The 126,377-nt window shown below is 29.5% G+C and overlaps 1 protein-coding gene across 1 annotated transcript; it reads left to right on the top strand.

Annotated features, from left to right (window-relative positions):
• The first annotated feature begins 23,004 nt into the window (after positions 1–23,004).
• Positions 23,005–120,343, top strand: LOC116773552 (zwei Ig domain protein zig-8-like). Its single transcript, XM_032666028.2, has 8 exons — positions 23,005–23,261; positions 71,097–71,257; positions 103,787–103,920; positions 106,017–106,094; positions 106,546–106,678; positions 113,298–113,417; positions 114,445–114,639; positions 117,930–120,343. The coding sequence occupies exons 2-8, from the start codon at positions 71,146–71,148 to the stop codon at positions 118,061–118,063; spliced, it is 906 nt and encodes a 301-aa protein (XP_032521919.2). The 5' UTR covers positions 23,005–23,261; positions 71,097–71,145; the 3' UTR covers positions 118,064–120,343.
• The last annotated feature ends 6,034 nt before the right edge of the window (positions 120,344–126,377 follow it).

Genomic DNA, 126,377 nt, shown 5'->3' with positions numbered 1-126,377 from the left:
TTGCGATCGAATTTCAAATTTCCAATTCGTATTTGGTACGAAACCGCCATGAACGAAATTGGGCCTTTTATTTTTAAACATTTAAAAAAATCGATTCTCGGTATTCATATTTTATTTCTCCGTTCTAAGGTTTTATTGGATAGTACTTTTTGTAAATGTATTGAAGTGTTATAAAAATATCGGTTCTCAATAAACAATTTGTTTATTTGTGTTAGTTACACAGTCATTATATTTCGTTGCAGAAAAATTCGTGTTACAAAATTCAACATAGCACCGTTAACTCATCTTAAAACTAACCGGTGAACTAGATCTAGACAGGAATGTCTGGAATCTAACACATAACCTGGGCTCGTTCCAGTTACACAGCTTTGTTTGCATTGAGGCCTGAGATAATGTTATCTAAGAAATAAAAATCTTCTTCTTCGTGTAGTTTATATGGATATTTAATTGTAACATTTTATATTTGATTCAAAATTAATAACATGTTGAACGTTGATGTTGTATATATTATATTTATATGACCAAAAATAGAGCAAAAGGAATGCAGTTAACATTCATGAACTCAAAACTATGGTATTAATTTATTCTAAAGATTTTGTTATACTTTCGAAACAGATGTCTGAAGAGACATATAAAAGACTATCGGTAAAAAATGTTAACCATAGTTTTTTAATTCCAACACCATAATATAAAAGAAAACGGCCACCCGAACTAAACTCCGATATTGCGGATAGAATTTCGCTGATCCCAGTGAAGTCATTACAAATGTGGATTGCAGATTCAACATACTCTTTTTCATTCGTCCTCATTCGTTCATTTTCATTCTTTCTGATTGGAAACAATTCCATCGGGGTTAGCTTGAACTTAATTTTACGGATGGTGTTGAAAAGATTGATTTTAAAGTATTTTCTAAATAAAACTCGACTTATTTTCTGCTAGATTAACTTATTTTATACAATTAAATATCCAAATTTGTGAAAACAGCAAATATTACTTAAAAATAAAATACAACACATTTTTCTGAGAAAAACTGGAAATAGGAAAACGGGTCACGAAAACTAACGGTACGTCAATGCCTCTTTACCGCATTTTGTTTTTTTTTTTAGTCTTGCTTCTAGAATTCTTATGTAATTTGCTGCCATTTTCAGCGTAATGAATATGTAAATATGAGGTAAGAGACGAAAGCTTTTCCGTTTCCCCATGCTGTTTCATCATAAAATTATTTTAGTAACGCAAATATAAAATGTAGGCTTTTTTTGCAAGTTGAGATAATGTACTAACAAAAAAAAATATTTCTCATTCTTTATAAATTATACTAAAATCGTATGTCTTTTCACGATTAGATAGTACTTGTATTTTGTATACATTTTTAACGCATTATATAAAATGAAAATTACAGTTCAACTGATTACAATTCCTCTTCCATTTGGACTTTATAAGTATAACGCAAGTCACGTATATCGTGGCCCACTCAGGAAAAGTACCTTTTACCTGTAATTAGAAACAAAAAAAAATATTCGTAACTTTACCAACACTTTTTATAAATTACAGAGCATTTAATTAATAATATCACAAAAAGTTATTGAAAAAAAAGTTGTCAGTTTAATAGTGAGTAAATATTTTTTGTAACATGAAATTTATTCAACTTCTGAGGCTATATAACCTTAGGAAATTTTTTCAAGATGGAGTATATAAACTAATAAAATGCTGACTGGCAGCCAGTGTATATTCGAGATCAATAAGGAAGTAACAGTAGTTATTAATTGTAAAGTTTTAGCGAGCTATAAAGCAACATCAGCTGTTATAAAAATTGAACTAATTGCGCTTTGCGAAGATAAATATATAATATTATTCCTCTAGATATTCATATATATAAATTAATAATTCTCCTTGGTTTTATAAATTAAAAAAATGCACCAATAGTGAACACTGTCTTAAATACTTACCTTATTTGTATCAGAATTACTGTACATATTGTGAAAAGTAGAAAGAAAAAAATGAAATAAAGATAATAAAAAATGGTAGCCTAGTTAAATTTTAAATTTATAGCACACAAACATTAAAAGGCATAGTGACAAAACTATTTAATTCACAAGTCACAGTTTTCTACGTCAAAGAATTTTTAATTATAATTAAATTATTTAAAACAATATAGATTAAAAAAAAAAAAGTTTTACGGACTCCCAGGATCATCATAAAAGGTAAATGCATATATTGTAGAAGTTCGAAAATGGACAAAAACATATTGAACTAACATATTTCATACAACTTTGACAGTTTATTGCTATTGTACAATCCTAACAATACATCTATAAAGCGGGAGTGTACAAAGTTTTCTCAATCCTAGAGAGCAGGTGCAATACGGGCTAATTAAAGAGTTTAACAAAACAACATCAACCTACTTGCGGTCTCGACGTCGAACTTGAGTTTGAGCTTTCTTTGCCAAGTTCTGCTCCTGAAATTGTTGATTAAACTTCTTGAGGTAAATACAATCCATTGTATCTTTAGAATTCGTATTTGTTGATAATTTACTATATATAAAAACTATGAGGATGTGGTGTAGTGATATTTTTTTTGAGCTCTACAGACTGTTTCCATCGCGAATTCATACTCATTACAAAATATATTCGATAGATTTTACCCATAAACATTTTTATATAAATCTTGAAGATATATATAAGCTATTATATATAGTTTATATAATTTCTTGATTGCCTGAAAAGAAAATTGTATAAAAGTATGCAAAATAAATCATTTTCGGTAATATTATAATATTAAGTTAATTTATTTATTAATGCACATGTTCTACATACAAACTAATTATGGTTTCCTATTAACTAATTAGCTGAAACATGTGAGGGTCACATTATTAAATTCATTTCATTTGGTAATGGCGTCACAAATATATATAGTGCTATGTAAGAAAAATTATCAATACATTATATACCATTTGCCTGAAACCTGAAAGTTCAGTTCGCATTGTATTTTATATTTTTTATATACTTATTCTTCATGATTTTCTTCTTCATATCTGCAGAGATATATATATATTTAAATTAAACACCAGTTTATAGAGTTGTAGAATATAATCAAGTTGCAGACAAAACCGTCGAGACCGAACAGTGTTCTATAACAATGAAAACATCTTGGAGTAAAAACCTCCAAGTTGGCTGAGTGCCACTTGTAAGGGACTTTGAAAACAGTGTGTGCTCTAAACAAACTTCCGAATGGGGGATTACTACACTTAAACCTACTAAAATTGGTAGCTACTACATATATGTGATACCAAATACATAAAAATAGCTAAATAAAAACGGTTACGGTACTGATTTGTTTTGCGATTTTTTTAAATCGTATATACAAAGTCGCTCTATCATTGTTTCTTCCTTGATCCTAACCATATTTTGATTTCTCTAATGTAGTAGGTATGTGTATTCTAACAACTCGATATATCTGGCAATTTAAAACAACTCACTCTACGCATAAAGAGTAACTTCTACTAAAGATAAAAGAGTTAGTACTGCTATCAATTCAGTTGCCATTTCAATAGATCTTACAGTTTTTGGTCACATACGTATCCAAGAGCATATTTTTTTAGAACATAGGATATTTTATCAGGTACTAATACAATTACAATTTCCATAAATCATCCATAATAAGAGATAAACGTGTTTATTCAAAGAAAATACGTCATAAATAACCGGGGAATCTAGGACGTTCGTTTTTTTTCGCGAGAAAAGTTCGTCTTGTCTTGGAATAGTCCCTTTTATAAAGCAACAAAGATAGCACAGAATAGTATACACAATAATATAAATATAATCTTAGAACATTTAGATTCATACAAATACTATAGCAAAAAAATTCTGATACAAAAAACTTATAGTGTATTACGTTTATATGTAGAAATGCTTTGTTCTTCTTCAACTTGATGTTATTATAAAAATTAGTAAGAGTAACATATTTTAAATTATGTCAATTATAACTAAATGCAATTTTCGTATTATTAATTCTATTAAAAAAATACAATACTTTAAATCGTCGTTGTTTAAGAGTTTTGAGTATATTTACACAAGAATGCTATATTTTCTCGTTATACTTAAAAAATTGAATTTAAAACACAGCAATAAATCAATGAGAGTAAATACAAAGTAATTGAAAGTTGGGTTTAATCAGAAGTATGAGCCAACGTGTAAATGTTATTTTTAATTTTCTGATCTGAATTCTTATTAATAATGAAATTTCAATGTTATCTTATCAACAAAATTCGTGTAAACTGACATCCAAGGGAAGTATACTTCATTTCCAAACAAGAAACTCTTATTAAATCATAAATAAGTCAGCTGAATGTGGGAAATAAAATCCTATGCGTCAATCAAATGAAAGTACTTTTAATATAACACTAAAAGTACTATTAATACATTTTATGAAATAACAAATTTCACATAGTCTAAATATTTAGAGTAATTAATTCTCAAGACAAAGAGCAAATGGATTGGAAAGATAGGTCACATAAATTTTGGAGTATATAAAAAATATATCCCATCTGTCTATTAAGATTAATAAAACAATTATTATTTATAGTTTTAAATATATTACTTAAAACTATTTATAATTATAACATATTTTGATATTTTATATATTGCTTTAAAAATCACTAACATTTCAGTTCTTTAAACTTGCGATAACTCTTACTACGTCTATAACGCCACTTTACCTTCATCCGGTTAATATTCCCCAGACCGTTATGTGCATATTAAGCTATCGCCTGAATAAACTCATATCTGTTAGACCAGATTCCTAAATCTCCTCTCAACAATACTTAACAAAATATATTTTCATCCTAACATGATTTTAGTCTAGGAGACATTGAATTGAAAGCCAAAATTTATAAAAGATATAAATGTACCTCTTACTCTTCAAACATATTAATTAAACAAATATGGTATCGTTTTTTCATAAATGAGATATTTTAATAGGATTTTTAATGAATAAATTTTTATATGTTTTATATTTCAGCCGTGCAATTAAATTATTTCAGATTTATATTTTCTTTCAATACTAACATGCAAATAATATTCTTAGGAATCACTATAGAAAATTTGAAGCGATTATCGTCAAACAATTATATATTTAATAATCCTAAAAACCTTTAACAGATGTTTTACGGTTTCGGAGTGAATGGCACGTGTTCTATTGAATTCGTCGTTATATTATGTATAGCTAAATAATGGCAAGGGCCAGTGTAGAGAATGTCGAAACTATTGATTTATTTCAAAGCAAATTTTATTTTCAGATAAATTTTTTTAATCAGAAATACGTTCATGAAGCGTTCTTTATCAATCGAAGATGGACCTAAACAATATGCATATTTATTAAACTTATTTTCATTATTGTAACTTTTGTGAGATTTACTATAAAAGTTATATTTAAATGAATACGAAGCAATCGTATAAAGAAACGTGAAATTATATTTGAACATTGAACATAGGCAAAGATTTTAATCTCTGAAAATATTTATAATTATGTTCATATATACAATAAGGGAACACGCTGAAGGTATAATGTTTGCGCTGACTGTCAACGGTTTCATACTGTATGTATTCGTCTAAAAGATTCATGGATTTGTCAATAAATTTCAATTTTTTTTTCATATATCAGTATACCACAAATAATGGAATGAAGTTGAAGTAATGATACACAGTTAAAGTAAGTTTAAAAATTCAATCATTAACTCATGGTTAATGACAAACAAAACAAACGTTATTTAACATAGAAATAATGTGTTGTACTGAAATTGTTACACGGGAAATAAATTTCACCGTCGGTAACACGATAAACTGTGCGTGTTGCTTTTTTCATTTTTAAATCTGTTAACATCCAATAGAAACGAAATCCAATTAATAACATTATCGGCGAATCCGATTATACGTATTATTTATTTGTCCAATATGTTTTGTTTCTTTTGTATCGCATTCAGTATTTTATAAACTAACATAGGTTTTGAATGACTGTGATTGTATAATGTCTTTCTATAAGAACTGTTTGTACTTAATATGGAATTAGTATGAGGGATGAATTGGGTAGTTGGATGATCATCGATCTCTTCATTACGGAGACTTTATGTGGCAGGATAGTGGGTTTAGACTGTAAAGGCACTGTAGTTTGTTAAGTGTTTGCAAGCTAGAAAAGTAATCAGTTGAACTAAAATATGTATTTTCTGTCGTCAAACCGTTACAGCTCATTTAATATTATAAATAGCAGCGTGACCTTATTGCTAATTATATTCATAAAACACATTCATATAAAATCATTTTCCATTTCCGTCTCTGTGATGGCGTCACATTTACATTAATTTGTATGCCCCATTAGCTATAAGCCAATTAGTCTTTGCTTACTTACGATACAAATATTTTAATTTTTCGACGTAATTTCTCCATCTTTATACATTTTCCTTTCTCTTTTATTATTTATGTTTATTTAGATTCATTTCATAGTTTGCAAAATTTTAAAATGAATTAAGATTTATGGTTTTGTTGTCTTGCCTATGGCATGTAGTGTATATTTTACGATTATATAAAAGTTTTTAATATAAATAAATCTTCGTAAATTATACTGATATGGAAAAAAATATGTATTATTTAATTTAATATTTTTCATTACTCTTCTAAGGTATATATCCTGAGTAATTTTTAAATATAAATAACATCATTTCGATACTAATAAACATTTATATTAATTTTCGTATTGAAATCTATAAGTACAATTATATGCGAATTGAAATATATATGATGTACTTTGGAAATAATGTGACAAAAACCTTAACCTAATTATTATTCTCTAAAGCTGAACCTCAATCATTATCCAGTCGATTAAGATCAGGACTAGATGATGGAGAGTGTTCAGAAGTAATGTAGACAGAAACCTTCATTTCCAACAAATTTTTGGTGGATCGAGCTTTATGAAGATTCACCAAGTCTTGCTGAAAAGACCATACTTGGCTATTGAACATGATGTTGTTAAGGGGCTAACTACCTTCCCAACAATGGCATCTCAATAAACGCGTTTTGATGGCTCAATCACTCCTTCATAGTTGACTTCCCACCAAACCCTCACTGAAATCGGATAATGTCCACTGTTTACTGTGTTCATTGCGTACCACTAAGTAGACGTTTTTATTTTGACACACTAAAACTTTTTATTTTTTATCCTCAGTTAAGAAATAATTAATCAGACTCTCTGTGATGGGCGGCAAGTTATAAGTAGTCTTTTAAAATGTGAATCATTGTTCTAGCTATATTCATCTTCCGAGATAACAATTTGTTTTAGTAAAGGATTTCTTAAAATAAGTCGTTTGGTAATTTTGATCGCCTCTCTCGTATGAACACTACGTGGAGAGCCAGATCTTTTTTGGTGACACCCAGAAGAGGTTTTATTGTACTATATTTGTCCCGTTATACAAACAAATTTGACAAATAGCATTTAGGATTTAAACAATTGTAGTTACTACTAACTTAGACAGCGTAACCTAATACAACCACAAGAATTCAGTTTTCTCTATCCACACCATTGGAATATTATAAAATATCGTTAATATTTATTTCAAACACAAATGTACCACAGCACGCTTGAATAAATGTATTTAATTAAATTCAACTTCTTTTAAATTATTTTGCTAATTTATTTCATTACTTATGATGCATTTTTAATATAATTTTTTAAATTAATGTCGAAGCTATTCAGTGAAGTGAATTTAAACTTTTCAGTCACGGGAAATGTAGTTTCAAAGTAATCAAATAAATAGACATTTTTCCTACAATTAAGAACAAATTTTTTCACCGTATAATAAATGTATAAAGATACACAAAAGTTTTTTTATTGCTAACAAAATATTTTAAACATTCATAATATTATGTATATGGAGATATATTTTGTAGAATATTTTGATTTTGTTTTTTTGATTTTGATTTAACTTTTGATGTTAAATTGTTTATGACAAATTCAGTCAGAAAGAAGTGAAAAATACCAAGATCTGCGATAATCTGCGAGGTTATTGAAATAAAAAAAATATCCAAGTTTCAATAGACAAGATGACTGGCAATAATCTAACACCTAGGATTCCGTCATTAAAAACATAAATTCCCATGTCCTTGCTCACACTGTAAGACTTCAAGGCAGTTAGCACATTCTGCGTGCATTCAGAACAGTACGCTAGATAATTAAGAAATCGTTTGCGGTATATGACAACAAGACTAACTAACAGACACTTTCATCTCGTCTTTCAGTGAACACAGTTGCAGAAAGTCATTACAACCGGTAATAGTTAAATACATAGTAAAGAGTGCGCATTTTTAAAACGTTTTTTTAATAAAATGCATTATTTTTATAATGTTTCTGAATTGTATTTTGATTAAGTAAACTTCATTTGGTATAAAGACTGTCCATCAGGGAAGGTCAATTGAATGGGTTTGAAGAGGAACAAGAGCATCTGGCTCTGACTCACCCAAATAAACGCAGATGTTACAGCTATTTAATGTCAGGACATCGATGATGAATCTGAAAACAATACAGTTAGGATCAGAAAAAAATATCATAGTTTCCAGCTGTTTATAAAATTATTTTTTATATCCTAAATACCTATCTATCTTTTTATTTTTACCTTTTTTATACTACAAACATGGATTGAATAGTACTAACGTGCTATTATTATAAAAGCAACGAAATAACACAAATTAAAAAGATCTACATGAAATTTTGTATTTAGTTAAGTAAATTCTACGTACCTATGACCTAACTTCTATAATGGCGTGCTTGATAGTAAATTTCAAAGTTGCGCACGAATAGCGGGCATAATTTTGTGCTCTTATAAATTTGCAACATTGAAATATTTATTTAACTCGAGCACAATCCATATTGTAAAAGTTAAATTCATTCCTGGTAAAAGATGAACAAAATATATGGTAAACGATTTAATTCTTTTGTCATACGTGATCTGGATCACCAAGTAATCAAATATTACAATTTTTAGAATATTTTTTTACCATTTATAAAAAAAATAAGCATAATTTGTGATCCATTTCTTGAACGAGAATTAAGCCTTTTCAAAAGTCAACCTTTATTTTAATATTATACAAAACAAAGAAAAAAATTCATAAATTATTATAAGAACTCGTGTTTCATGGATTAAGAGCTTTCACAAAAAAATATATGTATCACGTTTTTGTTACTGAAGACTCTGCAAACAGTAATACGATATTTGGAACAATTTATTTGCTACCCCGCGGTCGGTCGACCTTTCTAAAGTTTCCTTTGCATTAACATTGAACCGAACAAATATCTAACGATCCTGCCATCCGGTCAGACAACAAAGCACTGCCTGCCATATTAAGGTTATTTCTTATGATTAACGATGAAACGTTCGTGTAAAACCTTGTTTTTCGTTTAATTTTCAAGGGCCTATTTGTTTAGCATTTAGTAATTCAAAATGAATTCTAATTTGTATTCAATAACGTCTTGCCGAGTGTCAAGGACTATATTAAATTATGAAGTTTTAACTTCATAACTGTTAATTGTTTTACCGAATCGACAGTTTAACGTGATTTAATTACAGTCTATAATAATGGAACAAGAATTAATAAATAAATTATTCTAATAGATTTGTGTTCAGAAAGGAAGTAATTAGTATAATTTTTTTAATCTGTAAACCTAATAACATTTCGATTTTTTTTCTCTGGAAGTCTCGAATTCTTTACTTATTAACTTCTATTGAATACATTATCAGTAAATCAGAAGCATAAGAGTTCACTTGAGAAACACTTTCAGGTCTGTAAAATTTTAAAGATCGGCAAGAAGGTACGTCAGATACTGTTGAGAGGGAGAGAGTGAAGAAAACAGTGTGTGGTGGTTGGCACATAAATTATGGCCAGGATTCTCTCTCTACTATTAGAGAAGCTCCAAAAGGGTAAGTCATGACACTTCTGCCTGTTACAGCCTTCATCAAAGTTCCTTTAATAGTGTTGCCAATAAAAGTAAAGCCTCCAGCGTCAGAACCCGTTCACCAGGTGTCAACTATTGTGATAAGACGAGTTTCCTTAGAAATGAAACGGGTTAACCAAGACCAGTCAGTTGTGGGTGTTGGAGTAAGCGGCTACCTTTTAGTGAGACACTCGCATCCCCTATTTCTTTCTCCCAAAAAGGTAAACACAAGAAACAAGCTAGCACAATATATAATGAGATCTAAGATTTTCGCGAGTTTTATTCATTTAAATGAAACAATATTTTTCGGATTAACTACGCGGATTTTTATTATTTCGAAAAAACTACATAATTCCGACGTTTCGGTTACTTTTCAGCAACCGTGATCACGGGACCAGACATTCACATCTCGTCTGCCCGTGATCACGGTTGCTGAAAAGTAACCGAAACGTCGGAATTATGTAGTTTTTTTAAATAATAAAAATCCGCGTAGTTTATCCGACAAATATTAGTTTCATTTAGCACAATATATGTTCATAATATGTATTTATTTCACACTTCATACTTTCAATATTGCCCGCCTATCGATTAGTTAGATCGTTAATTACCTATCACACATGGTAATGCCTATATAGTCACTTTGTTGAGAATAATTTGAGCCTTAATATATAATCGCTTTTGTTTATTATAGTCCCAACATCTTATCATTTTGTCAAATAACTTGTACAGTAAAAAAAACATTTTATGTTTCAAAAAATAAATAAATTCGACATCTAGTTTTAGAACAAAGTTTGAACGTGTTTAGTTTTTAACAAGTTATTAGCAAACTCAGAAGTGTGTTCTACACTTTAGAAAATAGACGTTTATTAGCTATTCAAGGTATTAATAAACGTTTTGTATGTATCGACAAGTCATTTAGTAAACACAATAATTTGACAAATTCATTCAACTTTTGATTTAGAACCGAGTGATAAAATTACCTGGAATACGCAAACTGACGGTTGTAATATTAGAGTTTTCCGAGAATTATAGTAGAATCATCACGAAATATAAATGGAATGTTGATAAAAAACTTATTCTTTTAACTTTATTTTTAGAAATAAAAAAAGGAATAAATATAAATATTGAGATGATAGGAGACATCATTTAAAATAAAACCGATAACGTGTCACTATTTTCGTATCGGAAATCAAGTTGTGAGGACAATAAGCTCATACGTTTACTTGAACCTCGAACGATAAAGTATGGAGGAGGAAAATATATGTACAAAAAGAATTATACAGAATATTGAGAATTGTTATTGTAAGGCAAAATATCAAGTTTAGAAGCAAAGCTAAAACGATTTTACATTAAGTTGGTGTTCATTTTAATGTAATAAAGAAAATTTTTTGTTACAATGGACAAAAATACTAAAGATTTCACCCTGATAACCCGATAACAGTTAAATATTCACTCATACATTGGCGTACACAGCCATATCAATAGATTTGTAATAGACCGTACTATTTATAATTTAATTACTTATCGCTTTATTGAAACTACGAGTATGTTTCAAAGCTCAAACAAATATAAAAAAATCACATTTAAATTATAAGTTCAGACTAAATTATAAATTAGGAATGAGGAAAGTTTCTTTTCGAGAGGAGGAAGTACATGTATTATACACTAATAATTTATTAAATAATTTGTATAAAAGTTATTACACTAAGGTATTCCTGTTATTCTTTTTTACGAACCCGTAACATTTGTAGCTTATGTTTTAACAATGGCCTCCGGGGGCTGTTTTCATAAAACGCAATGTTTGTAAAATGTCTATAAATTTATCCTAAAAAAGTTGGGTTTGGTTCCTTTTTTAGAGGTTGCATGTTATTGTTTAATTTAATAAGTGAAATTTGTTTTGTGTTTAGTTATTTTAAGTGTCCGTTTTCAAATTCTAAATAAATAATAACCGATCCTATTAATTACATACTCATGTCATAATGTATATATTTTTTGTACCTAATCAAATATTTTAATATATATACAAACGTGATATGAATAAAAAATGTACATATTTCATATCGCTAATAATACAACCATACCCGACCCGCTCCGCTAGTCACACGCGTCGAAGCGCATCGGGACTATAAACTCAAATTGACGACTCGCATTATAATTTGTCATAAAAGGTGATTTAAAATAACAGGGGTTTTATTGTTGGTCGCACAAGTAATGGTAATGCGTCGACATTTATTTATGCCACATCAAGATATTACGTATTTTTGAATATATTTGCAGTGATGTGTTTTTTATTTATGGACATCATTAATTGAAACAATTTGCTAAATTAATGACGTATAAGTCAATTCTGATTTATTTTTAGTAAGATATTCGCTGGTTTATATTTATGTTTCTATGAATATTTAGACTGACAGGCGGTGAAGGAGGACATCGTGAGGAAACTTGACCTTATCATTTCTAACTATAAGTTTAAAATCGCCAATCCGCCTTGAACAAACGTAAGACTCTAACCTTCTCCACGAGAAACGAGGCCACAGTTCAGCAGTGGACACTAATAGGTTGATGATGATTGTTTAAGCAGTACAAAAAATTCAGTAAATCTTTTCATTACTGCTATTAATATATATATATATATACATGGTGATAAAACTCCTCCTTAGAAAAAGAGCAAAACAACAATCTCCTAGTTGATTACTTTTTATTGTCCTCGTTATAATTATCGTAAAGGTGAGCAAAGTTTCGGTAGGTTGCTAGTATTGTTATTTTATGCATTCCAACGTCCTTGACCTTTAAAATTTGTGCTAATGGCATTTGGCAGCAATCCCGTCTTGGAGGCATCTGTTGTGAATATAGGACAAGAACAAAATTTATCATTAAGCATTCGTTAGTTCTTAACGATGTATAAATATTTTATTTGTGTTCGTATTTCTTTATATGTTATTGCTATTTGCAGTATATGTACAATTTAACATTTCTTACAAATTAACATTACATGATAATTCAATAATCTTAACGTTACAGTATTTTCAGGTTAAATAGAGGTACCCCAGTTTTATCTCCCATAATTGCGATTAAAATAGCAAAGAAATTTTTATACCACCCATCCTTTTTAGTGTACTCATTATTAAATAGTAGGTAGAATTGAAATATAAGTGATTTCTTCACATTTTTTTTTTAAATTGCCTCAAATATATATATATATATAAGTGTATAAGTCGTGGTGACCTAGAAGTTAAAATGCACCCCTCTCATACGTGAGGGCGCGGGTTCGAAACCTGACAAGTATCATTGTGATTTTTCCGCGTCATATGTACTTTCTAAAAGTATTTAGACATCACTGACAGACGGTGTCACCGAGCAGTGGCGGGATAACTACAAGACCAGCCGAGAAACTGGCTAGAAGAGGTTTTTTTTTTTTAATTTCAAAAGGAGACAAACGAGCAGACGGCCTACCAAATGGAGGTCATACCGTCACACATGGACATTCGCAAAAAACTTTTGGAGATGCGGTGCCACCCTTATTTGGGGAAGAGGAAAGGATGGGAAAAGCGAAAGGGCAACCGGTTCTCTCACTCATCGGACGAAACGCAGCCGCATAAGATTACTCCAGATCTTCTGAGAGAAGGTGGTACTTCCCCGGTCGAGCCAGCCCAAAAAGCAAGTTACAGCAAGCCTTGGGGCCTAAATAGTCCCAAAAATGATGGCTCAGAAGGCAAAGGGAAACCACTGCTATCTTTCCTGCTATCTTCCCAAGAAAGTCATCATGTATACGGATCACTAACACGTGTGACAACGACGAGTCTGCAAAGACTCTTGCGACGATGATGATATATAAGAGACCAGACACTTGTCAGAAACAGTTTTATCTGTTGATTTTTTATTAAATACGTACAAATGTCTTTGTTACTTACTGTTTCATTATTACTATTTATAGATAGGTAGAAAACGCTGTGGTTCTTTTAATCGGTAAATGTAGACGTATTTTATTCAAACTTCTTATCTTATAGAAGCACTGTAATTCTTGAATATGATTTAGTTTTCCACGTACAAACCTTGCATTTTGATCGATGAAAATATAATTTTATTAAAATTAAGTCTATGAGTATCAATGAGTTACTAACGATAGCTTTGTATTTTATAAATATAGAGGATTGATACTTAATCTAACACTCTTTGTAAAGTAACTATTTAAATTAATTTTCATTTGATTGGTGAAAAAAATAAGAATCTTGGTTTCTTTAACTAAACTCATTTCTACATAATTTTATATTATAACGTTTATTTTATCTGTAAGAACTATGTTTATTAAATCGAATGTGCATTAGGAAACCCTTTATTTATATGCTATTGAAAAATTTGCAAACGGTATAGTGTTATAGTTTTCTAAATAACTTGAAAGAATGTTATAATAGGCTTGTAATATAAGCAATTCAATTAAAACATTGATATTAGTTAAGAGCAAAGTTTGGGAGGAGTTTAATAAAATTAAGTCATTAATATGTCCTATATGAATTTGTGGCTTTTAGAAAATATTTCTGTACAAAGACTTTATCATTGTGAGTTAATATGATTATGTATATAGTTTATTAAACAACAACTACCCAGGTTTGAAATCATTAGGCAACTTAAAATTTGTCAATGAAATATAATTTTAGAATTATTTAGCTTAAAAAATAATTATTCATCCTTAAAGTTAATCTCTGTCGGTGTTTAATATGAATATTATGCTTAATCTAACGAACTTTGAGAACAAATGGCCGATTTTACATTGAGTGAACCTTCAACTTTCCCTTCAGAGAGGCTTTAAATATTTATGAGGTAACTTAAGAATTTGTTTAATTTTGCACCTTATCGGGTTACAATCAAATATTATATTTTTCTCAAATAAATATTGAAACGAACATCAGTATCAGATGAATTGCAAAGCTTTATAGAATAAAATTCTGAGTCTAAGCCTGAATTCTTGTATCCTGAAGTAGTGAACACAATTTCCTTTATATGGCCCTTGTAATACGATCATACTTCACGTATTGAGTTTTCTATCGAACAAAATGACGTTTATGTAATAGTTCATTTGAAGTTGGGAGTTATAAGTTATGAAACTTTAAGGACTAGAAAAAAAAAATTAAGGACTAAATAGTTTTATTTTTTTACAAAACTGAAAGCTGTAAAAATGTATGCGTGTAGATTGCAATCTTGTATGGAAGTTAAACCGAATGTCGCACGTGCCTGGTCCCGTCACAGTTGACTTCTCTGAGACCCTCACAATGTGGTTTCCCTGTACAAGAATTTGCACTTCTCCGAAGAGTTAGAAACATTGTCCAATAAATAAATATTTTTGTACGAGCGTTTAGCAATTGAAATGACATTTATGACAGGGGTTAAAATTCTTTTATATAAATGTATTGATACTTTAAGTCATTTATTTAATATAGAAAAGAAAAGATATCGTATTTTAGTGTCAAATTATTTTACTGAAACTTAACAAAGATATGATGTTTGATAAAAATTTACAGTGTATTATAATTTTTCTTGATCTATTATTAATAGTAGATCCTTTAATACAGTGATAATTATTGTCTATATTAAGATAGTTATATTTAACTTATATTTCGTTGAAAAGCATACCTAAATATACATTAAGAAATTATTATTTTGAAATTTGACTTAATTGTAAATATATGAAACGAAAGTACTTTTTTGTTATTCTTAAATTTTGAAGAATATAAAAAGATCTTACAGTACTAAATACGTATAAAATATATATTTTATTTTTATTATATTATTGAATAGAATGGAAGTGGGTGTTCGCAAGATTAAAATAATCGGTTTTTGCCAAATGCATATTATTTATACACGATGCATAACCGATGTGGTATTTTACAATTTCAATTAAATAAATTTTTCAAACCTCGTTTGTATGTAAATACAGAGGGGAAAACATTGTTCATAATTCAGTAAAAGTAAATCTGTTTTATGAATGAATTAATGAGACTCTGCCACTTTTGTCTGAGCAACCCTAAAGTATTTACGTGAAAGATGAAAGTAATTAATTTAGATGTGTGACCGATAAGCCGATCGTGTGTTCGAGGTTTAAAGAATTAATTAATGCCGTCAATTCTCATGTTAACAGCTTTTGAAATGGATGAAATTATGTTCAATTTCTCGTTGTAAATTTAGAAAAAAATATAAATCTGTATAATAATTTGCTTTAATATAAAAGTGGTAGAGATTTTAAATTATTTTAGCACTTAGATTTTAAATTATGTTAGGTGTGATTTGGTTGATGTAGTATTACAAAAACAACGAAACAAGTTTTCACAGTGCCCTTTTCATTAAATGAATTTGGTTGAACTTCCCCAGTTTTAGAATTTGGAGACAGAATTGGAACAGACATTTTAAACGCAACAGAAAAATGTTTTCAATTATATAACTTATTTAATCAATAGTAATGTACGGTTTTGACACTAATTACATATATGCTAATGATTATAAAATTAAGTGTTCATTTTATATTTATATCAAATGATGAGTGAACTGAATTTAACTTACGAAATTGAAATTGACGAATAGATTAACGATTTAAGTGACCCAAAACGCTAAGAATCACATAGCAGACGGCTTACATATATGTTGATGACAATCAGTCTGATAACACCTTTGTTGTCTCATCTCATTGTTATAGCAAATAAATAATTATTCATCATTAAACTTATCCCGAGGTTTAAGTTGAATGCTAAGTTCAATCTAAGGAACTTTAGCCAAACGAACGGTTTTGTATTCAGGGGAAATTTCAACTTTCCCTTAAATAAACTTATTAAGATTTAATCCGGTTACAATCAAATATGTATATTTTTGTCGCGTAATAAAGACTTTTATACAATATAAAATAAAATTGATTTAGTAGTAGAAGCAATATTTATGTATAGAGTTTTTATTGTTGTGACATTATCAAGAAAAGTTGTTGATCTTGTTGTTTGTTTGATTTTATTGTTGCCGTTTCATTTGTCGATTTTTATATCGAAATGCTAGCGTTGCATTAAATGAAATATGAATATATCAGTATTGATATTTAAATTTAAATTTATATGTCATATCTTAATTAAAATCTTATACAATATTTTGTTAAAAATTTCATTTTAAAAGGCTATTTTATTTTTCTCAAACCTTCAAACCTATAATATAACATATATGTTATTAACATATACATAGATTTTATAATAACTTATATTTTATCCAAGTAATTACAAACTGAATCATAAGCCGGCGGTTCAGAAAACTCAATATTCAGTTCAGGCCAGATATCTAATTTCAGAATATTAAATCAATATTGACACTAATATTGTACTGGGTAAATTTAATTTACTTAGTATTTTATTGTATAATGAAGATGAGTTTTCTTGTTTTAATATAATAATAGAACTATTTTTGTGCGTTTTATTTTTTCGAATAATAATTAAAAATTAAACATAATCCTTAGTTATAAAGATTGATTGAAGTTAAATGTATTCCTTTTTTATTTGAAAAAAAAATATCTGTTCAGATAATTAGTACTTTTAACTATTAGTATTTAGTGTACTAGATATTCGGGGCTCTCTAAACATTGTGTGCTAAATAACGAAGTTTTTGTATGTGCATGAAAATAAAAGTCAAAACTGCTCATAATAAACGTTGTTTCTTAAAACTTTTAGAACTTTACTTGATATCATAAGATAATACGTTTTTTCAGATGGAGGCTAGAGGCTAGAAGCTCTCGTAGTCTAACTGGAACCCATGAATTAAGCCATCTGTACCTATATATTTAAGAAATGAAATTTTCGAAGAAACAGGAATGAATTTTCCTTAAGTTGCAAATCCAAACTAGTATTTTTTTATATATATAAATGTCCCATCATTGCTTTGATGTTAGCAAAATAATAAAAAAAAATTAATACATTGAAAATATAATTTACAGTCAACAGTGATACTCTTTAAACATATAGAATTTAATGTTTATTTATAAGCAAATCAAATTCCTGTAAGAAATTTTTACTGTTGACTTGGCTTTTTAATTAAAGATCCTTAAACTCATTGAATAACAGTCTAGCACAATGGCCGTTGAAATCAAGTTTAATCAATGTAACACACCTCGCTTATTAGATCGCTTTAACGCTAAGAATTCAAAGATTATACACTCAGATAGTCGCATCATTATATAGTATCCATGGGCTGTATAAATGGAAATATCTCTCAAAAACTGTATTCAATTATGGGACGGAGATTAAATATTAAGAAGTAAGTAGAAATCATTAGTGGGAAAAATAATATTTATACACTTAAATGACTAACTGTTTGCAAAATAAATACTTTTCCATCGCAAAACATTCGTTTATTGATAGATAGTTTAAAAAAATATCAAAAAACCATCCCACGTTTTGAGATAAAATAACAGAATTTGATTTAAAATATATATGAACATGAAATCACACAACTAAAGCCTCTCTAAAAGCACTAAATGTATAGAACACATGTCAATTTTTCGCTCGATTGGTTTATTTGAATTGGCTAGAGAGGACCGGTCACTTGTAATTCAATACTTCTATTACAATTGTTTACGCAGCTGTAGTAGCGAGAGTGAGAAAAGTAAAAGCAAGTATAATATTTGGCTGTTTATCAGATTTACTTTATTGCTGGATTTCATGAGAAAAATAGCACTTCAGTCAGTTCAATATATGACCTTTAAACTTTCATAGAATATACCATTTTGTGCGAGTAAAAATATTTATGGTTAAAATAATAGCAATATATAAGTTGTCGAAGAGCATTCACACAAACATCAGTACATTAAATCACATACGATGAAAATGTTAAGTATATATGTACATAGAGCAGTGCTTGGAAAACCCTTAATTTGAAATCGTTTCTATCGACGTGTGTGTCATATCTGCTTGAAATATTAAGTTCATGGCGCATAATCTTGTTGTCATAATAGCTAGTTATCACGCAACCTTTCTTATATTGAAACAAGCGACTCTACAGAAAATACGGTTCATTCTGTAAGAGAAAAGGAAAACATCGAATATTTGAATATTTGTAAACAATCGCTATGCTTTTAGGGGTACTGTGAGTGAAGTGGGTTTTTTGATAATATTTTTTTGTTTAAGTAGATCTTAGGATGATTTAAATTATTGTTTGTTATGCTATAATTTTGCTTGAAACTTATAAAATTTGTAGGTTGATTTAATATTAAACACAGCCCTTCTTACATTTTTGTCAAAGCAATTTTTTTAATACAATAATATTTATGACTTTTATTAATGTTTATTTACTTTAACCGTATGAGTACTGAACCAAGCTGCATGAAATTTTTGTATCAAGGTAGATGTAGTTCTAAAAAACACATGTTTTTTGTCCTTCCATAAATCATTTTTATGGCTACCGACAGTGAAGTTCAGATAGGCAAGCACATCCGCGGAATCATAACTAGTACGATTTGTACATGAAGTACTATTTTTAACGCATTCGTGGGCACAGATGTAGGCTTTAGGTCATGTATATTTACGGTTTATTTTGTACTTATGTATATTTTTATTCCAAGAACACTAAACTATGAATCTATGTTGGGAATTATCACCAATTTGATTGAAATGAAAACCTTGAAATGACAGACTTCTTGATAAGAGACTCAGACGATAACATCTCACTTGTTAGTATTCTAAAAACATATGTAAAATTTATATATGTGTCAATATATATGACTATCACTTAATTTATTATCTATACAAGTACAAGTTGAAAGAAAACGCATACAATCTTCAATTCCTTTAGTTCAATTCGATTTGTAACCCTTTGTTCGTGCGAACATACTTATTTTATAATCTATGGGAATTAACACCTTTTTTTTTTATACTTTATTTTTTAAATTCTAAATATATAACTGTTAATATTTTAAATGGAAGATATTTTTTTTTTATTTTAGAAAGAAAATAATAATAATAATTTAATTTAAACAAACAATATAACCTTAAACATTACATTCGGTTGTTACTGAAATTACTTTACCGAAACTTCGGGGGATTGTCCCAATTGACAAACCTTTTGTCAAATGCAGAATGGCTACTGACTTTGTGTTTACTGACCAGCTGCTCCAATTAGAAGCGAAAGGACTTCTAGAACAGACGTCCACATTTTATATACGTATAAAGGAACCTATAGAATATGGATAACTCGCGTCTTTACTTGACCTTTTGAACAACGAATCAGATTTGGAAAATAGAAATTCAACACTGTGTAAAGAGTTATTATTATTTAAAATAATAAAATTCAGGACAAATGTTTTTACTACAAGTTTTAATTTAAATAAAAAATCAATGACATTAACATTTTCCATTGCAACTAATTCGGGGCCTTAAAATATTAGGAAGGCAATATTGACAGAGATTCGTTATATTAAACAAAAGTCCAAAACCTTGGCAGAAATTTGTTATTACAAGTGAATTAGTGAAAATTTAAATTAAAGGTAAATTGATGCTTGCGTTTAACAACGACCATCTAAATTGAAGAGGCCAAAGCTTTGAGCCTATTTATTTAAAGCTTAAATTACGATTTCTGGAACTAATTTTGAACAAATACTTTCAAAATTAATCGTCTCCAAATACTCCAGATGATTTTATTATGAAATTGAAATTGAATAGGACTCGATCGAAATTTTCCTTATCTATGAATTCTATAATTATTGATATATATGTTTACTTTTTATAGCCTGATGTTTTAATAACTTAAATATTTATAGCGTGTTGACGGAAATTTTGTAAGGAATATATTAATAAAGTCTTTTTTTTAATAAAATCCAGATAATTGGACTTTTCTCTCTTTAACTATATGACTAAGTAAAAGTTATTTTTTTTTTGACTAAATTAATGACTCCTTTTTATAGAACGTTATGGTACTTTAATATAAAATAATCTTATTTATGTTATACGTTTGAAGTTGTTACTTGTAATATTTAAGAACTGTGGTGTTGATTAAATCCGGATATTTTTTATAGTAACGAGTTTGTTTATTATTATCGGTTTTTCATGATACTGTACTTGGCGATTTTAAAACAAAAGCCATTACAAAATATGGCTCACACAGGAAAATATTATGGCACAAACAAAAGATCTAGATAATATCTAAATTTACATAAATCCCACATTACGCATTACCGATGAATGTCGTTATATGTCGCCGCAAAAGTTGTAAAATCGCCATTTGGAGAATTGCCAACGTTGTAATCAGCTTTATAGTTTATTAGAAAGCCGCAAATATTTGGTTGAAAATTGAGCGTTTGCATAAAAAATTAAAGCTAATGAGAGTTAGGCAGATTTACCAAAATCATGCTAAGTTGTACCGAGAAGTCAAATCATACCGAATAAATTTTAAGGTCTGTACATATAGATGTTCCGGTGACTCTACAGCGTCGTTTTCCCTTTATCGTTGATATCAATGAAGCAAAAAGTTAAACTAGGAATCACTAAGGTCGGTTGACCGAAATCGTAATTAAGTAAATCAATATTTTATTCATATAAATATAGTATAGGTCATTTATCTTAGGGTCGGCGTCAATCTATCAACCCGAAAAGGGATCAGTAATACGCCCTCATAATCGCTCCAACCGCATTATATTATATACTTATCAGTTGTTTCCTTGTGATGTCCTATGTATCACACCATGCTGGGACGAACTTTGTAAAGCCTAGCAAGGTAACCTTACTACTTTCATACGATAACGTTATCTAATTTTACGCATTATATTAGCCTATACGTTTAGTTTAGTTTCAATTGAAGTTTAAGATTATCAATAATAATATAAAAACCGTAGCGTTGGATCTAAAAATGTACTTCATGACCGTTCGCTCAAACAATTTTTGTCCAACAAATAAATACATCTAATACATATTTTATATAAATTATATTCTGATTTTACTTGAACTATTTTTCGGTTGTTTAAAACGACTTTACCTGAACCACTATTAGATCGCGTTCGCATATTTAAAGAATACGAACGATTTGAGTTTACATAAATAGGAAACGCTGGTACTGTCGGTTTTAAAACAAACAATAGTTTTTGCATGCTTACTTGTGTCTTTTATTTCATGTATACTATATTAAATTTAAATATTTTTATATTGGTCTAAATTATTTTTATAGGAAAAAAATAATAAACAATTCAATTTCATTTAAAACGAAAATTAATTTAAAATTGAAATCTTAAGAACAATAATTGACGTATAGCGTTCAAGAAACATCAGTGCATTTCAAGACATTCTGTAAGTTTTATAATAGCATCCCCAAGAGCAATGCACCTGGGGTATTAAAAGAAACGCTCTACCGATTATTTGGTAGCTCGTAGATCTTATATTGGCAATAAAATGTTTATGAAAGCCTTTGTCGCGTAGAGAGCGTTAAAAATATTTCGTTTTATAGGGTTTTTGCTCTTGTATGTATTAATAGATATAAGTAGTGTCATTAATAATATTATTTATAAAACATTTCAAATTTATTAAAATAGTTCAATATTTCCAACTATACGCTTTTTTCTTGTGTAATAAATTATATGACAACATTGTCACATACATTTTAAATACAAATAATGTCATGCCCTAACCTAAAAACGTATTAAAGAAGCACAAGGGATAAAAAATAATATGAAATTAAATGAATTGTAACATGCATTTGCACTAGCTGCATTAAAAGCTCTTTGGGATATAATAGAAGATTTTTTAATCTACCTTCAAATCGCTACTTAAGTCGCGGGAAACAAGTTTTTTATTTTTCATACATTCGCGCATGAGCAGTCAGCAAGGTTTTCCCGGCACCAATACAAACACATGCAAAGGTGAACACCAACACATACATAAATTCGGTACATCACTATAGCGCAGAATCGTCTGAAATCACTGACACAAGCATCTGAAATCACTCACACATCAAATAAATATTTTCTGTGTAGACGCCGTGTGTGTACACGAAGACTCACACAGGCGCACACCGACCGACCAAGGCTGTATACTCTAGTTTACCACTAGGTGTCGCGGCGAGCGGACGTATTTTTCTTGTGAGATTTAAAGAAGTAAAACGTAATATGAACCCAGAAGTACATTGTGAGACGGATTATAACGAGTGAATTTGAATTTAGTTCCGTAAAGTCACTGTTACCTGTGGACTCGAGGGTATAAAACTTTTAAAAAGTTTTGCTGTTTTTAGTGAAGTGTAGTGATTTTGTATTACTGTTAAATGTGAAATAAAGTTTCTGTTTGTTTGTCAAGGTAAGAGTAGTTTTTTTTTGTTATAAGAAAGTTTGTGTTAGTTTTTCCAATGAGATTTAATTCGACAACAAATCATTTGTTAATTAAATATTCAAATTAAGTTGATGATAAATATTTTTACAAGAATATTTGTAGTATATTAATAATTGTTTTTTCTAAATCTGAATATATTTTTTTAAATTTAAATTAATGAAAATCATTTTATTAACAAAATATAATATTAATAATAAAAGATTTTTAAAACAATTTTATTCACAAATATTATAATTATTGTAAAATGTTACTTTTGGTTTCGAGGAGACACATCATCGTATATTTCATAAATGTCTACAATAATCTTAATGAATAACATAAAACATCAACATAATTTTAGGATCCAAATATTCTGTCTAAATTTTCTACTAAAATTCCCAATCTCGGTCCTCTAGTCGGTAATAAGCGGGCTGGACCGAAAAATTACTTTTATAATTGGGTTTTCCTAAAAGTGACCTTTTAGTTGCTATATTCGTGTTAAAGTAAAAGTCTCCCGGATCAAAAATATCGACTTTTAATCGAATCACTTTGGGTACTTGACTTTATTCCACTTGCTTTTTTCCTGGCTATCGATGTAAGATTATTTTAAACTAGAATAAACTAGTCACTTTGCGTCTGATATATCTTTATTAATTTAATTTCTGTTAATAGTTTATTGAAATTTTTCATGTTTTAACAATTTGCTAATACAATAACAGCTATTGATTGTAATTTAATTCCTATAAAAAAAAAACCGACGAATTCTTATTAGTTTTTTTTTTATTAATTTTGCATTTGTGAATGAAAAACAATCTTTAAGTCAACCAGTTTAAGAAAATTTATAAGTAATATAATACGATATTAAAATTGAATATTCCACTTTAATATAACTTTGCTATGGTTACGTGATTCCAAAAATATTTTTTGTTTTATAAATCATGGCACCAAAACTATTTCGACTGCGATATGTACCTAAATATTATGTGACAATAGACAAAGATTTTCTCCGAATTTATGCCTAGTCGGATCTATGTTATGTTATTCAAATGATACTCCAAATACTATTTATTTATATGTTCAACGGATTTTTTTTATCCATTTAGCGCCTGGATGGTTCTTGATGTTTAGTTGTTAGTTAAAAAAACGTTTTAATAAATAAATAAAATGTCAAATGTTTTCGACAGTTTCATAAATAAGTATTAGTCAAATTATTTAATCCTCTACTAATACACACACACACACAAACACACACATACATATATATGTATTTATACTACTATGTAAAACACAAAACTGTTTATGCTATATATAATGATTGCATAATAATACAATGTGCTCGCCGAGTTTCATCTTAGCCCGCTTATCCGTGCCAAAAGAAGTAGGGAATGCTGACAATGGTTAGACGTTGAAAGCGACTTCCTTTAAAAACATTCGCATAACAAAGACTAGACAATTTATTTAGCGTCCAAATGTCTGAGTGTTGTGTCAAAAAACAGTTTCGATCGATAATATCTATAAATAATAGGATTGCCGTGTAACCTACATAAGCCACACCTTGATTCCCCACAGCATTCCCCGCAATAAATCTTTCAGAATCTATGATTTTACGCAAGTCATACACATTAACAGATTCCAAACCAAACTTCTGTTACGATTTGTTTAAATTACTTGACATTTTAAAAAAGAAATGAAAGAAAAACTTCGCATTGATATTACTTATCATTACTCATCTTTCCTAAGTTTTAAGTGCTGTTTAAAAATGTTCAGATCTTCAATTAAAAGGTCCGTTCATTATTATAACACCGATAATTAATTTAAAACAACATCTAGCTTTCACTAAATACAATGAAATATTACAAGAACCGTTGAAATTAGTTCTGTTGCTATTGTAACCGAGTCATAAACATAAATAAATTGTACGGCAACTTTATACATTTTACGTTTGTATGATCCAATGAATATTTAATATCACACCAGCTTTCATAAAGACTCCAATAATTCGTATATATTTTAATGCATTTGAAAATAGTACCTACGCATTGCTACATTTCTTTATAAAACATTTGACATCTTCAGTTCTCATGAGTTACTGTGTCATTTTAATTACTGTGTGAATCATTTTCATTCATAATATAATTTCACTCGCACTCGAAGGTAGTTCGTGATTTTATTAAAATATTTTATTATATAATGTTTTGAAGACAAATTCCATACAATATTAACACGAAATTATTCTTTTTTTTTTTAATAAATGACTATAAAAATCCTACTTATGAGAAACGCGCTTCAATATTTTTAGTAGCGAGACAAGTAAATAGCGAGGTAACCGACCGACTGAAAGTAAGATTTTTCTGAAACTGAAGTATTTGTAATGCAACCAAAAAAAAATATCAGTAGCGATAAGAGTGAAAGTAAAATGTAAAGAAAAATTCAAAGACGCTTATCGAGTGAAGCACTGTAATATAAATAAAAGGGCTTTGTTTTCAAAAAAAGTAAATGATAAAATGTGAAGGCTTTCCGGATTTTAATCTAAAAGTCCTGACTTCGCTGACAAAGACATTTGAATTTACTTTCATTTAATATCAAATTTATGCTTTCCTTGAATTGTGTGTCGATACTAAACGGATTACATATACATCACGTAATATAAGATTTTTTTCAAAGTTAATGTATTATTAGAAACAAAAACGAGAAAATATTAATTCTAGAAAACGAAAACAATATAAAACCCTCAGCGGTTTTTGGCCCTCAAGAGAACTAAAATCGTTGAAGACCTTTGCTATTTTATGCTTGTACATTAAACAAATTCTTAGTGAAAAGGGTCATGACATTTGAAAACCTCAATAATACATAATTAAGAATTTATATTAATACTAAATTTGGTATAATTATAACTTAATTGGACCCTATTTTAGAGTAAAACCAGTCAGAGGAATAAAGTTCATAATATATGAGTGTTAGTAATTTTACATTACATTTATATCACTGAATTTTAACAGTCCATAATGACATGGTTAGTGATTAAAATCAACACAAGGAAAGCGGTCGTAATAGACTAGTAATTATACCGTAGACTTTCAGCAAACAGAATTACTTCGCCAATTTCGTTCCTCGGAGCCTCGTGAGCAAAATTAATATAAACTTTTGTGAATACAATTTTGATTGACGGAATGTGTGATTAAAGTTTAATAACTCTCGTTGCAGAATTCAGAATGAATTATAATTGTTCGTTCATTTAACAATACTTAATTGTACTTTCAAAAACAAATATGATGGAACGTTATGGCAAAAATTAATAATATATCATTGAATTAAGGTTATATAGAAAGTTTATTTTTCTTCGACCCTACAACTCTCGACCAGAAGTGTACATGACAATTTATGTAAAATTAGAATACATGAAATATGATCTTAAGTGTTCCGGACTTAAAGAGATCTTGACCTTAATCCCTTTCATTGCAAATCGAGGGGCCATCAAAGGGCTACAGATTAAATTGGTTATGTGGAGTAACAGGTTTATGGGGTAATAAATTTAGCTTAATATTTTATTAGGATAGCAAATAAAAGTATAATGCTGGACGACTCGACCATCGTAAACGCAAATTACATTAAGCCTTCTCTCCTTTAAGGTTAAGTAATTGAGAACAGATTTTTTTGTGCATAAGAATGAGAAAAGTAAATTGTTTTACTAGCTTAGCTCTCATAGCTTCTTGCAGTATAATAAAATTATGAAGGCATTTATAGTTGTATTCTTCTATACAAATTTTAAGTCATACAACTTTTAGCAATATATCGCTTATTCACGAACCACGGACCACTTTTCATAAGAACTTATGAATTATTGATGAACCTATTATGGATGTATCGGCATCAAACAGCTCTAACTATATATCACATGTCTGAACGCAATATAGAAGGACTTAAACTAAAATGCTATTCTGATACGTTAATTATATTTTCCGACTTCGTTTTCTATTGGATAGAAAATGATAAATATATTCAATCAGGGCTTCTCCAGGAAGATCGTGCGAATTAATCAAGAAAACTTTTTATTACCACGATCGTAATCTCTGCCAGTGTTATATAAATCCCTCTTCGTGATTTCTGATCTCAAATATTTGCTTTCCATACCACACCACTTGTTTTTTTTTGCCAGGCATGACCCAATTCCTTTCTTGTGTATCATCTGATACTTTATCATGAATCATAAAATCATTTACTATAGCGAGTTGTTGAATTGTTTGTTTTCCGTAGAGCTTAAACACTTTTATCTTTTGTTAAGTCATGATTTATCAATATTGTTTGAAGTAGTTCTATATTACTGGACAACTAGTCTATGGCCGTGGTTTCGCTCCTGATTTAAATTCCCGATACCGGCTTTAATACTGGCTGTTTCTACATTATATGAACGCAGTTATTACGTACATATGATGAAATTTCTTATACGAATCCGTCACATTTTTTTCCCGAATATATGATAAACAAACAGACATTTTAGTTTATATAATAAACTTAGAATTTCGCCTTTTACATAATTTTTAATATATTTTAGCAAATAAATGTAAATAATTGCGTCATAGCGCATAAAAATCATAAGACGTTTTTGTGTCTTTCAATTCCATTTCTCTCAAAAACCGATAAGCATAAATTTAGATTGGAAATTGCGAGAATGAATAATTAAGACTTAGTATTTCTGTTATAAATAATAGTATTTCTGTTACCTCTGTAGAGTTACACAAAGCCGTGGACCTCACGCAAGCAAATAATTTATTGGAAATTGTGTATATTGCGTTTGCTTTAGAGTGGTTATGTTTATGTTTCAGCAAGTTTGGAAGTTGGGAGCTGATTTGGAATTCAGTTGGCATACCTTAGTTCCCCACTTATTATGTTAGGATAAATGCAACAAGGAGTAAAATTTTAGTCATACTCATTAATCATATTTTCTATAAGAAAAATTTTCACAAAATGGATCAAGACTTCAAATTTATGTAACAAATTGTAATGAATGTATTTTTCTACTTTATCAAACACATATATTATAAGATTATAGGAACAAATTTTAATACATTTTCTTGTTACTGGGGATCTACGTTGGGTATTAAACCAATTACGTTTCCCTGACAACATTTCTAGCATTGTATAAAGGCCGTTTCTTTGGAAATATCTGAGAAGAGTTATCATACCAAGTTCTCATGAGCTTCATTGTGGTTTTACTTGAGTTTATTTCGGTATAATTCTATGGGAAACGATTTACATCAGAGTGAGAAGAAATATATTTACATAATATTATATAAAATTAGAATATTTTCCATTACTTTCTATCATATTTTTAAGTTTAGAAATAGAAATTAGATCTGAGATACTACCACAGAAAGATGATAAATGACTTTCCTGTGGCATAAAACAAAGATAAAAAGCTGTGTACTTAATTCATAATTAAATAAAATTATATGGGTTAAACAATATATGTCTCAAAGATATCCAACAGAGACCAGAATAATAATAGTCACAACCAAGTTTCTTAGACACATATAATTTGGAAACAAAGTGATATATTATTAGGGTTCAAAGATTTTCTTTCACAATGTCACAATAAGACTTTCCCCTGCTTTAATATTTAATAATGTAAAATATTTATATGTAAAACTTTTCAAGCGTTAATGGTTTTTGGGGTCGTCAGATTAATTAACTACTGATATGTAACTTTCTATAAGTTGGTTAATTGATAGAGAAGTTACAAACTTGTGGATATAATCACGTATAAACTGTTATGAGTCTATGTTTTTCAAAAGAATCACATATACACATATACATATATATATGTCTCTGGGTTTCTAATTAAACGTTATTACCAAAAAAAAAAAATTTTTGTATTGTTTACGTATGTCTTTATACTTGTGTACTTTTCATTTACAATTGAATAATGAGGGTGTCTGAGGTTATAAAAGACGAAACAAAGTCTGGATAAAATCTTCCATATTCCATCTTCTTCTTCATCTCTTCCATCCTTTAACATGATAAAGGTCGATTCTCTTTTTGGTGATTATGAAAATATATGATTCAATTTAACATTTTTTTTACAGTTTACATACCATTTTCTTTATAGCTTTCATAAGATTTAATTGAAGACGCGTCGGAGTGTAAGTTGCAATTCGCGACTCCGTTTTAACGCCCGACAGAAAATTGGTTTAACGTGCATGTTTGAATGTATCTGTGAATTTGTTCATAACATTGTAGCCCTTAACCGATTCGACTGTTGGGGTAGTTTTACCATAACATAGATATTCATCATCATCATCATCATCAGCCTATCGGAGCCCACTGCTGAGTAAAGGCCTCTTCTCACATGGAGAAGGTTAGAGCATTAATCACCACGCTTGCTCAAGACGGGTTGGCGATTTCAATCTTATGATTTGAAATTATAAGACCAGGTTTCCTCACGATGTTTTCTTTCACCGTCCGTCAGTAGTGTCTAAATACTCTTTAGAAAGTACATATGGCTCAGAAAAGATCACATTGGTACTTGCCAGGTTTCGAACCCGCGCCCTCGCATATGAAAGGCGGGCCTTTGACCTCCAGGCCACCACGACATACATATAAATATCGATCATTTCCAAAATGGTATAAATAATTTATCCAATATCAATTGAATGCTTTACGTGCCAATATAATAAATAAATAACTTATTTTTTAATCTCTCACTAGAGAATTATACCTACAGGATTATGTAAGTAACATAGGCTGAATTCAACAACTTTAGATTTCAGAGTCGAGTATAAGTTTTATCTTACGATAAAATATGAAATAAAATAAACACGTTTTCTCGTATTCTCAGAAATATGCTTTTAATTTTTAAACTCATTTATTCTAATATTGCTGGAAACTTGATATTAAAACATGTGTAAAAAAGTTTCTTATCTGTATCGCTTTAAAACGCAATTTAAGTTTGATATCTCCAATTGTGACTTCTCACCGTTTCAGTTTCTATTGCAGTGTCTTGTTTTAATGAGTTCTCTACCCAGCAAAATATAAAATACGCTTATACTAGTTTGCACTACTTATTATTATTTTATTTGAAAATTTTGTTATATTTGTAATGTTATAAATGTCACCGACTTTGAAAAATTTAGTATAAATAATTTTATCACAAGAAAGTTTTTTAAGTATATTTTAGTGCATTAGTTTATATTTAAAGTTGAAAAAACATTGTATATTTACGAAACCACTCGGCATATTAAAAACTGTATACTGTTTATGAAAAGTCGGGTCGAAAGTTATTGAAAATATTTATTTCTCCTTATTTAATGAGTTCTTTTATTGTTGAATTGAACTATTTTTACTTTGTGTAATCTTTTCTAATGTAGATGTCGTATCTCGTTCACCATAGACAAATATGTGATTGTATTTTCTCATTTACGACCTCAACACAAATTAGCTGACACATAAATCGCTTTCATCAAGTCTGACTTCGCTTGCCAAGCTGAGACGTGACCCACTTCATAGTGAGACGTGTCTGAGAAAAGATACTCCTATATAGATAACTTAATTAAGATACTCATTAAACTTATCTTAACAATTTACTTTCGTGTTATAAAATTTAAAATAATTTTCACCTTTTAAGGGTTCGCTAAACCATAATTTTGTATTACGTCTTTTATAAAACAATATTTTGATTACAAAAAAACAAAAATAATATGAAACCGTAAATTATATCTTAATTGAATATAACAGTTGGCACTGGAAATCTTTCCGCTCACACACTGTTCCAAGCAAATACAAATTTTAAAATCGATTAAGCTTCAAATACATCTTCTATCAGACTCGATCGTTATTGGAGCTGCCAAATTGTCAATCGTTAGATTAAGACAGCGGAAACGTCTATCAAAATGAACGACACATCTCACCCTTCGTATTTGCAAAACTTCCGATATGTATTTTCTTTAGTTAACACAGCCCCCTTCCTTGTAACATGTTTTAATACTTGTATAAGAATTGATTTATCCCAATCATACGCTTACGTATCATAATATAATATCAATCAAATGACAGCTTAATTTATTTTATGTTTCTAAAAACATATATTCAGTGACATGTATGTATTGTATATGTATTTGGAATCAAGTGGGAGAAATTATAAAATCTAAATAAAACGTTTAAAATGATTTTAACGCGTACAACTTTAAATGAAAGTGACAAATGTGTCCAAATGGAACTAACATCAAAAATTCCATGGCTTTCAAAATTCTATATCTTGAAAAAGAATCTTCCGAGATATCAATATATAATAATTTATCAAATATGGTTTTGGCGTTCACAAAGAAAAAACTGAAGTCGGATTATCTCTGTCAGATTGTCGATACGTTGGTGTTTGTTGAAATATTGCAGTGCTTTTTGAACACAATGTATTTGAGCGGTTTTCTTTTTCTATATTATCCTCGTATTTGTCTAGTGAAAGTCTTATATGAGAAATATGTGTCTATTGTTAAAAATGGATTGTTTAAGGTGATTTATAAAATAGTATAGATAGTTTCAGTTTCACAGATGGATATTCTGAAAATGTTCAATGTTTTAAATTTATTTAAATTCTAAAGTGTTGTAAATATTGACTCTATTATTCTTTTAGCATTTTACTGGTTGTTTTAATTAAGAATTTTTAGTAAAAAGAATTACTACGCTAGTGTACTTGTTTTTGTTACATTTTGAATTAAGTGATTGGCTGCTTGTTTGTTGTTTGAAAGTAAGTTCTAATTAAAAACTGGACTTGAAAGTATAATAAATAACAGTAATTTTTAGCCTCTAGAGAAACTATGTTTTAAAACTAAAAGTTTATAAGTTACACGTTTTACAATTTTTCTAAAGTATATAATTTGAAATAATCTGAAGGATTTCTTTACCGCTGTTTTAGAAATTCATTTAATTGTTTCTAATAAGGTAAACTTTAATAAAAATATTCCTAGATATTTAATTTGATAATAACACTCAGTGTAAATTAAACTCAAATGCTGGCGTTAAGCCAAACAAGATCTGGGTTCGACAAAAAAATCTGTTGCTAAATTCCTGATTTTAGTTTAATTCCAAAAACTGTTTTCGAGTGACTGAGTTTTTTCACAACTACGGAGATTTTATTTTTAACAAAATTTTTATTTTCATAACACATTCCCAAAAGTAATAATTTCAGTGTGCTATTACTTACACTACTTCTTAAGTTCAAAGCTTGTTTGCTACATATTATATATTAATTAGAAATAAACTACTCATTAGATTTTTATAGGTGTAAATAACAGTGTTGTTTACACGGTAAAACAACAGAGGGAAACTAATGCTATTAAAAAGTTTGGGAATTTTAAATGTAAGTACATATATCCATTACAAAGTTGTCGTTGTATGAAAGCAAAGTAAATCAAGCTATTGCCTTTAATTTTGTTCATATTATGATTAATGAGATGCTTATATTTACCTTATATATTACGGTGAATCCTAAACTAAATTCTATTTAAGCTGTTTTGACGTTGTTATCAGTAAGTTACAAATCATCTAGAACACAAAGCCCCGAGGCGATAACAGGGTACCGTGACGTAGTGTACTTTATAGCCATTAATAATGTTGATAATAAATTAGATGTTACTTGGAATTACGTAAACTATATACATAACAAAACAAATCTTAGCAAAAGTATCAAATATATGTTTTCCTGATTTACGACATCCCTAAACTTTTGGGTGATGAAATGACTGTGACATTTAAAGACTTGCTCCTTTTGAATATAGTCTTGCTTTTAACCTTTACAATTTGATTTTAGAATCATTAAAAATTTTAAACGTCAAAATTTTTGTAAGATAATTAATTAATGATTAGTATCATTTAGTTCATTAGTTGAAATCGTATATCTTGAAGTGTTCATTCAGAAATCATTAGCGTTGACTGATTTATGTGAGGTTGAATTCTGAATAGAAGCATTCCCTTGTCATCCATCCCCGTCAAGAGCCTTAGACCATGAACGTCAATCGTAATACCAAGGAATCTTTAATAATGATATGCTCTGAGAATAAATAATTAAAACACAAGTCCCTCAATAAACGTAAATAAACTTTGGTGAGATCTTAAAAACTTGTATTGATGAAGTTTTGTGAGAAAATAGGAATGGTCTTGATTCCATTATATTCAGAAACTAAAAGAAAAAACAGTGTTAATTGTCAACAATTTTTGTAGACAATTTTTTATTTTATATCTTTTATGAAGTAAACAAGTTACGTGAATGTTAAAAAACAGAAGCTTCAATAAAGATGTCAACTCATTATTGTTGACTGATGTTTAAATTTAGTTTCATGTAACAAACATTCCTAGCATATTCAATTCTCAAACCAAAACCGGTATCTTCAAGTAAAATGAACTTCATTATATTACCTACTAATCAGAGACTCATGTATATTCCCACCGAGTTTATACCCTTTGTGATAGCAATTAAATCCATGTTATTATTTATATCCGTATCATGCCATAGAATTTCCTTAAGACGTGATCACTTAAGTACTTAATGGAACGTTTGATTAATAATTCGTTTAAAATACATGCATGATATGTCTATGAAGAATTTTATTCATACGATCTTTTGCTTTTGCTTTTTATGATACAAAAAGTAAAAGTAAATTTTATTTGAATTAAATGAGGTTTGTTGTATTTGCAATATCAAGATTATTACGGATGAGAATGCATACGGGGTCACTAGTCTGCACTAGTCTTAATAAAGCGTATACACCCTTATTAAAGAACCGGGAGACTATTTTCGGCTTTCATTACCACACCCTCCTAATGTACTTCTCGTTCTATTATTCTCTTTTAATTATTATGCTTGTAGGTTCCTTTTGTTCCATATATTAAAAAAATCTGGCAACATATAAAGCACATTTTTTGCTTAAAATTACGGCAATTTTGGGCGAAGTTTTTCATGAGTAGTTTCTTATTGTAAGCTCCTTACTTCAGTTTTATTATGAAAACAATGAGTTCTCTTTTTTCCGAAACGATATTTTCGGTGTGATTAACTTTTAATACGTTGTTTTTTTTATAAAATATAAATAAAACAATGTTATAGTTAATTTAACGTTCCCACTGTGATATAACGATGATAATAGGAAATTTAAATGTTCGAAGAAATAATGGTGTATGAATGATTTACTGAACCTACAGGAGTAACTGACTTGAGAACTTTGTTTCACTGTTAAATGTAGTAAGACCAATGTTCAGTCTTCGAGTAACGATTTATTAAAATAATTAAAGGTGAAATTTTTACACTTTCTATTTCTTCAACAGCATCTGGTAAGATGGTTTTGTTTGCCACAATAGACAAGTCTTAAGACGTCTTTGTCTTATTTTTGTACGGCCTCCGCGTTGACAATTAAGACACTTGAATAATTTAACGCCTTGTGAACATTGTTAAATGTTTGTGTGTCTGCTTACACAGAACATCGTGAGAGACTAAGTGATAAAAAATAAATAATTTCTTTGTCTTTACTGTTTGAGTCACTTTTGACTGTCTACATTTCGTGTTTAAAATAGTTTATCTAACCCAAGCTATATAATTTTAATGCATGTTAATATGGAATAAGAATAATATAAAACGTATTAATCGAGTACACCAATGATTATGTAATGAGATCGAAGACTTTCGCGAGTTTTATTCATTTAAATGACACTAATATTTTTCGGATATACTACGCGTGCTTTATTTTTTTTAAAATCAACATACTCCCGACGGTTCGGTTACTTTTCAGCAACCGTGGTTGTGATCAGCAGACATCTCGCCTGTCCGTGATCACGCACGATCAGGCACGCGTAGCATATCCGAAAAACATTAGTTTGTTTTCAATGATTATGTATTCCGATTAAATGCATTCAATCTAATAGCTTTCATATTAATCATTTACATAATTTTATTGTAAAGAGAATTTTAATCAAGATTGTTATAAAAATCAGTGGTTGTTATAAAAATCGCTTTGACGGTTTTAAATTTCAGAATGTAATTTTTGTATATCTTTTATATACTATAATAATAAAAATCTATCTATTATAATAAAACTTCATGAGATCTATAATTTTTTTTCTGGTATAAAAATAATTTAAAACTCTACTTTCATTAACTTATTAGCGGCATTCATAAAAATACTATAAATAATTTATCAGTCTTCATACGCTTAAATCATGTGCTTATAGACTTTTACAAGTTTATTTTAACTGAAACATAACAGTAATTTTCGATATACATATTTATGATTTATAAATAATAATTAACAGTGTAACTAAAGATAACTACCCAAGAGATGAGACGAAACCTCTCATATAATAAAAAAAAAATGCTGCCTTCAATGCTTTAAATTTTAAAACATGTCAGGATGTCAATTTTGTAATGAGGGAAGATCTGTCAACGGTAGACGTGAGGTGTTTACGAAAGTAAAATAAATTGATAACAAGTGGTGACACCCATGACACTCGATAAGAGATGACATTTATCGTATTTTTTTCACATTTTTATTTCCACTTATGAAATTTTCATTTATACCTTTTTTCGTAAGAATACAATTTAAATATGTTATAAACATTATTCTCACCATACATACATACAACAAATATCTCCAACATTTGTATAAAAAGAATATCTCAAATATTTTTTTTCTTTAATTAAATCGAAATATAAATTAACAACTAATATAATCGTTTGTTGTAAATTATGGGTTTAATAAAAGATAAATGAAAATAATTTTTCAGATGATCATGAATAAATCTTGACCTGTGATATTTTTGTTTCTGATCTCAGGTAAGATATATTTTAAAATACTAAAAATATTCCACATGTAGATATCAACACACGGGCACATTATAACAATATATGCCCTAGGAGGATATTATAAAAGAATCTGTGAAATATTACGGAGACGTTATCAAACACTCTTTAGCAATACATTACAGTACACGACGTGAGTTATTTCCTTTCGGGAACATTGCTGGAATTACTTAGATATTATATAAAATGTATATAATTTTCCATTTAAAACAAATCTTTAAATGAAAATTATTTCGTCAAAAAATAAAACATTACAATTATTCTGCAGCAGTTACGGTGAGCCAATTTTCCACCAATTATAGAATATTAGTTTGATAATTGGGAAAAATGTTTTTTTTTTAATTTAATTCAAATCTAACGATAAAAAACTTTGCTTACATAAAGAATAATCTGTTGCATAAAAAAAAAAATGGATTCACCGTGTGTATGCCGGGTATAACGCGTTGTAGGGAGAGGAGCTTCAACAGTGTCTGGGAGCTGCTACATAGGTATAGGTTTAAGGGGCCCTATCTATCACGCTTTTAACGCTCACTTCCATCTTCCAAACTCCTCTCCGAACCTAACAAAATTTTAAAAGAGGCCTACTAGGATTGCCTCCGAAGTACGTTCTACGAATTGATGTTAGTTCTGGACAGGCCCAAGATTTTTAGAAAGTTGTTGAGAGATTTAGCCGTTATACCTCTAGCTGCAACTTCTACGGCGTACAAATCTACGACGAACCTATATCTAGGGAGATTGATGGTTTACTCGTAATACTTATTAATCTTGATGCCATGTTCTTTTGGGGATGTTGGTTTCCCAAGGCACCGTATGCTCTATTAACACTTCGTGGTTTAAAGTTAGCGAATTCTTAAAAATGTCTGATCTGGAGGCCGACGCACTAACATCCTCTGGGATTTTTTATTGTTTCTCATACGTATCCATCATATAGTCCAATCCGGAGCCGCTTTAAGGATCGAGTAAGGCTTGACGTTTGATTTTATAGCCCTATTGCCTTCTCTCACAAAACCTATTGATCGCTCGTTTGTGATTATTTCCCTTTGCGCTCTGGCTACCAAAAGACTACACTTCACATATAATTCCCAGAACCCTATCGTGACGATGCGAATATTAACCACTATTGCTCGTAAATATACACGTACATATTTACTTATAGTTCCATGTGTTTCTTTAATGTATAACAGTAGAATCAGGGAAGAAGGTTTCTGATACACTAATCCTCTTAAAAGGCCTAAAAGATAGCTTACGGTCCAAGATAGTAGCTCAAGCTTCATATATCATTGGCATAGAGGTTGGGGCGGCCGAGACACACAAGGTACATATGTTGACGACAATCCACTTCGGACAACAATACAGGTGTATAAAAGGAATAGATAACATTATACCCTACACCTAATTAAATTCAATTTTTTTACTTTTTACACATCGAAGTTAGGCTTTGAATTTTCAATAACCAAGTATCTACTATTATAACGTATAAATAAAACTAACTAATAAGATCTTATAATTTTAATTTAAAGTTATATAAATATATTTGTAAAAAATATATAAATGTAGTAAAAGACAGTTGTATAAGGAAAACATTACATGAATAACTATTTCCCCTAATATTTATAACTTTTTTCTTCTCTGCCCTAAAATTTGTTCCCTACTGGTGTTATATTCACTTGAATTTGTCATGTTATTATACCATTATGTTCTTATGTCCTGTATACATTTAATTATAAAGGCAGACATCGTATACTTATATTTTTTAAACGGAATTTATTTATTAGTATTTAAAGTTCTCAGTTATTTATTGGGTTTTAGTGTAAACTTGCTGTTGTTTGCGGCGTTGCCTGCATATTTTCCTTTTAGATATACGTCATCACTCACATGCGATTTAATTAGATTTTTCAAGGACCCCTTCGTCACATCCCGGTAAGAAGGAAATTAATGCAGGACAATCTTTTATTTAAAAAAAATCATAACAAAAATTTTACTTTCTTTGAAGGAGTAATAGTGTAACATTCAATGAGTCTAATTGCGAACTTCCTATTTTTTAAGTTGGTTAAAAAGTAGCCTTAGTTACTTTTTCTATAGTCATCTTAGATTCCTAGTCTTGGCAATCTAAATTAAAATACATATTCTTTGATCGCTAATACAATATATTGTATATTGATATCAAATTGTCTAAATTAAGTTCCTAAGTTTTTGTTTGCAAAACCTATTTTTTAATTAAACTGTTCGAACTATCCCATGGGAACTCTCGGAATTCAAACTCAAGGTACCGGTATAACATTTTTACACTTTTAAAGTATTTAAAGTTTTGACCAAAAATATGTATAAGCTACAACCATAAAAAAAATCCATTCAAATCGGTCCAGACGTTTCAGGGAAAAGTCTGTACAAACAGAGAAACTAAAAAATAAACTCTGTTTAATCCCTATTTCACTTCATACACACCCCTGACTCGGATAAAAGCACGAAAAGAATAAAACAAAAAGCATTTTTTTATATAAATATAATATATTATAACAAAAATAAATTACAGCAAGACAGGTCTATAAAATTCTGATTTATTTCAGTCTGAATATTACCAATTTAGTTTAACTTTGTCTATTGTGAAAACAAACAGTCACTCACATAAAATATGTCTTGTTGAATAATAGACCAACTTCCAACTCTCTTATTACATTGTCCGCATACAAAGGAGAATATTTATAACAAAAACGATACCTATACTAATGTTATATGTTGAACAAAGGTGTACTTAAAGAACAAATACTTAAATTTAAGCACTTATGTACTGTAAAATAACTTATAACAATGAACAAACGTTTCAAATGTATATGTACGTAATGATAATTAATTGGCTGTAGGAACATAATTCATTTTAGTTGGAAATGCTTTCATTTTCTAGGCTTCATATAGTTTTTTTTACAGATTTTACATGGAAACATAGCATTGTACTTCGTTATTATTATTCTAATTTAGTAAATTAAAGGTGTTATATATAATAAAATATAATTTAAACATGTATAAAAGATAAAGACTGAAATTAAGCCGTAATTTATTAATCATATATTTTCATAACAATACCATCAGGGACTACGATATGTTAAAACGATTTTTAAAGTCATATAAATAAAATTTAACGACGATTAATCATTTTAATTATTATTTTATCGTTTTATGTGTGAATTACTATTGATGTGGAGAGCAATTGTGATAAAACCTCTCATATTAATAGTGCTTATTATATACTATAAATTCCATCACCTGTTCTTCATATTTTCCGGTCCTATCTTATTTGTTAAACAAAATTTTGCTTGTTTTGTGCCTCAACATTTTTTATTATCATATGTTTTAATTAACACGTATTGTTAACTACATTTATAATTTGTGTTGGATATTGAAATCAAACAAAAAAAAAATCATGAAACATTCTCAATTACGTAAAATTTTGTTTTATAGCTGATAATTTAACTTTGAGACATAAATATATATGAAACACAAAGTGATTTAATGATTCAATATTCCACATACTGAAAAAAGGTTTTCTAAAATCACAGATGTCACTTTGAGATGTCTTAGACAAAATCGATGTACCCCCATACATTAGTCCCAAAACTGTCATTGAGTAAGTGGTTCTATACCGCGCTCTTTGTAACACACTTCAATAGCCGTTTGAGTGCTAACCATATTTCACTGGATGGTCATTAAATAGGCCGGAGATATCCAAAACAAACATCTCACAAATGACAAGGATACCGACTATATTTCAAGAATATAACACTTGTTTTGACGTTTCCATTCGTTGGAGGAAAAAATACCGTTATATCGTTTTGTGTCAGCCTAGGTTGAACGATAAATTTAATGTCTGCGGACTTGGATTTGTTGTATAAATGTTATTCCATACTTCTCTAAAAGAAATCTTTTCAAAATCGATATTGCTACTTTTGTAATAAGATAAACAAATTTTATAAAACGAATTTTAAATAAAATTAATTAAACTTAAAGTATTTAATCATTAGTATCTTTTTAGTTTTTTTTTTACAAGTGTTAACTTGAATACCTCAAACGTTATTTTTACAGTTTGTTATATTACAAAGAATGGTATAACTTAACATTATGTAAGGTTATATGTCCAAGTCAATACGTATTACAAGGCCAGCCACTTTTATTTGGGTCATAAAAATCTGATTTCATGCTAAAACAGATGCTATCATCCAAAAGGATAAGTTTTTGTTTTCAACAAACATCAATAGAAAAGGCTATTCACGTCGTATTTAATATATTTTATGGCCTACTATTAATAGGTTACTGATGTTATGTACAATATTTAATATCTTTTTGTTCAAGTTTCTTTGGCGTAATATGCTCTACTAGCCTTCCTTGATCAGTATTATAAATGTGCAGACAAACTTTTTTGTATAATAAGAGTGTAATATTTGCTTTGATGATACGTAAGATGTTAAAGAAAATTAATTAACTAACCAAAAAAATAATAGCGCAGAAAACGAGAAGATTTATTAAATTGGAGTTTTGTCCAATTACTGTGTTATATCCAAATTATTACAGGCTTAAAGACATCTTAAAGGTTTTATTAAACCTTGAATGCCTTGAAAGCTATTGTAACAGTTTTACATAGGCCATTCGAAACCTTGCCAAATTTCACTCCTGCCCTACTTCTGCAGATTTAAAAAAAAATTCACGAAAGGCAATTGGCTGGCTAACGATATTTTAATTATTTTTTCATATGAACATTGCGACCGGAGCTAGATTTTTATTTTTGCTGTCTTCGCAACTTTGATAGAAATAAAGAATTGTTATGAGTTTTGTTCCTCTCAATATAATTAGTTAAGTAAACCAGTCCCGTTATAAATGACAATCTTATGAATTGACCTTTATCGAGTCCGATCACATTATTTTTCTTATAAGTGGATAAACATTAATGTAAATAATTGTACATTTAGAATAATCATTGCCACCAGTTCCTTCAAGAACTGACGTACGACAAAATATAAGAATTGAGTATAACTAACTATACAATTGCATGGAAAGCATCTTGAAATTTACTTTTGTTAATAACCTTGGGTGATATTAATCATAATAATTCAAAAAAGATACAAGTAATTTTGAATAAATGTAATTTAATTTTCCAAGGACTTCTTTTAAATAGTGGAACTTATATATTTTCAACTCTGTCTAAAAATTCCATAGAAATCCTGCTTAAAGTCTTAAGAATACAAGTAGTTTTATTGGAGTAGACTATTCTTCTCATAAAGCACTTAGTTGAAAAGATTACTGTTAAGACGATAGCATTACTTTGTCCTTTTCAAAGTGTATATTTAAAATTTCTCATACAATTTCAAACTGAACAGCTTTTAAGGTCATTAGACAAATTGTTGCTCACTATTTAGCTTTTATAGAAAGGCGCATTGTTTTATGAATAATATTTAATTCTATGTTGCTCTTTCATAAGATGAAAAGAAAGAAAGAGCATCTTACATCCCTGTCACAAGGATAGGTACGCTATAACACAACTTAAAGACATCATTTTTCAAATACTTCATTTTTAGTACACCTATTCTTATAAATAGTATTTTAAAAACGACGAGACAATCAACAGGAATTGGATGTTCTGTTTGAATTTTACGAAACTAGTTGAACATATAGGCACTTATAAGATAATTTCTTAAATCGTTTTTAGATGCTAAAATTCATACGTCTTAACATCTTGTTATAGTATCAAAATATAAAATGCATGCAAAAAACATTTTATTTCTCTATAAATACAATTTTCTCATAAAAACAATTAGCCCAAATAACGCAACACAAGAGTAAAATTCCATTTTTATAAGCGGAAGAAAAGTATACGGTAGTGGGTACGTAAGTTATGATTACTTTGAGAGAAATGTTTGAGGGTAATTGAGCTCGTTTCCATTATATTGTGTTAAACGTCAGATTTATGATAAAATATATACAACTATGTTATTTTTGCGATGGCCTACATGAAATTCAATAATGGCACAACTGTCAGTAGAATTTGTAGCCGTGTCATTGTCTCTGAATAATCTCATTTCTGTATTTATAATACTATTTATAGAGACCCATCCACCATGACTAAACCAAATAATATAGTTTATATATTTTTTTATTTTTAATCATAAACTACAGACATCATTGTATGTGACATCTACCACACATACACAAATCCAAAGAACTTTATATGCTTTAATAATTATTAGAATACGTTTTGCACACCACGATTTTTCATTTTTATTCTCATTGTCATTAAGTATTCGTAAAATGTAGTATATTTATTTCAGTCCCCTATATAAGGTTTGCTATTTTTCAAACTTGCGACGTTGAGTGTAGACAGATGTAATGAAGTGATATTTTTCTGTTTTCATATTTTTCTCTTAGCTCAGTTCTTGATTCCTCCTTTCTCGAACCAACGTTCAGATGATAAATCAGAGATTTTGGTATTCAAAAACAATGAAGGATATTCATTTGAATTCTATTTCAAGCGAACGTATTTCATTTGAAATAAAAAAAAAACTTTAAAACAAATAAACTTTCCATTGACATTACAACATCAGTTGTTGTGTTTTCGTTTTATATAATACTCGAATGTCATTTGAATGTCAAATTGATCATTTATCAGTAAATGAAACTAGTATTATTCGGATATACTACGCGGATTTTTTATTATTTAAAAAACTACATAATCCCGAAAGTAACCGAAACGTCGGGATTATGTCGTTTTTTAAATAATAAAAAAATCCGCGTAGTATATCCGAATAATACTAGTTTCATTTAAATGAATAAAACTCGCGATAATCTTAGATCTCATCATTTATCGGTAATTTGTTAAAAAGACAACATCATGAAAGTTCTGTTCATGTAACCAATTATTTCTATTGCTGAGGTCATATTTATTTCCTTTTTCTAGTTTAATAACAAAGAAATGAAGACAACAACGCGAACACACACCGGAAGTTTGATGATTTAAGACGCTTATAAAAGTCTTATTCCACGGATTCCGCCTGAAGGTTCATTATTGGGTTTTGTAAAATTTTCACTTATATAAGCTTCGACGGCTTTCACGCATCGTTACAGTTAAGCTATTTAAGAGCAATTTGTTGACAATGATGCCGTCATTTTACGGAAGACTCATTCCAGAAATATTAAGTTTATTAGATATAAAATTAGTGTTCGTTGGATGTTTATTTTGTTCCCAGTCTAGTGTAAGTGAGGGCCACATTAAGGTTTTATTTTAATAGTTTTATGTCGACCATAAAAATATATGTATATGGACTCGGTAATCTAACTATTAAGTTTCTCTTCTGAACTTTAGCCATGAGGTGTAATTTTGTCTTATTAGGGTTTTTACTTATATAGCTATAAAGTTTAGGTTTTATCTTCTATGCTCATACCAAGTTTAGAGTATTATTTTAATGGTTACTCCAGGACGAGTTGCCCTGTTCAAGTGCTATTCACACACACGTCCCTTGAGTGGAACCCCAATGCTGAGTTCAAAATATTGATGTTACTTTTTGTTACATTCTTAAAAATGCACTGCACACAAAATTTAGACAATAACATGATTAGTTTTAACCGATAATTCATTAAGTTAGAACAACTGAACAGAAAAAAAATGAAACATCAAAGAAATGTTATTAAAATATTCTTCATTTTCTTCTCCGTCGCTTACGTTCATAAAGCTTACTTCACGTGCGCATTTCCACCTGCCCACTCGCACTAGTATATGACGTTTCATTTACTTTGATGTGTTCACTTGAATACGATATTTGACAAATAATATTTGGTTTTGTTGACTGTTATTGCATAATAATATGACATATAAACACACTACATAAAGTAGAATCTAAAAAATATACGATACAAATATATTTTTAAATAAAAATACAAAAAGTATATCGTTCCTTACGTAAAATAAAAGCATTCATATATATTAACTTGAACGATTCTCTATTACACATTGTTTTGTTACTATTCTCATAAGGCCACTGTTCGGAACAGATTTACAGAATATTAAAATTTCAGAACCTGTTTTTTCTTTTTTATATAACATTATAAATATTTTTAAGTAACCGTCAATAGCCATACAGTGATTAAATGTGCCGTAATAAGTTGACAGGCTTTTGGACCCCGACATAACCGTTCATTTAAGTGGTAAATTATAACAACCATTTAATTGATTACCGTTAAGTAAGGCAGCCTTAATAGCCCTAATAGTCATATACATATTGCCATAACTCGAAAGCTGATAGTATACCGCTATCATTTAACAAGTCGCCAGGGCATTGTGTGTTCAAACCTTCATATATCAATTTATGCCGACACATTTTCACTAACAAGACCCTATAAAGTTTTACTATTTCACCCGAATATTGCTCATTTAATAAACATTAATACATATGAATTATAGTTTGGGAATAATGTACTTTATATTTAAAATTATTTTCATAATGTTTTTGGGTAGACAGATAGGTTCAGAAATATCCTTAGGTACACTGTTTTAATAACTCCAGCTTGTATTACGAGTATGATTTTGTACTACATTTATTTTTCGAAACTTTGTCAGTTAGATACATCATAGCCGGTAAAGTTCCTGTAATCCATTGTTTAAAGCCACAACTTTTGACACATAGCAAGGGGAAGTTGCGCAAAATAAAAAACAAATGAAATTTCAGCTCGTACCTCTCTTGGGTTTATTATTTGTGTTTTATTTTTCTTCTTAATTGAGTTTATTATCTTTACAGTTCGTTACAGATTTTTCTTTTGTATTGTACATGTGAATGATACTTCTGTTTCCCTTTATATATTAGAGTTTAATAAATAAATAAAACCCTTATTTCATAAAAAAGGATTGTTAAGTCCACTGACAACTTTGAAAATTAAAAAGGGCCAAAAGATTTTGTATATTAAACCACAAGCAAATGTTCTTATATTCCCCAAGGACTTTGATATAAAGATATACAACATAAATCAGTATCCAAAAGATACAAGCAATAACCTTACACAGAAGCCTATTTATTATTGAAAATTCCATTAAAACTTACGTACCTCACTTTGTTACGTGATTTACTGACCATTAAAAGGGTGAGGTATGATTTACAGATAGAAATATTTGAGGTACAGAACCTATAAACCTAGATCTAGGATTATACTTGAGGGATTAAACCATTATAAATATTGTATCGAAATATAATATTCATACGATATATATTTTTTGTAATTTAGAATATATTGGATAAAAAAATTAACTCAATCATTTAAATGAAACTAATATTTTTCGGATATACTACGCATGCTTTATTTCTGTGAAAAACAACATACTCCCGACGTTTCGGTTACTTTTCAGTAACCGTGATCACGGGCAGACGAGACGACATCTCGTATATAATAAAACTCGCGAAAGTCTTAGATATTAACTCAATCATGTTATGAAAAATAAATGTGATAAAATCCGTACGTGCAACCTGCAAATATGATCCGTTTTATATTGGTTCTCACAAATTATCCATAAAAACGTACCTATCTTTTCCTCATTGTAGTCATGGTCATAGAATATTTTGTTCGTTGTATTTAATTTAATTTCGTATTATTAAAATATATTACTACTACCGCTGACTAATATTTGTATTTATTATATAATAATAATAATTTTAATTTAATTTATTTATTATAAAATATATGTTTTATACTATATATGTAAAAAATATGCTAGTATTTTTAACCTAAAGAGCTCATTTTAACAAACAATAATTTATTTCTTTGATCTTTCATTTCAATATTCATAACAATATTTCAACATGGCAGGTCATAGCCGACAATCTCTTACAAAAAAAGGGATATATGCCCGAAATTTTTGTATTCAGAAAGGTATAAAGCAAAAGATGTAGGGAGTTGGATGAATTTTATACTTGATTTTGCACACGGGTTTGCTTTGCAAAGGATAAATAATGAAATTTAATAGTTAAAACTCAATTATATTTTTACAGTAAATATTACGCAAAGTTTATTCTGTGATTACTTCTATTCATATATTGTCATAAAACAAAATACAGATGATTTTTTTTTTGTTTATCCATCTGTTGCACTGCCTGAAATAACTTCACAAATGCTGAACAGGTTTAATCTACAATTCTATAGATGGTAGAGCCCAGCTCTGGTCGAGTAACTACAGCTCGAACATGGGCTGGCTCGACCGGGGAAGAACCACCCTCTCACAGAAAATCGGCGTGAAGTAGTCATGAATGACTGCATTTCGTCAGATGAGTGAGAGAGCCGGTTGCCTTTTCCCTATTCCCACCCTTTCCTTTCCCTTAACAACCAAGGCTAGCAACGCATCAGCAACAGAGATGTAGCGTGTGTCCATGGGCGACGGTGACTACTGCCCATCAAGTAGGCCGTCTGCTCGTTTGTCACCTGTCACATAAAAAAAAAACAATATATAACAGATAGCCTACTAGCGGTGACAACGTTTCCTTTCCCTTCATAGGACGGCGAATAACACCTAGACTTTTCAATGAACAAATACATTGAAGCACTCACATTCATTAATCTATAATAAAAAAAAATATCAGAAAAAATTGCTATTCCAATGAAAATGTATTTTTGACAGACAACATTTATTGCGTCCGTGTCAAACATTTTCACAATTTTCATCATTTTATTCAATTTGATAGTTTCATACGTTTTTACTGTAAATAACACAACAAAACATACGGCAAATAAATCCTCCGGAAGTGCGTGAACTAAAATTGGTTTGAGGTATGGTTCGGTATATAATTACATTACAGTTTCATTTATAATTCTATACTATCTAACACTACTCAGGTAATTATTATTGATGATTTCCGTTGTGTCTTGTTTTAGTCTAACAATTCATCAATCTAATGGAATCATAACTGTAGTACTTTTTATATTTTTAACTTTATCTACCTTTTTTTCTAATGACACGTTTTAATGACACACAAGGTTTTTAGATACAACACGGGCCTTATTATTTTTTAACTACATAATCCCGACTTTTCGGTTCCTTTACAACAAGCGCGATGTCGTTCATACGAGATAAAAGTATGAAAAAAATTAACCTTAGTTTCATTTAAACGAGTACAAGCGAAAATCTTAGACATGACTACCTTTTTTTCCTCTGGTATTGTTATCATTGTAAGATATATGTTACAAATACAATTATACTTTTTATAATTCATTGACGTATTCAGACCTATTTAACGGTACCGCGTTTAAATTGACCAACTCACAGTCACATTTATTTTATTATATCTTAAAATATACAGCCTTAGCTGACGAATGTCCTCTTTTTTTTTGTTTCAAAATAAAACATCAGTTGCATCAACTTCTTACTGATTTTAATTATCAAAAAGTAATTTGATTTCTTCTATTAAATATAAAATTCATGTTGGAGCTTTTTAGTTACATTGCCAACTTTCATGTTATAATACCTATTTTTAATGTAACAATTAAATCTCTTGTCTATTGCGACTTTATATTATTTTTAATTACTACTTCTTTTTTTATGTTTAAAACAACAGCTTCTATGTAAACGTAACTCATTTAAGTTATGACAAACAAACAGATAAATAAAGAAACTTTTGTTCTATATAAAATCGTATTTGAAAAAAGTATAAAAGACATTTAGAATGAAATTCCGACTCTATTCATTGCGAATTCTGAAGATAATGCAGTCAAGAACACTTAACTTCATGTAAAATAGAAGCGATCAGTGACATTGTAGACTTCTTTCCTACTCTATTAAATTATGTGCCTTAAATAAAATATAAAAATTATAGTCGGACAAGATATTTTTTTTTTTGCTAATAAAAATTTTTTTTCATTATATTTGTTTAAACTCGTTAAACTTTTGTAATTTAAAAAGTTATAAAACTTTAAAATAATGTTTCTTATATACAAAAGTAACAAATTTTTTAATTAGTTTTGAACTTTCAAATATTTCTACTTTTTATTTTTAATGAGATTATAGAACTTAACAGCCTTGATCGGATACAATGAAAATATCCGGCTATACCGTTTTATTTTTTAACTTTATATATGAATAGGAAACCTCATGCATTTTTTTTACTACCCAATTGTCATTTATATATTTATAAGTATTATAATATAAATATGTATACAATGTTATATTTAGACTGCAGATAAATATAATATTCCGTTTGTGTTTTAATAAAGGTAGCAATAAAATTATTTGCTGCAGTTCGGGAGTCATTATTTCTGTTATAAGTGCAACGGGATAATTATTTGTTCATGACACAGGTGACCGAGTTTTAGTCGCTCGGAACTGTATGTGTTGTGATTAAATCAGACGTTAGAATATATGGAAGGATGAAAATGAAATAAACAATAGATATAAATTTGTAATTGAGCCCTGATCTCATTTGAGTCAGCTAAAAAAATTGTTTTTTCACTTTAAAATAGCTGTTGCCAGCGGCTTTCCTGCATATTGAACGTCCCTTGCCATACGCGTTATCATCATTAAGAGGTTACATGCTAATTTTTAGAGATCCTTTAATCAGATCCTGACTTAGTGACAGTGAAATGCCTGCAGAACAATACCCTTTTGATCAAAAAAAAAATTTGGAAAATCGCCTTCTTTTGAAGCAATAATTGGGTAACAAACATTAAATGAAATTGAAAGCTTCCTTTTCTTTGAATTCCATTAAAAAGCAGCCCATGTTACTCCTTATGATAATACCCAAGACAGAGAGAAATTCTTGTGAAAATTGGTCCAGCCGTTCCGGATTCCATTTTGGTCAGAACAAACAGACAGTTAGACTAAAATTCAAAATAGCAGTATCGGCGTAGATATCGTTGGTATTTGTGTAATTTCAAGCAGAAAGTTTAATTTTATTTATTATTATAGATTTGTGGTTGGTATCATTATTATTGTGTTAATGTTAGTCATTATTAATATTAGTTTTACCATATTATTTCTTATGTTCATAATCATTTCCTACTTGCGCAATTGTAATTATAACTTTATGAGACATGTTACTTGAAATAAATAAATAAAAAATTATGACTAACACTTTAGGGTTTATTTTACTAATATATTAATAAGAAATTTATACATATATTACATTAATTTTGAATTGAAATTTTAAAACGGTGCGGTTTGAGCCAATTTAATTTCTTTTGGACTATAGAAGATCTCGATCAATCTTCTTGGACGTCCAACATCGCAATGTAATTTCTTTTAATACACACATAATCACTATAATAATAATAAGATTTTCAAGTGAGATTAGGAATCTAAGGATATTTGAAGAATATATGTCTTAGAATGCAAAAATACATGAGAGTAGATGACGAATGCATCTGTCATTCCGCAATGTCAAACGTGGACGAAATTTCGTACCCTCATAACTAAAATTATGCTGGCACAATCCCTTTCTATACCCTTTTCGAAAATGCTAACATTTGCTATTTGGCTTCCCCTAAGATGCTACTTAATAAACAAGATTACCTTCAGAAGTTTGTGTAATTAGGTTTTTTCATAATACAGCAATGTTGGACTAATGTTACATTAAAATTTGGAACGAATAATTCACCAACAAGAGTAGGATTCGAATCTGCGACCTGTATATCGTGAAACTGAAACGAGGTACTCCGGAGGTCATGGGGAATCTTGTGCGAGTCGATAAATGTTCAATTCCATATTTTCTATTTGACTTCTAATTCAAGTATTAGCTCAACCCTCAAAACTTGAGCATTCGATTCATCTTCGCATTGTGCAAGTTTGACCACGTCTTAAATTGTTGACAGCATTTGCAGAAGTTTTCCTCTTCCCCGTTACTTAAATATGCATAGAGTGTATAAGGACTGAAGCATATATACTACCAACTTCATATTTTGTTGAACATTTATTTGCCATCTTACAGTAACTGATTTAATAATTCTTTTGTGACAATTTAATCTCTGGTCATTCCTTCAATTCATATAAATCTTCAAATCTCTTATTAGCAATGAATTCTTGTTATGGTCTTCTGTATCAGAGAATAGATATTAATAAGTACAAATATGTAAAAATAAAGGAAAAAACTAAAATAAATTGACATATTAAAATCTGCTGACGGTTTTTTCAAACCCCAGACACAAAATACAAAAACATAATAAATTGATTTTCATATAATGAATTGTAACGAGAACTTTAGACATGTTGCTTCTTTAAATACTAAAGCTAATATTTAGATTAAATTTCGGTTCAAACTACAAATAACGTTGTAAAGGTTAACATACACAGTAACAATACAAATTATAATAAGCTGTAACTTCCACAACTCTGCTCTCTTCAGTCCGATTCAGAAAAAACATACATAACTATTATCGCCAAAACCGTCACCAAAATTCTAAAAAGAGTGAATATTTCCAAGCATATTTACCTCAAAATGGATTTCAAAAAGCCAATATGCCAAGCTTGATAAGGCTGACAGTAAAGTAATATAGACTACTACTATGCTGACAGAGAGTATTTGAATTAAATAAGGGACTTTTAGATTCGCTGTCAAATGTTTTTCTGTATTTTTATTTACTGATAGTAATTTATTAACAATTATGTATCAGTCGGAGTGAAGTAGTACATATAGTCGTTTTGAGTATAAAATAGCTAATTCAATATTGTTAGCGATTATGAAGATCAAAAATATAAAAAAAAGACGTGTGATGGTTTTGAGATGTGATTATGCCTGCCTGTTCTGGCACTTCAAGTCTTCTTAAATTGATATTCCTCCTTTCTTTCATTCTATATAATCCTGGATAGATTAAGGTTTCATGTTTGGCTGTAACTACATCACATGTGTCTGCTCATTTTCTCATCTGTCCTATAACATAATTCTGATAACATTCCACGGTATCATTTTAAGACGTTGAAAAATTATAAAGCATATGATTGATAGATCTTTTTAAAAGCATCTCAGATACTTGCATTGTCTCACGTTCTTGATGGATCGAACTAAGAAAATACCCGATGCGTTCGTTTAGAAATTTAAAGACACATTTTTATATAAAGTATCTTTATACAAAATATAAATATAATTTATATTTTATGTGCCAATGCGACTGTTAATTTTTTTCCAGTATGATTTTAAATTTGGTATTATTAAGAAACTCGTGTTATTATTTAATATGCTGTATGAAAGTTTTGTTTCAAATTTTATTTCTTAAATACATACATATCGACTGTTTAAAAGGGGTGAATATCTTTTTAAATTTTAAACGAAATTTTGATATTTGGAAGCTTAGACAAATGACTGATAAAATAAAATAATAATGTCTAAATAATTTTATACCTTTCAGCTTATTTTCATCTTATGAAGTAAATGCGAAATGATATCAATCGTCTGTTAATTAGTCCTTCTCTCTAATTTAATTATTCTCATTATTGAATGCGTAATTAATTTTGATTATTATGTATTAACATAATAAATATAAAATACACAAAAGCGGATTTCCATAATAGCTATGAGACTTGAAATTTGATATATAATTAATCCTATATATTAAATAAATTAAAACACTTCTTTCGATTCTGGATTTAATATTATTCATAATACACTTTGTCCCCCAGTCTAGTTTTGTATAATGTTATATTTTGACCGCAAGAACCACTCTTTGTCGGTTCAGGTCTATAATTAATAAGCTCGAGCCTCTGTCCGTGTAGGACATTAATGAAAACCACGAAATAAGTTGAAACAGGCATCATGCCATTTCAACTTTGTCATTTCATAATTTAAACTTTAATAATAATTAAATTTGTTGAATTATTAATTATAGTAATATCCATTACTGTACACAAAAATTATTCTGTATGAAATTATGATTTGCAAATGTCAGAAATAATCAATTATTTACTTACATTAAATATAAGAAGCATATAAGTTTCTATGTCGAGCTACGATTTTGCACGGATAAAGATTCTTCGGACTTCTTTTTTATCGGGTATTTTGTTAACTAACTCTATAATTCTTTCCATCAGAGTTTTGATCTGAAATACTCGTGTTTTCATCATGTTATTTTTTTTTATATTTTTCGCCAGGAATTGTTATAGGAAGCTGTCCAATTGCTACGCTGTATGAAAAATATGCATATGACACTAATATATAACCAACATTCATGCCACACCGTACGAAAGTCCATTCAATTTTGCTGCTGGAATATTTTAAAAATTAATAGGCTTACAACAATATAACTTTCCGTACATCAGCAGCCATTAATTTGGACATAAAATCGACATATAAATCGATAAGGGCTATTTGCATAAAATATAAACGAATTTTAATAAATTATAGCGGAGTAAGCTTAAATAGCCTTTATGGCAATTTTTGAGTCGCTAACAAAATATTATTCTTTAATTAATATAATTGGATTTTGTATCAATATTTTTACTAAATCAGGAGTTTGTCCCAATCAGGAGTTGTTGTTGTGGCAATTTACATATGTATATGGATAAGAGAATATTTTTTTTTGGTATCAAATTCCTTTATAAGAAACGACGCACGAAAGCAACTATCAATAATAAAAGTATAAATTGTGGATATTATTCTATTGAACAAACTTAAGCATTATCAAGGCAATAAAGGGAAACTTAAGAGATGTAGTTTTAAAAGTTTTAACGACCACTTTTACCATTAAAGACGAATGCCGATTAAAATGCCAGTCTTAAATTGCAAAATGCATTTTTTGTTATTGTGGCATAAGGATAAGGATAAAGTTCGAAGAACTCTGAAATGTATTTACTTGGAAATAATCTTTAAAACTATTAACATTGTACGTTATTTTTATATGTACAATTTTCTACCATTTTCCTAGCAAAATTGCTTCGAAAAGCCAATACGCCAGTCAACGAAACATCCTGACAGCAAAGTAATAGCAAGCGCGAGACAGCGTCTTCGTTGATAGAGAGTTTTTGAATAGAATTTAAGACTACTAGAGATTTGTTTTATATAAAATTGAATATTATTTACATTTAAGAAAGCTTTTTAAAAAGTTATATCAATTTCAAAAATGATTCAAAACATTTCAAAATCCCATTCCCTTTATTATTTTGCATAAAAAGGTGTGGTTGATCATAAAAAATGTTAATCATAACTTTTATAGAAGAAGCGAAGGGTAAAGCACTTGACAGTAAACGAGATCTCAATCGTGAAATTCTAATATTTCATAAAATTATTTTAATGTATTTAGAAAGAAAAAGGAAATAAAAGGGTATTATTAGGTATCACACCAACTCAGTTCACTTTATGATGGTTTAGATGTTAACTATAGATGTTTCTCCTATTTAAAGCACGAAAATTATATGTCTTATATCTTATATCTTTTAAAATGTATAATGGTAACCAGGTAATTTTTCCTACCGAAAAATTTTAAGTTTTAATTTTAGTTGATCGTTTCAAACCACACTTTCATTTCGTTTACAATTTACAGCCACATCAAGAGTATCTAAGAGTGTTTTTGGAGACAGTGAAAAATTGCGATGTGTATGATTGATAGGTCCGTTTAAAAACAGATTCAGATGCTTAATTTTCATCTGACGTTCTTGATGGATTGAGCGTGGGGAAAATAATATCTTGATGTGTTTTCATAGCTGAAAAACAATTCTTTTAAGATGTTCATTACATTATAAAAATGAATTTAAAAAATATATATTACATTACTTATTACTGTTAATATATTATTTTACATATTTTTTTCTATCTCTTTTTTTCCTCTATCTCTTTTTTTATTGTCATATCGTTAACTAAATAACGAATACAGTAAAATGATAAATTAACAGATTGAAAAAAATAAATTTTTCGCAATGCACAGTCCACAAATCATTCTAAACAAACCCTCGGCTGACAATTCAATACGAAATTTAAAAAAAATTACAAGATTTTACAATTTCATAGTTCGTACAATGGTATTGTTGAAATTCAAATTATGGTTTAGATTTTTAAGTGCATATAATATATTTTTATTTATGTATAAACAGTAACAATGTCATGTTACTGGTTAGAATTATGGTCATCGAAGGCATTTGAAAGAGATTCTCATAGTTATTATAGCAATAAAATTTTCAAAGTACCTTTCAAAATAAGCAATAAAAAAGCATGTAATTTATATGATAATATCGAATAACTTTCATCACACTGACAACAAGTATTTTTTTTATTAATAAGGCTTTAACATGCGTTTTCACCTAATTAATTCATTCAATGTATCTCTAATGAAAGCCTTCGTTCTGCATTTGCTCACTATAATAGAGACTTCATTATGATTTTAAGATTATAATTTTTTATATTTATTAAAGGACTAAAATCTTTCTGCCTGGTAAATTGATGTTTCATATAAGTATTGGTGATTCTCATTCATCAATTTAGCTCATTTTGAATTATTATAATGTCTCTAGAACTAATATATAATAAAAATATTTTAATACATTTCATAGACACTAATATTATTCTATAAATATGTATTTATTTAAATAAATGGTTAGAAAAGTATCATGGATAATAGAAACCCAGAAATTTTTTTTGAGAATATTGGATCTTAAAATTTTAAGAGAGTTTTTTAGAGCATGTATATAATAAGTAATATTTCACAGTTAGATATTTGTAACTTTTCTTCAGATCTTACTGTTACAATAGTTTAAAGGAATAATTTATTTATACTTGAACTGTAAGCCTTTTTATGTAGTAATATAAATTACTATATAATTCCAATAAAATAACCTTAAGAAATTCAATAAAATTTCTCATAATAAAATGAAAATCATAAATATATTTAAAGTACCTCGCACATTTGTCCTCCAATAACTGAATGTAAAATATCAGGGAATTAACGTGATTTCAGGTATAGAACTCCTTATGTGCCATTCGTTATAACAGTTCTCAGTGGCAACAGCTGACGCACCGAAACCTATTAAACATTCAATTTCTCGTTACATTTTGCCGAAATAATGGAATCGATTCGAACCCAAATGGGTATCCATGCATAGCTTCCGCACCTGCAGTGCTTCGGTATGAGTCGAGTTATTTCTGACGTCCATTTTCTTTGGAGGTATACTCATACTTAACTTTATTACTTATGTGCCAACAATCTTAACTTCTGTAAAGTATACTAAAATAATAAAAAATTACATATAGAATATGTTTTTGTTGTATTTTTTGTTTCTGGTTATTCTTGTCCTTGACTTGGTCTTGCTAATTAACAATTATAATTGCTGTTAAATCATAAAATCTTGAAAATATTTAGTAAATATTGATGAGTTAAATGTGCTAGTAGAATTATGTTGTGGGACAAGTTTCAGTTTCGTTCTGATAAATGAATATATATTTTTTTCAAAGTCTGTTTAATTCTCATTGACTTTTATATTCCCATTGATTTTTATATTTGTAAACGAAATAACTAAGTTAATAGATAACATACAATGGCTATATACATTTTTCTGTATAGGTGGAAAACCCTTTCTCTTAGTGTCGTTCAAATCCCTACTTTGTCTTAAATCTCGGAATACAAAAGAAGACTATGGCTAGTGTAAGCTAGACATATTTCAGTTAGTCAGCTAAATGAAGATTCATCCTTTTATTAGAGGTCGTTTACCCCATCCATTGTACACTCAATGGCTTATTACTCTCAAACTTTAATATTGCATTTTCTAAATTTTATTCAGCATAAAACTTAATCATTTGATTATTGGATGAAGCCTTAACTAATTCTAAACATCAATTAAAAATAAGAAGAAAATCAGAAGAAGGATTTCTTATAAAATTTTATGCAATATATTTTTAAAATCTCTATCTCCTCTCCTGGCTTATCGCAGTTGAGTAAAATATCAAAATTTTTATTCATACTTTTTAATCTGGCAAAGTAAGTTGACAATCTCCCGTTTAGTCAGCTATTTTTTCCACAGAAACGATTTCAAACGACTGCTAGATATTTTAAAATAACAATGAGAACGAGATTTTTGCTTTTGTGATTTTATTCAGTTATTACTTGAAAGTTTAATGGCCGGAAATGTTTTCTGGGAAGTGGAACTTAGAAAAACCAACTCTGAAATAATTGTGGAGGTATTTATTTAAATGTTAAGGTTAGGAATTTTTATGAAAGAAAATAAGTTTCATAAGGAAAAAGTTTCATATTATTCTTGTGCGGGATGTAATGTGTTTCTTGTATGTCTGCTTTTAATAGGGTTCATACATTTCACATACTGGGTGAATTTGTATGTTATCTCTTTTGCGTAATACTTTTCGTGACCTGGCAACCCTTTTCCGAAAGGATTAAGAAGACTCACGTTAGTCCGTTTGTGGAAATCAGTCGACCTGTACAGTCTCAAGAGCTGAGACCTCGTTTTCATATTCCTCATTGTCTTTGCACTTTTAGTATTTTTTTTTCTATATTAGGTTTAATATTTCTTTTTCTATTTTATCCTTTTATTTATATGTTCTATTTCTTAATTAATTGGAGTGTCTATTTGAATGGTGATAATTATATACCAGTAACAGATTAAGATAAGATGCTTATCAGAATGACGTAATGTAGAATTAATTAGAAGATACAAGATAAGCCAAAAGACATATTTTAACTGATTTGTCGACCCATTTTTTATTTTTATTTTTATAGTTTTTTAAATATCTCATAATATAATCCAAACACAATAAGTTATTTACTTGTTAAACATATTCCAACAATAAAATGCACCCAGATTAAAACCAAAAAGAGTTTAGGAAAGATAAATTGTCCCCGACTTAAGTATTAATCCTCACTTAAGCGGAAAACTCAAGGTTTCGGAACCTTCTCTGTAACCCGGGGAGTAATTAATTCCGCAAATTATTACACCTGTGTTCCAGAAATTTTTGCCTTTTATGTTATGTTGGCAATTTTTGTGGTGAGGCCTTGTATGCTCTTAGTCTAAAAGTATGTTCAGTATCTTTTAGATATTATGTAAACTGTGTATGTGTGAAACTTTTTATGAATATAAAGTATATATGTTGTACTTGTCGTAATCATAAAAATAAAAAAAAATTACACTTGATAACAAATTGATCGGTCATATTAGTGTACAAAAGTTATCAAACTTCAGACATGAATTAAATGCATAATGCCTGAATACTTTTAGGATAACTTTGTATTAAAAAATATTATTTTGTCGACCAGAGCTTATGATTACAAACAGACAGACATGATTTATCAATATTTCAATGTATATTTTCAGTTTAGCAATTATTTTAAAGTCTTCTATAAGCTGTGTTTAATAATGTACATATTTAGATTGCGATCTTGAAACAATGCGTAGAAGTACGATATTTTCATTTATAACACAATGATATTTCATATTAATACTACTAAAGAAAGTTTTTATAAAAAGCCTACAATAAAAAGATACATATGATTTAGGCATTCAAAAACTATTCTTATATATTCTCAAAACGTTCACCTATAGATTATTAGGCCGTAAATAAATTGTATATGAACCTCAAAATTTTGGATTGTATCCAAATATGAATAAATAAAACATGGTGTTGATGCCATAATAGTCCGTGTTGAGATGGTATTTTGGTCTTGGATCCTTTGTTGTGTTCATGAAGACAAGTGAGCTACTTATTCTTCGTGTTACATTACATCAAAATAAATTTGATGTTTCCCGAGTCTTCAAATCGTGATTTGTGTTGCTTTTGGATTTGATTAAATGAGAGCTAAACAAATCTTCACTAAAGCCTTATAAAGCGTATTTATATTAATATAAATTGAAACCTGACTGTATTTGTTAATGTTACTTTGATGTTTAGAAATATTTTTATTGCGTTTTTATTAGATCTCGTTAATAAATAACTTCGAATTGCTAAGAATTCTTCAGAACCGAATAATTTCATTAAATTTATTAAAAAACAACAAAAGAATTGAAAAGGTAGCTTGGCTATAACTAAAAATATTTTTAAATAGCATTCTAGGTCACAACAAATTTGTTTTAGAAATAAATTGACTTAAAGTATATAAGAATATTGTACGAAAATTTTGTTTCTTCATAAGAATAACATGGAAAAGTTTTAATGGTTTCTAAAGTTAAACTAATTAATAATAAAACCTATTTCTGTACTTTCTCGTACCTCCGAAATTGGTTTTGTGAACTTTTCTACTAGAGTTTACAATATAACGAATGACTTAAGCACTAGTATTGAATTATGACAGTAAAAATTAACTTTCACTTGTTTATTTTACACAACAATGGAGATCCTTGGCCCAAATAAATAAGTTTGTTTATTAGTCTTTTTTGTGCTCGGATTTTATTTCCATTGTTATTTGTATTTCTTATTTTCATGCTCTCTATTTCTACTTCAGAGAAGTCGTGTCTAATATTTTACTGTTACATGAGTTTATTCCCTTACATTAATAAACTAAATTAATTGCAATAAATCCGATTTCTTTCATTTGATTCGATGGATCTTGGCTTGGATTGTTAGGTATGAAGATTATGATTGATAGTCGATCTCCTGTCGTTGCATGCACCATGAGAAATAATGCAAGAATTTGTTTAATTTAGAAATATCGTTAGGATTCCATCATTACATCGCTCTCTTTACTGTAATATAGGAAGGCATTCTTAACTACGTGAGTTGATGTCATTACAGGACTGTAATCAATCATTAATTATAACTTATTATAGTATGTTTGTAAGTGTTGTTGTATAAATAATTCAATTTGAATAACATTCCTAAAATAGCTATCAACAATAATAATTCCAACAAACAATACTTATCATATTTTAAAATTTTTGAGTAGCATGTTTCATTCAAACATTTGCTCATTTCAATGATACTTGGATAGTATTATAAAAATAAACACATTGGAAATGACATAAGCATACAATATTATGAAAATTGTGTTATTTCAAGAGCAGTAAAATATATGAAATTTAATCATTATTTTAAATAAATTTAGGAGTTTCTCGAATAATTGTTAAAACTATTTTAATATATATTTTTCATAAATAAAATTAATAACTAGTCTAGTTACATTATATATTTGCAATAAAAAGAAGACAATTGATAACATGTAAAATTTTACCAGTCGATTAAAATTTTTTACTTTCCTCAATTTCTATTAAATGTGGGGACACTCTAGGATCAATTTTTTTTAAGAAGTTTTTGTCAATTCAGCTATTTGTTGCTTCGAAATTATAAACATTAGAAGGGAAATTGGAAGAAAACGAAATTACTCTGTTCGTTACGGCTTGAGAATCGTATTTCCTGAGCTTTGTGACATTTGATACAATTTTGGTGTTTAAATTAAAATTTAAATAGCATTTCATGATATGACTTCTGAATGTTCTTCTGTGCTTTCAGAATTTCCTCTTTATAACTTAGTCTTTTTTTTATTTCGTTCCAAATACTTGTTGGTTTTGATAACTAACCTTTTTTATAGGAAATAATAATTTTTTTTACTACACTTTTTTTATTAGTTTACCATGATCATGGGCTAACGAGATGAAAGGATGATTGCTGTAAAGGAACCGAAATGTCGGAAACATGTAGATATAAAATAATCAAAAACTTCAAGTTACCATAAAAAAAATAGTTTTACTTAAATGTGTACACGTGAAAATCTTAGATATCATAAGGTATATATTTTGGCCATTTGTTACAACAAATTCTTAGATACAGAGATTATTCATACTTAAACATAAAACTAGGGCACAAATTTTTGAAATCTCACCATTTAATTGTACCTTTCTGAGCAGTACCAGTACATAATTTTGAGTTTTCATCCAACTCTTTCAATATTATTTTGATGGTTATAAAATAAAACTTCTGAAGTCCGTCCGACATTCATTGTTCCCTCCATCACTAAAGTTTCGTTGTATTGATTTCATATCAAAACAGTTCCAGTGAAATATTACTTTGGTAAAATTATATTGGATATAATGTTGAAAAATATTAAAAAAGTACATTATAATTATTTTCATTCCATACAAATTTTTTACATATTATGTACAAACTAATATCTCGAATGAATCGAGTATTGTTTCAATAATTAAACATATTAAATTATAAAATATAAATTAATTTGTCTTCTTTTCATGGATTTTATTGCTGCTGTTGTAAATAAAAAAAGTCCTAGCAGTTTCAGCAAAATAATTAATGTTTTGTAAGTACGTTTAGAACGCTTTTATTAATATGTTTAATGGTTACAAGGTTTCCAATTTTACTTCAATTCAAATGAAAATATTTGCAGGTTAAGTAATAAATTAAAGAAAGTCCTTTGTCTTTTGAATAATTTGTTCTGGATGATGTGTACCTATTAATTTTCACAACGATCTAGTTTTTGATGCTTGAAGGCATAACAAATAAGCAAACAAGACCACTTCTGTCGTTTAAAATATTATTAGAATAAACTCAACTATGTTTTTAAAAATTTGTACATTTCAACGATCCATTGTCATTCCATCAATATGTCGTATACTCAGTGACGTTGCGAACGAGATATCCTATGAATAAAAAATGCATAGTAAACAGCGTTCAAAAGGCTCGTTTCAGTGTGTCCATCAGAGAAAAAAATTATCGGCGATCCTTCGTTCATGAATAAATACACCAGCCAAAAATTATCGCTCCCCATATATCCAAGGACGCTCGGTTTTTGGAGGTAAATACTAAACGAAGTAATGACGTGGTTGATGGCTATGGTATTCTTGGTATGTTGTTATTAGAGAACTTGTTTTGTGTGGAGTTTTACATTTGAGGGTTGAATCTAATATTGATTTTCACAATTTAAATATGTATTATCAATGGCTTGTAAATTGAAAATGTTTTACAAATGTGGTTATATGACAATAAGCTATTTTATATAGGATTATTGTTTCAGCCAGATGTCTAATGTTGTATTATACACATATTATCGTCTTTAATTCTTTTAAAATTTATAACTCATTCACAAGCTTAAAATTTTATAATAATACTAATATATATTGACTAAAATATTACAACATTTCGATAACATTGGATGATGAGTAGCAATTTGTACCAATACTAATTGTTTAGAGAATGATCAGAATCTCCGAGAACAGGTTAAATCACAAACGCCCAGGTTTCCACTGACTGTCTCACAAACGCGTTACTTAAGAGACAGTTATTCAAATAAGACGGAATGGTTGAAGCATTGCGTTGAATATGCATACTCCTTACGTGCGCGCCGTCAGGATACGTTATGTTAGTGATTTAAACATTTTTGTAATAGATTTTTACTTACAAGTTTATGTATATCTAACATTATGTTCACTTTTGTTTGCAAGCAGTTTTAATCGTGTTATTCATAGTTTGTTTTTATAGTTTACATTAAATTTATTTACGTATTATTCTAAGTATTGCGTATTAACACTTTAGACAGCAGAATTGGGAAGCAGACGGCATAATCTAGGTTTTTTTGATTTCCATATATATTCTTGTTTAAGTGGTCTCCGTCTGTATTACCTGTGTAAGAATTTATTAAGTGACTAAACAGTTCTGTTACCATAAAATTTTTCGTATTTATTAGCAGTTCTTGATAAATAAAGAAATAAACAAATAAAGTATGCCCCACAATTAATCTATTAAAACTTTTTTGACAAAAAGTTATGGAGGGAACAAATAACATGCATCATTTTATTGCAAATGTTAATTTGTATTGGACTATTTTTTTAATGTTAATGTTTTATTGCGCTGTTGTTTTGATTGCATTTCTGTATATTTTAGTTACACAATATTTTTTATAGTTTATTTAACGGGCCAGATCAAAAACGCAAAAAATATAAATTTTGTGGTAAAGCCCATCTGTAGAAAGTGGCTGCAGATCATAATTTGTTTGGTTTTATCGAACTAGCAAACACGACTCTCAGAATAAACTATCAATAAGTAAAAAAGATTTGTTTTCTTCGGCAAAACGAGAGAATAAATCTCCTTTCTTCTCCAACCCTATAATCTTCAATATCATTATAATCCGTCTGACAATAACGCATTTAGCAGAACACTTTCATCTATTATAATATATACCGTGTCGTTATTATCTTCTTATACATAAAAAATGAAAATAAATTATTTTAGCAACCTATTTGTTTTTTACAAGTATTTTCTAAAGTGCTATGAAAACCTCGTTTAAATGTATCTATAGTAGCCCATCTCGTAAAACGGCGAACGAAACACAAAGTGTTGAAAATGCTGAAAGTAACACAATTCAATTTGGTAGCACTATCGTATCGTACGTAAAGTAGAAAATTTATGAAAACATACATTCTGCTAAAGTGTTCTGTTTACTTGGATTTAATTCTTATTCCAATAGAAATACAGGTTACTTTGCATTGTACATTTACTTCACCATATATGCTTCATACTCTCAGCATAAAAGGTAACGTTAAATAAATAAATGATTAATTTTGTTTATGAAAAGCAATTTAAACTTAGCACATAGCAAGATCTCAATAACACTAACCGAAATGGGAGCAAGTGGAATAATAATTACCTGTTTAAAACTGCTTCCATTTATTTGAAGTTTAAAAATAGATAAAAATAATGATCTCGAAATTAATTTCAAACTATATGGCACTTAAAGAAATTAAATTGAAACATCGTATTAAATGAAAATATTCTCGTTTATAATAAGATTTTTCCTCCTATTATAAAATGTGGTCATAAAAAAGAAATATATTTAAATAAATATAATATAATACTTCTGACCTCAACAACGATAAACTAATCTTAAGGGGAGACACTTAATCCCTCTTAATAGGAATACATAATTGTCCTAAACAGTGCCTACAAATTATTCAACTATATCTGAATAAAATTTTTAAATAAATTCATTGCCATATATTATATTTTTTTCTTGCGTTTTTTTGATGAGCTTAAATGTTTTTTTTTTTGACATTTATATCTGAGGAGTAACAAAAATATTATTTACATCGAAAATATTTAGTAACAGTTATGTTTATGATAAAACATTTTGTCTTCACTTTCAAGTTTATATAATAATAGATACTTCACTGTAACACCAAGTTTTAGTTTCAAATTTATTTTCTTAATCTGCATTTTCAATAGTGGACAATGGTTCATAGTTGGACTTGTTGAAAACTATCGTTCACAGCTATTTAACATAAGTAGGTCAGGCTTTAAAAGCGAACGAATATCAAATTCAAAAGAAACTTGCAAACAATAAAAATAAAGTACCACAGTATAAGCAGGATCAGAATAAATGTTACTTTCATGCATAAACCGTCGGTAATATTTTTATAGACTGTGCAAATACGATGGAAAAAACAAGATGCTATGATTTTCGAAATAAGATTTCTTTTAACCTCAGAGGATATATTGAAATGTTGGAATGAATATGTTTATATATATTTTTTTTCATCCCATCCAAAGTAATTAAAAAACAATGAAAGAAAATATGACTATTAAAAGTTCTGTAATTGAAAACATCATTTTCTGATTGTTTTCGCTCTATGTACTTATAACTCGGTCACAATCAGAATGTAATGAAAATTAAATGGAACATATAATATAGCTTAGTACATAAGAAAAATAACCTCAATTTAATATAATCGGCTAGACTGAAACGGCACTTCAAATAAAATCTATTTGCGATTATTTTAAATAAATGGTTAGTTACTATGAAGATTTTAAATATATAAAGCGAATTAAATGATACTTAAATAGAAATGAAACAAAATTAGAATTATACGTTTAATATATCATTTAAACGAGACGTTTCGCATTTCGCGGTTACCTTCGTTGAAAACGTTACGTTAAAATGAAACCTGAAGCGTTCCTGGTTTAAATCCTTATGCGACTAGCTTCATTTAAATGCATAACGTTTCTAAAACTCAAATATAATTTAAAACATGTTACTCACAAATTGCTGGCGTTGTGAAGAATAACAAAACGTACGGAGTAATATGAAATAATCGCTAATATATGTCAAGGACGGACGAAATGAAAAGTAAAATAAGTTTTTGTATGTTTTAATAAACGCTTTATATTAAATTTCGACAAGGAAACACGTTCTCTTTAGTAACAATAACACAAATTTAGATTTTTGTTTTTAATAATTAAGAAATTGAATACGCAATGCGCTTTCTGGAAAGTTATTGTTTATTTTATAGTGTTGAGTAGATTTTAATTAAAGTGATAGGATCTTAAAAATTATTCAATTGAAGTTTAAAGTCACCGCAGGCGGTAATTTTTAATGAAAATGTAAGAGACATTAAGTTAATTATGTAGAAGTTTTCAACCTATGATGATGATTTTTTTGCATCTTAATGTTAAGCTTGGTATTTAATGCTGAGCTATTTTAAACGTAGTGCTTCTATGATAATTGAAAATCTAATCAAACGCATGTAATTAAGAAAAAACACAGCACGAGTGCTAGTATTGAAAAGCCAAAAAATAATTGTTCAATCAACCAAAACAGTTTCAATATCCCGAATCATTAATAGTCATCAATCTTAATAAAGATACTTGAAAGTAAAGGAACATTAGAAATACTGCGCTCAAAATTATAAACTGTACGTAAGTCCTTTAGCAATACTGTGTATAATGAAAGGTTATTTGACCAACTGTTAAAATATCACCTATATATTAACAGCAATAAGAGCTTAACGAAAAGGTATCCAACTAGCGGGTTGCTGAATTTATGTTTTCATATATCGTTCATTTTATGTTATAGGACTGTGTGGTTGCGGACGAAATTGTATTACTCGGAGGGTCTGGTAGTGCATGGAATTATAGGGTTAACTCGAACCAATATGACGATAATTAATTGCTGTTAACCTACTTTGGAGAATAAGTATTCTGTGTTGGTTGTTCTCATAAATTACAATATTCAATATAAATATACCTTTTAATTAATATTGTTAGTAATAATGTATTAAAATTAAAAGTTGATTGTTGTGGAGCGCTGATTTCAGGAATATAATTAAAATATAATTAAGATATTTTATTAAATGAATCCTTTAACAATACTTAGAACAAACAAAGTATGTAAAAAATATCAAATTTCATTGAGAACAGGGCGTATTAAATATAAATCTTAATATTGTGTTATTTATAATATTACAATTACATTTAACATTTTGCAGAATCAATAACAGAGAAAATTTTTCTTAAAACATTGTAATTATAGGTATTTATAATCGTTACATATTTTCGAAGCAGCTCTTATAACATTTTGTTTCTCCCAGAACAAATAACTAGACAATAGTAATTTATAATAAAATTAGACGTGAAATGCGACTGAAGCAAGAATAATTTATATATATATATATATATATATATATTATAAGGTTTATTTTGTCTTAATTATTTTCTTTTTCTAGTACTTTTCTTATTTTTTATAAGCTACACATACTTTGGTTATAAAACTATGAAGTTAAAACTTTTGTTGTTTTCTTTAGTATCTTTTTACTATCGAAGTATGTTTAAATTAATTTAAGTCACAAAAGTCTTTTAGCTGTAGAGGGTGACACTAAGTTGTTTGAAATTCCACTTTATTGGTATGTTATGATATCTAAGATTTTTACGTGTACTCATTTAAATGTAACTAAGGTTTTCGGATGCTACGCGTTTCTCATTATCTTTTTTGACTGCCTACATAATCCCGGCGTTTAGTTTCCTTTACAGCAACCATGGTCACGAATAGACGAGATGGTTAGAGAAATCAGCATTATGTAGTTGAAAAAAAAATATATAAATAACGGGCAGTATCCAAAGAGCATGATTTCATTTTTATTGGGACATGTTAATTGAAGTTATATTATTTCATTGTTTAAGCAGTCTTAACACGAAACTTACGCTAATAAACTTTATTAATACAGATATATTTTAGGTGGTGAATAAAACAATGTAAAATTATATCTGATCTAACAAAGAGTCGAATATATTAAAAAAGTTTTTAAAGTCCGAAATTCATTAACCGCTGAAAATGAAATATCCTTTGTTTGAAACATTTTATTATTGACCTTCGTTTCCTGGCAGAACAATAGTCTGCGAGTCTTTTATAGCATTGAGCTCCGATTACAAATATGTACTTCAGCGGATATGAAAAGCGACAGCGTTTATAGTTGTGTTATAATAAATATTTTATGAAAATTTTTTTTGTTTATGCTTTGACCTGAATCATTCTCAAAGACAATATTTATAGCATTTTATTTTTTAATAATAATTCATTTTATCATTTCACATTATATATGTTTTTCTAATTAATTTCCTATTATATGAAACAAGGTTTTAAGGAAGTAATAAATGCGGCCTATAAAGACCATTCCGTGTGAACCACCCAACTATAACTAAATCCAACTAGATTAATAAGAACATAGCTTAATGCCGGGATAATAGGCAGATTAAAAGTAAATAGTATTATCGCGTGTTTTCGCATTATGAACGGACCTCTAACAACTTCTAACGAAACTCCCCTTTTCATATAAAATATGTATGACAATATATTTTCCTCAGTCTATAGCTATCAACTTAACTTGATTTATATTTCCTCTATATATTTAAGAAAAAATATTTTATTTTTCAGTAATATCTTCTGTCATTTCTAAGAAAGATTTAGGAATCTAAGATTTGTTGATTGCTGCTCTTGATGTTCAGAATTCAAAAAATAATAATAATCTTTTAATGCATGTATGACAAAATACATTACTTGTACTCTGCTGCGATAATTAATTAATAATCACAATTAATAAAAGTCGTATTTCCGTTACTGCCAGTTATTCATCCGCAAACTCAATGAATCAACTTGTGAAACAGAGCATATTCCACCCAAATCCATTCAATAATTTTTAAGTTATTAGCAAATGCATTTCAAATTACTTAAAAAACGGTCAGTGTCCCTGACCTACGACAACTCGCACTTCGCTCGCATTACTCACCGTGCGCCGCGCGCTCGCACACCGCGTTCGTCCACAATGCAACATCGTATCGCGGCAGCGCTTTAAGCGCTTTGACTTGCAACGGACTCATTGGACGGACATCGAGAAAAAACAATTAATTTTTAAGCTATTTTTTTTTTCCAAAATGCTGCGTTCACCTACAAACATGGTATGTGAAAAATGTAACCTTAATATCAAAGATAGTGAAATGAATTTGCAATACCTGTTCATTCATATATGATTTGAAGTGTGCTAATATCACAAAGAAAAAATATGACATAAAGACAAAAAAAACAAAAAAGGAAATGTTCTTCATGCCTAATTACCGCAACGTCTAATACGGAAACAACTTCCCTTGCTTCACTTAAATCTACGATCTGCGAATTAGTTACAGCACATCTGTTAAACCTAAATGGGAAAATCATTTGTTTTGATGATCACTATCTTTCAATAATACCCTTCCAGAAGAAATGAAGAATAAGCTTGAAGAAAAGGTTGTATCAATAGACAAGTTAGAAAAAGAAAACATAGTATTACAGTCTACTGTCAAAGAATTCTCTATAAGGCCTTATTCCGTGTGACAACACATGCGTGAATGTAACGTAGAAATTAAGGATATTCCAGGGAACAGAAACGAAAACCTGCTAAACATCATGCAGCAACTCAGCATAAGTCGTAGAGTATACAATAAGCAGCTCTGACATACAACATGTCACAAGAGTGGCGAAACTCTACAAAGATAGCAACCAACCAAAAAGTTTACTAAAAATTTGCAGTCATTCGGTACGTGACATCCTTCTTGGTGCTCTAAGCAAATTTAACAAAATCTAAAAGATGACAAGCCATCTTACAGACATCTCGGCATAGGTAAAATGCGAGAACCTCTTATTATCTCTCTATCCTCTCCATAGTTTTTAAGAGTCTTCTCTGTCCTATAATCACTAAACACACTATGAAATTAGAGTTGAATAACATGGATGGCGTCCAAAATAATAAATCTGTTATAACAAATTTAGTTTCTTATATAACACCTGTAATAGAAGGAATGGATAAAAACTTACAAATAGATTCTGTCTACACTGATTTTGCCGTCTCAGGTATGCCTCAAGGCTCACATTTGGGGCCAGTATTGGTTTTCATTTTTTATCAACCACGTCGGTCAACAGATTTGTCATTACAGATACTTCCTTTTTGGTGACAACATAAATATTTCGCGAAAAATTGAAACAAATGCAGACGTTGAATTGATGCAAGCCGATTTAGAGCGTATGCATGAATGGTGTTGCAGAAACAGGACGTTACTTAATACCTCGAAGTGTCAGGATATACGGTTTACGAGGAAAAAAAAGGTCTTGGAGTGGAGTTATTGCCTCAGTGATAAAACTAAGATTCTCGATTTTAAACTAAGTTTCATCCTTCATTATGACACGATGATCAACAAGGCCACTAAATTGTTGAGGTTCATAAAAGGCAACACCAAAGAATTTAAACGAACAACCTCTAAAATAAATTCATTTAATGCGTTAGTTAGGAGCGTACTTAAATTCGGTAGCGTTGTATGGAATCCAAATTATGCAGTACATTCGAATCCTATAGAAAATGTTCAGAAGTGTTTCACCAGGCATCTTGCCTACCTATCTGTACTACCTGCACAATCGCAGACCTCTGGAGGATTTAATGTTCCTAAAGATGGGTTCTTCTTATTGTCAGGATTCGAATTAAGGTCCCCAAAATTAATGATCGAAGTAGATATGCATCGTTTTTTAATATTCCTAGGTTTAGAACTAACCTAGGAATCCCCAGTCGTGAGATTAATGGAAGTATACAATAGTTGGTGGAAAAAACTGGGCTTAGATATCTTTAATGATAATCCTCGACGCTTTAGGTGTCTAACAATATTATAATCTCTTATTTAGTTACTTTGCATGCAAGTTTAAGTTTATTTATATACTTTTAATTTTTTGTACTCCTCTATTTTTGAACTTGTTTTGTTTAATTGTTTTTCTGTTATGTTTTTCATTTTGATTATTAAATTATTATAATGTTTGTAACACGTGTTATATAAACATCTGTAACAAATATAAACACCAGGATTAGGCAATACTGTTATTCTATTATGATAAATGTTTGTGCTTATATTGTTGACGAGCTTTTAAATAAATAAATAAATATTATATAATAAATGTATGTATAGTATATGAACAAATATACATATGTAATGTATGTGTGTGTGTGCGTAATGTATTATGTCAATGGAGCAGACAAAACAATAATATACTGATATATATGTAGCTAAATAATTTAATCTCTTCCAGGTTGTAAAACAATGAAGGTGTTAAATCCATTCAAGTCTTAAATAATCCTAAAGCATCTTTCCAAATTTCTTATGGTATTTCAAAATAAATTTGGAAATAATATACTATCATAGGAATTCCTTTTCATAAAAAACGTTACCCCGAAATAACGAACCTTGAAAAGAGCATTCCATCAAAAAAAAAGTATCTTAAAAAAAGATTTTCCGCCTCAAAAGAACGGAGATGTAAAAACACGACACGGCTGATTTTATCACAGTTTTTGCAACTTCTCAATTAGTGAGTTTGGAACTTTAAACTTGGAGCTATTAAAAACCGTCTTCAAGTTGCCAGCGTGCAAGTTTTAATGTCTTCAGGGGAATCCCTTTTGTTGCGGTCGCGAAAACTCTACTATACATATTTTATTTTGCGTTTTAAACTTTTTATGGTAAAGTAAAATAGCTTAATGATGACGGGCATTATAAAGAAAGTAGTTTTTAATTCAAAATAATATATTTTTTATGTAAGTGAAGTGTTTTACGTTATGTTATTTATTTTTGAATCGTGTTAAACTTTGATGGAGTGTATGAGTCCCGTACCGAGTGTTAAACCTACTACAGAAAATTTTCATATAAATCAACTTCCAGAAATATTAATAGCCGGAAACAATTTTCGATTCCGATATCTTTTTATCATTTTTTTTCTACTCAGATTTTTTTTTACATCTTCTTTAGAAGTAACTATGATGATAGAGAAAAAGTAGTCAATTAAAAAAACTGATTAAAAAATAATTATAAGCAATATAAATTTTATATAGCCACGATTTAAAATTAAATCGTTTTTAAATGACCCTGATATAGTTGTGGTCGTTAGATGACCAAAAACTAAAACAAATACTTACTCTTACTTTAATTTTTTAATGTGATTAGTGTTTAGTATTTTACCTCAATATAATTCATCTAATACTTATTATATTTTATATATAATATTATATTACAAAAACATGCGAATCGTGACTGAAATGTTTAGATCGTAATGAACGATGTGGTATTAAATAAATGAGCTCATTACAAGCCTAAAACGCTAACGAGAAAGACAAATTATTCACGCTAGCCATCGCCAGCTTGAGACATTTGTTTTCTTATAACAAAGAAAACTAAGTCAAACACTTTTACAAAATACGAAACAGATTGAAACATAAATATAAACTGAACGTTCCAAAACGATTTAGTCTTAACTACATTTTATACATTTAATTTCCTCTACCAGCATTCGATTTATCGAGAGCACTCCTAAATGTATATAAAATTTGAAAATGTTATCTGATATTGAGCCTTACTTATAGAATATATACTCTAGCAATTAAAATTGATAAAGCGCTTAAGTGCTTAAGCGCTCAGATCCAATCTTTCCCGTAAGCCATTAATAGATTAAAAATATTCTTTAAAGCAATTTAGATTTTTTAAAAACACCAGACATTCAACAAAAACAACTTGCACCTTGAGCTTTTTTTATTAGAAGATTTTCTTTGAACATTTGACGTGAAATATGTTAACATAAGATATTTTTTCTTAATCGGTCAATATATAATTATTGTTTTAAGCGGAAATGGTGTTATAGTGACATAATATATATTTTTGGAAATCAATAAAATCGCATTTCATTGAGATCAATTTTCAAGTGACATTAAGTGAATGGTTTAAATTTCTTTCACAATACTACAGTTATAATTAAGAGAGAGGTTTTATTTGAAATTTTTTGTCTTTCAGATAATGCATCAATGCCATCCAACTGTGGACTTAAGACAATGTACTTAGCATGGCGTTAAGAGGACAGGCAGAGATGCAAGCTCGACTGTTGGGCTATCGTCTCAAGATCGGACTCCTCATCATCATCATTATGATTCTTGGATACTTCAATGAAAGCCACGGTAAGTAAAAATAGATTTTATTATAATAGTTTAAGACTCTCGTTTTAGACTTTTCTATAGTCCGAGAGGTATTTTAAGAAATAAAAAGAGTCATGAACAGTTCTCTCTTTGACGTGTGTTAAAAATCTTATTATTATATGAATAAAATATTCATCAATTATAATAAGAAACAAATACATGACAATTATTATATAATGTTAGCCCACGTGGGCGTTACTGCAAAATTTTAGGCGCTAATGCAACAGACAATTTATTCTGAATATTTGCTTAGACGACAGATAGGAAACAAAATTGAATAATGATATTATTGTTTCTATTAATTGAGATTATTTTGTTTTTATTAAAATGTGAGTTAAAAGATTGCTTACTGAATTTCAAATGTCTTTATTCGTCACTAGCTTTAATTATAATTATGCCACAGAAAGTAATAACCATCAATTTATTATATAAATAACGATTAAATAATGCGAGATTATTATTTATTTATTTATATATGTACCAAGAGTAGAAATAGTTACAAAATTAATTACAAAAGAAAAGTGATGCAAAAAGGATAACTTATCTCTTAAAAGAGATCTCTACCAGAAACCCTATTATTTCACCTGTTACTAGGTTTAAATGAAGCCGTAGAAGGTAAACGCCATATCTCAGTAATAATCCCACTTTGTTGTCTGAAACCAAAGAGGTGATGGAGAAATTTAGTTGATAAACTTCTTTTTACCCTTTCTTAAGAGTATCTTAAAAAAACCTTGAAGCAGGCTACTTCACACTTTTGTTCAAGAAGATTGGTTTTTACCAAATTATGATCATCAATAATCCATTTTGCATATGTCTCCGTGAAATTCAAAGCGCCGAGGCAACATTTGGCAGCACCTGCCCTAAGGTGACCTCAACCTTAAAGTTGTTTTGTAGAGACAAAAAAGCTTTCCCAGCGTGAATTACTGCCTTACCTTTGCAAGTTACTTAGACCAAGTCTTTTACACTAAGTTTTTATTCCAAATGGACTCCTTTTGGCGATAAAAAATCAGGCTTGTATTTTGATGGCTTTAAATTTCTCAAGATTGGAATCGGAATTTTGAAAGACTGGTGAAGTGTGAAATTAAAGTGCGTTACCATAGTTTCTTATACAATAAAAATCTTGGAATGTCGCACTCGCCCAAAATCTCAAATTAATTGGTCTAATCCATTTTTCATACAGCTTCTTACAACTTTCCTTGCTTCTTCTTCATACAACAAACTAGAACCTGACCAATTGTTCGGTGACATTATTAAGTCTAGTTGGTATTATGCCGGCAGACCTCCCACATCATCATTGCTTTTTCTGCTATCATATCATAACTTTTCTTAGACTAGAGAAACAAATATATCAACCCCGTTCTGGTACCTATTTTGACGTCTGAGAATAACTCGGACTACTCTTCATGATACGATGAAAAAACAGCATCATCATACTGCTGTTATACCATGGTGTTTTACCGGGTTTTTTAATTCAAAAAGTAGTAAGCAATATCATATATAACTATTTTCTTGTATTATCTAGTAATTTCAGGGAGAATTCAAGAAAATCAGATATGCACAAGTAACATTGATATTGTAAAGTGTTTGTTTATGGAAGTTGAAATTCAATACGATAAAGCCGTTTATGAAACTAAGCCATACACAGTACGAGATAATAATACTAACAATTTACTGATACGTCTAAAGTGAGACAGCAATCAAGGAGCTTGCAATTAATATCACATACAATATAACATTGAGGCAATAATCCGCAAAACTATGTTGTAGATGTCCACGGACGACGGTACTACATCCATCAGGCCGTCTGCTCGGTTGCTCCCTTTAGCATAAAAAAAATTGGTGATAGTTGAATTACACTATCGTTAATGTATGAAATATAATTCTCATAAAACTATTTCTTCCGATGAATTCTTCTAGTTTTATATTAAAAAAATTTAAACATCATGCATCGCTGTACAAAATTACCTGTCGGTTATACTCGTATGTCTAAACAATTATATGATTCCAATAAGTTCTAAAATCACTATAATTCTTAAAGAACACAAAATCGTCTTTACAGTTTAATAAAATGTTTACGGAACAATCTTCTTCTTCCTGGCAATTTATCCCAGCATTAGCCAGGGTCTGCCTTCCTGATCAAACTCCTCCACTTTGCACGGTCTTTAGCATAAAAATGTTTACGGAACAATATAAATCTTTAATGTGTAGATATTGTATAGATAAATATTGTTGTTATACATCAACCTTAAATGAAAAAAACCGCAGGATGTATTGTTTTTCTGTATAATTTTTGAGTATAAGTATATTATCTTTTCATAAAAACAGTTTTTTTTATTTTTTTTAATATATATATACATATACATAATCTTTAATTATGATAATTAAATCTTGAAGTCAATACTTTTGCGATTGTATGTTATTAGTGTTTAAAAACCTACTCAAAATTTCTACAAAACCTTTTTCATTCATTGAAAATGAAAGAAAACATTGTTTTACGATTCTTCGGATTAGATTATTATTTTATGCGACCTCTACTTTACTCATTCTTACCTTTCTTACTAAATTGGATTTGTCGTGACATGTCCCTTTTTTGTTCAGATAATTAAATTTTAGTACACATATTTATATTAGGTAAGCAGTGTATAAAAATGGTTTCCTTAAATAATGCTGAATAGAGAATTTTTCATTCATTCTTAATAAGTATGATCCTATTGACAAAACGAAGAAATAAATTTTTCACTTTCCAAATAATACCATAAAATAGAAGATTATTAAGTTACTGCAATTTCAAAAATGTATTGAAGTACATGCGTGTGAATTAATATATTTTTCTATTTATCAAACCAAAGTAATATTTTTATTTGCAATTTGACTGGAATAATCTGAATCTGAGTAGATATTCACTTTGTTATTCACATTTTGTGGCACATTAATAGACCGTTACTTAATTTTTACGATCGTTTATTCTATTGCATCTGCGGCAATCGCTGGATAAATGACTTAGCTTATCGTAACATTTAAATAACTCTCTGAATTTGTTTGAATGTTCTGTGTTTATACACCGGGTAAAGTGAGTTTTTTCAGGGCTTTGTGTGGGTTAGATTGAAAAAATATAAAATCCTTTTTCATTCACTGTAAATTGTTAACTTTATAAAAACATTTACACGGTAAAAATCGTGTTATTGAGATTTTAGAACTGAAATAATGGTTAAATTTTGAACATAGCTGTAACAATGGCAGCTGCTCCTAAACATATTCATGTAGTAAATTAAAAAGGTTTGTAGTTGTAGCTGATTGATTTATCCCATTTTTATTAACAAATAGACCCAACAAAATCTGTGTACAAGAAGTTGGATTCGGTTGAAGCATCCTACAATTAAATTGATCTGGCTTGTGGCTAAGAAAAGATTTGGTGACACTTATACACAAATAGGACACTTCCTAAAAATGAACATTGCGAAATTCACAAGAACAACGTGGAAAGAGAAATATAATTATTTCTTTTATACCATAGTACTTTTTTTTTATTTCTAAAATAGTCGCTTAATTATTATAATATGATATTGACTGAATTTGTTTACTTATGGCTTGATTTAGTCATGTCTGGTAAAAACCAAATTAAAATAGTTGACTCCTTTTTTTGGTTACTATTTCCGATTTTAGTACTTTGTTTTAAAGAACTAGATATATTTTAATTAAAAGATTTTTAAGAACTAGATATAGAGTAAAGATGCATTCCCATGAGCCCCATAATTATATTCTACGTAATAAAGCAAGAAAAATCAAATAAACTTTATTTTAATACTATAAAACATATTACTAATAGTTTAAACTTTTTAATAAATAAATTATTGAGTTAGTCTTCACTATAAAATTGTAAAGTTTTGGAAAAGACTATTTCAATTAAGCTCACATAAGTCCTTAATTAATTCGAGTGTCTGTTCTTAAATCATTCTGTCAGAAATTTGAAATGTTGCAATCTTATTTGATTTTCACCAAACTAAAGTTGTAATACTTTCTTTCATGGATTTTCAGATATTTATTGTGGTTACGTAATTCCAAAAACTTAGTTCGTAAAAATATACACCAAAATTTAGACACATACAATTCCTTAAATCAAAACCACATTGATTATCTTTAAATTATGTTTAACTTATATACAAAATAAAACATAAATATATATATTTATATATGTTTGTAAAAATCAAAACAAAGGTAATAAAAAATTCACAAAACAAGATAATACGTCATGTGAAATATTATCAAAATAATGACAGACAAAATTCGTTTCAAATATTTTATTATCCGTCATTAATATTTGTCCCGGCTGGAACCGAGCAACAAAAGGCTACATTTTCGTAAATACGAAAAACAAAGAGAACTCGAGTGCAAGGGTAATTAATGTGTTTCATTAGAACACTTGAAAACCGAATGCGGATGGTATTACAAACTTCACCTACGTTATAAGTTACATAACAGTTCCATTACATAAATCTGGAACTTTATATCACACTATCATTGAAAAGATATTGATGTTATATACACAGATTAGATAAATACGGTTGTGAGTGAACAAATTGGAACAGACAATGTTCTTCAATAGTTAACAAAGTAAACAATAGTTTTCTATGTTCTAGTGAAGTTTGAGAACTTTGCCAACTTATAAATATTTATTTATTTTTTAACAACAAATTTGTACGATTTTTTCCTTGTTTTTTGTTTTGGTTTCTTTGGTAACAATGTCTTCGAAATGTCTCCGAAGATTGATTGAAGAAGATAGTAAAAGATTGTAAGCACATGTGTCTATGTTGTTAATGACTGTATATATATATATATATATATGTATATAACCAATTCCTAAATTGTACTATAAGTTAACTACAACGATATAATTTAACTTATAATTACTATCCTGAAGCAATATAAGACAAAAATTTGCATTTTCATTACTTTTAATTAAATCTTTTTCATTACGAGTTAACACCTTCGTTTAAGTTTAGAATTTCATTTACATGTTAATCTAAGGAGTGCGTCTGCAATACCAACATCGAGATTGGCAGCTTTAATTCCGTTTACTTTAAAGTCTTTAATTTCATCTAACATTGATATTCCAAAGATAAGATATATGTGTGTGTATCTTTATGTTATTTATAACTGTGTAATGAAATGAAGTCAAGATAAAAGATTAAATGAAGTTTAAATTTTTTTTTCTTTTTAAAAGTATTGTTTTTAAATTTTTGTAATTCAATTGTTCAAATAGAACAAACTAATGAAATCCTCGTTGCTTTGATAACAGCATGTACATTGTAAATTGTTACAATAATAATTACCACATTACATTCATCATTAATTAGCTATCAGAATATCTAATATTTGGGTTATTCGGAGAATTGCAATTGCTATCAAATGCGTTGTATCCAATAAATGCGATAATTGCTTTCATTGTTGGTGGTAACACAACAACTATATTTTAGTATTTATTATAGTAAACAAAACAATATTGCCTAATAGTAATTTTAACTACATGTTAAACCTGTTGTTACAATAATATACCTCTCATAAACATATTTTTATAATATAAGAAAAAAAAAACAGCAGATACAGTATTTTTATTAATTAAAATATTAACGATCTTAAAATAAAATAAATGACGTAATATATATATAACTCAAATTCTATGACGGACACTCAGACACAATATATTATAATTAAAATGTTCCCTCTAATCCTACCCTCCTTTTCCCTTTGCTGGCCATCTTTGTCAACTTTAATGAAAAATAGTTCATTTCACACAGTAATCAGATTTAATTATTTACAGATATTTCGTAATTTTGCTGACAAAAGCTTTTTATGTTTTTATATAATTTTCAAATATTTTATGTCTACATAATCAATGAATCTTTTAAAATTAGTGTTGAGCAAATAATGAAGTTTTGTTACATTTTCAAGCCGAGATCATTTAAATATTCATATATTTCCAGGTATATGAAAATCCTTATTATTTTTTTATAAAATACAGTAGTTAATTGTCTGTAATTAAGAGAAACCTTTATCATAATAATACAATGAGTTTCTTCGAACTCATCGAGAAAACAAATAGTCGGTACAAAGAACTACACTTTTTTATATTTTTTCTTGAAATACAATAGAATTTTTTATCAGAACAGCATTAAGATTATTAATCTATGTTTTGCTTCATTTTTATTTCTTTCATATCCTTTGACTTGTTATATACACTCCTTTCGACTGCGTTCAGGAACCGTATTTGGGAGTATATTTTTTTAATATCGCTTCGCCCAGCACTCGGTAGGTTACAACCCGATGAGACGATCACTAGAAAAAACCTTTATCCTTAACAATGATATTATATTTTAAAGTACAACCGTCTTGATCGATATCCAACAGCAAGTGACCGATAGAGTTCCGTTTAAAAGTCATACCATACTCAAAAACTAAATAAAATAATACACTACGTAAAAAAAAACTATCACTTTACAATCTATCAATTTATCGGTAAAACATTTCCTTTAAATCGATATAATCTAAATAGTCATAATTTAATACATGTAAAAGTTATAATAAATATTAACGTTATTTACTAAACAAAATGTGATATTCCGTATCAGGGATTAATATGTCGGTAACGAACTTAAATTATTTTTATGTGGTTTACAATGAAGCATATTAAATTCTATTCTACGTTAGATTTCACTTGTATTTTTCATTATATCCAATATTAATTGAAATTCTTTGATATAATATTTATTTATCTAAAATCTTTACAAGTCGGTAGTTCCAATTTCCTGACTCAATCTTATAGTCAAGACATAAGCAATTTTAAATATCGTTAGTATCTTGAATATAAAATTAATATTATAAAAATATATATTTTGTTTAACATTTCCAGTGAATTTTAGATCACTCTCACCTAAATAATATCGTGAAAAATCTATTAATACGAAAACGTATATAGAATTAAAAACAATAGAAATAATTACGTTTATAAATAAATGTTTGTGCAAATACTCATGAGACCAATCAAACTGAGAATGTGATTGTTTTATAATCGAATAAAATGGAAATAAAAACAATTTTTTTAGGACTTTATATCGATAAAGGCAATAGGTGTATGTTAGGGCGCGAAGTAATATAAAGATGGCTATTTGAGATTAGCACAGAAATTATATGAAATATTTGGTAGTCCTACTGTTTTATTCAGCTATGAGTTTCGACTCTACGAGGAAAACTTTAGGACTTGTTTGCTCATAACAGATCATCATTGCGTCTGTTAGCGTCATGGTGAAACAAACATTTGACTTTACGCGAAATGTGTCCTTTTATTGCCGGTTTGGCTGCAATCATCTCTATTCTCACACTAATACGGCTTTCTCTGAACATTCGTAGTCCGTTACTTAATTTTTATGATCAGATTCATTACGCTGCGGTACAAAGCCACCGTTATATGAGAATTAAAGTGGATTATTACTTTTAATGTGTTTGAGTAGTCTCGATAATTTCAAAGGCACTTATATTCTGACTGTATGTTAATACAGTGTGTATTTAAGATTCGCATCTATTACTTTTAGTAATACACTATGAGTTACTATGAGTTACAATGACAAGTTACAATCACTTAATTAATTGAAAAATAATATTGTTTAATCAATATGTGTCATAATTAATTTGGGAACAAGTGGATTCTTATAAAAATATTTTGTTTCGTGAAGTATTGTATGTATTTTTATTAAAAGTGAAAATACTGTTGCTAAATAGAAGATAAATTAACTTATGGTCAGAATTTTTCATAGACACAGCTTTATTTATTCAGAACTGATAAACCCTTCAGACTCGAGTTTGTACAATATTAAAACGAAATTTTTAGAAGCAATTAACATAAACACAATTACTATAAGTATTAGACTATAATAAGACTTACAAGGGTAAACTGATTTATCAGCAGATAGCGTGGACTTTTTAAATGAAAAAATACATTTTTATTTGAATTATAACAATTTTAAGATTAAATATAGTTAATGAAAATAGTCTACTTGGAGAATAATTGAGAGAAATATGGCACTAAACTGCAGTGTTCTTTAAAAAAAAAATCTTAACAATTAATGAAGTTGAATTAGAATATTGATCATATATCAAAATATTTTTAACTAAATATAACTCTAGAATAAAATTATTCTAAAAATAATGAAATAAATGAAAGATAAAATAATATTACAAGTGTGGTGAGATCTAAGACTTTCGCGAGAATTCATTTAAATAAAACTAATATTTTTCGATTTTTTTTTTATTTACTTATTTTACGTGAATTTTATTATTCTAAAAACTACATACTCGAAGTTTCGGTTACTTTTCACCAAGCGTGATCACGGACAGACGAGATGTGAATCATCATCATCATCATCATCAGCCTATCGGAAGCCCACTGCTAAGCATAAGCCTCTTCTCGCATGGAGAAGGTTTGAGCATTAATCGCCACGCTTGCTCAAGACGGGTTGGCGATTTCAAACTTATAATTTGAAATTATAAGTCCAGGTTTCCTCACGATGTTTTCCTTCACCGTTCGTCAGTGGTGTCTAAATACAGATTTAGATGTGAATGAGAGATAGGAAATCCGAAAAATATTAGTTTTATTACAAGTGTGGCCTAAATTATAAAATTGATAAAAATATCTCTTATACACATTACTAATTATTAGAATTAATAAAAGAAACTTGAAAATTTAAATTTGGCGCCACTGTCACTGTCGCTGTCAATTTTGAACTAACATTCACATCACGACTTGTGTGATGTCACTTTTTTTTTGTTAACTCTGTGTTCTTGTCAATACGTTTTCTCTTAATAAATATAATTTGATCGCTGAAAGTAACGTTTGTTTTTGTGGATAAATCCCATAACCTAAGAGGTTATGGGCCCAGCGAACTCTGGAAATAAAAGTGAAGAAGAAATATAGACAAAGAAAAAGTTACATTGTGGCCGAGAGAATAACCTCAAAATGGATCCCACGCGGTCAATGCATTTGGAAAAATTTGATGGAAATAACTTTCGACAGTGGAAATTTCAAGTTAAGTGTGCTCTGAAAGCAAAAGGAATTGATATTTCTATACCGAAACCAGAAGGAAATAGTACGGAGTGGTTGAAAAACGATGGCATGGCGATGTTTATCATAACTTCGTCAATGGATTTAAGTCAGATCACATTAATTGAAAATTGTGAAACTGCTAAAGAAATCATGTTGAAACTTGAATCAATATATGAACAAAAGAGTGAACTATGTAAGATGTTAATCCATGAAAAATTTTATCAATATAAAATGTCTCCAAATGATAGTGTAGCTCAACACATATCAAAAGTAGAATCTCTGGCAAAACAGCTAAATGAAAATGGTGAAAAAGTCAGTGAAATGGCCATCATTACTAAAATACTTGGTACTTTACCTTCCAAGTATCGACCACTGCGGCAAGCTTGGATGTCGATGGATCCAGAACAACAAACAATCATTAACTTAACTGCTCGATTGTTAGATGAAGAAGCAAGTTTGGCATGTGAAGATGAACAACAACAAGAGACAGCTCTTCTTGTTGCCAATAAAGGATTGAAAAAACATTCAAATCAAAACAAACCTAGTAGTAGTGGTCCAAATCAAAACAAAACTAATAGCAAACATAGGTTTGAGTGCTATAATTGTGGGAAGCGTGGTCATTTTTCAAAGGAATGTCGTGCACCAAGAAAATCCAAGTACAGAAAGCCTCAGCAAGAAGGCGCAGATATGTTAGCATTTAATATAGAAAGTAATTACACAAGTAACCCAGAAGATATTTGGATATTGGATAGTGGTGCTTCCGCACATATGACCTATAGAAAGGAATTCTTTATAGAAATTTTTGAGAGCAGTCAGAAAACATTGACATTGGGAAATAAACAATCAGTGGAAGTGTCTGGTATTGGTAAAATTCTAATTCAGAGATATGTCAATGGACAGTGGGAGGACAGTGAATTGTGTGATGTACTCTATGTTCCCAGCCTGCGAAGAAACTTGTTTTCAGAAGGGGCAATAATAAGAAAAAATTTTACTATCATTAAAAAGGACACAAATGCTTTAATTTACAAAAATAGTGAAGTAGTCATGATTGCTAAAATTACAGAAAACAATTTGTATGAGTTAAATATAAAAACAGTGATTCCAAATACTTGCAACCTGGTTCAAAATACCCAAAGTGACCTTAAAATGTGGCATGAGAGACTTGGACATATTAATCTAAAGCAAATTAAAAATATGTGTTCTAATAGTGTTGTTGAAGGCTTGAAAATCAAAGACAATGAACAAAGTGACTTTATTTGTGAAGCATGTGCATATGGCAAACAGTGTAGACTGCCATTTCATAAATCTGTACGAGGAAAATTACAGCCAGGAGATCTAGTATATAGTGATGTATGTGGACCAATGAGTCATGAATCAATACAAGGTATGAAATATTTTGTATTATTTAAAGATGCAGCCACAAGTTACAGGCATGTATATTTCATTAAGAATAAAAATGAAGTCATGGAAGTTTTCAAGAAATACAATGCTATTATTAAAAATCAATACATGCATAATGTTAGAGTGTTACATACTGACAATGGGAAAGAGTATGTCAACAAGATATTTCAGGAGTATCTGGATAGAGAGGGGATAGTTCATGAGCGTACAGCACCCTATACCCCAGAACAGAATGGCCGTGCTGAGAGGGAACAAAGAACTATAGTAGAAAGTGCACGTTCAATGTTGTATGCCAAAGATGTATCCCTTGATTTATGGGCTGAAGCTGTTAATTGTGCAGTTTATATATTAAACAGGACTTCTTCTAGCCAGTGCCCTAATAAGACACCTTTTGAATTATGGAATGGTATAAAACCTCAGATAGGTCATTTGAAGGTGTTTGGAAGTGTTGGTTATGTTCACATTCCAGATCAGTTGAGAAAAAAATTAGATAAGAAGAGTGAGAAGATGATTTTAGTTGGGTATGATAATACCAATTATAGGATGTACAACTTAAATAACAAGAAGATAAAATATCAAGAAATGTCATCTTTGATGAACAGCAAGTGCCAGAAACTAGAAAGAACATTGCAGAAATATGTATAATTGATAATGATATACCTGTAAGCCAGGAGACAGAAATTCCTGAGTCAGAAAATGTAGATGATAGTGTAACTGAAATACCATCATCTGAGAATGAAGATAGTTTGTTGAGTTGCAATAGTGACGATCCAGTATATGAACCATCTCAAGAATTGAGTGACATAGAATCACGAAGTATCAACTTGAGACCAAGGCATAATAGGCGTTTTGAAGCCAATCTTATAGAATTGTCAATACCTCAATCATATGAAGAAGCAATAAGAAGTCCTCAGAAAGATAAATGGTCAGAAGCTATCAAAGAAGAACTATCTGCATTGAAAGTTAATAATACTTGGACTATGGTGAAAAGATGTGGTCAACGAACCCTTACTACGAAATGGGTCTTTACTGTTAAGAAGAATGAAAATAATAAAGTTATTCGTTATAAAGCTCGTTTGTGTGCACGTGGTTATAATCAGATAAAAGATGTTGATTATCAAGAAATATTTTCACCAACAACTAGATATGATTCAATAAGAATTATTCTTTCTATTGCAGCTAAATATAATTTAGAAATTCAACAGTTTGATGTTAAAACTGCATTTCTCAATGGGTTTCTTGAGGAAGATATTTTTATTGAGTTTCCTAAGGGTGTATCTGTTAAGAATGATTTTGTGTTGAAATTGAATAAGTCTTTATACGGTCTTAAACAAGCATCTAGATGCTGGAACAAAAGATTTACTGATTTCCTAAAGAAATATGGTTTTATACAGTCTCAGGCTGACAATTGTGTTTATGTTGGCACTTTTGATAAAATAAAAGTATTCTTAATAATATATGTTGATGATGCCCTTGTAATATCCTCAAGTAAACAACTTATTAAAGAAATAATAGAGTACTTAAACAAAGCTTTTAAAATTAAAGAATTAAATTTAAAATATTTTGTGGGAATGGAAATTGAACGAAAAAATAACTGTATTTGTATTTATCAGAGAAATTATATAAAGGAAATTATTGATAAATTTTGTATGAGTACTGCAAATGCTGCCAGTACGCCAGCAGATGTAAATGTTATTATCACAAAGAATCTAGATGAGAATGTTGTTAACTTTCCTTATCGGGAGGCTATAGGTTGCCTGCTATTTTTGAGCTCTGTTTCTAGACCTGATATTTCCTTTTCAGTGAATGTATTAAGCCGATATGTAAACAATCCTAGTCAACAACATGTAAATGCTGTTAAACGTATAATTAGATACCTTATTAACACCATAGATTTATGTATAAAATATGGAGAAAGCAGTGATCTGATTGGATATTCAGACTCTGATTTTGCTAGTGATGTAGATACTCGTAAATCTACAACGGGTTATATTTTTAAAATGAATGGTGGACCAATAACATGGTCTAGTCAAAAACAAAAGACCGTTGCTCTCTCCACAACTGAGGCAGAATTTGTAGCAGCCTCTGAATCTGCAAAAGAAATTTTATGGTTGCAGCAAATTATGGCAGACTTGGGTGATAGTTTTAAATGTGTCACATTGTATGTAGACAATCAAAGTGCCATTAGACTTATTAATAACCCTGTCTATCATAAGCGTACAAAACACATAGATGTTAAATATAACTTTATAAGGGAAAAGGTTGAATTGGGTTTAATCAAAATTAATTATGTTTCAAGTAAAGAGCAATTAGCAGATATTTTGACAAAAGCCCTATCAACCCAAATATTTGTTTATCTGAGAGATCAGATATTTGGTTAAGTTTATATATTTTTTTTGAGAATTTTGAAATATTGTGTAAAGAATAAAGTTAAATTTTAGTGGGAGTATTAGAATTAATAAAAGAAACTTGAAAATTTAAATTTGGCGCCACTGTCACTGTCGCTGTCAATTTTGAACTAACATTCACATCACGACTTGTGTGATGTCACTTTTTTTTTGTTAACTCTGTGTTCTTGTCAATACGTTTTCTCTTAATAAATATAATTTGATCGCTGAAAGTAACGTTTGTTTTTGTGGATAAATCCCATAACCTAAGACTAATTTACTGTGCCTTGTAAATTCTTTATAACAAAACAAACATATTACATGAAATGGACAAAGAAATATATTTTATTTTTTTCATGGTTTCCCAAAAAATATTTACCAATTCATCAAATCTTATAAAATTTTAGGAACATCATAAAATAATACATTTTAAACTAAGACAAAAAACGTGTGCAAAAAATCTCAGATTTGACATGATTTTTTTAAATAAATTGAATTACAATTCGCTATTCGAGCTTAATTGTTGTGTGTGTTTTTAGATGATTATTACTAAGCACAATAAAGCGAGTCGTCTCAAATGTATAATAATATTAGCAAGTACACACATCTATACAATGCGCTTTGTCTGACTATTTATTAATTTACAGATTGGTGCATTGTGTTTCACTATTTACACTTAATAAACAACTGCATATAAACAGCAAAATAACACAATTTAAATGTTTAAACATTTTTATTATAGTGTCAACATACATAATTCAGGAATGTTGACTTGTACATATGTAAATAATTATTTAATTATATTTTTATTTTTTTCTACTTGGTATTTTAATGTGATAAGTTAAAATTTTAAATCATGTATTTCTGTATATTTTATAACCAGAATTATTTAATATATCTGTATGTCATCTATATGAAATAGATGTTTTCGTTGTGAAACCATAAGTGAATGAGTGAGTCTTTCTTTGAATGCTCTTGTAGTGTGTACAGTAGAATGATCCCTCTCCTTAGGCATTCCTGAGAGCAGCATCATTGAGACTTTAACAGGTTACATGTACTTGTATCTCGGATAAGAACAACGTACCTGCTATTGCAAATATCTACAGGGAACAATAACCACTTAGCAGTGTCAGTAGCATCAGCGCGTATCAATTGTTATTGACATAAAGAATTTTATACAAATTTGTGTAAGAACTATATAAATTTAGAAATATTTTAGAAAAGATATATGATTGTTTTTTTATCTTATTATAAAAATGTGAAGAGTCTAATGATCTTGGCTTGTCATAGGGTTTAAGTGTAATTTGATAATGATTTCAATATTAAGAAAATTGCTATATAGATATTGAATATCATGAAACCTTAAAATTTCCTTTATTACAAATTTCACTGAAAATTCAGATGGTCTTTAATTTTTAAACACTTCTTTTAATCGAATGATGATTTTCTATATTGGATAATATAAGTAAAATATAAATATATATAACAGTGAAAGATCAAGCCAAAAAATATTAATTTAGAAATTTGTGATTGTGTTAGCATAATAAATAATCACTTATAATGCCTCTAATATTTTTATCTTGATGACAAAGAACTACTTACATTACATAAAACCATGAAAACGATTCAAAGCTAAATAAATTGTACATCTCTACTGTAAGTAAATATTTGTAGAGCTGTTGAAGTGAACTAAAAAATCTTTAAAAATGTAAAAAACTATGTTCTTTTTAAGCGGCTCCAAGTAATACTTCACAATTTTAACAGATTTACATCCGCAGAAATGCTTTTAAAACCAAAGTTATGTTATATCTCTAGTTTTTTAAAACATTCAACTAGTTTGTGATATTTTTTGATGTAATTTACACTTTTTAGATTTGATATCTAAATATTCTGATGTAAACGAGTTGGCAAAAAGGTTTTAATTTTTTCATCAGTTACTATTAACTTTAAAACTTATATTGTTTTGTTTGTTTTTATTTTAAAAAATTATTGATTTTATAAAAGCTTTTTTTTATTTGACTAAAAATCACGATAAGGTTACATTTAATTGCTTGTACCTACTACTTTGAGAATTAACTACAAATAATAACAGCATTTCCTAGTGACTTAAAAACCAATAATTCAAATTTTGTTTTTGCTGTTAATTTCTCACTTTAAATAAACTTAATAATTTTAAAATGAACTATTATATTTAATTAACTATTATATTTAATTACTTATTATATATAATGTTTCCTGTAAAAGTAAGTGGTATTTTTATGGTGGTAGAGCCTGGCTGTGATCAAATTACTGCAGCTCAAGCATGAGCTGGATCAACCGGGGAAGAACCACTCTCTCACAGAAAATCGGCTTGAAGTAGCCTTTAATAGCTGCGTTTCGTCCAATGAGTGAGAGAGCTGATTGCTTACCCTTTTCCCACCCTTTCCTGCCTTTTCCCTTTCCTTTTTACCATCCTCTCCTCTCACTCTTCCCAATCAAGGGTGGCAACCCATCCGCAAAATACTATTGCGGATGTTCATGGGCGATGATACTATCTCGTTTGTCCGCTTTGTCATAAAAAAAATGCACTATCAACAACTCATAAGAAGTCTTTTGATAACTTTAATTAACTTTCAATATGAATTCTGGCATAAAAATGGAAATAGTTTTATTTATTATATAAATATAATATAATAAGTTTTTTTATTATTTTTTCCTCTGTTAATAGTTACCTAAATTATAAACATAATTTTTTAACTTCATTCTATTCGTTAACAAAGTTTAAAGGTTGTATTGTTTCAAACACGTGATCTTGGAGTGGTTAAGAGCTTTATCCTTACCACAAGATTGAATCGTCACACTACATACGGAGCGTTAACAGTTTTTTATTCACAAATTTACGTCAAAATTATCAAGTACAAAGATTTTTTAATGAGAAAACTTTAAAAGCTCCGTAAGTGGTATGATAATGAAAACTTGTAGTAAAGCTACATACGTTAATAGTACGGATGCACACATTAACGTCGCAAGCATAAAACTTTGCTTTTATTCTTATTGACCTAATTTTTTAAATAATATTCATATAATACATACTGGAAAGCGGTTTTCAAGAAGACGCACATTAAAAAACTTGCTGGCGATGATGTATTTAATATTTTTTACTCTAATTTGCAACCGACTTCAAAAAAGGAGGTTATGAATTCATCTTAATTTTTTTTTGTTGGTTATCTCATAAAGTTTGACTGAGTTAAGCGATTTTATGAAATATTTTTTATTTGAAAGCTAGTGCCTCTCCTTTGGTCCGAATTTAATTTGGTCCTGTTCTGATGATAGCAACCATGAGAAAACTATGTAAGTCTAAAATTCAGTATTTGTTCAAAAAATTAATGAATAACTTCAACGCCAACCGATTTAGATTTATTTATTGTAGACTCACAAATGGTCCCATGATGATTACCATAAGACCCGATTATGGAACCCTGAGAAAATTTAGGAAAATCCTTAAAATGTGTTGGCATACATAATACACGTTAAGTAATGGTATTACTTAAGTTCTGTAATGTTTAACCTTCATTGTCGGAAGATAGATTTCGTAATCTTGTTGTTAACACACTTCAAAGGGGAGGAGGTTCGTCGAAATCTTTTTTTTATCTGTGTCCCCTAATTTCTCGTATACTCCTTTACCGATTTCAAAAAATCTTTTTTTATCCGGAAGATTGCATCCCCCAAATGGTTTTATGGTCACCATGTCAGGTTTTTATAATGGAATAACATAAAAATGAGAAAAATCATTTCTTTTTATATTAATGCGCTTTTGAGAAAGTCTTTCTTCACGTTTTACGGATGACTTTTGAAAACGTAACCTAACCTACACTTACGAGTATTTCCATATATGGGGTTTTCCAATAGGGACGCTTGAACTTTGACAGCTGATTGCGGACATGTTGTTTGAGTGACAGCTGTCAAATGCAGTGTGTTATATTCATTCCGTCCTCCCAAACCACCATGGCAGGTTACAGTGTCGAGCAGCACGTGCAAATCATAAAATTGTTTTATGAAAATGGGTCTTCAGTTCGAGCAACGTTCCGCGCACTTCGCCCGTTTTACGGTCGCGATGATCGTCCTGCCGAGTCGACTATCCGTCGATTGGTGGACAAATTCGAGTCAACCGGGTCAGTTAACAATCAGCCGGTTCTCGTGCGTCAACGTAACGCGAGATCTGCCGAGAATATCGCCGCTGTGCGCGACAGTGTCCTCGAAAACCCGCGGCAGTCAATTCCGCGTCGCGCACAGGAACTCGGCCTTTCGCAGACGACAACTTGGCGAATTTTGCGTTGTGACTTGAGCCTGCACCCGTACAAGATCCAGCTGACCCAAGAGCTCAAGGTTAATGACCATAGACAGCGCCGTGTGTTCGCTGACTGGGCATTAGAGCAGTTGGAAGTTGACGCCGATTTTGGCAAAAAAATCATCTTCAGCGACGAGGCGCATTTTTGGATGAATGGCTATGTCAACAAGCAAAATTGCCGTATTTGGGACGAGACCAATCCACACGAGGTTCACCAAGTGGCAATGCACCCGCAGAAAGTGACTGTTTGGTGCGGATTTTGGGCCGGAGGCGTGATTGGTCCGTATTTTTTCGAAAACGATAATGGTGTGGCCGTCACCGTCAATGGTGAGCGATACCGGTCGATGATAACCAACTTCTTTTGGCCTGAAATCGAGAATATGGATCTGGACAACATGTGGTTTCAACAGGACGGCGCTACGTGCCACACAGCACACGCTACGATGGAAGTTCTGCACGAGCAATTTCTGGACATGGTCATCTCGCGCGGAGGCGACGTGAACTGGCCACCGAGATCGTGCGATTTGACCCCGCTGGACTTTTTCTTGTGGGGTTTTCTTAAGTCGCAGGTCTATGCCAACAAGCCGCAAACCACCGATGCCCTCAAAGTCAACATACGCCACGCCATCGATCAAATACAGCCCGATTTGTGCGCCAGAGTCATCGAAAATTGGACCTTTCGTGTGCGCGCCACCAACCGAAGCCGTGGCGGTCATTTGAATGATGTCATATTCCATACATAATGGGGTCAATAGACCTTCCAAATAAAAAAAAAATTCGCAAATATCTTTCCTAAATGTATTTTTTTTTGTATTTCAAAGATCAAGCGCCTTTAATGGAAAACCCTATAAATGGAAGAATTCAATAAATAGCAAATAATCGGTATAAAAGTTAAACTAAATTTGATTTAATGTTACCACGAGTAAGACGACCGGATATACGAGCAAATATTCCTAATTGAAATAATGAGTCGCAACAGAAAAACGTCGTATGGATCACTTTAGATGGAGACTGCATCCAGGTTCAAAACAAGTAACTATGTTAGCGCGTATCATACTACTGGCAGCGATATTCAGTAATATTACTACCAATAGTAATATTAACATCCAATTACACTATTTATTAATAAATATTACCCATATAGCTGTAAACCTAAGGCAACGATTTTTTTGTAGATATTTAGTTTTTATTAGTAGATAGGTTAGATTAGGAAATAATAATTAAGTGCTAAATTTTTTTTTGCTTTTTAGTTGGTGTCTTCCTGTGTCATTACATTAATCTCGGTTATTATACATAACAATTTTTTCAATATATATTATCATAATTTTTGTTCGTTATTCCTTTATTTTAATTATTATTTGAAATTGGATATCATCAGACTTTCTCCCAATATTTTTATTTCCAAGAGATCTTTGACGTAGCATTTGCTGAAACAGTGTAAAACTTCTCGAGAACGCCTTATTATTTATTTTTCCTCGTAATTTATGGGTGTATATTACGTATACGAGTAATGTATATACTAAAGCTATTTAATCATCATTCTTTCATATTGTCTGTCCGTGATGACGTTTATTGTAAGAAGAACCAAATATTCGGCATTATGTACATTTTCTAAAGTAATAAATAACGCGTGGTGTCCGAAAAACTTAGTTTCATTTAAATGAGTACATAATGTTAAACTTATATTTAAATTTGTTAATAATTCAATTTAGTTAAGTTGTAAAATTTCCTTCCCTTGTATTACTCAGTTGTTTTCTACAACTGTAATTCCTTTGAGGTTGACTGGTACAGAATGCTATTAGCGTTAAGTCCGCCTTTTGTTCATTTTAGGCAATAAAGAATAAATGAATGCTTTACGTGTCTATATGGATTTTGGACATTTTATTTCTTTGTTTGGTTACATCTGTACGACTAGAGAATATCGAATTTAATGTTACTTAAACATTGCAAAAACCATTCACCTAAAAGAAATGACAATATTAACCCTCATTATTCCCAGTTCTTTGGAAACATAGGAAAGACTTGTAAGGAAATGTATATAACAAATTATGTTAAATACAAGCTGTATTTATATGTAACATGTATACAAGTACATGTATACAAGCTGTATAAAAGCATTTATAGAGTAATATTACATTGATGAAGTAGTTAAATGTCTCAGCTTATATTCACTAAATCGTTTGAAACTTCTGAAGTTTAAACACGAAGCTTCCTCAATGTTCATCACAGTAAAGAGATTATACAAATTTCTTGCATATTAATTATAACATAAAAGGATTTACTATTTAAATAAACAAGTTTTGGTGCAGCAATGATATAAAAGAAAATGTATATGAATGACCCGGCAGAATGTTGTTCAGATCAGATTAAGTTGGTCTGAATTCAGCATTAGCTTAAATACCCGCCCGCAGTAATTAGTTAAACGAAATGCACCTCAACTGTTTACATTATGTTACTAATGAGAGAAAATAAATGGACTCATTAAAACTTTATTTAATTTATAATTAAAAGAAATCCAGGTTATAAATTAAAGCATTGAATTGTTTTATACAACTAACTTCAAGGTGATTTTTTGACAAATAAATTTTGCAACGATGATACGTACCTCTAAACTGACAACTATACCTTGACTCAAAACTTCGTATATTGTACGTTTTCCTCTTAATTATAATGAAAAGTTATTTAGAATTTTAGAGTAATACTGGAGCTATGTCGGTATCAGGTGATAGTAATTAAAACAATTCCTTTAATATAAAATATTCAAAAATACAACGATTATTTATACAAATGAATTGAAAAACTTCAAATAGCATTTTCCAGTATTGTTAGTAACAAAAAGCTTTCCCATTACAAGTTAACACCTTCGCTTAAACAAGGGGTTTAATTTACATGTAAATCTAACTTTGAGCATTGCCTCTGCAATTTGTTTATACTTAAACATCAGTAAGCTTTCATTCTGTCTGATTGTTTTGTGTCATTTACTTTCTGTTACATTTAATATTTTGTTGATAAATCTATATTATAGAACAGAAAATGTACACTTAATAATTCATGGGGTGAATTCAAAAGCTATCTTCAAGATATTATGAAGTACTGTAACGTAACATAAGACATCAATAACGTAATTAGTATGTAAATAAATCTATACTTGTACATTTATTTTTGAAGTTGAGATGAAATATGTGTTTTTATTTACTGATTTCAATATTCGAAGATTGCAAACTTTATAGAATCAGACAGATTATTATAATGCCACGGTCTTCGAGGTAATTTTTCATCGCAAGATTTAGTCTTCCAGCACAGAAGACAGATTTAACCCCAAATGCCTATTGTACGTGTCTCTAGTCCTGTGAGGATAATCCTGTAGTCGCAGAAAATCTAGAAACCTCAAGCTTCAGATCTCTTTTTGTTTCCAATTGTCAATGGGATGTGATCTTGTCCTTTGTTGAATATAGTATAACTACTACTACTACTACACATAACTGTGTCAGTACTATTATTGACCTCTTTGCCATGGAAAAAAAATGATTCAGATAATCCGAATTAATTAGGAAACTTTGATAATGAGTTCTGTCTCTGAGTTTGAACAAATGAGATAAAATTTTGATTTAAAAAGACATGTAACGATGGAAATTTCAAAGCAGTTTCTGTTTAGTTAATTTTTTTGAAATAATATGCTTGTTAAGAACAGGGCTACACTGTAAACCTGTAAATGAAACTTCAGGCAAACTCATTCTCTTTATAGAAGAAACTTTTAATCGATACTGAAATAATTAATCTTCTTAAGCTTCAAGTTTATGGACTAGTTTGTAAACTTCGGGTATATTGTTAGTGAGTAGATTGTAGTTTTATGTAAGTGTCATCACCTTGCGGTTTTGTTTGATATGTATTTTCAACTCAATGCAGTACCATCTACAATAATAGAAATATGTAAATCAGAAAGATAATATAATTGTGATAGTAGCAAATAAAATATTTCTATTCGTTTTTGAAAACGTGCAACTGTGCTTAATGGAAGATTTTTTTTACCAAAATGCTTTTTAAATATAATTTAATTATTATCTGTCTGCTTAATCGGCTCCTCTATTATATAAAATTATTTAAAAAATCTTTGATCTATAAAAAAATTGAAATATGCCTCAAAAGGTAGCTATAGAGAGAGAGAATTACCTTTTGAAATAACTTTAATGTTTCTCTAAGAGGATTACTAAGCAATTTTATATAATTAAATGATTGTACAAATACTCAACTTATAATACTCTCTTATGATCTGAACAATTCTAAACAACTGTATGAAATTTAAACAGCTTACCCAACCAACTTAATCTTTGTGCCCAATAGCTTAAACAAAGTTCTACCTCTTGGTAACTTAGCACTATAAAGTGTAGTTCTTTGTTTTACTATCGACAATGTTTCAGTGACGAGAAACTATAATGTAAAGATATTGACTGACTTCATAACTTCTGCTTTATAAGTAGAAAAGTAGCTCTGATGAGTGAGATCTTGAATGAAGTTTAACACATCTTAGATTTAGTTTTTGATTCTAACACTGTTTTTAATACCTAGGAAATAAAATGTTGTAATTAACGTAAAAATCATATTATAATATATACCAAATCTGAAATTTTTGTAACCAATTTTGTTAAGTAAACTTTTTCAATTTCGAACTCCTAACTCCCGAAAAATCCGAGACCATGTAAATCCCCTTCAGGTTTTAAATGAAATCTAAATTTACAATGTGATCTGGGCTTAGGCTTTATTGATTTCACTTTTGAAGTTTCCACGAAGGCCGTAAAATGGACAGTATGACTTTACGATCTTCAACTTTGGGAATCCATTCTAGTTTAAAGATGTATTCGGACCTTTTTAATATGGAAGAAGAATCCTTTTTGGCCTCGATAGCCTTAAAACGTATATTTATGAAGACGTGAATTTTTAGATTAGCTTACCTTAAATCCACTGGAGCAGAACCACAGAAAGTATATAAAAGGTTTGAAATAAAAAGGACTTTTAATGATAAAAACAAAATGTGACTTTATTTTTATTATCTTGTTTTTCTTAGACACGAGTTGCTAGTGATTTGGCAAACGTGCGTGTACTTATAAAGTACCATGGAACCACTTATAATAAAAGCACACATTTTTAATATAACTTTTTCTTCTAAATATTTATTTAAATCGTAGTTTAGTATAAGTAGTTTAGTATATATATAAGAAAGTATTTCCTCTAATTATGAGACTTGATTTATTTTATGTTCAACTTTTTGCTTGTTTTATTTGTTTTTAAATAATTATATTTTGAGATGCTCTAAAATAATTACTGTCATTAAAAATTTTAATGCAAATTAAGTATATATTTTTTATTTAGTTTTCATTTACATACAAACCTGAATAAGTTTTTTCTTTTAATTCAACTTTTTATTATTTATTGTTATTTTATGACATCATTTTTAAAATTTTGTGTTCTGTAAGTGATTACGTCTCTCATATGTCATCTTATTGTTATAACAAAAAATGGTTTGAGGAGGAGCAAAAATATTTATAAATACCACAAAACAAAAAAGATAAGAAAAACTATTACACTCTATACAGTTTGCAAATTTTCAATAACATATAAATAAAGGGTTTCATAATAATGAGTTCTAAGATTTCCGCGAGTTTTATTCATTTAAATGAAACTAATATTTTTCGGACATACTACGCGTGATTTATTACCGTGATCACAAGCAGACATCTCGTCTGCCCGTGATCACGGTTGCCGAAAAGTAACCGAAACGTCGGGAGTATGTAGTTTTTTACAAAAATTAATCACGCGTAGTTTAAAGAATAATAATAGTTTCATTTAAACAGAATTAAATATATTTATTTGAAAATAATTTTTAATGATATAATAAAAGTGATGACGAAAAAAATTAGACTATTTAAATATAAATGAGAACAATATAGGCTTAGAACAGAAATAATAAATGCAATAATGTGGTACTCCTTTCAATGCTGTAACTTGTCTTATAATAAAATATGTATCATACAAACGTTCGTTAATACAAAAATGGAATCAGAAATGCAGCAAGGAATTCTAAAAACCTATTTCATTCGTAAGAATTTAAAGGGAATACCTAAATACACGACAGAATTTCAAACGTCTTCATCCAATAAAACTTTTTTGCGTCTTTCTCCGAACAGCGAACAGTCAAATAAGCTATAAAATTTCCTCACTGTGCAATGTGAAGACGGAGTTGTTGTCTAAATTTCCTTCTGTAACGCACGGCGAGCCCCGGGTAGGAAATAAAACGTTATATGGCGAGGATGATGAAAATTTTTAATACTTTCGCGTGAAATTTAATAAGCAACGCCTTTACGTCTACCTACTTTTTCATTAAAAACAAAGCTTAAATATTAGTTCCTTATATATTGTTGCTTAGTTTTTATTTATTCTTATAATTCTTCTGTATATTTATTTTATGAAATTCTTGGGACGCTATTATTATTTGACTAATGCAATAAGAGTATGACAATATCTTTATAATTTAAAATAATAGATGAAGTGTTCAATTGTAAAACAATCTATTTAGTACAAGTGTTAGCTAGGACAATGATCTTCTAATACGAACACATAAACTCCTGTTTATGGCGGAATAAACGAAAATATAAATCTAGGACCAATAAATTTGCTAGGACTGCGAGATTATACGCTGGAATCTTTCCTTGCTAAATTCATGGACGAGAAATTATGGCCTACGGATATGATATTCTGAAGGTTGGTTCATAGCAAATGATGAGATAAATTCAGAAATGGATAGTCACATCGCTTTCCATTATAACTGCAAAAACGTGAATTGAACTGACGATATCAAACGTGCGAATTGATACGCCTGCAGATGACTTGTTTGTTACCGCACGAATCCATTACCTTTTATTGGAATGATTATGAGTACTTCCAACTACACGGTTTCATCAGCTGCTGATACCTTTGCTAGCATTCCGCACACGTCACCATATGTACCTATAGTAACTTTTATCATTTCAATTTTAAGCTTACCCGTGATAGTAAAATGTCATCAGATGAGAGACCTGATTTATTCATAAATGCATATCTACCTTATTTGTGAACAGCATTTAGCATTCCAAGAACGGTTATAAAAGATTACTACAGTGTAAATTTGATACTAAAACTGTTTTTTTTTATTTTGATAAAACTTTAAATTTACATGTTGAGCAAAATCTGGAAAAGATATAGGTGATCTCATTGAGATTCAGTCGGTCAATTATATTCAAGAAACTTGAACATGGACCATTATTGTGTTTTTACAACTGCCTTAATTTTTTTTCTGTGTTATAATGTGTAATACGGTGGTAATTCAGTTTTAGATCATTAATCTTTATATATTATTGAATGTAATTTATTTTAATTGACTGTTAATGCTTTATTTTTGAAAGGGCGCCTATAAATCAGAAACAATTTCAAAATTATTATGATGTCTTTGGATCTTTCAAACATCAAATATTCAGGTGTCTCCTGGTGGATCAAGGTCGAAAACGTATCTACAACACCCCTTATGTTGCAGATGTTCATAGGAGAATGTGACTACTTTCCATCAGGTAGACTATTTGCCCGTTTGCCCCTTTGTGAATTATAAAATATTAGGTAACTATTAAAAAACAAACAAAAAATCTTGATTTTTGAAGATACAAAATAGGAAGTAAACTTCCCATTTGGCTGTCATGAGCTGTTTGGAATATGCTTCTTAGAGAATTGTTAGCAATTTTAGCGGATGATGTTCTATGTAGTAAGTTGTAGAACCCAGATTTACTTATAGGTTATTATCAAAGAACCTCATTAAGTTTCTCTGACACTGAGACTGAACACGGTATGTTCACAAGAAAACAGTGCCTTAAGTTTGTTTGAATGTTGTATCAGGCCGAGTGGCCTAACATTGACTATTCTCTATATACCACATATGAAACAGCTAATCTTAAGGCTTAGTCAACATGTTTAATGCTATGTTTACAGAGAACGTGTCAACAATATGAGCTGTGCTGACGATATAGTGCGGTGGAGTGGAGAGAGAAATGTATTCCTGCCACTTATGATCTATGTTGTCTTAGTTTAGAAAATATTTTTAGACATACATAGAAAAGTGTTAAAAATTTTAAATAAGTAATAGCAATTCAGGTAATAAGTCTTATTGTTATGTTTAAATGGAACATATAATTTATTAGCAAAATTTCAGCTATTAATAAACCGTTTAGAAAATAAACTGAGGCGGTATGAAATACACTGAGAAAAGTGCAAACAAAGGCACATTATCTACAGTCTTTTAAATTATTGATTACTTCAATATATTGCGATAATTTGTTTTCAGACTTCATATTTTTTTTTAATTTAGGCTTAATTTACAGCAAATTATTCTTTTTATTCGAATTTCATCGAAATTATCAAACTGATTGACATTTAAAAACGGAGGGCAAACTTTTGGATTATAGTTCAGTGAAAACGAATTAATCTTCATTTAAATTATTATAATTATAAAAAACGAGAAATGATATGAAATTCACACTCTGAAACATGTTTAGAATAAATAAATACAGATTTATAAATGAAAAAAATCAATCAATGAGAAATTTACCTAAAATTAACTGTAGAAAAATATTCAATAAAATTACAACATCACACTAAGCATAAGAATAATCAAACGGACAATATTAAATCAAAATCAAATTCACATATGTCTGAATCAAGCAGTATTTTCTTAATGAAAAGATAGATCTGCAGCTGTTCGTGCGTCAAAAGAGATTTATAGATTTCAATAAAATTTTCTGTTTTATTTTCAAAGTTAGGTGATTGAATTTAAAATTATTTTTATTTTAAGAAAGTTGGGGTATCAGCTAGTTCAATATAATCAATGCTCCAATCAAATTATACTACGTAATAATTTTATTTGCTTCACGCGGGGAAGGTGACGACTGTTACCTTTTCAGAATTCGCAAAACCAATATTTATGTCCTTTTCATAAAAATAAAAATCATATAAAAGTAATGATAGTTTTATATGAATACCAATAGTTTAATTCTACTAATATTTTACAAAAATTTAAATTCTCAGTAGCAAAGGATTCAAAAATTAGATTATTATTTAAGAGAAGAATCTTTGTTTGACTCATAATATATAAACATATATAAAATTTCCCTCTCATTGAAATTACCGCTATAAACTCATAGCTTTTAATACGTTATAGAAACTCTAAAACTTTGCAGTTGTTATAAATTATGGTCTTTTACCAACTAATATTACAAAGAAAAGCACATCTTGAGTAACTTCGGGTATATCTTGTACTTATACTCTTAAACTGAAAGCTATAACAGCACTTAGTCATTACGGTGTGAACGACAGTGTGAGATATGTTTTATGTTCTCTGTCCCAACTTGGCTCATACTTAAGAACCGCTTTTCATATACGTCATATCATACGTTTAGTCTGCAACGCCAACACCTGTTTGAAAGTACCTATTACTTAAGCAAAATATGCATTATAAAACCAAAACTAAAATTAACCAATCTATACAAGAATATCATTTTCTGTCAATAAATTAATATTTCTTTTAAATAAATGTAACTACAACTCTATATTAATACCAAAAATTATTCAAATCCTCTTGAAATAGAGAAATATTCTCGTTAAACTTAATAATGATTAATGTAACTGGCTTACGAAGCCTTGTTACTACACTTGACCTAACCGTAAGGCGCTTACAAGAAAAGTGTTATATGCCAGTTAAGTAGCTCTTTGAGGCTTATACCACTACTATAGTGAAATACATAGTTGTAGGTATTAACTATTTGTATAGCGTTGTGATTTATGTGGAATTAGCTTATATCAATTTGAAATACGATTAATGTTTATATGTGTTTAATGAAACGTATTTTATGTTTAGCTCAGTTGCATCAATAGATTTTAAAATTCAAGATTTCATATATCAAAAAGATCGAAATGCATTTTCAATATCCCTTCTATTGAAGCGGTTCATTGACAGAGGGGCCTCTTGTTATTTGATAGACCTTTTACTTGTAGGTCTCGAAGTATTTTTACATATACTCAAAACTACATAGGTATGTCCATACGTACAATATATACGCCATAAGAATTAAATATACAAATTACCTTTTGACTTCACAAACACACATATGTATCATTTATTTTGAAAGCTCTTAAATAATAAACTGCAAAATAAAAAACGTAAAACAGTTTTTTATAGTACAAATATAGAATTACTTAATATAAGTCTCAATTACTTTGTTTCCATTTATAATTTTGTGTAACTATACTTTGTCATACCAAAATTTCATGACATTCTTCTAACAGAATCTATGAACTTATAAATTATTATTTTTTTATATACTTGATATCTGTTTATTTAATAAGTTATCTAACAAAGCCTCTACGAAGCTACGAAATAAAAACAATTCCAACTTAAATTTTTTAAAACTAATAAATATGAGACGAAACCTCTCAGCATTCCATGGACTCGCCGTGCGGGTGCCGAGTCCATCGCGTTGCAGGGAGCGGAGCTTCCACAGTGCCTGAGACTTTCGACCCAGGTGTAGACTTAAGGTTTATTTTCCCTAAATATCCGTAAAACTTAATAAATATTAAGAATAATTATTAATCAATATAATAATTCTACCTTCTGTCATTAACTTTTAAGAAATATATTTTACACTGTTTTTTACGACTGACAAATACATGTGTTTGGTTGGCAGTGTCTTTTGCATATGATATATAGACATAAAACGCTCTAATTATTTCTAAGTTTTTATAAGACTGATACTCCATCTATTTTTGGGTGAAGAAGCGTAGTACATGTCTATGAAACGACACGACGATATTGTATTTTATATTTTCTGTGCATGAACTATATGCAAATACCAAGCTAGAACGTCTGGTTATAAATTAAAATAAACAAAAAATATTTCCAAATTTATTTTTATTAGAAAAACGGAGGTGACAACTAATATAAATATAATTTTCTATACAAAGTAAGTGTATCAAGCAATGGAATTGAATTACTTGTCGCTGTGGTCTTATAAAAGATAATTGATAATGTTTGTGAATATGGCACAGAAACCTAATTAATGTTCGTACGCGAGACTCTTATAATGAATGGCTGAATTAATTACGTTTTCAGATATAAGATTTTATCTCGAGATGTTTTTTTACTATAAACGTAAGGGATGGTTCGTTTATTTGCTGATCTTTTGAACTATATTACTCAGTCTGAAGCAGTAAGTCTGAAGCTTTTATATATAAATTTTTGGATACGGCCACATTTAAGAACGCATTATGTTGAAAATATTTTAAATTTTAAATTTCAACAAATCTTATTGTTTCTTATGTGTATATATAAATGACAGAACTATGTGTTTTATTATGGACTTTATAAATACCTCATTCTCCTATTTCTTAAAAAAATTATAAATGAAAAGCTAATTAGGATTTATTACTTGACTTTGTTCTTGGAAATAATCGATTAATAATTTAACGATAGAAGTAATTTAACGATAGAGAGGAAAGGAAGGCATTTACCTTCAATTTGATATTTTGTTGACAAATGTATGAAAGAGTGAACAAAAATCAGTTAGTCTAAAGTAATTGATTATTTGAATTTATTTGTTACACACACTGTTACGTGCTTACGCACACACACATCCACATGTCAACGTTTATAACACACGTCTCTTTGGGTCGGGGGTTAAAGACATGAATAACACATTTTTTTTATTAAACACATTTTTTTCTCTTTCCTTCCTTCTTAGTGAAGTTTAATAAAGCGCTTATCGTATCCTTCGAAGATTGTTGTTAAGAACCAAAAATTTAATTCATTTAAATAACATTTTCGCTTCAAATGTTAAAATATACATAAACTTACTTAAAAAATTATTGATCAGTCAAATATTTTTAAAAAGAAATTCAGATTCCTTAACTCAAATTAATCAACGGTCTCTGCTTGGTTTTTTCGTAGAATAAAAACAATAGTTACATTGTTTTTCATTAACGAGACATTTCTACGGTTTACATTTAATACAAATCCCGATACCTGTTATTTGAAAATCTTTTAATTTGAAACCGGCAATAAAAAGCGACCAAATGAGATGTGAACCACGATTTCGGGCGATTCAGACAAATGAGGGTAAAAGTGAAAGGGTCGGCTCTGACAGTCCACGTTTTACTGAAGTTTCGTTTTATACCGAGGGCTTTAGATAAGAACACAAAACAGAATTCACCATTCCGATGAGTTCCGCCAGCTATGACGCAGCATTAAGGGCAGATAAGAAAATTATGTTTTATAACTCTGATAAAACATACAAGTTAGTCATACGTGGAATTAATGAATAAAATTTACTAATATTAAGGTTGTTTTTTTTTTATTCCCTTATTTGATAAATTTTATTTATCACTTTTTTTTCTAATTCTCGATTTTCTATCTGAGTATTTCTTTTTTCACTCTCATTTCTTCCACTCCACATAAATTTAGTACGTCTATATTAATAAATTCTTTAATTTCTGTTTTAAATTAATAAAAATATTTGCGGTCTTTATATGATTTTAAGTTGCCAAAAAACAATAAATTTAAATTATTATTATATATATATTAATATTATTCACAATTGTTTTGCAAACAAAATCTTTTTGGATTTACATTGCATGCATTAGCTAGATTCTTTGTTCTCTGCATGCATTGTCAGAGCATGAGAACCGTTTGCCCTAATTTCCTAGTGCCTCATTTTAGTGATTTGAAGCGCAAGGTATCTTAAGATGCAAGTGGGACGCGTTGTAAACCTCAAAGTAAAGATAAATACACGATGATTCGCTGATACATCGATGTCTAATATTTATGTGTTGTAAGTCATTTTATCATTATATCTTCAATAAGTCACTATTCTGATAACAAAGAAAGAAATATCCAAATTTATGTCGAAATCTCTTATATAACGTTGGTTCACCAAACATCTATAAAAGAAATATTCCTTTGATCAGAGACGTTTTTATTTTCTATCTTCATTGGAACTGTAATGATATATCCGTTAAAGATAAATCATTACTAATACACTGATATGTTTTGGCAAAATATTTTTTGTAGCAAGTTCGTGTTGAAATTAATTAGGTATATCACCGGCCAATGTTACTTGACCTTTGGTTGCGAAGCTTGAGGCGAGCCACATGTATACCTTATTAATTAAGGAAGTTCGCTTCGTTGATTTCATACGTTAGAAACATTTTGCTGAGAATAAAAAAAAAAGAATTCTTCTATTTGCAATATAATATCTTCTTTTCTTTAAAATAAACACCAGCAAAAATACGAACAAATATACCCTACTTTGTAAAGTAATTGAAATAATTCTGTAGCCTTTCAAATAGCAACACTTTATAGGGAAGGTAATTTATATTATACAATTATAAATTTATTTCTTGAATATGTATATAAATCTTTATAATCGCTATATTAGTTTAACCGGTTAACGCTGATATTCATAATGGGTTAACTAAAATGTCCCGGGAATGTCCAAAGTCAGAACAATTTTGACAAAACAATTAAACTCAGGTTGATGAGTTAGTAACTTCAAAACAATGTCCCCAACATATTTTTGTCAACCCTAATTTATACAATCTTTCTGATGTAAAAGGGTCATGTTCAACCTAAACGCAGACCTGTACCCACATTACAGTTCAGATGTCAGAGAGGTATAATTTCTTAATCAACTCACCTTTGTTTGAGCTAATTGTATCATTTGCCATTCTATTTGCGCGGAGCTACAAACGGAATACTAAAAACATTGTAACCTAAATGCTTTGCAAAACACGTATGGAAAATTTATTTTGATATTTATCTCACGCGCTGATTTGTCACATTACTCGTCGGATCAAAACATTTGCCTCGCAATTTAGCGAATAAAGTGAACAACGGTCGTGAACGAATGTGATTAACGGATTCGACAGGCGTCACTTGCGTTGTATGAATGATATTTTTATTATAAGTTACTATCGAAATAATGCCTTATTGTAAATACATATTTATACCTGAGCAATCGCTTATACGAGCGTTGCTTTCACAGATTTGTAATTATCTTTTTTGTAATTTTTCGTTCATTTTGTGTCAAGAAATTTTCAAGGTAAACAGAAATAGATATGGAAATTAGGAAAGCTGAAGTCAAAACACTCTTTGCAAATCACGCCTCGATGAAAATCATTTTTCTTTCACATTCAGATTTCAAAGACAACAAAAACGCTATTAATTAGCATGATGCTTTTGATTTCAAAGCTCTATTTGATGCAACGTGTTAAGTTTTAGTAACAAGCCGAATCAACCGTTTTGATCTTTATAGTGTGATATGACGTGACGTGACTTTTTCTAGTCATGTATCATAGAATGAAAAAAGATGACGTATCTTTCTTTGATTACTTTTATAAAGGTCTTCGTCATTGTGTTACTATATAATAAGAGAATTACAATTTTGTTTCCTTACTTAATGATACAAAAAAACTTAAAAACTACATAGATAAAATTACAATAGCGTTTGAAGAAATCAGTTACATTGATTAATTATCATATAAGATATGATGAGGAAATTAGGAAATAAAGTAATAATAATAATAATATATTCTTTATTGTAAAAGCTTAACCTAACAACTATTAGAATTATAGTACATAAAAATGTACAATCTTGGTGGCCCTATTGCAAATGAGCGATCTATTTCAGACAACCAACTTATTTAAATTTAACCTTTTCATAGAAGCCTTAATCACTATTCATTTACGTAGCGTGTAATAAATAAGTGTAGCGTGAAATAAGTTACAGTGAAAGCTGTTCAAAATTCATAGGTATCAGCCATGGCAATGAAAGCCTAAACCGCCCGCCGCCCACCCTTCTAATAAAAGTTTCCGAGAGCCTCTCAATTAATATACACAACTTACCTGTGTTATACTTAAACTCAAATCACTCTGCCAAATTGGGACACAGACTGTTCAATTTATTATGCATACCAAACAATTTCTTCATAATTATGAAATCGTCCACATCTTTTTTCTCACACGTGGCGTTTTACTTCGAACTAAGATACTTTATAATTTGAGGTCCTGATTTTATAATTTTTTTTGTATAAATACGCAATTACCCACATAGTTATTATGAAAAATTAAATATCAATGTGAATTTGTTTGAATATTTCTTAGTTACTTAAAATTATTCTATCAAACCTTATAAAATGGAAATCGTTTTAGCAGATAATTAGGAGCTTGTTTGTTACAGGGTCAGCGCATTATGGTGAGGACAGCGTGGGCTCATTTCCATACTTCGAGTATAATGTGCCGCGAAATGTTACCACCGTTGTCGGTCAGACCGCCTTCCTGCATTGTAGGGTTGAACAACTCGGCGATAAAGCGGTAAGACTCAACCAAAATAGACAAAGCAATAGCCATCTTATTCTAAAACAAGAATAAAGTAGGATCTCTTGAAGTTCTGAGTAAATTATTTTTGGCACGTCTTTACCATAAAATTTTATAAGACATCGTAGGAACCTGCTCCAAATCGTTAGGACTGCTTTATACGTTAAAGTTTTAAAAGATCGCTTCGTATGTATTACGTAAGTTTGATAAAATTATTAATATAGATACGTATTTAAAAATGAAACAAGTTTGGGAAATCACTTAACAATTATAAACAGATTTTCATAATTAAATTACGTATTTTATATTTACATGTGGAATTAATTTGTACAGGTTTGAATCATATTATGATCGTTTTGTCGAAAAGAAATAATATATAAGTAAATATACAACATCTTATATGTTTCTAGATTTTGTGTAAGTGTAAAAAGGCTATACATATAATGAAGAATTTACTGACCAATAAACATACCAGTTGGATAAACGCCAGCCTTGAAAGAGGGTCACAGGTTCAAGTCCTGAATGTTATGATAAATTTTTCACGTCTTATTATTCAAGAAATGATATCGCTTTAAATATTTATTAAACTAAACTTAAACATAGCATATATCTTACACATGCATTAGTCACATTTTGTCATGACTTGATGTTTGATAAGTTCAACCGAGACCTGACCATAAAACTTTTACGGTGTTTTATATAATGTATGAAATAGTTTAAAATTATTTTCTACTGTAAAACTTTTGAAAATTTTCATATAATATACAATACTTCTAGTTTACACTGACCCTAACAAAAAATTGACAAATTTTTGCATAAAATAACTATAGAATCTTTAATGGCATTTACACATTGTTGAAGCATACTGAAACTAAAAAAGTTATATCTTTGAATTAGAACAAAAGAAAATAAAATTTACTACTACCATTTATGAGTCACTTAAACGAGTAATAACTGGCAAAAGCGTAAATTACATGACTTGGAAAAAAACTGATACTGTTACACTGTTGGACCAGTTATGACCAAGCAAAGCTATTGCTAAGCTAATGCAAGGAAAATATCTTTGAAATTGAAAAAAACAGCATCGATTTTAGACGATCGGTGTAAGATCTACGAACATACACATAGATTCAACCATGCACATGCACACGCGCACACACACACGCATAGGCACACGCACACAAACAAACACCGACTTCAAAACAACACCCCCTCTTTAATTAAATCTCTTTATTTATTATCGGTTAACACTAGGTTTTTCTGTTCTAAGATAGTTTTAATCACTTTTTATTAGTGATAACTATAATTCTTTTATAATTTAAAGAGAGATTTATTAAATTTTCCCAAAGTTTTTGTAATTATAACTAACTAAGATAAATAAATAATAATTCTTTTAGCGAAGGATTGATTCAAATAAATGTTAATTTAAATTCATACACACATTACTAATATAATAAATAGGGTTAATTCACGTCACAAATGAATCCATTACGCTCCAGATCAAATCAACGACGGTCCCAGTAAAAAACAAACGTATCGACCTACTAACTAGTCTCTGTGGGTTCTAAAGATTTTGGTCCAATTAACCTAAATTATAAACATTTTTATAATATAATATGGTCACATCTTTTTCTTATTCATATTTTATTACTTATTTTTAAACCTCACACAATCTTTCATATTATACCTAATGTTGTATTATTTGTTCACGAGCTGTGTTATATTATTTTGTTAATGACAATTAATAGCCGAGGGCAATCCCCCATCAAAGACAAGACATTAAATTAAAGTATATGTTAATGACATCCTTCGAAAGGTTAAACGAAGTAGAATACTTTTCATTATTTAAAAGGCCCCTCATTTATATAACGTATCCCTTGCAAAGTATTTTCCTTCGGGCGAAGTTAACTACGTCAATACATTATTTCTTTCTCACAAATATCTCTTTATTTACAATCTGATCCTTTGGAACTGAAAAGTTAATTTATATGTAATGAATGTTTCATCTTCATAATTACATTTATGTGTTGACTGCTACGTAATGAAATCTTATATTAATAAGTATATTAAATTATTTTTAATTTTTTTCTTAGGTGTCATGGATAAGAAAAAGGGATCTTCACATTTTAACAGCTGGAATTTTGACATACACATCAGATCAGAGGTTCCAGGTTAGTTGTTTTAGAAGTAATGTTCACAAAATATTAATTGATATGAAAACAATGTAACATTACAAATTAACTTTGTTTTTGTGTATTTTTTTTTATTGGCAGAAAAAAAAGTATCTTAATTATTGTAACCATGAAATCGAAACTAATGCATATTAATGTGAAATAGTTTTTATATAAAACCTCTTAGCTTTTTCTGGGTCATGGACATTTATATTAAATTATATTATAAGTTTACTTCGCTGGCACTCCAAAGTAACCCTTGATACAGTTTTCGCTCTCGTATTTTGTTGACGACACATGAGTGCCTCTTATATATTTTTTCTCATTTATCAAAATAACAACGAAATAATCTAAATATAAGTTTTGAAAAATCCGTTAGAGTCTAAAAGGCTAGTGGTATTTCAAATCGAAATACTCTATTAATATTATATCGAATAAATTATCTTTTTAGGTCATAAGGCCAGATAAGTCTGAGAACTGGACTCTTCAAATCAAATTTCCTCAGGAAAGAGACGCTGGCATCTACGAATGCCAAGTAAATACGGAACCGAAGATGTCTCTGGCATTTCAATTAAATGTTGTCGGTGAGTTGATTAAATTATTGAACATTTTATATTTTTATTTCTTATTATTGAAAACTACAAAACATTGTTGGCGTATCAAATTTTCGATTGCCTTTATTAATTCATTTTTATCAAGAGATATTTGTTGCTTATTCATAAATATTACTTGATGGCAATAAAATCCAAATATCTCTACCAAGAAATAAAAAATAATAATTAAAATCTATCCCGAAAATCGCGAATTATAAATTCCAAAGAATTTTTTTCTCAATAGTTTTCAATCTATAATATTATTATGTTAATTGAAATCTGTTAAGGCTACACTTCCTTTTGTAATTTTCTCGCTCTGTAATTAAGGATTTCTGGCATTTTGCCTTCGTGAAATGACCTCACTAGAAATCTTTTAATTAAACTTTTTTTTATAAAAATAATCAACAACCTTGGATTGTTTTATACCGCTTGAACTGCCTTAAGAATTTTAAGAGTTATTGGGTTTTATATTAAAATGTCGAAAAATCGTCTTTTAAGATAAAATTTTCGTGCACGACAAAATATCTAAATAGCTTTTAGGAATTCGATTACTTTCGAAAATCAATATTTATTAATTTTAATCGATAAAAGTTATTTTTATTGTTTTGTAATTTTTATTTTATATTGACTGCCTTTAATAATATTTATCACAGGCATAGTGTTGGTTTGATTTACTAAAAAAATCAAATACTTACTTTGATATCAAAAAAAAAAATATAAAAAACTATTATACATAAAAAAAATTCTAAAATATGAATATGGGATAACCAACTGTTCTTTACATTACTTGAGAAGATTTACCAATAGTTTTAAGCACACAACATAAATATTAAATATATTTCAATACTGGTTGCCTTTCTTATTTACAACATATGTAGTAAATAGAAAATATAATATATTTACATAACAAAGACACTCAAAACACTTAAGGTGTGGAGGTTTCAAAGGTGACAATATAAAAGTGAAACACGCCACTTTACAGCACTTAACTTAATACATTTAGTTTTGAATTCTCTTCCTTTGTAATTAATCTTCTCCCTTGATCTTGTGGTTACAATCACCGCACTTTAATCTTTTAATAAGATTTCCTTAAGATAATGCTGACAAAGCAATTTAAGGTTTCACAAAAGAAATACTTTTTAACAACCCACGAAACAAAAGCGCCTACTTATCCACCCATCTTAGTGATACTTAACTCTGAGCTAGATTTAATACGGCAATTTAAATTAATTAGGTTTCAAAAATTTTAAAAATATGATTAGATATTTACATGTCAAGTTTATCAAAGTCGTTAAACCGAAAGAGTTTTGTGTCGTAATAGTTTTAAAATGTAGTCGTAGCATAGCATGGTGCTATCTAAATGATTTTATTCATACAAATAATACGATTATTTAGACACTATCCATTTTTTTAAGATTCTGTCATCTCAATTGGCAAAAACAGAACCATCCTAGAAATTTTGTCTTGTTTTTCGACATCATCTAAAATATTCAGGTCCATGATTTGGTAAATCTAAAGACAATAAAATTTTAAGACCACAGAATCATAAATATGTTAATTTTAAATAGACTTATTTCTGACCTGATATCAAAGAGTTTTAAAAGCATTATGTAACAAAACTGTTTCCAGTTACAGCACAAAATAATTATAGTTTTGCCACAACTAGTTTATATGAAGATACTAAAGTTACCTCGACTTCGTCGGGGACTATAGTTTTATAACGACAGAGTTAGGTCTGTCCTTCAATACTAACATTTGGTTATTTCAGTTCTTGTCTAACAGTTTATGAACAGTTTCGTGAAGAAAAACTTGCAGTTTAAACAGAAAACTATTTGTAAGCTGAAGGTATCCTGTAAGAAGTTTTCTAAATTAATATTTATAGATTGTAATTTAACTGTTTAAGAAACAGTTAATTTTTAATCCATTGGAATAGAAAATATCACATATAATTGTTTGTCTATTTATTTTCAAACCCACTCCCTTGCTTTTCTCGTTTACATGATCCAACTATTATTATTTAACGAAAGCGGCATTATATAGGTATTTTTTTTTTTAAATAGCACTTCAACTGAATTAAATTTAAGGATATTAACAAGCTTTCAGTATTTTAAAAAGTGGCCATAAGATTATACAAATCTCATTTTATTCCTTGGAAAAATCAATATTGCTTTATTCCACTGAAAGCTGTCTTTCTTTGTATTTCAAAAGCGCCGGAGCTTTATAAAGTACAACTTGTGAAGTAACCTCAATTTGCTCAGTGATTTTCATCGCAAATGTTGCAACTTAATAGTCCACTTTGACAGAGAAACTTGTATTTTATTGAAATTGTAAAAACAATTTAAATCATTATCATGACTATGATTAGGCAAGAATATTTTTTGTATATTTTTTTATATGTCATAATTTTTTTAATCATTAAGACTATATTTCTTTATACAACTAACAAACTTTTTGTCCTTCAAACCTATTTTAGAATTTTTTCCAAAACACATACGATACCAAGGTGAAACCGCTGTACAAATGAGTCAAGATATTGATTTCAGTTACAAATTAATAAATATTTACCTTATGCCGTAACAAATTACCCCTAACTTCTGACAGCTATAAATATTTTCTACTGATTACATAATTAAATATCTCGTTTTGAATATTAGACATATTTATTAGATCGTTAAACTTAACTTCCTATGATTAATTATGTTATAATCATTTAGTAAACAAATCATTAATGAGATCTAAGACTTCCCGAGTCTTGATTGAAATAATACTTTTTGGATTATACAACGCGAGTTTTATTATTTAAAAAAACTACATACTCCCGACGGTTCGGTTACTTTGCAGCAACCGTGATCACGGCAGACGAGACGTGAATATCTGCCAGTTGGTCCTGTTGTTTATCATCTACCTCCAACGATTTATTAATTTTGGCGTACCGCTCTGGATACCGACAGAATGCGTTTACGGTTTCACGAGGTCCTGCGGTGTGGTCACTGACATGGGATTTTATGTTTTGAAGGAGGGAGTCTCAGGTGTTCATCAATCTATCCAAATATTGATTTCAGGTTATTCTTACTGCTGTTCTTGTAAAATATTATTTCGACAAAGAACCAAATAGTTTGTTAGCTACGAAAAAAATACGAATATATGAATAAAAAACAATCCTTTATATATACAAGACATAAGTATAAAAAAGTACTTCGAAAACTAATTCTTATATTATTTTATTGTGTTATTAAAAGAAAATGTTGTCCTATTGTCTATATCATTTCATTGCTAATCATATCCTCATATAAATTTATAGAACCAGAACCTAAATTATTTTTTTTTTTCAGTCAAAAATAAATCTGATAAATGAAATATAATTTCTTTGTGTCCGTCGTTTAACAGATTATATTAAAAAACATTAAACATAAGATCACAGTTAGTTAGTAGTATTATGTCGTTAAAGGTAACGTGTGCGCTGTTTAATGAGATCCAATAAAGAAGCGTTGTAAATTACCGTGAAATAATCTTAAAACTTAACTGCTAAATCTTACATCTCATTGTGAAACTTTTCGTAAACGACAATTGCACTCTCACCGTCAGTTTATGATGCAATTAGCGCATAGTTAAATTCTTTACCGTTTAAAGATGATAAAATTAGTTTAACTTTTCCGTATTGTTGCTAAGAGGATCCTTAATTGTTACTGTTTTCATTATACTGGTTAGGTATAGAAAATATTCTGAAGAATATTAAACCTACTTACATTATACATTTCTTAACAAAAGTATTTATTTCTACCACAAATCAAATGTTAAGAAAATGTCATTTAATAGTCATGTATGTATAAACTATTACTATTTAAAGGAATGAATTCGTTAATCAGAATCGCTTCATCTATTTGGTTTTCATAAAATTTAAAACACCAAGTTAATATTATAAGAACCAACTCTTTCTGGAGAAGTCGAAAAAACAATGTAGTTAAAAGTACGAAACAAACCATTTACAACAGTACAATAATATATTCTCACGAACAGGGAAACTACATAAAATCCTAATAGAAACGACATTTATTACAGTGATGGAGATTTTTGTTTTTATCACAAACTGACATCAACATGGCAATTCCAATTGAATATATCCTATTGATAATATTATGTTATGACGTCATAATGTAGAATTATGGTCAGGACTTTGTGAGAAATTGAATGAATATAGTGTTTCACAAGGAGTCGTTTCAGACTTCGATATGTTCTAACATTACACATCCTCACTTCTTACTTATTAGTGTTTCAACAGTTTTATTTAACTGAATTTTAATATTTCCGGGATCGAGTATACCTTTTGTACTTACCCGGACTACAATATATGTCACATTCCTTCAAGATCTGTTCCGCTATACATGAACGGTTGAAATATATTTATACAATTGGAACAAAATGAATTCAACTTATAGTAAAAATACTTAAATCATAGTATTAAGGGGTCCAGTCTAGGGCTGGACCCAAAAACTTGGCCGCCCTAAGCAGACCTGGCGGCGGACGATCATTGCAGAGGCCAAAAACATCTTCAAGACTTGGAGCGACATGAAAGGCGAAGCTCAAGACCGAACGGGATGGGGGCGTTCTGTGGACGCCCTCTGCCCCATCTTGGGCACATAGAAGAAGATAGTATTAAGATATAATATAAATGACTGGTTTAAACTCGTGACTGCACTTATTTACATGACAGTTATAGAGGATTTACAGCGTAACAATGGAAAGAAAAAATAAAATGTGATTTGAGCTACATATAAAAATAGATTAAATAAATAGAATAAAATCCTCAATCTTATATAAAATAATATTGAAATAAACATTACGTAAAACCGCAATTTCAATTCCCAACTTACATCGCTCGATGGTACTTCTCCGGATATCAACTTAACCTTACAAAAAAGTCACAGAAACATTTACAACGAAGATTAAATCTTGAATGGAACCCTCGAATACGTTTTTTTAATAAAAAAATTGTTAGACGATATTCGCCTTATCTTAGTCATGTTTAACCTTAATTTGATTTCGTCTTTTGATTAAAAATCTTCTTATATTAATAAAAGTATGATATTGAGAAAAAATTCCTAAAAATTTTAAATAGACAATCAACAAGTAATACTTTGTGAACTTTGCAATGTCTACTATTTTTTGTTAATGAATTTATTACTGACTGATTATTTAGTGTAGATTTTTATTTAACAGTGCTCTGTATAAACCAAACAACGCATCAATGAAAATATATTTTTTTCCACTAATGCTTGATTTGAAAGCAAAGTTAAATAAACGCAGATTTATTTAATTTAATATACAGAATAATATACAGTATTTTTAATGTAAATATCCAATCCTGTAATCCGTAACTCAATTAATATTTGATGCTGGTTTGGTAACAGTTCTAAATAATATTAACAATAAGACCAGTGTGTTTTACTACATTTCTCCTTACTAAGTATCTTCAAAGATATTCTTGCCATATACGCAGCAATATATTTCCTTATATATCATCTTTACATAATAACATTACGCTGCAGTATATTTTCTTCTATAAAATAATCAAACTTCCTTTCCTATCGAAACACAGACTTTGTAAGACCATTAATCTCTAGAGCGGCGGACGATTAATTAGAAATAATTATCGACAATAATAAATCTCTCCTGTAATGTACTCTGGATTTGGCGAATCAATTAATCAGAATAGTGTTACCATTATTCCGAATATTAGCAACATGTCCCATAGCTAATTTCGTAATTATTTATTAATTGCGTCGCAAATCTATGCTTTGATTAAATTTAATTAACAACTGAGAAGACTATACTATTTTTATTCGGCTAGTCACAAAGGACACGCCCTACTTAAATAAATTGTTAACGTAGATATATCATTAGCTTGTCTTTTATATAAAAAATATGTTAAAGGATTGAGAATATTGCATAGTAGAGAGAGGCAATGTTTGAAAAATCAAATCTATAAAAACAAAATAATGAGGGTAAAGCGAATTACTTCTAAGTGCCATAAACATCTTTAATGATATTTAAATGAAACTAATATTTTTCGAATTAATGCGTATTAATTATTTTAAAAACTACATACACCTGACGTTTTGGACACTTTGCAGCAACCTTGACAACGGCCGTCTTAGATGTCATTAACTTTAATAATAGATTGTGTTCTTCTAAACACAATATCGGGTACAATTCCAAACCGAAGCTTTAAGGAACTTAGTAAAGCTACCGATTTAACTATTCAACTCAACAATAGTTATCCATTGTTAATGTTAGCGGTCTGAACACAAGTTATAATGCTATGCTATTATTTCATGTTCCATCGGAATCCCTATCAAACGAATTGAACGTCCCACTGGAGGACAAATATTTCATTATAATACGAAATAATAAAATAAAATACGTCGATTCATTATACCTTTTACCACAAATGAACTCATTACACTGAAAAATTATTTGAAATCAATCTTTATTACTTGACGTGCCTTAAATTCATCTTAATGTTATTACTTCGCAGTAGTACATATTATAATTTCAACTACTTAATATCAAGTATGAGTATATTCATAAAATTAATAACATTTTGTTACAGAGGCCAAAGCAAAAGTTTTGGGTCCAGCAGACTTATACGTCAAGACGGGCAGTTTGTTGTCATTAACTTGTATCTTGAGTCAAGGACCGCACGATTTAGGCACCATATTTTGGTATAAGGGTAAGTTGTTTAACGATTACATTTTTGTTGAATTGAAATATTATTAACTACTTCGTAAAAATTCTCATGAATAGTAAGTACGAGTAGAAATAAAAATATGCTTATTTATTTGACTCTACTATTTGTAGAGATTAATTGTGTACTTGAATTTACGATTATATTTTAACAACCGTGATATTTGTGAGCGAATGGTATGAGAAAAAATTGTATCATTTTCATTGTCTTAAAATATTATTGGCTCTATTTAGTAAGCTAGCTGTTGGGATAAACAAAGAAATGTACTGATTTCTACTGAAATTATTGCATCATTTGTAAAAAATTATGTATGTTGAAAATTTACGAAAATACGGAAAAGATCATAAAGCGATATTGTTACGTAATTGAATACAGATGTGTATAAAAGATCCGTCGTAATTCACTCCAAGTATCTAACGTTGCATTTTTCGAAAAAAAAAATATAACGATCATTTGGCGCGACCCAATTTCTGGATGTAAAAAATCTTTTACAGCAGAAACTATAATTTCTTTCTTTCATTGCGTTATACGATTCGTTTTAATCTATTTTACACTTTTATAACAGAAGCAATTCCTTTAGAGCATTAATCGAAGCGCTCGTATCTTTGGCAAATTGCCTATACTTTGGTATCAATAAAATGTCTTTTCATACGGTTGCCCGATCTTTAATCCAGATGGAACGATTTTTCAATTGACTGCTATGTTTCCGTTACAATGGTTTTGTTCTCGGCTTTAATTGAATAGATATTTTATTGATTTGTTACCGCTTCTCAGTCTTCCGTTCATAATTTAACCACGCTTTCGTTTATTGCTCTTTGTGACTTCAATTTGTTTGATTGTAATATCCTCGTATATTATTTTATTATTATTATAGTAATTTATTTATTATAAATATTTGTTTTTTAAATAAGAAAAGGTTATAATATGTTATAGATTGATAAAGCACCAAATTCCAAAACACGCAAGGTTTCTGTTTATTACTTTATAACAACTCTTTTGTTTTATTTGACAGGATCAAAATTAATAGAATACAAAGAATTAGAAGCAAACGAAGTGGAAGAGCAAAGGATTAGGCTCAAAACGGAATGGACAGAACAACTGTCGTCACGGTTAACTATCGACAAGTTACAACCGACGGACAGCGGAAATTACAGCTGCGTTCCCACAATGGCTGAAACTGCCTCCGTCAATGTACACGTCATAAACGGTTAGTGCGTATTTGCCATATATTATAAATAAATAATTAATGTACTTTATCGTATCGGATATACTTTATTTGCTATTGTGTCTTCTCTACATTATAAATTGGAACAGGTGATTTTGTATTGAATCTGACTAACAAGAAGTTTCCTAACTCAATTAGAGCTAATATTTATATTATTCTTTAAAAAATTTAAGCAATAATGCCTTATACATTTTAAGTGAATTTCAGAAAACTTATATCAAGGAATAAGGAATCATTGAAAGTTTCAGCATTTGACACTGTGAAACTGGACGTTGTTTCCCAGGCGCTTTAATAATTAACTTTTCACGGCCTTTCTCTTAAGCGTTTTAGAAATTTTGAACCGTCAGATAAACTTTATTTGTAGCAGTAACGCTGTAAAGAGTGTAATATAAAAAAAATTGATTTCAAAGATTGTTCTTGTAAAGCAAAATCATTGTTTTAATAATCAAAGATAAGACAAATGAAATGTGAAAACAAAAAATATACTGAGTGATAATAATTCCTTACTTACCTCGTTAAAAAACATAAATAGTCACACAAATAAATTTTCTCTAGGGTAGTAACACAATCAATATGATAGTGCCGTTGTTTTGAATAAAGTGACTTCATAGACGTCTTATTGAATAAAATTATATCAGGATTTATAAAATACTAACGTATTTTTACGGCTGCCAGTCTGAGTTGTATTAAGGAAATAACGTTTCAATTTAAGTCTGGCGTAATAGGAAGTAAAATTTCTTTCAATTTAGCATCAACTTAAAGAACCCCAATATTTTCCTGTTGTACTTAGACTGGCTTTGATGTATATTTGATTAAAATACATATATTTGGACAAAATCAAAAACATGTATCGAGTGCAAACATATAAATAAGTTTTGCAAGTAACAGTTGCTAGGGTATATAATATGATTGCTAAGATAAGTTAATGTACAGCGTCAAAAATAATGGACTTCTTTGTAACCAAACAATACCGTTACCAATTATAACAAAAGTTAACAATGAAACAAAGCAAACTAATAATTTGTTACATATTATGACCATCATAACTCGGTCATCTTTCATAACCATGACAAATAAAAAAGTTCTTAAGTTGATGACAAACTTGCGATAAACTTAGCAAAAGTTGAGACATAGAAAAAGGGTTTCGTATCAGCCAAACTTTTTTCAACGATCCGCTTCAAAAGTATTTGTTATATAAAAGTTTATTTTGGCAAGATATTTAGTGTTTATAAATAATATGATAAAAATATATTTGACATTAAGGAATTACAAAAAAATTATAATGAAAAAATTTCAATAAATGGAAAATTTCACGCACGTTCGTTGTTCGACTTTTTACAAATGCGACATCAAACTATAATACTTTAATATAGTTCTTATAATTGTATTATTACAAAGGTTTTTAGATCATGACATATTTTATTAATAACCAGTTATTTCCAATACAGTTGTTATTTTAATATTCTGTACTATCTTTATAATCTATAGAAATAAATAAAATTGCTGAGTTGTAATAAATATTTGTTCAGATGTTAGACATATATATATTTTTTTGGCGATACCGTATGTTTTTTGCAGTTAGAAACTGAAAAAGTGGAACGATTTTTCCCAATTTTTCACTCACAGATATCTGATGTAATAAAAATAGACTAGATTATTCTATTTCGGAATTGTAATTTATTTTTATTGATATAAATAAAATTACTTTTCAAACCAAATAATTACCGTAATGATTTCAATATTATTATATAATAATAAGTTCCAAATCAGATGATCTAGAAAAGCAATCGGATACGTGGGTGACACTAAAAATGTTTAGAATTGGCCTGTTAGAAACATTGTCAATGAAATTTTTTTTTAATTACAATTTTAGAACTCTTTGGTGACCTAATATAGTATAGTGCATTCATTTGTCATTTGTTTTTGTGAATTGGCGGCAAATCTACAATTGTAGTTACAAGTGAAAATGTACCTAACGCGGGAAAATTTTCGGTCGATGATTTATTATGACTTTCGTTGCGTCGACAAGAAAACTACAATATGCTGCGATTAGCATTTATTAATGAAGCCCCATCTCGTGCCACTATTTACAATTGGTTAAACGAGTTGAAATGTGGACGTAGCAATTTAAACGATGGTCTACGTGAGGGACATCCTTTAACAGCGACTACTGAAGATAACATCAGTGCTGTGCGATGCATGATACAGGAAGATAAGATAATGACCAATTAGCAGATACGGACAAGCCTAGGCATTGGTTTGATTTAAGTTCAAAAAAATTACCAGATACACCTTCGTATGTACTGGTGTCGCCAAATATTAGATAAGTTCACCGGCGGTGACTGAAATGATGTATTTGACATCGTAACAGGTGATGAAAACTGGATATATTGCTACGAACCCGAAACCAAAAGACTATCAACTCAGTAAGTGTTTCCTTTTGTGGATCGGCGAACGAAGAAGTCTAGGAAAAAAGATGATTGCCTCATTCTTTATTAAGAAAGGTCATTTCGCGACAGTGGTGCTAGATGAAGGAAGGACACTTGCTGTAGAATGGTATATCAATCGCTGTTTGTCTGTTGTCTGGGAAAAAAATCGATCTCCTCAGGATTCCTCTTCACCACGATAATGCTTCAATGAACGCCCCAAAATCGACTGTTAAATATTTGACACAGGCAAATGTCGAGATAATGAGTCATTCGCCTTACAGTTGTGACCTGGTGCCCTGAGGCTTTTATTCATTTCCAAGATTTAAAGATAAAATTCGAGGTATTCGCTTTACGAGCCCTGAAGATGTGGCGAAAGCGTACGAAAATGCCCCAGAAGAGATCCCTAAGGAAGAATGGGCCCACTGCTTTGCTGAGTGGTTCCATCGAATGCGAAGATGTGTAGAGAGAAATGGAGATTACTTCGGAAAACAATGAAAGTATTGACCACATTCTATATTAAGCCGTTTCTTATTTTCTAAAAAATTTAATTGTTACCTAGGTACATCAGGTTAATTTCAGTTCCCACACGAAGCCAAAGCGGATAATGATAGCGTTAAAATTATGTCAAACATGTTGTGTGAATCCCGATTATAATAAGTTATTTTTTACTAGATTTCATTCTGATGATTTAAAAAGATGAATTTGTTAAATATTAAATTTTATATAATATAATAGTAATAACTAAAGTAATGAATCAAAAAGCGACCGGGACACTATGTCTTGAAAGTGGAAGGTGACAGCGAATATTTAAATTGATTTTAAATGGTTTTTCTTTGTTGACAGGTGAACATCCAGCTGCGATGCAACACGGAAACACAAACACAGCATCTCCTTGTGCGCTGTCGGTTAATCTTCTCATCTCACTGTATTGTTCCCTCGCTACCTTATACACAAGCACCGTTGACGGACTTAGATGAAAGTTAAAAAGACTCTTATATAAAATATAAATAATTTTCCACTTAATTTAATGTGAATTATATTTGTCACTTTCTATCGTAAGATATAAGAAATGGATAGATATATTTGATGGACATGTTTGTAGGTAATAACACGGTATTATTTATTATATAATGTCATCACTGTTTTCCCATTCCAAGGACTCGACGTATTGAAATGAATTAACATATTTAGTTCAATATCATACATAAATATTAAGGAATATTCTTATAAACTAAACAATTTAGAGAAAAAGGCATTAATATCAAATGGTGTAGTTATAAATTTTTAACAAATATTTATTTTACTTGCTTTATCCTATTATTTACAATGTTTTGATTGCAATGATTCTACTGCGGTGTAAAAATTCTAAGATTTCCAACTGTATTACATTGATAAAATTATGTTATCTCTATATCATTTAATCCTTAAGAAATGCTTATTGTCATACTTTTACGTAAGAGAGTAAGTTTAGTTCATTTCTTTTATATTCTTATATTAAATTACAATAAAATTGAACACAGGGGGATTGGTTTGAAATCAAAATGAGCCCTGGGCCATACAAGATGTTTAATTTCGTGCAACGAGATTTTGCCGAAAGAAAAAAAATGAGTTAAAAATGATAGCTATATTAGATATAGATTCTATTAGATTTTCTTTATTTCAAACTTATCAGACTGAATAGGAGAGATAAGAAAAATACATCTGAGGTTTAAAACAATCTGAGATTATTTATGTAGGGAATCGTAATTTAGGAGAAAAATGTATAGTAATATGAAAATATATTTCTCTTTTAACAAATGATGTGGATTTCATAAAAGAGACCAAATAAATTACTTAAATCACATTTATTAAACGAAATAAAGTTGTTATTGATGACCCTAAATGAATAAAGAAAAGAAATATGTATGAAATGTTATGGGATTTTGGACTTTAACTTCTTCGTCAATACGTCATATTTCCAGTAATGTTTCAGTAACACAGCTACACGTCTTTAATTCAGCTGTTGTAACTAATTTTAGACTGTAAATATATTACAAGAAACGAAATAGCTAAGACTGTTTTGAAAAAAATCTTACATTTATGAATACATCAGCTATATGTAGATGCATTTTAGGAATTATTTTAGATGACCTCAACACCTTGTAAAATATCAACAACTCCTTTTAAATTCCAGGAGTTCATAAAAGCTTTGGAAATTTGAAAAGTATTTTTATCTCTCTTTTAAACATTTTTTTTAGACAATATAAAAATGTAACTCCACTTGCCCCTTCAGAAAGATTGAAGTGTTAACTGAGAAAGAAGACTCATTAAAATCTGTATCATATTTAGTGAGGTCAAGAATAATTATCTGCTTTACTTAACTGGATTTGATTCCAACTGTCGACACTAGCGAATATAGAAATAATCACTTTAAATCAGACCAATTAATATACATATATAAGAAATATATGTCATATGTTTTAATTTATCACATGTTTCGTAATTAAAAATAGAATACAATTATTTAGGTATGCTGTTGCAACTTCAGAGATATTATTTAAGTAACGCTCTAGTAAATCTCGAATTTCTTTAAAATTATAACTAATCGTCAATTTCGATATCACTTTACTATCTGACAAGATTTGATATAATTTAAAATATTACAATAAAAAGCAATAAAATTATTTAAAAAGAACATGTTTATTGTTGTTAATATACTGTAAATATATATCGAAGTATAATCACAGAGCAGTAATCCCTTAGTAAGAGTATCATAGTAGATAAAAACCAAAGCATCGACCTTAAATTCGAAAGAAACATCGTCACTAATTAAAAAACATTCTTAACGTCACAGAAATTGAATGATAATTACACTCAAAATGATTTCAAGATAGTTGAAATCTTTTTTTATTCAAGAAAATAATACTTAAGATAGTTTATGTATGGATATATATAAATATTCATAAACGAAAAACACAGAAACTGTCTGTATTTATTTTGATTTCAAACTCGTACTTAGGTGCTGAATGAAATGACCCAAAATAATAGTTTCCTTTTGCTGTAACACTCATTCTAGGTGCACAATTTAAAATAGCACCAATAGTAGTTAATCTGCTAGAACTATATATTAAATAAGATGTAAATATAATGTAAATAGTTTTTCAACATCGATAAAGTCGATCGTATTCGTTTTTTTATCGATAAAATTAATATAGAAAAGATTATGTAACAAATAGTTTTAAGAAAAAACTTTGACAAATAAACATAGCAAACTTTAACAGTGCTTTATTTCACACCTCTTTAAATTCATCTATAAGGTAAGTATTATTTCTGCCTGGTAAGTATAATTTCTGTATCGATATCCACTGATAGCTATATACATACTTCATCCAAAATAGTATGCTTTCTTGGTCAACACCTAACGCTGGCAGTTTACCTACTGAAGTTACTGAAACCTTTCTTCTATGATCACTTTGTCACTGACAACTAGAACATACTTGTTTACGAAACCAAGGGCTCTTTGAGAAAATTTACATACCGGGATTTACGAAATTTCACGATATTGATCTTCTCAAAGATACTATTTGTCTTATTTTCTTGATTTGAAAACTCTTTCTAACTTAAACCAATGTTGGATTCTAGTCATCGAAATATCTAGAGACGTCAAGTTTTTAGGTTCTTTAGAGGAGAAGGCTAAAATGACCTCAAAGAATCTCTATATGATCATGAGGCTCAGAGAAAAATTCACCAAAACAATATATGGTAATAAATCAATAGCTGCTTTTATAATATATATTTATTTGCTTAAATGTTATTTATATAACTACATACACAATATAATTTCAATGTGTTGATACTGCAAATAATTTCACCAAAACGTGAGATAAAATATAGTCCATGTCTTACTCTGATGTCTAAACTACATTACTTTAAAATTTCATCAAAATCCCCATAAGTTATTTTGAACAAAAGAATGAGAAACATACAACATCCATGCGTCCTCACAAACATTCCCATATATATCATAAGTTGGATTAGCAAACCAGCTTCTAATATAATACGTTATAGTATAAAATTACCACAAATAAATAATAATAAAGTCAATAATACCGTTAATTAAAAGCTTACAATCATACATCAATACATATGTATTGGTATTTATTAATAGAGCAGTCATCATCAGAGACGTCTTCCAACATTGATACGTATTTAACATATTCATGTCTGATATCGCATACTGATGCTAAATCTCAATAATATTCCAATCTTGGCATATGAATGAGCATTAATTTATACTGATATAACGTATGTAAGTGCATACGTTATATTCAAGCGAATAACGTAACGTAATTTGTATGAAAACTTCATTTAAATGGACGGTTTGTTTTTCATTGCAATATAATAGTTACTGTGCTGATTTTTAAGTCTTTTAATATTTTATTATGACTAAAAAAAATTCAAAAGTCAAGCTAATTCCATCAATAAAACCGAGTTTACTCAAGTCCGAAATTATAGTTTACAATTACTGAAAAAAAAAAGGAAAAATTTAGGATTATTTAGTAAATCCAGGACGTGTCCGTCGAAAAGTAGAGAAAAATTTATTATTATAAATAAAACTATTGTATGGGTATATTTTATAACATTTTTTACAGATTGCTTGCGTCGTTTCTTTCAATCAAACGCTCGCAGTTTGTTAAGACGATATTTAATCAGACTGAAATACATGAGAAAAATTTAAGAAAAATAAACAGTTACTGATATGAATTACGAACAATAATGAAATAAAAGGACAATTTGTGTGGCAAAAAATGTATACATTGAAAAATATTTTTTCCGTCTCCATTAGAGAGTACTTTATCTTCTAAATTTATTATGCATGCTCCATTGTCATTGAAAATATTTCTATTGAAGGGGAATGATTGAAGTGGCACTGAAATTTAATAACGCCAAAGATTTTCTTTTAGCGAGAAATTGTCTTCCTCTTCTTTTAACACAATCATTTAAAATTACAGGAAATAATATCGGAGTCTTGTAATAAAACATTTATATTATCTAACAACTTCCATATATGTTATAAGCTACTTGTCTCACTAGACTACCCTCACGATATTTTGTATACAAACATAAAAAAAAATATGTTTAAAATAAACAATGAAAATAATGAGAAGAAATAAATCACTTAAAAATATTATAACCTAGTGCATTGTGTTAAGAAATCTTAAAGTTACTGGCCTTTTTTAATGCGGGACTTGAAAAACTACAAGAAATAGAAGTGCATAAAGAAAATACAAAGGCTGAAGTAAATTAATAAGTTTAAGTTTAAAATAATGCAATTCCACGAGCTCTTATCTTTGTCAACATCGTTTTTGAGTTCAAAGCGTTTTTTATGTTTAATTAAAAAATGCTGAAGATAGTATTCCTTCTAACGTAACTCAAATCAAAGTCGTTGGTATCATTAATTAATGTCTATTTAGACTTAAACAAACAAATATTAGACTAAAATGCACAAAGTCATTATAATAAACAAAATTCGAATTGTTAGTTATTACTTTGTAAAGAAAAGTCTATGGGACAGTTTTTTATAACATCTGCTTATATTTTAAGGTATATAAGTTTACTAAGTCACAGCCCCGGCCTCGCACCGGCTCTTTACCAAATATATGAAATATCCTATTTAATTTTAGAGAATTGTTAAACTTGTATTATGATAACTTTCAAATGGTACACCCGAATAAAATTATTTAAAAAGGGATTAACAGATGTAGGCTTGAAAACGAAGTAATTTATTTTGATAAGACTTAACACCGTATTTATGTAAATAGCTTTTCAATAAACGCTTTAAGGAAACCAATTTTTAAAATTTGTAAAATGGATATAGTATGTTATCCTTAAGGTATAGACATATGCCACCACGGACTTTTCTGCAGACCTATATAAGACACAACTTTTCTGTAGACCTATATAACACAATTCCACCATGTATTATTTTGTTGTATCTCAAAGACTTTAGGCAGCGTTTTCGTTAAAAGCTCTCAGACGGCTCATGTTTTCCCAACGTTATCAACAAATATCTTTAATGTACATACAAGTAACTAAGGGGTTTTCCAATAGGGACGCTTGAACTTTGACAGCTGATTGCGGCCATGTTGTTTGAGTGACAGCTGTCAAATGCAGTGTGTTATATTCATTCCGTCCTCCCAAACCACCATGGCAGGTTACAGTGTCGAGCAGCACGTGCAAATCATAAAATTGTTTTATGAAAATGGGTCTTCAGTTCGAGCAACGTTCCGCGCACTTCGCCCGTTTTACGGTCGCGATGATCGTCCTGCCGAGTCGACTATCCGTCGATTGGTGGACAAATTCGAGTCAACCGGGTCAGTTAACAATCAGCCGGTTCCCGTGCGTCAACGTAACGCGAGATCTGCCGAGAATATCGCCGCTGTGCGCGACAGTGTCCTCGAAAACCCGCGGCAGTCAATTCCGCGTCGCGCACAGGAACTCGGCCTTTCGCAGACGACAACTTGGCGAATTTTGCGTTGTGACTTGAGCCTGCACCCGTACAAGATCCAGCTGACCCAAGAGCTCAAGGTTAATGACCATAGACAGCGCCGTGTGTTCGCTGACTGGGCATTAGAGCAGTTGGAAGTTGACGCCGATTTTGGCAAAAAAATCATCTTCAGCGACGAGGCGCATTTTTGGATGAATGGCTATGTCAACAAGCAAAATTGCCGTATTTGGGACGAGACCAATCCACACGAGGTTCACCAAGTGGCAATGCACCCGCAGAAAGTGACTGTTTGGTGCGGATTTTGGGCCGGAGGCGTGATTGGTCCGTATTTTTTCGAAAACGATAATGGTGTGGCCGTCACCGTCAATGGTGAGCGATACCGGTCGATGATAACCAACTTCTTTTGGCCTGAAATCGAGAATATGGATCTGGACAACATGTGGTTTCAACAGGACGGCGCTACGTGCCACACAGCACACGCTACGATGGAAGTTCTGCACGAGCAATTTCTGGACATGGTCATCTCGCGCGGAGGCGACGTGAACTGGCCACCGAGATCGTGCGATTTGACCCCGCTGGACTTTTTCTTGTGGGGTTTTCTTAAGTCGCAGGTCTATGCCAACAAGCCGCAAACCACCGATGCCCTCAAAGTCAACATACGCCACGCCATCGATCAAATACAGCCCGATTTGTGCGCCAGAGTCATCGAAAATTGGACCTTTCGTGTGCGCGCCACCAACCGAAGCCGTGGCGGTCATTTGAATGATGTCATATTCCATACATAATGGGGTCGATAGACCTTCCAAATAAAAAAAAAATTTCGCAAATATCTTTCCTACATGTATTTTTTTTTGCATTTCAAAGATCAAGCGCCCTTAATGGAAAACCCTATACAAAACTTAACAAATTATATACTAAAACCATTCTCGAGAATCACGCTATCGAGTGGTGATTACTGTTTAAAATTGTTGCAGTAGTTTTTTCGTTTATCGTGAACAGACAGACAGACAGACAGACGTGGCGAGGGACTTTGTTTTATAATATGTATTTATTGATTGATGATATGTCTGATGTATAATTAGAGACGAAACCTCGCAGCATTCAATGGATTCACCGTGCGGGTGCCGAGTCCATCGCCTTGCAGAGAGAGGAGCTTCAACAATTCCTGGTATTTGCGACTCAAGTGTAGACTTGAGGAATAACAGTCGTATGCTGATTCTGTAACTGATTTCGGTTGCATCGTGCTGGCTTGAAGGCCTGTGGTCTAAAAGCGTAAGCGCAAGCGACACCTAAGAAGACTAATAAGAAGAGAAGAAAGAAGAAGAAGAAGAATAAAGAAGCTTTAAGACCACACAAATAACATGCCTTCTTAAGCCGTGTTATAATTGAAAATTATATACATATGTTAATATTTAATGGAAGTACATATGACTTAGAAAATAAAAATCAATAACCTTTTTTATAATAGGTTATATTTTCTTTACTAATTTTCTTAAAACAAGCGACTATTCTATAGTAATGAATACTCTCAGTACGTCAGTTATAAAATCGATTCACTTGAACTTATATTGAACTAAGGATCATATATAATTAATATAATTGTAATAATAAATATATCTTTGTATAGAAATATCACAAATATGATTAGAGAGATATTTCTAGCTCCATTCTAAAGCACATCACGTATACTTCGCTAGGATTCTAGAAATATTGCAAGCAAGAAACAATATTAGATCTAACACATATAATGAATTATGTCTTTGGCAAATCTTTAATATTCTTACGAAAAAAGAAATGAAAAACGCTAATCACTCATCTTTCTTTATATTCAATTAGTAAGAAAAAATATTTCAGACATTTAAATTGGATATATTAATTATAATTTAAATAATGCGTTTAAATTTAATAACTCAATTGCTATGTACAAACAGAATACATTTCAGTTCAAATTTTGTTGGAATTTATAATATGGTATAAACTCTTCATGATATAATAAAATTCCCGCTCGCTGATTCAGATAGCGACTATTAATCACACTTATATCAGATGAAAGCTTTATATATCTAATTAATCTACCCCATACAACTCAAAGACTGCCTCTAGGATCTTATTAATTAATTACGACTAGATATTTTTTAGATGTCTTAGTACTTAGGTTTGGTCAGCTTAAAAATATTTTATTAATAAAATCGTTTCAAAACGGTTCTATATATTCCTAAATATGTGCTGTCTGTTAACGCATACAATAGGTTTACCTAAAAATAAAGTGGAGAATTTATTACATACTCTAATTGCAAGAATAATATATTATATTTAAAGTTATACTTTGTAAGTTTTGATATTTAAAAATTACATTAAGTTATAAAATTTATACTTACTTTTATGACTGCTGACCCAAGGGAAGATTACGTGTTTTAAAAGTTCTGAACTAATTTAAAATTATTTTCTTTGATTCAGACTCAATGTAATGAACAAACTTTATTCTCTATTTGATTTTTAAATGTTTTTAATATTTATTGAATGAAACAACGTTAGTGTAACGTCAACTATATTTTGTTAATGTATGTGTGCATACATACACGTATTATATCTTACAGACTTTAACATGTACATATTGATACGCAAGGAACATTTAAGACGAACTTAAAAAAAACCGCAGCTTCTCGTTATACTCGTAATAACTAAACAGTATTATATTTAAACCTCCGCTATAATTTTACTTTAGAAAATATATAATAAAAATTGTAATACGAGTTTTGCCTTATACGTGTTATAACTATCAAATATTTCGTCATAAGTAAAAG

The sequence above is a fragment of the Danaus plexippus genome (genome assembly GCF_018135715.1).
Source record: "Danaus plexippus chromosome 22 unlocalized genomic scaffold, MEX_DaPlex mxdp_27, whole genome shotgun sequence".
Lineage (NCBI taxonomy): Eukaryota > Metazoa > Arthropoda > Insecta > Lepidoptera > Nymphalidae > Danaus > Danaus plexippus.
The sequence above is the reverse complement of the archived record's forward strand: the minus strand, read 5'-3'. Positions and strand labels throughout refer to the sequence as shown.

What these genes read in the sequence shown, in the direction of transcription:
- LOC116773552 (XM_032666028.2), top strand. Translation starts at nt 71,146, where the DNA reads ATGGCGTTAAGAGGACAGGCAGAGATGCAAGCTCGACTGTTGGGCTAT. An exon ending in CATCAGATCAGAGGTTCCAG is followed by an intron (nt 106,095 to 106,545) that starts GTTAGTTGTTTT and finishes TTATCTTTTTAG; the next exon opens with GTCATAAGGCCAGATAAGTC. An exon ending in ATTTCAATTAAATGTTGTCG is followed by an intron (nt 106,679 to 113,297) that starts GTGAGTTGATTA and finishes ATTTTGTTACAG; the next exon opens with AGGCCAAAGCAAAAGTTTTG.